The sequence below is a fragment of the Panthera onca genome, chromosome C1 (genome assembly GCF_046562875.1).
Source record: "Panthera onca isolate mPanOnc1 chromosome C1, mPanOnc1 haplotype 2, whole genome shotgun sequence".
NCBI lineage: Eukaryota > Metazoa > Chordata > Mammalia > Carnivora > Felidae > Panthera > Panthera onca.
Genome location: NC_138346.1, coordinates 2,607,252 through 2,750,598, shown reverse-complemented (window position 1 = coordinate 2,750,598; position 143,347 = coordinate 2,607,252). Strand labels below are relative to the sequence as shown.

Sequence of the window (143,347 nt, the reverse complement as noted above, 5' to 3'; positions counted from 1 at the left end):
TTATTTATCAGATATGTGTTTTGCAAGCATTTTTCTCCCAATCTGTCATTCTTCTTTTCATTCTATTAACAGTGTCTTCAGCAAAGCAGAAGTTTTTAAATTTTGATGAAGCCCAACATACATTTTTTTCTATCATGGCTTGTGATTTTGGTGTTATAGCTAAAAACTCATCACCAAACCCAAGTTACCCAGATTTTTCTTTTAGGATAATAAAAAAATTGTAGTTTTGAATTTTATGTAAAGCTCTGATTCATCTTGAGCTAATTTTTGTGAAATGCGGTGGGTCTCTCTGTCTCTGTCTCTGTCTCTCTCTCTCTCTCTCTCTCTCTCTCCCTTTCTCTAGCTCTATCTCTCTCATCTATATCTAATGCATTTGCACATAGGCATCCAACTGTTCCAGAACTATTTGTTGAAAGAAATATGCTTTCTCCATTGAACTGCCTTTGCATCTTTGTCAAGGATCAGTGGACTATATTTGTGTGGGTCTTTTCCTGGGCTCTCTGTTCCAGTGATTTATTTGTGTATTCTTTCACAAACACCACACAGCCTTGGTTACTGTAGCTTCATAGTAAATATTGAGCATGGGCAATGTCAGTCCTCCAGATTTGTTGCTCTTCCTCAGTATTGTGTTGGCTGTTCTGGGTCTTTCCATATATACTTTAGAATCAGCCTGTTAATATCCACAAAATAACTTGCTGGGGATTTGACTGGGATTGCATTGAATCTATAGATCAGATTGGTAAGAACTGACATCTTAACAATATTAAGTCTTCCAATCCATGAACATGGAATATCTGTCCATTGATTTCTTTTATCCGAGTTTTGTAGTTTCTCCCATATAGGTCTTGTACATGTTTTGTGAGATTTGTATTTAAGTATTTCACTTTTGTGCAAATGTAAATGGTAACTTATGTTACATCAATTTCAAATTCCACTTGTTCACTGTTGTATATAACAAAGCAAATGACTTTTGCATATTAACCTTGAATCCTGTGACCTTACCACAACCACTCCCAGAAGGCTTCTGTTGATGGTGGTGGTGGTGGTTCTTTGGAACACTTTACATAAATAATCATGTCATCCATAATATCATGGATAACGTTATTTCTTCCTTCCCAATGTGAATACGATGTATTTCTATTTCTTGTCTTATTGCACTAGCTGGGACCTCCAATGCAATTTTGAATGGAGTGGTTGAGGGAGACATCCTTGTCTTATTCCCAGTCTTTGCTTTGTAGTAAAACATCCAGTTTCTCACCATCAAGTATAGTTACACACACACACACACACACACACACACACACACACAGGATTAGCTGTTGGATTTTTACTGAAGTTCTTTGTCAGGTTGAGGGAATTGCCTTCTATTTCTAGTTTGCTAAGAGCTTTTATCATGAGTGGGTGTTGGTTTTGTCTAAAGTTTTTTCCAAAACAATATGATCTTATGATCATTCAAACCTTGTTCATGTGGGGTATTACTTGAACTGATTTTTGAATGTTGAACCATCTTGCATACATGGAGTAAATTCTACTTCATTGTGATGTATAATTCCCTTTAGACATTGTTGAATTTGATTTGCTAATATTTTGTTAAGGATTTTTGCATCTACGCTTAAGAAATATTCTTCTGCAATTTTTCTTCCTTTTAATTCTTTTTCAGCTTTTGGTATGAGGGTAATATTGACCTCACAGAATGAATTGAAACTGTTCCCTCTGCTTCTCTTTTCTTGGAGAGTTTGCAGAAAATTGGTAATATGTCTTCCTTAAATGTTTGGTAGAATCCACCAGTGAAATCATCTGGGTCTGGTGCTGTGTTTTGTAAGATTATTAGTGACTGATTAATTTTCTTTAGTAGTTACAGGTCTATTCATACTGTCTATTTATTCTTGTGTGAATTTTGGTAATTTTCAAGGAAGTGGTGCATTTCATCCTGGTATCAGGTTTGTGGGTAGAGTTGCTCATAATAATTCTTTATCCTTTTAATGTGCATGAGACCAGTAAAGATGGCCCTTTTTTCGTGTCTGATGTTGGCGACCGGTGTCTTCTTTCCTTTGTCTTTGTCAGCCTGGCTGAGGGCTTGTCAAAGTTATCAGTCTTTCCAAAGAATAAGATTTTGGTTTTGTTGATTTTTCTCTATTGATGTTCTGCTTTCAATTTCATTGATTTCTGCTCTGTTACAAGCTCTTTTCTTTTGATTGCTTTGGACTTAGAGACAAGACGTCCAGTTATTGTACTTCTCTGAACTCCTCAAGGCGCCCTTTCTCATTGTGTATCTTTTCATGGTTTTCCTAGAGAACATGACCTGAGCTGTATGGATTCATATGAGGCAGACGATGTGTGGGCAGCTTTCTGGAGTCCCTGTGAAAATAGCAACAATGTGATAGCTTTTTGAAGAACAGGCCTCCTTCCCGATTTCTGTTGCTAAGCCTTGTCACCGGAATTGAAACATCGGAAGCACAGCAGAACACTGTGTGTGCCTCCAAGATACTCCTTTTCATCAAGCAGGGTTTTCACAGGACCCCTTCCATCAGAGCGAGACCTCTCAGGATGCGGATCCTGCTGGAGTAAACATCCCACAGCACATCTCCATCTCACAGCCATCCAGAGGAGGAGGGGGGCCCCAGGCTGCAAGCGGCAGGACCTCCTCCTGGCCTCGTCCCCTGCAGAACAGACCTGCTCAAGTATCACTTGGCAGTCAGGGGCAACTGAAAATTGGACCCCTTGTTTTGCAATCCCTGACGTTTTGTTGGAGATTAACTGAGGTGTCGGTTTCTTGGTGATAGCAGGGGTGATTTGGAGGACAGCTTGAGACCCATGAAAGGAACAATTGTTCAAAATCTGAGTGAGTAACAATTACCATTGTCCTTCTCTGCAGACCCATCTTTTCTTAAATACACAAGGTTGCCTGGACTCCTATGGAGACTTTAAGAACCGATCAGGCCATGTTGGCAGTGTGCATTGGGGTGGGGGATCCACATTTGCAGTCTCATCAGTGGATCCCAGTTAAGCCAAATGTTAAGAGTCGTTCTGGAGACAAAGGCCTGAGACTCAGGCATTCGTGCTTCAGCCCCTTTTGGTCTGGTTAGACCCAGACTCTTGCAGCCAAATTACATATTTGTACATTCTAATTTCTTTTTAACTTCGATTCCAAGAGGGCTCTTCCTCTCTCCTAGATTTCTGTCTTCTCAAAACCAACCAAGTCTGCATTAACTTTTCCTTGAAGTAAAAGTCAGATCATATTGGGGGCCTGGGGCAAGTGTTCAAATAGATGCTCTTGTGTCACCGTTTATGAAATGAGGCAAATGAACGACTAAGTATAATAGGTCCCATTCTTCCACTATTGTCTCACCTTGACAATTATGTCTTCTCGATAACATGGAAGTCTGGGTCGGCCTCTTGCCCTGCCCACCCCAGTCCTTATCTTCCACCCTGAGGGCCTCGAGCACGTGTGTGTGGACACCACAGCCCCATCTACTAGAATGGCAAAAAGTAAAAAAGAAAAAAAAGCCCAACAGCACAAAGTGTTGTCAAGGATGTGAAGCAGCTGAAACACTCATACACAGCTGGTAGGAATGCAAGATGGCGGAGCTGCTTTGGAAATGAGCGGCAAGGTCTAACAAAGTTAAATGCACACTTGCCCTAGGACCTAGCAATCCACGCCTAGATGTTTACCCAAGGAAAATAAAAGTTCACAAGCACACAAAAACCTGAATGTGAGTATACATGACAGCTTTTACCATGAGAGCCAAAAACTAGATACAACCCAAATGTCCTTCAACTCCTGAATGGGGAAACAAACTGTGGTACATCCACACAATGGAATACTACTCAGCACTAAAAAGGAACAAACCACTGCCACATGCAAAAACGTGCGTGTATCTCCAATGCGCTATGCTAGGTGAAAGCAGCCAGACCTGGAGGCTATACGTTGTGTGATTCCATTTATGTGACATTCTGTAAGTGGCAGAATTATGGGAGCAGAGAACAAACTAGTGTTTAGCAGCAGTGAGCAGCATTAGTTAGCAGTTTTCTGGGTGATGGAACTGTCGTTTCATCTTGACGGCGGTTGTGGCTATGTGACTACGCATTTGTCAAAACCCACGGAATTGTGTGCCACAACGAGCGAATTAACTGTATGTTAATTAAAAATATCAAAATATATATCTAAAAGAAAACTCAGTCATGGTGTTCAAAGGATTAGAAACACATAGGAGTTAATAAATTGTGTGGCACCATAGAGCACAACCCCAGGCCTTCCTCCAGAGCTCTTTCCACCTCCCAGTAGGTCCAAGGCCATTGTCCTTCTATCTTGTGGAGCCAAGATGCAGAGGCTGGGTGGGTTCAAGGCCACCCAATGGGCTCCAGGTAGACTTGGGGTGGGGCCCTGGGTCTCCCTGTTTCCAACTCAGTGCTCTACTTGGACCACATTTGGAAAAGCTTCATTGATGACAGAGCAGATGTCTTTCCTGAGTTGTGTGGAGAACAGGCTGAATGGGCATTATCTTTTGCTGGTGAACCCAGAGGAAGCTGGGAGAGATCTGAGCACTTGTGAACCAAATCGTCTCTGTGAGCCCCCCAAACTCTGGTTAAATCACTCTGATGAATAAAATAGGAAAGAGTTACTTTTTCCCCTGTGGGAAGGGAAATGAAAGTCTTCCTCTGTGTTCCTTTATGCCAGTGTGCTGCCATATTCCATCCACGGACACAGAACAAATGCAGTGACATCAGGGTTGAACTTCTATAAAGATGCCGTCTTTCCTCCACAGAGATAAGACTCCAGCATACCTGCTGGCTCCTGTGTGCCAGGCCGTACAGAGAACCCACGGCTCCCATGTCTCTTGGCCAAGGAGAGTTACACTGACTTCTCTCAAGTTTACAACCACATCGAATTATGGTCTCTGTGACCTGGTGTCCAGTTTTCAGCAGTCGATGAGCCTTCTAGGAGCAGAGCAGGCTTTGAGAGAGTGCAGAGTGCAGACACCTGTGTGGGTCATGTTGCTCTCACAGCAGCAACTGTCTTCACCCCCCATCAGTAGGGGTCCTGCCTGAGTAGTCAGAGCTCCACCTGCCCCATGCCCTACCTGGGGACCCACAGGCAGCTTGACCCAACATGCCTATAACTGAGCTCCTTTCCCATTCGGTCTCTAAATCAGAGCCCTCCAGCTTCTCCATCTCCATGAGTGTTAGCCTCTGTGGATCCTGTCCTGTGCACCTCTTCTGTCTCATCAGTCGCCAATGTGTCCCCGCCCAGGTGGGCTCTAATGGCCCTCTTGCTCTGTCTGCTCTCATCACTGCTCCACAGAGCTGAACGAACAGTGGTTGTTGCCATGTTACCAAGGAGGGGACCAAGACAAGTAAGAAGTATTCAGGATCATGTGGTGGGCAGGTCGGGGGCAGAGTTGAGAAAACTGGTCTCATTGCCCCATCCCTTTCTTCTAAGGCACACTGGTCACCATCACCTCTCCTCCAGACCTTTGGGAAGGCCACTGAACTGCTCCTTGGAAATCCCCTCGCACTCCCTCCACTCTGTGGTCCACGCCCAGAGAATGTTCATCCGACCTCCTCTGGCAATAACCCACAGAGCTTTAAGTTGCTCTTGGGGTAAATATAAAATCCTAACTGATGTGACTGTTTGCCTACACACTCAGCATCTATCTTTCTCTTACTCTCCACTTGTTCCAGTCCTCAGAGCCCTTGCATATGCTGTTTCTTCTCCATAGATTGCCTTTCCTACCCTATTCTGTAGAATGAGCCCAGACTTGTCCATTCTATAGGTCACCCTTGTGTTCTCATATCAGCACCCTACCAGATGAGGCCAGGACAATCTCTTATTGCTTCCTTAACCTCTGTTTTTCTCCTTTGGGGCTTGAATCCACACCCAATATGTTCTTTAATGCTGGTCTTCCTCTATATTATAAGCTCAATGTGGGCAGGGATGGTGTCTTCTATCACTGAAACCCCAGTTTCTACAAACTCAGTGCTTACAAATATTTGCTGAGTGGATGAACTAATGAGTCCATGGAGAATCCCAGATCTTAGAGGCCCCCATGACCCCTAAACTTTATAAGTAAATGTCCCCCCAAGTCCTGGTGACAGAGCCCGAAAGAAACCTCCTCATCCCCTGACCCCTAGCTTCCCAAGTGCCTTTCTGCCTTTCTCTCCCCTCTGCTGTCTCTCCAAGGACAGAATTCTGCCTGGCCAGGAAGGGCTGCAGCCTCAAGGGGCTGGAAGTGGAAAGAATGGAGCCTCCAGCCATCACACTGTATACCATACTCTATGCTAGGTACTATACTAGACACTGGGTTCCCAGGAGCCCAGAGGGTGGAAATATATAGTCGCAACCCTGGACTCCACACAAAACAGAAGAAGGGCAGGGTGGAAAATGGATTCAAGGGGGAAGAATGGAACTTCAAAGAAGTCCAGAGACTTCCAGAGATGGTCCCCCATGGGGAGACCCTGGTGTCCACTGTGGGCCTGACGAGTGCCTGACGAGGCACTGTGGACCTTGTCAGTTGTGGATCAACACCGACTCATCCACTCTGGGCTGTGGCTCTTCTGGCTGGCTGCTCAACTGAGCCAGGCTGAGAACAGTGAGGCCACAGAACAGAGCAAAATTAGCCAGCTTCGAAACTGTATCACCAACCAATTGGTACAAACAGATGACCACACACAGACAGAATGGCTAAAGCAGCACCAGGGCCAGCCCAGGTTCCAGGTGGAAGGAACTGTTTTACATCCTGACTGGAAGAGGGACAAGGTCAATGGCCAAGAGCCTCTGCAGTGGGGGACAGCACCATGGGCATCTTCAGAAAAATGTAATCTGCCACCTTGGTCATGGCAAACGAGACCCGACAAGCTGTGTGTCTGGACCCTTTGGAGAAAACTGAGAAGCCAACAGCTGCCCAGGAGGGGACAAGCCATGCCTACTCTCCCAGCCAGGCCGAAAACTGCTGTGGTACAGCAGAAAGGTCCAGATCTGGGGTCAGAGACCAGCGGAGAGTTGTGACACTTGCCAGCCACTGACTTCCTCGGGGCCTCAGATTCTCGTCTGAAGCTGAAGAGAGGGGCACCTAGAGACCCCTCCAGGGACATGCAGTGAGTCCCAATTGCTCATGCAGACACAGCCACCAACTCTGAACAGCCGCCTGAGGGGTCTTCCAAGCACTAAGTTGAGGGAGGGTTGAAGAAGGGTGTGGAGTACTTCCCACACTCTTGCTAACGACCGAGAAAAGGCCCACCTTCAAAGCCTTGGGGTGGGGGGAGCGGGAGAGGCAAGCCAAGGTGAGGGGCCCTGGGGGGCGGACGCTGGGCCCACGCAATTGGGCTAATGTGCAAAGCAGAAGAGTGGGCCGGGCTGTGTGCTCTTAGGTGTTAATGATTTCCTCAACTGCCGTGGGGGGAACAGAGGAGCCTGAAGGCTGGCCTCACAGATAAATGGCTTGGCGTGGTGTTAAGTCCTGTGTTTAACAGGCTGATTAATGGGCTGGAGGAGAGTGACTCCGGCTAATGACATGTGCAGGTGGCAGCTGGCGTGTTAGGGGCCGCTAACCCAACAATGGACACCAAGAAATAAAATAACAAGCAGGCAGGAAAGTCTGGCACGTGGAAGTCCCCTCTCCAGTCTGGACACGAGGAAACCACTCATCCTTGACTCATTCGAGGGAGCTCATGAGTGCCCATGACATGTGTGCTTCCCGGGGGATGGGCACGGTGTGGTGTGGCCAGGTAGCGTCCCGGACTTGCAGAATGTCATGCACCGGTGGGCTCTGAGCTGAAACCAGGGGGAAACAAACAAATAAACCTGCCTCGTAATTACAAAGGCTTTTCTCAAAGACATCCAAGAATTTCAGAGACAAGCAGACCCTTCCTGGGCTCTCAGTCCAATGCCCTCTGGGGTCCCGGGCCCCGACCTCAGGGCCTCTTGGACCTTCCAAGCCTACGCTCACAACTCAGTTGGCCACCACAGGCCATTGTCACTTTTCTTCTGCACTCTCGGGACCCCTGTCCTCCTCTCCACTGTCCCCACCTACTGGGGGCTCCAGCTTCCTCCCTCAACAAGGAAATAGCCTCCCTGCCTCCAGAAACTTCCCTGGGCACAGTGTTGCTCAGCCCTGCTCAGCAACAGCACCTGTGGCTCCCTGGCCCCAGGCCTCTGAGTCTTAACCACATGGCATTGCCCACCCTGTGCCCTCCTGCACAGACCCTGAGCTCACTGGCTTCTCAGGTGCTGGGACCATCCACAGGGTGAAGTGTTCTCACCCTGCTGTCTGCGGTCACCTCCACCATGGGGTCACCTCCACCCATAGACCTCCGATTACAAGCCCCAGCCTTCTTCAGGATTCTGTTCAAGTGAACCCTCCCTCAGACATGTCTGAGGCTCACAGCTGAAATCCTGGCTCAGGGCAGGTTAAGTGAGGGACAGAGATGCCAGCAAGAGCTCTGGGACAGAGGGCCCTGGAGTCAGGGAGGAACCAGAGCCAACAGCACCGAGCTAGGTCTCCCCGATCCCATAGATTCGATTGAGAAACTTGCTTGGCCGCAGGATTCGGCTCTGCAGTGGTCTTTCTGAGGGGAGGAAGGAGGATGGGTGCTTACAACATCCTGGATGAACTAAGACAGTGACCACGACCCTTTCCACATCCCAGGGCTGCTCCAGCGGCGTTCCATGTCCTCATGATGAGCTGGCATCACGGGGACCGTAGGTGACCTGTGAGGCCAGGCGGCTGGCACAGGGTCTGTGCTCAGAAACATCACCCCAGAGTTAGGGGGCATGAAGTGCTCTGGGGGAACTAGAGGGCCGTGCCTTGTCACTGGGGAGTGGCTAACACAGTTGCCCCATCCAGCCCCGTGAAACTGCCTCTCCCCTCGCTCTCCAAGCCTCCCCCCTCCAAGGGCTGCACAGGCTCTTCCTAAGTTTCCTACAAAGCATGCACTCCCCTCCCTACTGGCGTATCTGACTGTGCTGTCCTGTCTGTGTCTTTGCTGGCCTGAAACCCCAGCCTGTCCTCCCACCTGTGTCCCAGACCGTAGGCCAGTGATTCTTCTAAATGCAGGGCGGGTCCTATCCTGCCCCCCACCCTTTCCCCAGCGCCCCTGGGATGACAGGATGGCCACCTCGCCCACTGCCCACCCCCCTTCGGCTCTGCTGTCAGCCAGACTGAATTCCTGCAACTTCCTCCTGCATGGTGCTGGCCCAGCACGTAGGCTCTGATAGCTCATCCACCACGGCGCCACTCCCACCCCAGCCTCAGACCTCCGCTTGGCTATCCCTCCCTCCAGCCCTTCCCTCCCTCTTGGGCTCTTCCCTCCCTCCCAGAGGTGGGTGAAGCTGTGCCTGCTTGTCCCCTGACAGCCCCAGGAACTGGCCACAGCACTCACCAGGTGTGACCTACGTAGGTGTGACCTACGTAGCCACGTGTCCCCCACTGGACTCTGAGGTCCCAAGGGCAAGCTGTGCCTGTCTTTGAGGGAGTCTGCAAACGGGGCCTGGAGGCGGCTTGTGCCCTGCCTGCCTCCAGGGTGAGGGCCTAGTCTGGGGACCCCTGGGTGCTCCCTCCTGCCAGCTTTCCTGGTGCAATTCCCTGTTACACACCTGTCCTGGAGGTGCCGTGCTCGGAGCCGTGATGTGCGCCGATGGCCAGGGCCTCCCTGGGCCCAGCAAACGCGAGGGTGTCGGTCATACGACCGGGCCACCCTGCTTGATGTCCACAGAGTGCTCTGAGCTTGCCACCTCTCTGAGCGCTCCTCCAAGGCCATGCTCTGAGGGGCCGGGGGACGTCTCCCCTGGGTTCTGCGTTGCTCGGTCTGTGGGACGAGGCAGGTCGTAACCCAACGTGTGAAGTTGTCCATCTTCGGGGGTGCCTCTGAGCCAGACCCCGTCCCAGTCCTGCCCTTTCACACTCTGTCGCTCTGTGCCTCCGTCTCTCCATCTGCAGACAGAGATGGTAATCCAGGGTCTGCCCCTCACAGTAGTTCCAGGATTACCAGACGTGGACCCAAGGCCGGCCAAGGCGGAATGGCCGCGGGTGGGAGCATGGACCAGGTAGCCCTGGGAGGTCTGGAGTTCGGTGACCTTGTCCCCAGGGGGATAACCTGGGTTCTTATGAGAATACCCTGCGATGATGTCCCCGTCCCTGTTCATGAACTCTCCAAGCGTGACTGTCATTCTTTTCACCTTTTAAATATATACCTCTTCCCTGGATTGTCTTCAGGTTAAATCTTATAAAATGATGTTGCAAACAAAGTCAAAAGGGCCAACGACCCAGCACGGGAAGCACAGAGCATCGCGCCTAGCAGTCTTCCTGGAGGGCAGCGCTGGCTCCACGCCATGGCGGGGACCCGTGCACTGTCACAGACCTCCGCCAGGCCTCCGCTCTGGTTTACATGCGGACATCTGCCGCGCCCCGTAAAGCAGCCACGTTGCCAGTTACCCAGACGTCACTCTGTAAATCTGCATGACAGCTCGGTGAGCTGGGAGGGGCTGGCAGCTTTATGAGGTGACATCTCTGTGATGAATGGGGCCGGGAGCTGTACAGGAGGGAGGTGGTGGTGGGGGAGACGAGAGAGCAACCGTGCGGGTGAGGGCGTGCACTCATACGCACACGCACACATACACACACACGTGTGCATGCACACACACAGAGGATGCCAGGTTTTGCCTGAGGATGCCAGGGACACTGAGTGCATTTCTTTTCACAGCTTACTTCATGGCCGGCATCTGCCCCATGCTGCAATATAAAATCAAACAACGGGAAAACACGTTGATGTAGATGTTTGCCTGGTGAAGATTAGAGGCCCACAGGGTATGGTTTTTTCCTCCATCTTGACATTTTATTTCAGATATTTGGACCTTGAATGGATGCATTTGGAAAAAAGATCTATCAGCTACTGTCCATAACAGGAAGGCAGAGAAAAATGGTAGGTGGGGACATTTATTGAGCACCTACTGTGTACCAGAGCGCCCACCGCCCCCGCCATTGTCTATGCTTGTCCTCTTGTGCGCTACCTACAGCCCCTCCTTGAAAGGGGGCAGGTGGGGGGAAATGAGGTTTCATTAAGTGTCCCAACTGATACAAAAGGACAGTGGCAGGGCTGGGGGCCAAACCACGGTTACCGATGCCAGCATCTGTGCTTGGTCTAACACATCCACCGCATGTAACATGTGTTTATTCAACTGACAGTGAAATATGGCTGCATGCCCAACAAATCCCTTCAAAACTTAATCAGTGTTTACTAAGGATATGAATTATGTACAAAACTGTGCGACTATTCAAAATCTTTCCCCCTGCCAATTTGTAAGTTTACATGGAGGTGCTGTTGATTTATGGTATCAGCTTGGCTTCAGTTTTTATAGCTTCCAGCCTTGAAACCCAGAAACTTCTGGTTCGGGAGACTCCTCGAGCCCCAACCCAAGGCTGTGCCTCCAAGGTGCTCATCAGATGCTTGTTAATCAAAGAGGAGGAAATGAAGACATAAGTGAGTAAGAAGATATTGTTTAAGCCTGTGCTTAGACAGGTGGGTGCATGCTCATCAAACCAAAGGTCATGTAGAAGCTAATTAATTCATGAAGTCAAGGACTGCCACCGACCATCGGGGCTAATGTGGTCTGTGGGGCTCTGTGGCACTCAGCACCCCAGAAGCTGGGGCTCACCTATTTGCTCACAGGGGGGTGGCCATTCTCTGACAGCCTGATATTTGGACACCACTGCCTGCAAAAGAGGAGGTGCTGGGAGAAGAAGAGGCTGTGGCAGCAGAGATGGAGAAGAATGAGGACAGACAGACAGGAGGAAAGCTTGATGTGATGCTGGCTCCAACTGTATTCGAGGGGTGAGGACAGGTCGGGCAACTCCCAGGTTTCCAGCTTGGTTAATGAGGCGAATAAATGGGGCAGTGTCTCTTGACAAAGAGGACAAATGAGGAAAGAGAAACCAAAGAAAGAAATATTCAGAATTGAAACATGGTCTGCAGCTCCAGTCTCCACCTAGGAGGGAGGCTTAAAAATGCTGAAACATGGAAGCACTGACTCTTCTGTTTCCTGCCATATCTGGAGAGATCCCCACCATAGAATGCCCGATATGCCGGATAAAGCATAAAAAGAAAACAGCTTTTTGTATGCATGCCTGGGTTCGTGGAGACAAAGAGGATATTGTCAGAGCTTGAAACAAGTGTAGAACTGGAGTGGACCAGTTGCTGGAGATTGTCCTTTCTTGGGGATATCTGCCCATCCCTGGTGGCTCATGGCCTGGATTCGATAAGGCACTTGCCTAGGGCCAGAGCACACACCGGGGGCATTCAGCCAGGCTGGAAGTCAGATCAGAAAATCTCAAAGTCAGAACCCCTAAAGAGTGCTACTTCAATAGGCAAATCTTGGTGGAAAAACAAAATAAAGTGCCCTGCTGAAGAGATGGTCCTACTCTGGGTGGATCTAAGTAGAGGAAAAGTATTCTCCAAGAACTTCTAATTTAAAGCCCATACTCACAAGAGTTTGGGTGGAGTTCATACTATGACACTCCGGGTGTGGGGAAAAAGAGCTAAAAATTTAAAGAAGTCTCAAGTGGGGGCACCTGGGCGGCTCAGTCTGTTAAGTGTCCTGACTGCAGCTCACGTCATGATCTTGTGATTCGTGAGTTCGAGCCCCATGTTGGGCTCTGTGCTGACGGCTCGGAGCCTGGAGCCTGCTTTGGGATTTTGTGTCTCCCTCTCTCTCTACCCTTCCCTCATTCACGCTCTGTCTCTCTGTGTCTCTCACAATTGAATAAACGTTAAAAAAAAGTCTCAGGTAGGTCAATTCCCTGGGCACCTAGAAAATGCAAATTTGGGGGAATGAACTTTAACCCCAGGCCTCAACAGGTAAAATCCTATGGAGCATGAATTTACTATCAAATGGCACAATTCACACAAAGAAACTAGCCACCACGAGGAAGAGTCAGCAGAAATGACAAAATGCAGAATGTGATCCACAAAGATTGAAGATGTTGCAATTATCAGATGCTAGACCATAAAATACATTTATTTTATCTGTTTCAAGAAGTAGAAGAAAATGTTGAAAGTACTATGGGAAAAATTATCAAAACAATAAACAAGTTGATGCAAAATAAAACCAATTAAACTAGTAAATATGCTAATTAAAACTGAAATCTGGGGTGCCTGGGTGGCTCAGTCAGTTAAGCATCCAACTTCGGCTCAGTTCATGATCTCATGGTCTGTGAGTGCAAGCCCCACATCAGGCTCTGTGCTGACAGCTAGGAGCCTGGAGCCTGCTTTGGATTCTGTGTCTCCCTCTCTCTCTCTGCCCATCCCCCATTCGTGCTCTGTCTCTCTCTGTCTCAAAAATAAATAAACATAAAAAAAAAAAATAAAAAAAACTGAAATCACAAGCTCAATAGATAGGGTAGACAACAGATTAGATACTGCTGAAGAGAGACTAAGTGAATTAGAAAATCGATCTGAAAAGTTTCCATAGAATGCAAAATCTGAAAGAGGTGAATATTATGAAAGAGAAAGAGAGGATGAAGACAACGGAGGAAGGGCCACATTGGAGAGATAATTGCTGAGAGTTTCCCACAACTGGTGAAGGGCTCTAATACTCAGGTTAAGAAACTCTAGTGATAATCAAGCACAATAAATAAAAAGAAAACCACTCTAGCAGCATCATAGTGAATTGAGGGACACCAGAGACAAAGAGGGCATCTAAAGATGGAGAGAGAAAACAGATCACCTCAAGAGCAACAGTGTTTGCTCCTCACTTGTTGAAATGTTGATATTTTCAACAACAAAAGAAGCCAGAAGACAGTGAAATAGCACTTTCAGAATATTTAAAGACAATAATCCCCAATCTAAAATTCTGTATCCTTGGAACACCTGGGTGGCTCAACTGGTTGAGCATCTGACTCTTGATCTCAGCTCAGGTCTTGACCTCAGGGTCATGAGTCCATGCCCACATGGGACTTCACGCTGGGCATGAAACCTACCTAAAAAAAAAAATCTGTGCCTACAGTATCTTCCAAGAATGAGTTGTGCTAAAGATTCCGTAGACTGACAAAAATGGAGAGAATTCACAACTATTAAACTTTTTTGAGGGTAATTCTAAAGGAAGTGCTTCAGGAAGGAAGAGAGCTCAAGAAGGTCTGAGATTCACCAAAGGATGGTAAGTATATGGGTGAGCCTGAACACTGACCATAAAAACAACAACAACAACAACAATGACAAAAACAACAATAATAATGTGTAGGCTGTGGGGTGAAAGAAACACCGAATAGCAGTATATTAATGAAACCAACAGCATTGACATTGGGAAGGGAATGATCAGAGTTAAAACATTTTAGAGTCCTTTTTTAAGAAAGAAAGGTAAATATTTTTGTCTTAAGCTATATTAATATTAGACCATATAAAAGCTAAAGCAAAGATATTTACTAGAAGTCAATAAATATTGATAAACTGTTCAGTTTAGCAGTTTAATTTTAGTCTTGTGTAGCCTAATAATGTAGCTTTAAGATGTATAAAATAAAAATTGGAAGAACTAAGAGAAATAGACAAGAATCACCAACTTAACATACCACTCCTAGTAATCAGAAGGTGAAGAAGAGAGCTCTCAGAAAGGGTAGACAAGATTGAACCAATGTAATTAAAGGAGTAGGCCCAGCAGGGCCACAGAAAACATGACACCCAACAACCAGAAAGTGCTTGCTCTTCCAAGAATGCATGGGACATTTCCAAACATTGACCACATATTAAGGCCAAAGCAAGTCTCAACCAAGTTCAGAGAATTCCTATCACGTGGACCATGTGGTTTAACCATACTGCAATTGAGTTGTAAATCAATCACAAAAAGACAACGTGTGTGTGACCCTGTCACAAATTCTAGCCCAGACTTGCTGATAGACTGACTCAGCCCCGTTGAGGACATCGGCTTCCTCTATCACCTCTCCTGATAGACTAGAGACAGCCTTTGTCTCCAGTCTAGAATGGTTGTTCTCCAGACCTCTTATTATTCCAGGCCCCGTCCTCATCGTCATCCTGCTGAGAGAGGTCTTCTCCATGTCATACATCTGTTCAAGCATCTATCAAAGTTTCTGATGTTAAAAAATCCTCCCAGGTCATCTTCTTGTACTTTTATGGTTTGCAGGCAGGTCTCCCTGGGCACAAGTGTTCGATGTTTAAGCCACCCCCAAAACCTGGGGGCAGGTCAACCCACTCCACTGTTTCCCTGCAGGTGCCCCAGGCTGGAAGGTTCAGCAGCCTGTCCCAAGGCATTCACGAAGTGCCTCTCTAAGAGGAATCCCTCACAGGCTTCTGCCACGCAGCCCCTCAGGAAGCCACCATATCCCATCTCCATCCCTGGCCTTGAGGCAAGATGACTCCGTGGCAAGCCTTCCTGCTCCCAAACTACACAGTTTGTAAGCAGATTCAGTAGAGACACGTGGAGTTAAATTCTGCCTGACAGCACAGTGCATGACTGCAATGACCCAGCCTGCAACATCTGTGGAAACAAAAGAAAAAGGTGCCACATCATCTGCCATGGTTATAGACCACATCTTCCCCATCTATGGGAGGGAAGGAGAGGGCTCATGTACACCCATAACACATCCCCTTGTTCCATTGCATTCTGATTTATTTACTGGTTGCATTTCAAATATATAAGCACTGATGTATTCTGATGTGTATTCGGAAAATAGGATTCTCCACAGAAGAAGAACCAATAGGATATACAGATACATTAGAGATTTACTATGGGAATTGGTATTATGTGATCACACAGTCCGGGAAGGCCCATGATATGCTGTCTACAGGCTAGAGAACAAGAAAGCGGGTGGTGTGGTCCAGTCCAAGTGCAAAGGCCTGAGCATTGGCAGGGGGCAGAGTGGGGAGGGGTGCTGGTGTGGGTCCCAGCGTCGGAAGGCTGGACCGGGAGCTCCCACGTGCTCCCATGTCTGTGGCAGGGAGGTCCCATCTTGTTCTATGTGGGCCCTCGGTGGATTGGATGATGTCCGCCCACACTGATGAGGGCAGATCTTCTTTACTTGGTCTACTGAATCAAGTATTAATCTCTTCCAGAAACACCCTCACAGACCCACCCAGAAAGAGTGTTGTGTCTGCTCTCTGGGCTTCCCTTAGCCCAGCTGACGCAGGAGATGAACTGTCCCATGGTGGCATATTCTTCTATCATTTACTAAGGGCCTGTCGATTCCTGGCTCAGGATGATGAAGATGGGGAAACGGGGCCCCTTTCCTTGAGTTTATGAAGAACTCGAACTCACAGAACAGAGGGTTGGGGGACACAGATATAGGGGGGACCAGTCCGTACTGAGAAGTGCTGTCCCAGGGGCCTGGTGGCGGAAGCCACGGAAGCACAGACTGGATCGGCATCGCGTGGCGTGCGTGTGTGTGCATGCGTGTGCACACGCACTGTTAGACTTTGAGGCCACGGTGACATTCATGGCAGGTCCTGCAGTCGTGATGTCCTGGCAGCCACATCAGTGTTGATCAAGCTGGGGTCTGTGGCAGTTTCTCTTGCAGGCTTGAGAAACTGCCTTCATATTCTGAATCAACCGATGGCCAACTTCCAAACAACAGAGCCACGTGATTTCTGCACCAACTTTGCATCGTGGTCCTGGTGGAGGGACTGGTTATTTAATGGCCCAAGATAAAGAGAAAAAACAAAGGCGGCCTGTGAATGAACAATGCAGTTGCACCAGTGGGGGGGGGGGGGCAGAGGATTCCAGGGTTCAGCGGGCACGGTTGAGAGAAGCAGCTTTCCACGAGGCACACGGACACGCGGGTGTGCAGACTCACAGGAACGGTCATGCCACTTGGTACCACATCATCTTTGGAAGAGGCAGGTGGCCTCAGCCCAATAACCACCGATTCATTAAACAGATACTCTAGGTGGGACCTCAATGGTTGTTAATTTATTCATTCTTATTATGCATGTTTCTTTTCCTTTTTGGTCACATAAGAGCCATTATTAAGAACCAACACTTCGGTGTGTGTTATGCATATTCGTGTGGCATCGTCACACAAACAATTAATTAGCTGTCACATGGTGGCTTATTTATGGATGCTGGACATCCGTAAAAATTGCTTTTCCTTAAAGGAATCTGTATATTATACAAGTTTGAGAAACACTGGTCATTTTCTTTTTCTTGTAAAAATAATTGCTTCTCTATACCATAACACTAATATATCATCACATTTTGCTTATGTTTTTTCAATGTTTCAAACTCTGCTTTTGATTATCAAAGAAGCCGGGCAGTTCTCTCCTCAGACCCACACTGTGAAATAAAGAACATGACATTCCATTACATTAGGGCTTCGTAAATGTTGCAGCACAGTTTCTTAAAAAGATGATGAAAACTGAAAACATCAATGAGTTTTTATCAGAGAAATTTCCCCCACCTTCAGAAAAGACTGGAACTAATTTGTGGAGCCCTGAAAGAAGTAATGGGGACGGTGCTGGCCGAGTTCTTTCTCACATAGCAACACTCAACCCCTTCCAGGCGACTTTTCTCGTAGCTCTCCTAATGACAGAGGTGGTCCCGGGGTCCCCGTGGCGTGTCCCACTGAGGACAAGCTGCCAAGCAGACGGGGGTTGGGGGGGGGGGCGTGATGGCCCGTGTTGGTGGGTTTACCCACCAGCTTGCCCTGTAGATCGAGTGGGTTTCACTTCGAGTCATTACAGCTTTTCAAAAGGAGATTGTGTCCCTTTGAAATTCTCTTACAGAAGAAATTCCATATCTGCTTTTTATTATACTATTGCATTAACTGTTGTATTAGGATAAAAAGAAACATATTCTGTTCTTTAAACAATAGAAAAGGGAAATGGCCCTCTTACCAGCCTTTTCTTTTTGGGGCATTCAAATGCATGCACATCCTGAAAGGCATTTTCATTCTTTGTGGGGAGACTTGAGGGCCAATTAATATTAGCCCCTTGGAAATAGCATGTGTCTCCCTTCCCATGCTTTAGAAACCACCCACACTGTTTTGGTTTTATCTTAATAAACACGGAGATGCCATTTAAGAAGTTCAGGATCCAGCTGGACAGAAGCAAAGTGTTGAGGTAGCTCTGTGTAGAATTATCTGGAAGGAGAGAATAAGTAGCCCCAGGGGGACCCGCTCATCTGGGCTGTGACAGTCTGACCCGGAACTGCAGAACCTTCTGGTGTCACCATGCCTCCTCCAGTTACCAGTGGGCCTGGATGGCCATGATAGGCGTGTGGGGTGTGGGGTGTGCAGTGTGGAAGCATCGTTCTGTTTGGGCTTTGGGGTAAGAAGTTCTTACTAAGTCAATCCTGAATTTCCTGAGTGTGGGCTGAAGCCGTCAGCATAGGGTCTGGATTACTGTTACAAGAATAACCAAAACCCTTTTGAATTGGAAAGCTAGTTTTGAATGGGAAGCTCAGAGAATGGCTGAAGAATATTATTCTTAAGTCACTGTTTTACTGGCAAAACACACTCTCTCTTGCTTTTCAGTTTGCAGGTTTGTGTGTTCCATGTCTTCCGATCATGGCTTTGTTGTCTTTACAGTTTCTAGAAATGTTTGTATGAACATCCGAGTCACAAGCTAAGCCATTATCAATGTATTCTCTTGCCTAGTATATTGTTTATGACAGAAATATGCAAAATGCTAGTCCTATCTTACGTTTGAGAAATTCCATCAACATCATTATCACAAGAGGCATTAGCATCTCAGGCCCATTCTTGGAATAGCCCCTGGCTGGGGTCCTCACATGGGACTGAAGTGTACTGAGGAGGGAAGTCTCATTCTCGACCAGTTGAGCTGGGGACATTTGCCAGGCGATGACCCTCACTTAATCCATAGGTTACAGTCCATGTGTCAGTAGACTTCGTTATTGTCCCTGCCTGCTTTCACATCAAAGAGCATGAAAGGGACACTTTCTACGACATGTGACCGTCCCAAGTGACAGCAGCACCGATGCTGTCTTCATGCAGGTCTCCCCCACCCTCGTTCTCATCTTCAGTGGACCATGGTTAGTGTCTCTCCAACCAATATGATTTGCCTCTCTTGTTTATTATGCCGACTAACACCAGCCAAGTAATCTACTGGAAAATCAGCAACATCTTTAGACTTTTATTACAGCAGTAGCTACACTTGATCCAATTTGCAAGAGAGGACATAAAACAAAGAACTGAAAAGTACAGTATCTGAAATAAACATTTCACTGGCTGTGCTTAATGGCGGACTGGAGTTGGCAGAATAAAGGTTGGTGAACTTCAAGTTGGCTAAACAGGAAAGATTCTCTCTGAGCAGTGAAGAGAAAAAACAAAAGAATGAGCGGAGCTCAGTGACCTGTGGATGTAACAATTCTGTTTCCAGGGCGTGCCCACTGTCTTCCTTTCTTTCATGCACGCTTCAGTGCCTGCTTCTCTTTATTCCACTGCCCGCGAGTTCCATGATAAGACTGGGTCTCAACAGCTTTTGCAACCCCAACACCATGCACAGCACACGGCAGACATTCAACCTCTGTAAATACATAGTAAAGGAATGGATGGATATCGTTTGCAGAATGACTTATACGTGGGAAGCAATCCAAACTCCCCAACATAGGGGAGTGGTTGAATGATGTACGCCTGAATGATGGAACAGATCACAAACACCGAAAGTTTATTTTTGAAGAATATTTAAGGACATGAGAAAATTCTCCTGATACGGTATTAAACAAAGATAGGAAGATACACATCTTTATATGCAAATGACCTTGCTTTTCCTTACAAAAGAAAATTGTGTCTTTTCATTCATTCATTCAACAGACACTTACTTGTGAACATTATTGCTAAGCATCACCTGTTCTAGGGGCTAACTGCGTGTCTGTGTGTGTGTCTCTGTGTATGTGTGTATGTGTGCATGTGGTTATGTGTATATGCACATGTACGTGTGTGCATGTACGTGTGCACACATATGTTCATGAATGTGTAATATGTGTATATGCATGTGTGGGTGTGTGCACATGTGTATACATGTGTGCACACCCGCATGGAACTTGTATTCAAGACAGGGTAAACAGACAGAAAACACAATAAATAAATTGTGTATTTTAACTAGGTGGCAAATTCTATGAGTAAAACATGACAGGGAAGGGATGTGAGCAATTACTTACAGGGGCATCTTTTCAATAGGATTATCAGGAGAATCATGCAAACATTGAACAAAGACTTGAAGGAGGCGAGAGACCAAGCCATATGGATAACTGAGAGGAGACATGGCAGGAAAACCAGGAAGCTCAAGGGCTCTGAGTCAAGAGACTGGTGTGTCCGAACACCCGCAAGGAGGCTGGTGTGGCACAGCCGAGAACGAGGCGAGGAGGCCCCGAGGGTCCAGCATGTGTAGGACCAGGTGGGTCATAGGGAAGGACTTCGGTTTTACTCTCAAATAAGACAGTTCAGAACAGAGAAGTGACACGAGCTGACTTGAGTTTTGAAGGAATCATTCTGGCTATTCAGGAGGCTAGGCCCAGAGTATCTGTGTGTGTGCGTGTGCGTGTGTGTGTGCACACTCACACCTGCCGTGTGACTCTGGGCAAAGCCCGAGACACTGCACTCAAGAGGAAGTCTCAGTTTGCTGTCTCTGAAATGAGTCTTGGAGTTTAGAGGGTTGTTCTGAGGAAACAATTTGAGCAAGCCCGCTGTGAATTGGGAAACAGTATAAACCTTACGAGGTCCCAGATAATAGTTTCCTAGGCAGTTGGGACAGAGCTCTACTGATATTTCTTGAAATATTGTGAAATTTTCAGTTCCTTTTCTGAGATTAAGACCAGGTAGTAGGGGACAGGGAAGTTGGGGGTGGTTCCAAATGACCCCCTCTTGGTAGCACTCAGGCCCCTGTCCTATATGGGAAATGGTTCAAGAACTTGCTAGAATCGCTCCTCGTGTGCCCACCCTGGGCCTTTGCAGCAGGTGGCATGGGAGTGTTATGGAATCTCGTGGACCTTGTGTGCGGTGGGCACTTGGCATGTTGTTTTCCAAAGCTGTAGCCTGGTTTCCAGGGGGAGTAGAATAAGGAAAAATGTCACTGTGCCTGTATGGTCCTGATGGCTTGTTAATTGCATGGCATTTCTTGGTCTATGGCAAGTCGTATCAATTCAATTATCATCCTGTGGTGTTAAGAATATCAAGTGATTCTTTTTCACCCCTCCCTCCCCGCCAAACACTCAATCTGTGAACATCTTCATGAAACTCCTCCCGGGATTAAACTGATAAGGAGGTTACGGATGACTTCAATTCGACTCTTGATTGAAGGTTGACTGAGCCTTTTCACTCGTCCTCTGCCGTGCCCCGGGGTCCCTGCCAGCAAAGTGGGGATCAGGTGTCCTGGCTACATCTGAGTGCACAGCATCACAGGAAACACCTCCTACTGAGCAGCCCCTAGCTCTACGAGCCTGTGTGCCTCGTGGTTTTCTGGGTGGTTCTGCCAGAGGCAGTCTTGCTGTGTGTGCCGACCCCAGTGACAGAGTCCCCCAACAAGGCAGACACTTTATTCAGTCAGGGGGATGCTCTTAGCGGTCCTTAAGTGACACATTGTGGATAATCCTACCCATGATTTTGAGCAAGACCTCTTATTTGATTTTGATTTCTGGGGCCAGATGAATTTGCAGCCTCCCTGCCCACACAGTGGCCACATCAGTAGAACGTTTTTCCCTTTGGCTGCCCTTCTGGGGTGGGTCCGCTGGCCCCCTGCTCTGGACATCTCCGTCTTCCACATCCCCTGAAGGCAGGTTGTGTTCTCAGACTTGGGTGCTCAGGTTTTGCTGCTAGGAATTATGCTGACGAGGACCATTCCCCGTGGGCTCTCTGCAGGATGGCAAGCCAAGCCACGAAAGCCTGGTGCCTCGGTCCCTCCCATGGTGCAGAAGAGAGTAGTCGACATCAGGGAGCGGGGGGCCAGGGCTCCTGGTCCACTGCCTCTGATGAACTGAGATGCCCGTTCCAACATTCCATATGAAACACGGCCTCTAAGAACGACTGTCTGCTTGGTGACGGTCTATGTGGCCTAACTCTTTGTCTCAGGCTGTGACCCCAGATCAGACATAGATGAATGTCTATGTCAAGTGTCAGAAGGATGTCGTCTGGAACACGAGTGGTGAGTGTGTAGGGATTTCAGGACTGATTGTGGTTCCTATATTGGTTCATAAATGTCAGCCAAAGTCACGATTGTAGACGTTGCTATATACAGAATTTTAACCACTCTGACTTCACAATGGAAACAATTTAAATGCTATTTCAAAATATTATCCCATGGAGGGGTATTAATTGTATTCAATGAAAGTACAAATCAGTGCATTTTATATGTTATAAGAGAACAATTGTAAGTCATTAACTTGAAGGCTATGAAAACTATCTAGTACTTATCTTTGATTTTTTTTATGGCCTTCATAAATTTAATTCTAAAAGGTTTGTACAATTGAAACAACATTCACAGTATCTATTTTGGTGTGGATGGTCTGGAGGTTTAGTTCTTTGAATTCCATCAGTTCTAATGGTTCCAAAATCTTTTAATATGAATTACACCCATCTACCGGAAATGCCTGAGAGAAGGCATTGCGACATGTGAATTGTGCACAGACAAAACTTCTAATTATAGGAGAAGCATCTGGTGGCTACTCGTCTGAAACGCTCTCTCTGGACCAGACGAGGTCATAATTAACTCCTTAAATTTCTTGGATCACAAAAGGAGAGAAAGAAAGAAGAGGCCGGGAGAAAGCCCGGGTTCGGAGGCTTTGGGGTCTCCCAAGAAGTGAGACGGCAAGTTGCTTTAGGAGAAGCAACAGTGTGCGTAAATTAGCAGACTACCCAGGTTTGTGAGCAGGGAGCCGTATCTCGAAAAGCACGGCAGAGGGCTTGACTATGAGGACTATTCCGCTTTCCAAGATCCCAGCTGCCTGTACCCATGGGTTTTTGAATAAAATGGTTTTCAGAGCCACAAAATTGGGATCTGCTGTCTCCTTCCAGCCAGACAACACTAAATGACTGCTTGCCGTCGGTGTGCGTGGAGACTGAAGGAATGCGTCACATTCTCTGAGCGCTCACCGGATGACTTCAATTATTACCGAAAGCAAAAGAATGAAGCCATCTCGTCCTGGCTCCGTGTCGCCAACCTCTTCCTCTGTTTCACCCCCAAACCTCTCCGTGGTGCAGACCTGACGAGCTCCCCGTCCTGGAGGAAACGGGGTTGAGGAAAGGCAAGAAGCGGGGTCTGTGACCAAGCGGCTGCTGTCAGCTTGTCACCAGGCTGGCTGGGGTGTGACCCTGGCTGTGGCTCGGCGGGGGCGGCCGGGAAGGTGGACGAGGCACACCCCCGCCCTGGTGTGTTTGCTCAGCTTCTTCCCTCTTCCGTGTCCTTCCCTGGTCCATCCTGCTCTCCTGGATGCCCTCATTTCCAGGAGCTCACAGTGCCCGCCTTCTCTCGGTGTGTTTCATTTCCGTTTCGGAAACACACCATCACTGATGGTTTTAAATTTGAGCTTCCCCGTGGCTCTCCCGAGAGGCGGACAATGAAGCGTTCACCGGGCAAAGGTTGGGAAGATGAATTCAGGCTCTCACCAACCCCCCCGCCCCGGGCCGTGGGGAGCTCTTGGGAGAGTAGAGGCTGCACTCACCCTCCGTGTGCGGGGCTCACGTGCTCAGGGTCTCAGCATTTTGCCGGGGGCTCGTCTGCTCCTGAGTCCCTGCACATTTGTGTGATGCGGTGCTGGGCTCGCGGGTGAATATGACCGGCCTGGGTTTCTGACGACCGACTCCTCTCCCGGCGGGGACCCGGAGCCCGAGGCCACAGAGAGGGGGGAGCTGGTATGGCAAGGCAGGGATGGGGAGAGGCAGGTATGGCAAGTTGTCTAAACGCTGGAGCCGGGGTCCCTCATGTACAAAATGAGGGTAATCCTGACTTCGTGGGATTGCTGTGGGCATCAAAGGTGCCGATGCATGCCCGCCCCTGGCCCTGGGCCCAGCGTGTGGCACCTGCTGTCTGCCCATGGCACACTGGGTAATTAGTACTCAGGGTATCTGCTCATAAGGGATGCACTTCTATGCTCTGCTGTGTGTGCATGATTTCACTACAGGAGGGGATGACACCACACGGTCTCCTAGTTGCGACTTGTGCGTGCTCCTGGTTGCAGAGCCTCGACCCTGGCCCCACGCCTCCAGAGCAGGAATAGGAGGAGTCTCCGGGCTCGGGGTGCCCAGCAGGGTCCCCGAGCCCCTTGCTCAACTCTCCTGCCTCAGCACCACCTGACCTGCAGACCGCGTCCGACCCCAACGTGCCCGTGGCCCTTCGGGGCTCAGGCCCCTGCGGGCATCTCAGGTGGGGGCTGTCTCCCTTCCTGCACCTGTGCCCACGGTGGGAGGTGGGGAGGCGTGGTGGGGATCCTCCTGCTGCTGCCAGATTCTGCTCCCACCACGCCCGCCTGCAGAAGGAGCTCACCTTCCTCCCTGGACCTCCTCCCGCTGCCCTTCTCCTGGCACTCACAGTGTTTCCTCCCCTAGCTTCATACTCCAGCTCCTGGGTCTCTGCTCTCGCCAGAGAGCTTTCTCTCTTAATTCTCATATTTTCAATACCATTTCTCTCTTGCCTGAGACTCGGCCTCCCTTTTGTGTGGACTGACATCGTCTTGGGCAAATCTGCTGTGGTGACCATTCAGTGCTCCGAAGCCTTCCTGAGCACAGTCTCCCCCAGCCCCCTTTCTTTCTTTTCTTGTTTAGCCACACTCCTAAGTGCCCCCTTGGGGCAGAACATCCTTGATCGGCTCTCCAGATCTGACTAGGACCCACTTGTTCCCGTGTGGGGGCTGGGTGGGCTGTGGGAGGTGGGGTTGTGGAGATCCACTTGTCTTGTGGCCACCCGAGACACGCTTCCATCCGTAAATCCCCCAAATAAGCCATTTCTTGTCAAGCTGGGCTTGTAGGCCTCTTTCTTGGGCTCCCACGCCTTTGGGGGTTGTTCTGCACAGACCCCTCCCTTTCATGGGACACCTTTCCCCAGCCTCCTGTCCCCCAGTGATGCTACCTCACCTGGATTCTCATGACCATTAGCCAACTTTGTCATTCTCATTCTAGCAGCCCTGCCAGGTCTCAGCTGTAAGCACCCTGGATGCCACCCCACCTGCTGCTTCCAGCTCACTCTGTCGGGCACTGGCTTTAGTGCTGGGGCCTGACTTCCATTCCTCCCACACGCTTCCTGGGTCCTTGCTCTCCCACGTCCTCGCTGCCACCCTCCCCAGCCTCGATGTCACAGCCCGTCTCCATTATCCCTGCCTTGCTCACCTCTCTTGCCTTCACACCTGTCACTGTCCTCACTCACAAAACCAACTGCGGTCACCCCTCACCCGGTCCAGCTACAGAGATGTGTGTGCAGGGAAACCCAAGACAGGCTGACCAGCCCATCTACAGTCATCCCCACTGATGCCAAGAGGGCCCTGGGGCTGCCCAGCAGGCTCTTCCATTCCAGTGCTCCTCTGGTCACTCCCTACCCCTGAGCGAGGACTCATACATCACTACCTCCCTGGTTTCTCTGACATCACTACACCTTCCAGCCCCCATTCTCTCCACCAGCAGAGTCCAGACGGCCCGGAAGCTCCAGGAGTCCTATGTATGAAGCCCCTTTCTGGCCTCCACACACCATTGGCAGGAATGAGGAGGGGGCCTCTCTGTGCTTCACTCCTTTTCACCATCAACTTGTGATTGTCTGTCTAAGCCCCTAGAAGGTAAGCTCAAACGAGGGCAAGGACTTTTTCATTTTTTCCCCAGTTCTTAGATCGGTGCTTGGCAAAAGTACATAGCCATGTATTTATGCAGTGGGTCTGAATGTCCACTCTCCACCCATGACTTTGCTTCTCCTTTCTGAGAACATGGAAGCGATCCGATGAGAACTTCCACATCCCCCCACCTCGAACACCATGTGACTGTACCTGACTTCTCTCCTTCTGTGCTGAACACGATTCCGTCTTATCTGCTTTGTTGGCCGATTGGCTGTAAATCCACATTGTTATTTTAGGGTTTATAGTATATACTGTACCTTTATGTACTGTTCTAACACTTGTCACATTTGGTAGGAGGACCATATGGCAGTAGACTTCTGTTTCTCCTTTCCCAGACTTGGTGCTCTGATTGTCCTGCATTTCACATCTACCTTTATTATAAACCCACAGTTCAGTCTCAGTGTTTTTAAAGACATGAAGATAATAAGAAAGTGATATCTTATATATACCCACCAATTTTGATACTCTATTCCTTTTTGGCAGATATTTATCTCCATCTGGTATCATTTTCTTTCTGCCTGAAGGAAACATCATTATTTTGTGTAGTTCAGGTCTCCTGAACTACATTTCAGCATTTATACGTCTACAGAAATTTTTATTTCCCTTTTGTCTTTGAGAGATACTTTTGCTGGGTATAGAATTCTTTTTTTTAATGTTTCTTTATTTTTGAGAGAGACAGACAGAGAGAGAGAGAGAGAGAGAGAGAGAGAAAGTAGCAGGGGACGGGCATAGAGAGGTGAAGACACAGAATCCGTAGCAGGCTCCAGGCTCTGAGCTGTCAGCACAGAGCCTGAGCTGTGAGATCATGACCTGAGCCAAAGTCGGACGTTTAACTGACTGAACCACCCACATGCCTCATGCGTGGTATAGAATTCTATGTTGAGAGTGTTTATTCCAGTACTCTATGTTATATAATTATATATTGTTCCTCTCTCCTCCGGCTTGCGTTCTTTTCTTTCTTCCTCTGTATGCAACGTGTCTTCTTTTTCCAGCTGAGTTTGACTTCCACTTTTCACTAGGTTTACGCAGCTTATTGTTGCTTCATGTTTTTAGGGCTTGCAGTTCAAGGAGTTTCTTGGATCTGTGGGTTTTTAGTTGTCATCAAATTTGGAAAAATTTTGGCCATTATTTCTTCAGATGCTTTTTCTCTTCCCCTTTCTCACTCTTCTCTTTTGGAGGCCTTAATTAAGTGCTTATTGGACTGCTTGAAGTTTTCTCCCAGCCCACTGATGCTCTGTTCATGTTTCAGTCTTCTATCCCTGATACATGTTGGGTAGTTTCTACTGCTATGTCTTCACGTTTCACCGATCTTTCCTTCTGCAATATCTGATCTGTCCTTTGTCCCATAGTTATTATTCATCTCCAATATTGCAGTTTTTATATCTAGACGTTCAATTTTATCGTTTTTATACTTCCCTTGTTTCTACTTCTGTGTCCAGTCTTTCTTGTATCTTCATGAATATATGGATTATAGTTACAACCACTTTTCATGTCCTTGCCTACTAATTATACAATCTGGGTAATTTCTAATTCAGTTTTGATTGACTTTTCTTCTTTTTGTGGCTTGTGTTTTCTTTGCACGTGTGCTGGTCTTTGATTGGATGCCACATATGGTGAATTGTACCTTGTTGTGTATTCTGGTAAACATTACTGAGCTTTGTTCTGACACACATTTAAATTATACGTAAGCAGTTTGTCACATCTGAGCTTTGTTTTTAAGCTTTGTTAGGCAGGACCATGTCAACATTGAGTCTGGGCTAATTTTGCACTGCTATCAAGGCAAACCCCTTCTGAGAACTCATCCTGGTTCTTTATGAATTTTAAGGTTTTTCCACTGACTGGTCATAATAGGAATGATTCCTGGCTCTTTCCAAGCCCCATGTATTATTTGCTCTAAACCTTGCAGATGGGTTTTCCTGTCTTCAGGAAGCTTCCTCACATGCATGCACTGACTGGTACTCAGCTCAAGACTCAGAGGGAAAGCCCATCACAGATCTCTGGAGCTCTCTCTCCTCCCCCTCTCCCTCTGTCTCCCTCATCTTTCCTTTCCCCTTCTCCTTTTCTCCCTCCCTCCCTCTCCCTCTCCCTCTCCTTCTCCCTCTCCCTCTCCTTCTACCTCCCTCTTTCCCCCTCCATTCTCCCTTTACCTGTCCTTCTCCTCATCTCTCTCCCCCTCCCCCTTTCTCCCTCTCTCTCCCCCTCCATCTCCCCATTCTTCTCCCTGCCTCCCTCCCTCCCTCTCTCTGAGCTCTTTCCTCTACAGTTTTATGTCTTGCACACTCTAGCCATTTTGGACTTCCCAGACATCCAGTACCATCTTCTCAACTTAGACAGACACTTGGACTCCCTCTCCTCACACTATGGTCTATAAATCCTCTCTGGGTCATAAACTGGGCAACTGTGGGACTTCCCTCATTTATTTACCATCTCTCAGGGGTCACTATCTTTCATTGACTGATATTTAATGTCTTAAAAGCTATTTTTTAATGTACTTTATCTGGGATATTAGCTGTTTCAGACAGGAAATAAATCTAGTCCCTATTAACCCATCTTGGCTGGAAGCAGAAGTCTGACCTACTGTTATAATTTCTATGGATTTAACCTTGAATAATTTGCTACCAAAACCCCCCAAGAACCATAAAAAGATAAGATAATTTATAAAAAGTTATGGAAGTGAGCATTTCAGATTACAAATTGAGTCGATTTAAGTAGTAACAATATAGTAATTAGAGGGTATTTATCGTGATCCAAATAAGTGGAATTTCTTATGTGAATGAAGTGAATGAAGCCTAATATATAAACACAGGCTATAAATATAATATGGGATTAGGAAAATCTGGGATACTTTTTTAAATTTAGGGTAAAACTGGTTCAGAAAACTAAATTATAAGTCAATATGTAGTCCACCTTCATAAATATTTTTTGTTCAAATATTAATGTTTATAAAAAATTGGTTAACAATTTAACCAAAATGGGTAATATAAAGATATCACAATTTTTTTAGTTTATTTATTGATTTTGAAAAAGAGAGTGAGAGTGAGGGAGGGGCAGAGAGGGAGAGAGAGAATCCCAAGTTGGCTCCGTACTGTCAGTGCAGAGCCCGACTCAGGGCTCAAGCTCATTAACTGCAAGATCATAATCTAAGCTGAAATCAAGAGTTGGATGCTTAATGGACTGAGGCACCCAGGTACCTCAAGACATCACATTAAAAAAATTTTTTTAATGTTTTTATTTTATTTTATTTTTGAGAGATATGTATATAGAGAGAGCATTAACAGCGGAGGGGCAGAGAGAAAGGGAGACACAGAATCTCAAGCAGTCTCTAGGCTCCAAGCTGTTAGCTCTGACCCCGACATGGGGCTTGAATCCTTGAGTCATGAGATCATGACCTGAGCTGAAGTCGGATGCTCAACCAACTGAGCCACCCAATTGCCCCAAGACATCACACTTTTTAAAGCACTTGGATCATATATACAAAATACTCTTAAAACTCAACAATAAGAAAACAAGAAACTGATTTAAAAATGAGTCCTTTGATGGCAAAAAAAACATATGAAAGGTATTCCACATCGTATATTATCAGGGAATGCAAACTGGAACAATGAGATGCCACTACACATCTATTAGGATGGTCAAAATCCAGAACAGTGACACCATCAAATGTTGGAGAGAAAATGGAGTGACAGGAACTCTCACTTAGTGCTGGCGGGAATGCAAAATGGTGCGGCCACTTGGGAAGACAGCTTGGTGGTTTCTTACAAAACTTAACACACTCTAACCATACGCAAGCAATCATGCTTCTTGGTATTTACCCAAACGAGCTGAAAGCTTATGTCCACACCAAAACCTGCACACATTTACAGCAGTTCCATTTATCAAGGCCAAAACTTGGAAGCAATCAAGATGTCTTTCAGGTGAATGGGTAAATCAACTGTGGTCCATCCAGACAATATTATTCAATACTAAGAAGAAATGAACTAGCAAATGAAAAGACACGGAGGAAACATGAATCCATATTACTAAGTGAAAGAAGCCAATCTGAAAAGTCAACATACACTAGGATTCCAACTGTAGGAGATTCTGGAAAAGGAAGAACTATGGAGACAGTAAAAGGTCAGAGGTTGCCAGGGGTTAGGGGGTTGGGGTGGGTGATGAACAGGTAAAGCACAGAGGATTTTTAGGGCAGCGGTAGCATAATGATGGACATATATCATCATACATTTGTCCAAACCTATAGAATGTACAACACGAAGAGTCACTTCCGATGTAAACTATGAAATTCTGGGATAATGGCGTGTCAGTGTGGGTTCATCAGTTGTGTGTCCACAATGGGGGAGGCCGTGGAGGGGCAGGGACATTTCTGCATCGTCCTCTCAGTTTTATTGTCAACCTAAAATGGTTCTAAAAAACAAGGTCTTAAAAAAAAGAACTGAGAAAAAAATGTTCATATGAATTACATAATATTAATAACGTTACAGAGTGATGGGATGATGGAGATGTTAAAAAAAAAAAATCAAGGCAATGATAAAATGGTGTAGCCACTAAGGAAAACAGTCTGGCAGGTTCCCAAAAAACTAAAAATAGAGATACCAGAGGATCCAGCAATTCCGCCACTGGGGAAGTTCTCCAAAGAACTTAGGGCCGCGTCTCTGAGAGGTGTTTGCACACCGTGTTCACAGCAGCCAAAATGTGGAAGCAGCAGAAGTGTCTGCCAGCAGATGAGCAGGTAAGTGAAAGGAGTCCCAGATGCATGACGGACTATTATCCAGCCTCAAAAGAGGGGATGTTCTGACTCCTGCTCCAACATGGATGAGCCTGGAGGACATTGTGCGGATGAAACAAGCCAGTCTCGAAAGGACAGCTACTGTGTGACTCCGCTTACGTGAGGCCCCTAGAGCAGTCACATTCACAGGGACAGGGAGCAGAAGAGTGGGCGCCAGGCACTGGGGGAGGGGCTGGGGAGTCAGTGTTTCATGGCGACAGGGTTTCTGTTTGGGAAGACGAGACCGTCTGGATGGGTGGTGGTGACGGATATGCAACAATGTGAATGTATTTAATGCCACGGAACTGGGTGACATGGTCGGGGTGGTAAGTTTCACGTGTGTTTTACCCCAATTAAACATTTTTTAAAGACAACACGATTAAAAAAGAAGACAATGATTTGCTGCTCTGTCCCTGAGTCCGTTGCCAAGCTCATGGGCGAAGCATGCTCCTCGCCCCTTTTGCAAACCCCCTCGGGGCCAGGCTCCTCATGGCTCCCGACGCACCTCTGCTTTTCCCCCGCAGGGGTGCATACGAGGGATGTTCTGCTCCCTGGGAACTGAGGAACGTGGCCCTGGACACCTGGCTCCGAGGGACGTTTCCCTCAGCCTGGCCTCCGTTGTCCCTCCAGGCACTCCCTTGGACTGGGGACGGCTGGGCTGTGATAAAGCATGGCTCCTGCAGGCAGTAGCGAGGCCGAGGCCCCTGCGCCTTCCTGGGAAAGGCTGCCTTGAGCTTGGAACAAAACGAGCGTGCATGGGCCGGTGGCCTCCCAGTGTGAGGGCCACGTGGGCCAGTGGGTGGCCGCGGTGGAAGCGTGGCTCCGCCCCAGCACGGATCTCGGGGAGGGGGAGACACCCCCAGGTCTTGGTGGACTGAGGTTCCATCTGAGTCCACGAGGAGAAGGTGGTGCCAAGGGAAGGCGCACGCATGGGGTCCGGGAGGGAAGACGGTGAGAAGCGCAGTTTCCTCCGGGCGCCTTCGGCCCCGCTCCGAGGCTGAGTGCCAGGGTCTCCCCTGTGAAGGGCTGTTGGCCCACAGGGGAGCCAGGCCAGGGGCCACGCTGGGTGGGAGAGGGAACGGCCGGTGGAGCAGAGGGGGTCATCTTGGTGTCTCTTGGCTTGCGGACATTGTCACGCCGCCTCTGCCTCCGTGTCCTCGTGGCCTCATCCCTGTGGGCTGTGTGTCCAAATTTCCCATCTCGTAGGGACACTAGCCACATCGGACTGGGGCCTGCCCTAGTTTAGTGTGACCATCCAGTAACTAAACTAATGGCATCCTCAACGATCTTCCAAATAAGGTCATAGTCTGAGGTAGTGAGGACTAGGGCCGCACGGTATGAATTTGGCCACACAATTCAACCCATCACAGGCTGTGCTTCTGCCCAGTGGCAAGTTTCTCTGGTGTTTTCTTCTTTCCCACCGCAGCTGCCCCCCTCCCACGGAGCAGCCCAGGGAGGCTACAGGTACCAGGCCAGGGGCTGGTATCCAGGGCACGGAGATGCGACCGTGGCCTCCACCTGCTGGACCAATTCTCCCTGAGGAGCTGCTGCAGGATGCTGGGGCCTTCGGGTCTCCTCCTGGCACCTAATCTCTTTAAAGATGCTTTAATTGTAGACCTCGTCTGCCCCATGAATGAAGATGACACCAGGGATCTCACACCTCCCTCTGGTTGGGGGGGGGGGGGGGCGGGCACAGAGCTGGTTGTCACCCGTGTGTACGTAATGCTTTTCATCCTGCTTCTTTGCACACCAGCCTGAGTGCTCCCACAGGGTCGCTGCTTTCTCCTGAAACACAGAGCCCCTGATCACTTCATTAGCGCTCATTAAGGAGCAAGTGGAATTTGACCTCTGGCCTCGGACTCCGCCCCACCCCCGGCTATCATGCCAAGTTCTAATTTCAGCCTCGGAAACTGCTAACAACTGCCAAGAGGGAGTCCCTCGCCCCTGCCCCCATACAGTTACGAATACTTCAAAAGACTAAATGTTTTCAGAAGAAATCACAGCCAATCAAGAAGCCATATGGAGAGCGTTTGGGTGAAAAGCATCGCACGCGAATGATCCTAACAGCCAAGCTCACCCTGAGCTCCGGTCCCCGGGACTTTGTGGCCTGGCGGGACGTGGCCTGCTGCTCCTTCCCTGTCTCCGTGGCTCTGGCCTGTGTCTTGAACGCTTCAGACACCCTGCCCAGGCCCCCGTGGGCACGTGTAGACTGCGTGGAGCAGGACTCTGATCTCTCAGGAAGGCAATGTCCCCTCTGCTTCCTCAGGAAGCTTGATGGACCAAAGAGGCTTGCGAGGCCTCATCCGCCATCACCCCTGGCCTCCAGAGTCTGGGAAATCCAGAGGCTGTGGCTTTATCATACAGCGGGCATCAGCAAAGGTCTGGCCTTCCCGGGCCCCAGACAGTCACATTGCTGGATCGCCGTCTCGTGGTGCAGCATCTCCAGAGGGAACTCAAGGACCCTAGACTTCCGGTTCCCAGTGCTCCACAGAGGAGCGACGGAAGTGATGTGAGAGAGCACACCAGGGCCAGGGGACATCCTGGAAGACTTCTCAGGGGAGGTGATCTTTAAAAGGCATTCCAATGGGCGGAGAATCCCGGGAAGAGACGCGAACAAACATCAGCAGAATCCCCGAGTCTTTATTGTGCCGAGCGCATCAGGGCAGAGTGCCAGTGCTGGAGAAGAGGAAGCAGCCCGGCCCGGCCTCGTGGGGGTCACAGGCCTGGAGGCAGAGACCACGTCAAGACTAGTCACTATGGAAGTTACCAGTGCTGACCAATTTCCAGCCGCTGTCAAGAAAGAGATAAGCGGGGCCTTGTCATGAGGGACGATGGGCAGGAGAGCCCAGAGTTGGGCTAACTTCGTGCTGGGCACCGCTGGACGGTCTTGGGACCCGGGGGTGGTTCGGTCCTCCCTGTGTATTTAGAAGTTGCCCTGGCCGTCGGGGCTGTGGAGGGAGGAGCCTGCAGAGGGGCTGACAGGGGCCAGCGGAGAGGTGCGGGTGGGTTGTACGGTGTCCCAGCACGCCGATCTGAGCGAAGACTGGCGTGTCTAGTGCAGGGAGCTCTGTGGCCCCCGGTGCCCCCTGAGGCCTGCCTTTCCACCCCTGGAAGCCGGGCTGTTCCCAGCTTTGCTCCGACAGGGACCCCGAGGTAGGTGTAGATCCCTTAAGGAAAGACGCTCACTAGACAGAAGAGGGACGAGTGTCCGAGAAGTGGCTCAGCATTCAGTGCCTTGAAGCTGCGTGAGCTGTGACACGTGTGTCCCTGTGGGGTGCCCCCCGCTGCTCAATCCAGAGACGGGCCGGCCCCGCGCCTGGGCCCCGCAGTCCTCAGCTCCCGTGCAGCATCATCGGCCACCTGGGCACTCGGGGCCTCAGAGCCTCGGCCCCAGCGTCTACGTCCCTACGTTTCCCTGCCTAGGGCCCGTCTGGGGAGCCATCAGTTCCCCTTGACACTTGGCACAGAATGTTCCAGAGGGTGAGCCGGGTTTGTACCCTTTCTTTAGCCCCTCATCCGTGCAGAGCTTTGTGCTTTTTGCTGTCACATGTCAGAAGACTGCTCTCTTAAGGGAATTTGTGTCTTTTACCAGCAGCTTCCTGCAGCACAGAGTGGGGAGGTTGCAGGGAGCCCCCGAGTGGGAGACGACAGGGCCCCCGGGCATCCCACGGTGGGTCTCTGGCTGCACAGCCTGGTTAATGAAAAACACACCTGGTGTTTCCGGCTAATTTGGTTTCCTGCCAGGACACAAGAGTCCGAGTGGCCCCTGCTTCCCCCAGGGCAGCGAGGCCGGCCCTTTGGTCCCGAAGCTGCCAGCCCAGCCTCACCGTCAGCCAGCCCCAAGCCGGTGAGCACGCGGGCAGCCCTGCTCCTGGTCACCGCTCGGAGGTGTGGCAGGTGGGGTGAGAGGGAGGGGGTCCTCCCATCCTGACAGGTGTCTCAGCCACAGCTGGCTCCCCCCAAGCACGCGGCGAGGGGATCCCCAATCCGAGGAGTTGTGGATTCGCCCAGCCCTGCAAGACGGGAGTGCCGTCGAAGACACAGCATGGCACAGAGTGACAACCTCCATTTTCCTGCTTCACCCGAGACCCTCTCGTTTTCATCTGATCTGAGAAAACCTTCCTGTGCTTCAGCCCCCCCTGCCTCTCGGCTACGCTCGCATGCTGCACAGCAGAGAGCGGGGGCAGGTGGTCTGCTCAGTCCAGATCCTGGACACTTTCTCCTGTTTGCGGGTTCAAGCATGCAACCCTCATGGGCTTTTGAAAAAATGTTTAGTTTTGAGAGAGAGAGGGGGAGGGACAGGGAGTGATGAGGACAGAGGATCCGAAGTAGGCTCCAGGCTCCGAGCTGTTAGCACAGAGCCCGACGCGGGGCTCGAACTCACCAACTGGGAGATCATGACCTGAGCTGAAGTCGGACGCTCAACTGACTGAGCCACCCAGGTGCCCCTGGCTTTTTATGAATACCTGTACAGCCCCTCTGGGGAGTCTGAGGGTCGGCATGGACACAGTTCTCGCACAGAACCCCTAAAAGAGCCAAGTGCTACTCTTATGTTGAGTCAAGTCCAGCTCAGAGCCAGTGCCTCCGTCATGCACAAACACTGACTGGGCACCTGCCTCAGTGCCCCTTCAGGGCAGGAGGGTAATTCTGGCCGATCTCACAGTCATGGGGGCTGAGGAGGGAATGTGGTGGCCTGCACCGGTGACATTGGGCCCTTTTGTGAAGGGACACCTCGAGCAACAGGTGCAAGCTCAGGTTGCAGGCGCAGACAGGTGGATGCCCTTGAGCTTGGATGCCAGCCCCACACGTGCCACTGTGTGGCCTGACCCAGCCTCGAACTTCAGCCGCAGCATCTCTCAATGGAGGCTGATTGCCAGCTGAGAGCAGGGAGGATAAACCAATGCGACCTGGTCCGTACTAGCCTGGGCCTTTGAATTCCAGCGTGCCAGTCAGGAGGCTGCTGCAGGTGCAAGAAAGGGCCCAAACAACAATAAAAAGTGGAGAGATATACGCAGTGTGCTGGGGGACAGCGCAACCAGATGCTGGCGGTCCCCGAGACGGGTCTTTGGCGGCCTTTGGTGGAGCCAGGGGGAGATAGTACCGTGGTCTGGTTGGACAGACCTGTAATGGGAGATGACAAAGCTGAGATTAGGGTTCAAGGTCAGGATAGAAGAGGGGACAGGATAGAGTTGGCGTAGGGCTAGGAACAAGCCACTGCACGGAGGGTGGGGACAGGCAGGAGCAGCATTTTTCATGGTCAGCTCATTCCCCCAGCGTTTACAGGGACTCCGTTTTCCTGAGTGATGCTGAGAGTCCGGAAGACGCTTCCTAAAATTAACTGATATGTCCCGGAGTTAAACACAGTCCTTCGTAATTTCCGAAAGCGTGCTCTCTGCATCTCAAGCCACCTTCTCTCCTGTTCCGCTGTTCCTTCTGAGCCCCCAAGACCACAAAGCCCCAGCGGTTTCCCATCAATTAATCATCTGGGATCTGGAGTTTGAGAGCTGGTGGGCGTGTTCCAGCCCCGTCTGCAAATACCGGTGCCCAAGGGCACTTCCCCTCAAAGGGCGTCTGGTGAGTGGAGGTGTCTTGCTTCTGTGGCCCCGTCCTTCACTCCGGGCAAGGGGGCTCATCTGTGGCGAACCGAGCCGCCGAACCGATCTGCATAAATTGTTTGTAATATTCCTTTATTCTCTTAATGTCTTTAACGTCTTGGTGACCTGACCCCTTTATTGCCATGGAATCACCCTCTTTAGCCCCGGCGATATTCTTTGCTTTGCAATTGACTTTGTCAGATGTTAATATCAGCACTCTAGTGATAAAGCAGCGTAAGTTAGTGTTAGCACAGCACGGTTTATCCTTTTTCCATCCTTCTACCTTTTACCCATTTGTGTCTTTGTATTTGAAGGGGTTTTTTTGGGGGGGGGTAAACAGCATAGTTTGGGTCTTGCTTTTTATCCAATATGGCAGCACCTGCCTTTTAATGGAGGCGTTTAGACAATTTATATTCGATGTGATTCTTGAGATGGCTCAGTTCCAGCCCATCACCTTCCTTTTCTATTGGTCCCATCTACCAACTATTCTGCAATTTCTAGATTATTTATGACTATATTTATCCCCTTATAAGGCTCATTGGCTATAATTCCTTGTTATGTTATGTTCGTGGTTGACTTCGGGGTAGATTGCACACCTGGGGTCACCTGGTGTGACCCCTCAGGTGGAGTCTAAGAACCGGCCAGTGTAGCCTTCCATCCACCCTCCAGACTCCTGGTCTCTGTGCTGATGTGGTCAAACATTTGATTTACACACACATGTGAACCCCAAAGTCTGCTACTATTGCTTACAGTCAATTTTATTTTAAAGACACTTGTCTCCTAACAACAGGATTAACCTATTGACTAGGTGGTCACCACTTCTGGTGCCTCCATATGCCTTTGTGTCAACCCTTGTTTCCAGTGGTGTCATTTTCCTTCTGAAGAACTTTCTTGGACAGTTCTCGTGTTTTGGGTCTGCTGTTGATAAATTCTTCCTTCCTTCCTTTCCTCCTTCCTTCCCTCCTTCCCTCCTTCCTTCCCTCCTTCCTTCCCTCCCTCCTTCCTTCCTTCCTTCCCTCCTTCCCTCCTTCCTTCCCTCCCTCCTTTCCTCCCTCCTTCCCTCCCTCCTTCCCTCCTTCCTTCCCTTCCTTCCCTCCTTTCTTTCCTTCCTTCCTTCCTTCCTTCCTTCCCTCTCTCCTTCCCTCCTTCCTTCTTTCCTTCCTTCCTTCCTCCTTCCTTCTTTCCCTCCTTCCCTCCCTCCCTCCTTCCCTCCTTCCTTCCCTCCCTCCTTCCCTCTCTCCTTCCCTCCCTCCTTCCCTCCTTCCTTCCTTCTTTCCTTCCTTCCTTCCCTCCTTTGCTCCCTCCTTCCCTCCTTCCTTCCCTCCCTCCTTCCCTCTTTCCTTCCTTCTTTCCTTCCTTCCTTCCCTCCTTTGCTCCTTCCTTCCCTCCTTCCTTCCTTCCTTCCTTCCTTCTCTTCTTCCTTCCTTCCCTCTCTCCTTCCTTCCCTCCTTCCTTTCCTTCCTTCCTTCCTTCCTTCCTTCCTTCCTTCCTTCCTTCCCTCCTTCCCTCCTTCTGTCCTTCCTTCCTTCCTTCCTTCCTTCCTTCCTTCCTTCCTTCCCTCCTTTCCTTCCTTCCTTCCTTCCTTCCTTCCTTTCTTCCTTCCTTCCCTCCTTCCCTTCCTTCCCTCCTTCCCTTCCTTCCTTGCTTCCTTCCCTCCTTTCCTTCCTTCCTTCCTTCCTTCCTTCCTTCCTTCCTTCCTTTCTTTTTTGATAAATTTTTTCACCTTTTGTTCTCTGGGGGGAAAAAGGCTTTGTTTCACCTTCATTTTTGGAAGATGCTGTAGTTGGGTTAGAATTTTAGGTTGACTTCTCTTTTTGTTTTTGTAACTTAAGCACGTAGCTGCACCAGCTTCCAACTCACATCGTTTCTGGTGAGAAATCTATTCTTATGTTGTCTTTGCTCCTCTGTACAGAAAATGCCATTTTTTCTCCAGCCTCTTTTAAGATTTTTCCTCCCCATCACTGGCTTCCAGAAGTTTGGCTCTAGTGTGACTTAGTGTGGTCTGCTTCATGTGGTTTCCTCATGACCAAACTTCATTGAGCTTCTTGGGTCAAATTCTTTTTTAGCATTATGTCCATTTTCCTTCAAATATTCTTATATCTTCCCTATCTTTACCTAACTTTTTGGACATATGAAATATTGTTATGATAACTGTTTTAATTTTTTCCCTGTTAATTCTAATATCTGAATCTATTTCTGGGTCTATTTAAGTTTATTGGCTTTTCTCCTCATTACATGTTCCTATTTGTCTGCTTTTTTCACCTGCCCGATAATCTTCGATTGAATGCCAGGTATTGTCCATTTCTTCTTGTCGGGGGCTGGGTATTTTTGGATTCCTGTAAATATTCTCAAGCTTTGTTCTGGGTTGTGATTGAGTTTCTTGCAAACAGTTTGATCCTCTTGAGTCCTGCTTTTAAGTGGGATCAGAGCCTTGTTTAATCAGGGTACTTATTCTCCATGATGGAGGTGGGGGCTGGTGTTCTGTCAGCACCCACGAGGTCCAGTCTGGCTGGAACTGCCACTGTTCCCAGACGTGTGTGAGTGTCAGGCACTGGCCCTGTAACCTTTGAGGTGATCCTTCTTCTGGTCTTGGGTAGTTTCCTTCACACACATCTGCTGATCAGAAACCAGCTTAACACTTCAAGGCGAGCCTCTGTGGATCGGCGGCATGCTGTCAGGTAATGAAGCTGGCACTCTGCCCTGCAAAATGGGACTGCATCGGTCTCCCCACACTCTCAACGGTATCCTCCCAATGCAGCGAAGCCCATTGGGCATGCCTGGGCCCCGCTCCCTGTGCTGAAAACCCAGCAGGCTGGGCGGTGGAGCCCTCATTTCTCCACGAGCCCACAGGGATCACTGTCCTTCATTGCCTGAGCTCAGCGTCTTGACACCAGCTCTTTCATTTATTTCATCTGGTTTTTGCTTGTTATTATTATTTTTTTTCCAGGCAGAAGGGTCAGTTTGGTCCCTCTTACTCTATCGTAACCAGAGGGCAATGGCACGGTCTTCAGTTGTATTTTGGCTTCTCCTTCCCCACTAGATCTGTCTCATCCGTAACATCCCAGTGCCTGCATTGGTGCTGGGCGCACAGTAGGTGCTGAATACCGATGACATGATTCAATGAGTACATGAATTTTACAGGAATAAACGAGTAACAAGCAGAAGGCGTTTTTCCCAAGTGTAAGGCATGAAGCCACCGTCTTGGCGACTTACTTGTGCTTGAGCCTGGTCTCCCCTCGATGACACTCTTGAAGGTATTCGGTGATACTTGATGATACTCTGTTGGGTTAATTAATTAATTTATTGATTGATTTTAAGTAGGCTTCACACCCTGCACTGAGCCCAATGCGGGGTTTGAACTCATGACCCTGAGATCAAGGCCTGAGCTGAGATCAAGAGTCGGACGTTTAACTGACCGAGCCCCCCAGGTGCCCCTGTAGGGTTTATTCTTCTAACACCCTTAGAACTTAACAACTTTGTCTTGCATGTTGTAGACTTTTAATAAATATTTGTTTAATGAACAAATGAACAGGAGACATTTACACGGGGGGTGTAAACAAACTTGAGTTGAGACACCCCCATGACACACTTTCTTTCCGCCCGGCAGTGCCCTCATTGTCTCCCCTGGCACCACACCATCGCAGCCCCGCTCAGTGGCCGGCCAGTAACAAAAGGGTGGTGTGGGGACGCGGCCACCCAACGCAGCATTAATTCTCACCCTCCACGTCTGCGTCTTGTCAAGGTTTTCAGATCGTTGTCGGATGGGAAGCGTGAGGGACAGAGAAAGTTACGCAAAAATGTTAGCTGCCGTGGAAATGGACGACAGAATGTTAGCGTAAGTCAGTTGGCAAACAGAAGTGTCTCCACGAATGCGGAGCCTAGGGCAGTGCCCGGCAGGTGGGAGCTGCTCACTACGTCTGGCATCCCAACTCAACAGTTCATCAGCTGCTACGGACACAGCTTGTCAGGAGGGACTCTCCCCTCCAGGACGTTCGGGTAAGCAGATGTGGCAGAAGGGTCCCTGGGCAGGCTGGTGACGGGCTTCAAAGCAGCTTGCGTCAGGGGAACAGGTGTCAGCCTTGAAGGGGGGAGATCATAACTATTAATCAGGACACAGGACACAGAGCACAGGGCACACTCCCAGCTGGAGGGGTGGGTATCCTGTTCAGTTAGGGGGCACAGGACACAAATAGCCCTCTGGCTGGAGCAGAGCAGAGGCCATGAAGACCAGAGAGTGGAATGCAGAGGGGGGGAGCCCTTGATTCCTCTCCCCTTTTGGACTAGCTTTCAGGTTTCCCATCTGTGACTGAACACGCTCCCCTGCCCAGCAGTTCAGATACAGCGTGTAGGTCACACTGGGATGAATGCAGGCTCCTGGCGGCCCCAGCCACCCGGCCTGCCTCCTCCCCAGAGCCTGGGAGCCTGGGGTGCACGGCATTTCGTTTTTAAAGCCTGGCAGCAGTGTGATCAATACCTGACCCTAGAATATTTCCGAGCCATTTTCATCGTTGAGCGGATTCCATTTGGTGGTTGCAAGCTGTGCTGGTTCTGAGTGGTGTCAGTTCTAAGCATCCCCACCCCCCCGCCCCGCCGCGTTCTCAGCCCCTTGGAGAAGCCGAGGGGGCACCCAGCCCCCAGAGAGAGAGACCTTGAAATACTCCGGCAAAGACCCTCGGCACACGGGCTGTGCTGCGCGCTCACAAATCCTCTGCAAGCACTGCCCTCTTGTGGTCACGCCGCAGACGAGACACTTCCTACAGGACGGCTCGTGCACAGTGGAAGTGTGTTCCCCGTCAGGAAGAGCCGGGCTGATCCTTCTGTCCATGTCGTGCACATACACCTGCAAGCGAGCGGGACGTGACATCAGGTTATTCTCCTCTGTCATGAAAGAATAACGTGAACATTCGATTTTCAAAAAAAAAAAAAAAAAAAAAAATGTCAGAACCGTAGCTCATGGTGGTGGAAGTCCAGAATCACAGAATGTCCAAGCTGGAATGAATGTCTAAGAGGATCTTGTTCAAATCCCCCTTTTGTGAAAATTACCGGAGACTAAAGTCCAGAGGGGTGAGGGACATAGATCACGCAGCGAATTTTGGGCTGTTTCTGGAGCAGTCTTTGTGCGTGGCTCTGTCACACCCGGGAGTGCCACCAGGCAGCGGGTCCCTTCACATGATCCCCCAGCAGAGAGGAGGGCAGAGAGACTCAGGGGCAAGAGGCCTGCAGGGAGGACATCTGAGTGGCCCTGTGGGCAGGTGGCTCACTTCTCCCCTTGCCCAGCCCTCTTCCTGTGCTGGGACCATCTCTGGCCCCAGCCTGGCTCGGGGCCCTAGTGCCAGGACCAGATGAGATGGGCTCGTGTGGTCACACAGATGAGGCACCAGCTGGGCCTCGAGAAGAGTAGGGCCTGACCCAGAGCCTGGTCTTTCTCTGGATCTGTTTGCTCTCTGCTTCTGGCCGCTCCTTGCTCGTCACATGGGGCCACCGGTGGCTGCCTTGTGACCTCATGGAGTACTTTAGGAGTTTGGGTGGGGTTTTTTATTTTGGTGTACAAATGAAATTGTGATTTTCTTTTCTTTTTTTTTTGCTGTGGTGGTAAAATATACATAACATAAAAGGTACGGTCTTAAAAGTTTTTAAGTGTCGGGTTTAAGGGCTTTAAGTATATCCACACTGTTGTGCAGCCATTACCACCATCTGTTTCCAGAGCTTTCTCATCTTCCCAAACTGAAACTCTGTCCCTATGAAACACTGAGTCCCTGTCCCCTCCCCCAGCCCCTGACACCCACCCTTCTTCCTGTCTCTGTGCATCTGATTATTGTATGCCCCGTGTATAAGTGGTTTCACGGAGTATCTGTCCCTTTGTCACTGACTTATTTCACTGAGCACGATGTCCTTTTTAAGGCTGAATCACACTCCCCTGTGTGGGTGGACTCCATTCGCTCCCCCAGTCCCCTATGGATGGACACTCGAGTTGTTTCCACAGCAGAGCAGTCACATCCCTCTCTGCGAGTGGACCCGTGTCTCCCCCCCCCCCCCCCAGGAGCCAGGCATCCAGGAGACCCTAACTGGAGGCCACAACCCCCCTGGGCAACCTGGATTCCTTCCATTCCGGCTCAGGCTGCAGCTGGGAATCTGATCTGTTTGAAGTTTGGAAATGGATTCAGAAGGATCCAGAACCTGAAAAGAAACGTCCTTCCAGCTGATTTGAACACGCAGAAAACTTCTCAGTTCTCTGAAAAGGTGGTTCTCAAATGAGCAAATCCCCACCAAATGCATCAGACGGGAGTGTCCTTAGAGGGCGCGTGGGTGGTAACGATTTGGTGGCCGCAGAGTTGGAGAAAGCTCGGTGTGGCCCGTGGGGAGTTCGGTGTTTCAGCCCACTGTCTCTGCACTGTTCTCATGAAAGCAAACACAGAATCTGTCTGTAACTGGGCTTCCTCCTACCTCTCGCCTCCAGTCCTCCCTGAACGTAAATGTGCAGGACGGGACGTTGACGAGTCTCTGTGTCACTCTGCTTTCTGTTTGTGTCTGCACCCACCGCGCTCTGGACCTCACTGGCACCGAGGGCTCTCTCCGTCCCCAGAGGCCAGGCCACATCCCTGGGTCCCCAGCCACCGTGAGGCCATGGCCCTGGCTGTCACTCTTGCACATTTCCCTGCCCTTGGCGAATTTTCTCTTTAAAATCCTGCAGCGGGATCACCGTGTTCCATGCAAACGGGCTGACTGTGCCTTCCCGCCCCTGAAAGCTCAGGGAGCACAGGTAAACGTCGTCTCTGCTTTGGTTTCACTCAACATGCTTTGTCCAAACAAGGGCGGAGGCCCCTCCTCGTCCCCTGGGAGGACTCGTGCACGGGCCGGGGACAGCGGCCCCCAGGACAGGAGCCCCACCGGCCGGGCAAGTGCGGGTCCCCGAAACCCAGCAGCCTGAGCACTCGAGGGTTACCCAAAGTTCAGTCAAACTCCTCCAATGGAGGGTAAGTGCGATGAAAAAAAGTTCAGGAACGCTAAGGAAAGCCTCAACAATGGACCATAAAGCTATTATTCCCTCTTTAGGAGCTCTAGCAAATTGCTTTGGAAAATGAAAGTGCCATAGAAGGAATATTTCCAGTGGGACCCAGGGACGTCCTGTGTGCAACTGGTCACTCAGCAGTCTGGAGGGGGAGGCTGTGGCAGAGACGTTAAAGTTCTGAGTTTGTTTTAAGCTGTGGCCTTGGCTAATCGCGACGGGGCTTTTTAAAACAAACTTCCAGTTTTCCTACCGAAATGATAGTCCACTCAAGTCTTTTAAAAACTGACTTTTAAAACTAAAAATGTGTTCTCGTGGCAGTTCCTTCACTTGTCATAAAATTAATGGAGACCATTTCATAGTTAATGGAATTGTTTCTTTCAAATTACTTTTTAATTTCCACTTACTTGAGCTCTTAGAAACTGCAGGTTGCAAAATTGAAGCTTAGGTGAATTTCTTCTTTATTAGCAGCGAGGAAGGCGCCGAGGCCTTGCCAGACAACTTTGCACTGAATTACAAATGAAAAGTAATTTTAAATTGTGCAGGAAAAGATCTCACTGAAATCACACAGCTTTCTTTTTTGCTGTAGCTGGGCGACGTTTGAGTCTTTCAAACCCTCGCATGCAACCACGAAAACAGAGCAAAACCTTTGAGTAAAATATTGGCGAGTCCCATGTCAGCCTAGGCATAATTTTATTTTCATTATCTTTTTCTTTTTTAATCTCTGACTTTATTGAAGGCTCTCTTTACACTTCATGTGTTGGTTAGAAATATTGGTAATTGTGAGTGTATCTTCCCAAAAGGGTTTTCTAGGAGAAGAAAGGAGAGGGTTTAAATCCTCTTTTCCCATTGTTTCAGCTGCATTTCTGACACAGCACAGTGATACTTTTGATGAAAATGTCTATACCAAGCCTCTGGGTTTTCCTGAATTTGTCTAGCTAGAAGGGAAGGACCAAAATCTTTTCCGTCTCTAATTTTTTTAAAGGTATAAGACATTTTTTAAAAAACCCTGCATTAAATTAGCAACGGAAACAGTGGTCTCTGCTTCTAAACATTTGTAGAACTGAGAATCACTTCTTTTCTCTAATTCTGGAGAGTGCACAATTCTCACACAACACCCACGTCCTTACTTACACATGGACACACGAACACAGTCACTGCAGACTGCAACATTTCTTCCAAGATACACGCCCGCGGTGTTTTAAAATGAATGTGTTGGGCCCATCGACTCATCATATGACAACAGGTTTATGAGACATCAGGTCTGGGACCACTGATGGTTTGCTGAGCCTCATCCCGGGAAGTGTATCTCCTAAGGAGAAGACAGCGTGGCAGGAACGAGTGGTACGAGGCCGGTCTCACGTGCCATGCCAGGTGACACTTGCTGTTTAGCGGTGACACACGAAGTAAGCACATCCGCAGAGGCTCTGCATTTACCTGGCCCTTGACGTTTGGAGAAGGACGGCCGTCTGTGTGCAGGCACGAGTCTGCCCGCTCTCGCTGCTCAGACTGGGATGCGTTAACTCCGTCCGCGTCTTCTGGCACTGGCTCCCGGAGCGGAAGCACGGCCCCTGACTTTACTGTGCAAGCGCTCCCAGCAGGTTGGAGGCGGTGGGCGCACCTGTGGGGACCCCTCCCCAACATACCCCCCACATCTGAAAACCTTGCCACGTTGCCTCTATCTTTGAGGGGAAACGGGTTTGTGTACGTTTTCTGGATTCATTACAAGAGCGCTCGGCCCGGGTCGGGCCCCAGCTCTGCTCCTGCCCGTAAATCTACAGGTGTTGTCGGCCCCGGTCCAGTCCGGCCCCGGGGCCGCCAGCCGAGGGCTCCGTGTAATCAGCTGGGCTCCCCGGCTCGCCTTTAATCAGCTGCTGACACCTCACTGTTCAATATCACGGAGAGCCCGGTCGCACACAATGAAGGACAGACTCCTGGAATTAAAAAAAAAAAAAAAAAAAAAAAAATCTCTGCTTAGTAACAAACATAAAATCCATCATTATTCAATGTTACTGTAACAAAGCATCAGTTCTATTCCTGGTGCTTTATTTTGATTGCAGGAGTTCTTTTTTTGACAAAGCCCGGGTCTCTGTACAAAGAAACATTGTATCTTTTGTTTATTTTCATCCCTCTGAAATAGGGAACACAAAATAGGGAACAATTTTTTACTGGAGAGCAATTAGTCCCATCCCTGTTTCAGAAAATGTTTGAACACACAGGCTTAGAGAAGAGAATAGTCCCTCAAAAATTACCAACCATTAAGTCATAAAGGCGACTTAGAGGCTATTTTCCTCCAGCAAATAACCATAATTTCCTCGAAGTCCAGTTTTTTCTGTAATTAAAGTCACTTATTCATTTGAGGATTTAAATGTGCTTTAATATTTTAAACGTTAAATGGCCTCAGTGTCCGCGTAAAACTCAGTATTTTGAGCCCAGCACGGGGGTCAACTACACATATAATTTTGCCACTGCTCTGTAGTGCGTGTTCCCCTTCTTGGAATAATGGTTTCAATCGCTAGCATGCCGCGGGCGGGAATCAGGAGACAATCCGTCCTGTACCCGGGGGGGGCTCTATTTTCCCCGGGCTCCTCCAGAATCTCCCAAATGAGTCTCAAAGCCTGAAGGTTTACGGCAAGGCAGAGAGAGGGTCTCGGAGTGTTTATTGATACAGAATGTTCGAGACTGACAGACAGGCCTTTGCGTATGATCAAGCAACTTTCTGTGCAAATCTTATGGAATGTGGCATTCCAGACTTTAAAGGGAAGGAGAGATCACCATGGCAACGGCACATGGGGGCTGGAGATGGGGAATCCCCTTGGGAGCTCAAAGGCCAACAGAATTTTAAGCATTTGCAACTTAAAAAAGAAGAGGAAAACTCCGTTAACTCTGTCAACGATGTCTACAGAAATGGGATATGGTTAGAGGTCTCTTCAGAAAGATCTGAATTAACCCAGCTCAGGCCTGGACGGTATGACCTGGAAAGGACAGTTGGTTTTATTTTTTAAAGAAGGGCAGGTCCTGTTTTGTTTTTTTGTTTTGTTTTGTTTTGTTTTTTTCTGTTGAAGAGGGAGATGTTGTCACTGCTAACATCCGGGAAGGAGCAAAATTTGGGAAAGAGGCCAGGGACCGGCCAACAAGTGTCCTCGGCTGGGGGCCGCCCCGCCTGTGGGCTCCTGACCACCCAGGCTCAGTCTCTCCCTGCTGGGGAACACGGCACAGCGGAAGGCCGCCTGCGGGCCCCGGGCAGCCTGGCCCAGCACGCGGCTCGGAGACAGGCAGAGCCTGTCAAATACAGCCCGTGGCCAGCGTGACTCGTGGAAGTGTCTTACGACACAGGTGAGAAACGTGAGAGATGGGGTGTAAACGATTGTGATTTGTGGCATCTACAAGAGACAACTAAGAAAAGATAGCAGATTTGTAAATGGGGTACGTCGATCTCACTCAAAGCAGATCATTTGTATAGCGCCCCCCCGCCCCGCCCCGGTGTCCCGTTCCCAGAAAAAGGCCATTCTGAAAGTGCAGCGCGAGGATCCAGGGGTCGCTGGTCAAGTGAGTCAGCACGTGCTGGGAGTAGAGTGTCTGCGTGGTGGGGACAGGAGCCGACATGTGGCCCCGGGGCTCTGCAGGAGGCCTCGGCCCAGGGACAACACGGATACGGAAGGCACCCAAGGCCTCTGGGATCCCAAGAGGGCCATGAGCCACAGGCGCAGGCTGCCGGCTTCCCACCTCCCGTGCTGGCCCTTAACGCCCGGAAGTGAGGCAAAGCCTGAGAGTTCTCTGGATGACGAGGTCGGGAAGAGGGTTTCTGTCCCGCGTGTTTGTGGCCAGGTTAGTGCAGCCCCGAGTCCCAGGTGGTGGTGAGCCTGCACGCTACAAGCCACACCCCGGACGTCACGACCACCAGTGTCATTTCACAGTGGCCCTGGTGGCGTGGGCTCCAGGGGCTTGAAACAAACACATCGTAGGTGTATGGTAGAGACAGTGAAAGGGCCTAGGGGCCAGTGGTCCCAGTCTCTGGGGGACAGCAGGGTGGTGGTGGGGGGGTCTGATGTCCCCTGCGGGGCCTCGAGGGTTTCCAGGCTTTCCCACCTAGCTGCTGATCTTGTGTGATTCATTTTGTTTCCCGGAATCTTTATTTTCTTGTCTGAAACACGGGTCTAATAATATCTTTGCCACCTCCAGGGACAAGCAATCAAGAAAAACAGAACCAGGTGCCAATGGAGGGAGGGAGGGACAGAAGTGGGAAGAAAGGAGATGTCCGTAAATGACCTTTGCTCTCTTCCTGATTGTGAAAATGACCTCTGGTTGTCATAAAAGTCCTTGGGAATGTGCAGAAAGTGGACAGAATATGAGGAAGGCAATTCCTACCAGAGTCCATAAAAACCTCTCCTTCCCTCCCCCTCTGTCGCTTGCAAATGGGCTCACGATTTGACAGAGTTTTTATTGTGATAAAACACACACATTACCTATAAAATTTACCATTGTAACCATTTTAAAGTACACAGTTTAAGGGCATTAAGTACATTCACGTAAAACTGTGTGGCCATCAGCACCATCCGTCTCTAGAACTTTCTCATCTTCCCAAACGGAAACTCTGTCGCCATGAAACACAGACTCTCTGCCCCTCCCCCAGCCCCCAATGCCCGCATCCTTCATCTGTCTCTCTGAATGTGATTACTCTATGTACCTCACAGAAGTGGCATCATACAATATTTTTCTCATGTGTGACTTATTTCGTGTAGCATACGTCTTCAAGATTCGTCCATGTTATAGCCTGTGTCCCAGCTCCCTTCCTTTTTAAGGCTAATGCTCTGTTCCATCCTGTACCACATTTTGTTTATACATTTATCTACTGACAGACACCTGTGTTGCTTTCTCCCCTTGGCCAACACTTCTTATTTTGGGTTCTTGTTTGCTTGTTTTTTTTTAATAGTCATCCTAATGCATGAGATGTGGCATCTTGTCATGGTTTTGATTTGCATTTCCCTAATGATTACTGAGGTTGAGTGTCTTTTCATGTGCTTATCAGCCATTGCATATTTTCTTTGGAGAAATGCCTGTTTGAGTCTTTTGCCCATTTTTGAATTGGATGACTTTTTTTTGTTGTTGTTGTTGTTGTTTATGGATATATATAGATTTATAAAGTGTTCTTCTCACTTTATATATGGGGAACATCTTTCCTTGGAGATGATAAATGAATGTCTACATTCATGGTTTCCAACCCATCTTTCTGTCTCCCCTGTGCTCTTGCCCTTGAAAGAGGGGTTAGGTAGTGGTTACAAATGCAGACTCTGGCTCAGACCCCAGCTACACGCTTTACCAGCTGTGAATTTCTGGGCAGGTGGCCTCCTCTTTATATACATTTTCTCACCTGTGGAATGGATATTTACTAATGCTTGCCACCTACATGGTATGGATTACACAAATCGATCCATGTAAAATACTCAGAGTCCTACAGGAACACAGGAAATACACAGAGGACTCAGCTGTGTAATTTGTTGCTGTTGTCCTGAATTCCACACGGTGGGTCTGGACGCTAGTCCAAGGAAAAGCAGACTCACGAGGAGCAGGGTTTCCTGGGATGCCCACATTCATTCTAACGCTGTCACTGAAACTGAGGCTTGGTTCCCTTCCCTTCTGGCTCTAAATACTACCCTTCTTTGAGATCACAAAATTATCAGTTTAAAGTAACTTACCCCGAGAGGTTAGATAACTGGTGCTGCGGTTACATTCTGGAAGTGCTTGCAACTTCACTCTGCTTCATGGGGAGGGTGTTTGCAGAAAAGAGCTTGTGTGTGATCACAGGTGTGCTTTGGAGAGAGACAAAATCAAGGTGGCAAGGAGCTTTCCAGCAGCCTGGCCCCATGCTGCCTGCTCTCCACATCGTCTGCCCTCCTCCTGGACCCTCTGCTCTGCCCTAGCCCCGCTCTGCACCAGCTCCTCACCAAGCCTCCCCGCCCCATCACTCTGTGACCTTTCTCCCCACGCTATTACCTTTCCGATCTCCCAGCCGAACTCCCACCCCGTCCTACTGTTCTGGAAAGGGACTTTCAGCTCAACCTGGGTGGGCATTTCAAAGATGTGGGACTGTGAACAACACATTGGCAGGAGACAGAATACTTGAGTGGCTTTTGAAGGCAATTTATTGAATTAGTGTTGCTGGAATTACACGTGTGTGTGTGAGCGTGCGTGCGCGCGCGCACACACACACACACACTTTCTGCTATCCCCCCATTGGAACAAATTCAGTGTAAATGTAATGAAAGGTAACTAACTGTATATTAAATATTTTTACATATTAAATGTTTTGAAACTAAATTTCACTTTCTTTTTGTAAGTTTATTTATTTAGTTTTATAGACAGAGTGAGAGTGGAGGAGGGACAGAGAGAGAAAGAGAGAGGGAGACAGAGAATCCCAAGCAGGCTCCACGCCCTCAGCGCAGAACCTGACTTGGGGCTTGAACCCATCAACTGTGAGATCATGACCTGAGCTGAAATCAAGAGTCAGACCCTTAACCTACTGAGGCACCAAGCGCCCCTAAATCTCTGTTTCTGATGAACCACTGGCTATGTCTTCTTGATTAAAAAGAATAGGTTAGGAATTTTAAACGATGGTGGAATTGTTTTCCATCTTGATTGTGCCGGTGGTTATGGAGCTATATGTCAAGTCTGTCCTTTGTAGGGTAGATTTTAGCCAATGTAAACTACGCCCTAACCAGGACTGGACAAATTCTGGGTCATGAATGAAGGACATCAACAGACTCTACACATGACGCCAACAGTCCATCAGCAAACTTTTTTCACATAATGAATAGACTCAGTGGTTATTCTGAAACCTTGGGAGAACTGGTGTCCAATTCTAAATGTGGACCAACTGTGGGAGTCTGTCTTTTTGCCTTTTCAGCCCTCCTCCCTTTCCTGGGAACCGTAGTCTCTCCTTCTGGGGAACTCATCCTCCCCTACATGAACCAGTGGTGCAGAGGGGCCTTGGGTCGTGGGGGCGGACATAGCCCCTAGCAGAGCCGGGCTGAATGTATCTATGCAGGTGGTGCTGGTCTACTGAGAGGTGCAGGCACAGGTGAGTCAGCATGCTGTTGATGGCCAAGGTCAAGGTGGCCAATGTCAACTGGGTGAAAGAAGACAAAATGCAGGTGAGAAAGTTGGAACTCGTGGACCCAGAGAAACAGGGGCAAGAGAGTCCCAGCAGTGCTCTGCCCCTGGATCCTCACACAGGACCACCCTCCGTGGTCATGCAGCCCCTGGCCTCCTCTGAAGTGATGTGTCCTGAGTAACGAGCCTGTCTTCTCTGTTTGAAAATGGAGCCAACTTTTTAAAATGCCCCTTCCAATTTGACCTTCAAAAAAAAAAAAAAAGCTGTACAATTATACATGTGCTTTAATCCAGCCATTTCCTTCTAAAGCACTAACCTAAGGAAATCCTCATGAACGTGTGCAAATAGGTAGCTGGAAGTGTGGTCACTGCAGTTCTGTTTATAGTAATAAAAAGTTAGAAACGACCTGAGTGTGAAATGTCAGAGCGACCTGGCCTCAGTCATTGGGGGTGGGCATAGCCCCCAGCAGATGGAAATGAGACACAGTACACACTACAAAGGAATGCTGTGTAGACATCGGGAGGAGGTCTGATGACACGGAAAGAGGGAAACAGTGTGACTTTGCATTTTAGAAGCAAGCTTTCAAAAATCATGACCACCTTTCTGTTGCATAAAAACAATATATAAGGGAGGAAAGAGGGGTGTCCTCTGAGAAGTCGACAATCACTATCTCTGGAAGTGGGATTCTAGAGGAGTCATTCTTTTTGGAAAAAAAATCTATTATTTTATGTATTTTTCAACAGTCAACATGTGTTGCTTTTGCATTAAACAGTTTCTGGCCTTTTTAACCTTTTACCATTTATTTATTTTGGAGAGAGACAGGGACACAGTGCGAACTGGGGAGGAGCAGAGAGAGAGAGGGAGACGCAGAATCCGAAGCAGCTCCAGGCTCTGAGCTGTCGACACAGAGCCCAACGCGGGGCTTGAACCCACCAGCTGTGAGATCATGACCTGAGCCAGAGTAGGACGCTCAACGACTGAGCTACCCAGGCACCCCTGCATTAAATGGAAATAACAAATTTGTAACTACAGAGGAATAAATCAAAATAATATCCATTATCCCCTTTTCTAAAAATCCCAACAGAGATGGGAGGAAATCAGGGCCAGTGTGACTAAGAAGCTTGCCCAAGACTTGACCTGTAGTCATGGAGGCCCAGTTGGGCTGCCCATCAGGGAGGGGAGATGGCAGCCACCCTGAGGCCGGCCGCTCCCTGGACACAGGGTCCTGGCTGGGTCCCCGAGAGGACACTTATGCCTTCGTGTTGCATTAAGTGAGGAAGGGCCTGGATCAGGCTCATGGAGTGCCAGGCATACAAATTTGATTAATGTCAATTACTAGTAAGACCAGTCGAGTTTGTAAATATACTGTCTTCACCATTTCCAAGTGCAGCTTGGTGGCCACATTTTGTAGTTTTCAGGGTGCAAGTCTTTCTCCTCCTAAGTCTTTAATTCTTTCCAATGCTCTTATACATGGAATTGTTTATTTAATATCACTTTCGGACTTTTCATTGTTAGTGTATAGAAATGCACCCGATTTTTGTGTGTTGATCTTATACCCTGCAATTTTGCTGAATTAATTTATTAGTTTTATCATTGTGTGTGTGTGTGTGTGTGTGTGTGATCTTTAGGAAGGGGGAGGTAGGCAGAGGCAGACAAGCATCTATACAGAGGTGCAGTTCAGGGGAAGCGAAACTCATAGAGGCTCAGATAGGCAGTTCCAAGAACTAAAAGACACTTCAACAAGAGAGTAAAGACAGGCTTTACACCATCTTCTGGACTCTGGGCATTTGAGAGACACTCATTGTAAGACAGATTGTTTCCTTGAGGCTATGGGTTGACCCTGAAGTCCTTTGGGGACTGCTGTGAGCAGTGCAGGTATGATACAGAGGACACGTAGGAGTCAGGAGGAGCTGCCGGGCACGTGGACAGAGAAACAAAAGTGAGGACCGAAGCCTGTTTCCCCTCCAAGAGCCGTGGGGTGAGGTAAGAGAGGAAAGTCACTGACACCTGCTGGTCATCGCTTACTCCTCGGTTCTGGGTCTGCACCGCCTGGGAGGAGGGAGTCAGCAATGAGGCAGTGAAGACTGTTCACCTGCAGAAAACTGAGTCTGTAGTGAAGAAAACAAGATTTTCAACGTTATCTCAAAGTGCAGATAAGAAAATTATGAGCGAGAAAATGATAGACACAGAAGACAGAGGATAAAGATCCAACCCATGGAAAAAAGAGGAAGTAGAAAAGGCCAATGAAGGTTATGATAGAAGAAAATGTTCCTGAGCTGTTTGCAAAGACCTGTGCATGCAAGTCAAGAGGACCCGTCACTCACTACCCAGAGTAACTTCCACATCTAATGACTATTTTGGAAAAAGGAAAGAAAGAAGGAAAGAGGAAGAAAGAAACAAAGGAAGGAAGGAGGGAGGGAAGGAAGGAAGGAAGGGAGGAAGGGAGGAAGGGAGGAAGGGAGTAATGAAAGGAGGAAAGAGGAAAGGTAGAAAGGAGGCATAGAGTAAAGGACAGAAGAAGGAACATGATACTTGGAACTGATTATACCATGTTTCTAGTTAAGGAAGACTAAATATCATAAAAACATAAACTCCTTCTAAATTAATTCAAGTAGAAATTCCTACAGGATTTCTCTCATTTCATTAAAATAGGTGCATCTGGTAGAAGTGGACATGACTTCAACAGATGAGGAAAAGAAGGGACAGGAAGATAGACAGGGAAGAGAAGGAGAGGATCAGCCCATGTAGATATGACCATGCTTCAATCCACAATAACTGAGTAAATTTCTGGTCATTCCAAAGGACGCGGCAGTCATGAGATTTGTCCATGTCTGCTCCAAACACTTAGAACTGCTGATTTAGCCTTAACATATTGAGCCAAGACAGAAAGCAAGAAAGGGAAATCTCCAGCTCCCAGAAATAAAGAAGAAAATTGGCAGCTACAGCACTGAGCAGGGGTTGGGGTTGTGCACTCCCAAGGGGGGTGTGGAGGCTTTGTGGTAGCAGAGGCCACAAGTGACCATGAACAGTGAGGATCTGGAAACACTCTTATTTGAATCGAGCAGATGAGAAATTAGAAAGGACAGAGCAGAAAAATCTGTGCTTCTGGCCCCAGGTCATGGTCTAGAGGAAAACTTTTATAAGGCTATGCTTTGTGCATGTGTGAGGCCCAAATTCACACTGCTCTTGGAGTGTGCAAACACCATGCTGAAAACCAAGCTCACAGACAAGAATTTGCTGTGGCTAAGTCCAGTGAGCATCAACCAAGACAGATCACAGTACTCATCCCCCCGAGCAGAAGAATTCACACCCAAAGAACCAGATGTACTAGAATAATCTGAATGAAACTCTAAAGTAAAGATACTTTACATACTCCAAGACCCAAAGGAAAGCAAAATAAGAACAGGCAATTATGAAACAAACATAAAATCTGAAAAACAATCAAATAGAAACCCCGGTTACTGAAGTAGAAAGAAGAAAATAACTTCCAGTAATAGACATGATGTAGCTGAAGAGAGAAATCACCAAGTGGAAAAAGTCTGGTCGCTCGGAAGCAAGCAATACCGAGAGATGAAGACATGGGAATACAACTTGGAAATTCAGAGACATAGAAAAAAAAAATAAGAAGTTTAAATATGCGCCCTGTAGAGCTCCAGAAAGGCAACAGGGGGGCTTCGCAACATGCAGTGTTTACAGAGATGGCGCCTGAACATTTTCTGGAACAGAAGGAAGGTGTAAGTGCTATGATTTAGAAACATCCTGAAATCCTAGACAGGCTAAATAAAGCAAATTCATATGAAGACAGAGCATAGCGAACTTCCAAATACCAAGGAGAAAAATCTTCAAGGCGACCTGGATAAAAGGGCAGACACACAACAAGGGAGCAACAGCTCTGCCAGTCTCCAGGGTAGACCAGACATCAGAACACGGTAAAGACCTACCGGCATTACGTTGGTCAGTGCAGATCTGGGACAGACAGACGAAAGGAGCAGGACAGATGGCCCAGAGACAGAGAAGTGGGCACTTGACAAAAGGAGGCATCACAAAGCAGTCAAGACTGGGGAGATTAGTCATTAAGTGGTATTCACACAGTTGGTTAGCTATGTAGGAAAACACACCAACTATCTGCCTCGTACAGCTACCATCATTAGAGTGAAGACGTAACATTTTAAGTAACAATAATACAAAACGTGGCATGCATTATGTATAAATTAAAAGTGAGTTCGGGGCGCCTGGGTGGCTCAGTCAGTTGAGCGTCCAACTTCGGCTCAGGTCATGATCTCACAGTTCATGAGTTTGAGCCCCACGTCGGTCTCTGTGCTGACAGCTCAGAGCCTGGAGCCTGCTTCGGATTCTGTCTCACTCTCTCTCTGCCCCTCCCCTGCTCATGCTCTGTCTCTCTCTCTCTCAAAAATAAAGATGAAGAAAATTTTTTTTTTAAAGTGAGTTTAACATTGATGATGGTCAAAGAAACGCAGATCAGGACAATAAGCTATCAGAAGCAGAGACTTTTAAAATTAAATTAATTAATTAATGAATTTGTAAATGTTTATTCCTTTTTGAAAGAGAGAGCAAGCAGGGGAGGGGCAGAGAGAGACAGGGAGACAGAGGATCTGATGCGGGGCTCAAACTCACAAACCATGAGATCATGAGCTGAGCTGAAACCAAGAGTGGGACCCTTAACCGGCTGAGCCACCCAGGCACCCCTAAGCAGAGAATGATTTTAAAAATGGTCATGTCCTGCTCTGGGGGCAGGGTGAATGCCTGGGTTATGGCAGGGGTGGGGATACAAACTGTAAGGACACTTTCAGAGTGTGTGAAGTGTATTCAAAGTGATCATGTGTCCATCGTCTTTGACCCAGGAATGCCAGGCTGAATCACCTACTTTAAAGAAATAGTAAAAAATGGAGACAATTATTTGGGCATGAAGATACTCATCACCACCTCCCTTATAATAGTGAAATCTGAGAATAACTATAATAGCCATCATCAGAGTTACATCTTTAAATTAACAAAGGAAGATTAAGCAATGAAATATTATACAGTCAATATAAACTGTTTCCCAAGAGTTTTTAATAAAAGAAAACGTACATGGGATAATGTTAAGTACAAAAAAAAAAGATTATGTTGCTGTAGACGGAAGATGCTCACAGGTTCTTTTAAAGAGCGCGCAGCTGGCGATGTTTTTGGTGGTTATCTCTGAGCGGTACGTTGTGGGAGACTTCTAGTCCCCTCTTCACACTTGTGTGTAGTTTCCAAGCTTCCTACTGTGAGTACTGCTTTATATGCACCACAAAATAATGGATGTTTAAAAAATTAAAACCCCGGAAGGAAATGAATCCTTTGACTTCAAGGTGCACTGTGGTTTAACAAATGGCGAGAAATGTTGCCCAAGAATCTTGTGTCAGAAAGTGTCAGAAACCTTTCTCTGGGGAGAAAAGATGGTGGGAGGAGCACTTGTCAGGGGCTTTGAGGACCCTCTTTGTTCTGGGACCCAATGACATGTGGGGAGAAGGTTCTAGAATGTTAAGTGCCCTTATCCCTTAGCTCTTTGCCCTTGAGCTATGCTGACACCTTCTCTTCTTCCCACAGGACTCAGTCTCAAGTCAAAAATTGTGACCATTGCACCAAGGCTGCCAAGAGGGGGACCAATTAGTACAAAGTAAATATTTCTCAAGTGGGAAAGTGAATGGAGGCCACCAGAGCCCCCCTCCGAAAGCAGAAAGCATAAGGTTTCATGCACCCCCTGGGCCAGCCGCAACCAGAGATGAAAGAGACAAGAGAGTGCCCCACAGTCTTCTGGGCAGGTGCCCACTCGGCAATTAGGCCTCAACATTTATTTATGGAGCTAGCATTGCACACAACGCTCCCATTTCCGCCTGCAGATAAAGAGCAGAGATAATGAGCTGGGCATGGGCGTGGAAGCTTCAGGAACTCTGTGCAGGGACCGCCCCGCAGCAGCAGGCTTCCGGAGCACCTGGTTCTGAATGAGGGTCAAAGAGTTCCACTCACCCCCCGACTCCCCTGACCCCCTTCTCACCACTGGCCCTTCCTCCCATGCATCTGCCCAGGGGATATTTATAGGGTGTCCACCATTTCTGGGAGGCAATTTGAAAGGAAAAATGAGGCAGAAGTGATGCACTTTCCTACTCCGAGCTTGTGGATGCTGTCGCTGGCCCTCACTGTCCCACGTCCTCTGCCCCCCAGCCGGACACATTCTGTCACCAAATACTTGCCTGGACTTGGCAGTCTTAGAGATCATTAATAATGAAGACCGAGAAGCCACCTCCCCAGCTGTGCTGGTGATCTTTTCAGCAGATCTGTGCTCCCACAGGAGTGTTCTTGGGCCTTCCGGGTATAGACCTGCATGGAACAGACAGGCTGCTGGCTCACGTCTGGGGGCAACCGGGAGTCTGAAAATTTATAGAGGCTTGCTCTCACAAAATTTCCTCACCTGTCTTTGGACCTGCTGTTATTAGCATTAGGGTAAAAATAATAAAAAAGAGCTCGTACCTTAGAAACCAGCGGGGTGGTAGCTGATGAAACCCGTCACTGTAAACTTGGAGTATTTTTGAGCTAACCGGAGAGAGAGAATGGCCTCTTTCTCCCCCTCAGGTAGAAACGTGCTTCTTGAAACGTGAAATTGAAAGACCAGAGAGAGAAATAGATTACCTAGTATGTTTTGAGATGTAAAATTAACTTGGCCATTTTAAAGAATTTAGGAGGATGTTTTTCCGGTTCGAATGACCGTAAGTCAACTTCTAGAAGTTTTTGGAAGTCCCCTTGTACCCATCGTATTGTTGTGTTCAATTAAAACATATTCAGAGGAACATGAAATGATTAGTTAATTCAAACATACTCTATCAGTGCCTCCATGAGGTCCTTTAATGCTGATAAACACATGCCTCATGGGACAGACTCAGTCCCTGCTGTGTCTCTGAGGACATGGGATCAGATCCAATGACTTGAGAAAAGAAATACAGCGATTTTCCTACAAACCCCGAGAGCTGGTTTGTGTTAGCTTTGTTGCATTAAAAAATAAAATAAAAGGGGCTTCAAACATATAGCGGCCTTGCTATTTAAAACAGGCAAGAAAAATCTAACCTTCTGAAAGGACGAGCAAGGGTGGCCAGCCAGTGAATGTCAGAGTCGTCAATGACTTTAGGGGACTGAGAAAGGATCATCGTGTTTTATACGGGTGCATTTTCACCCCTAAGCCAGATTATCCACATAGGGACGAGGAACCTTCTATCTTCTATTTTTCCAAAATGCACATGGATGTTGAGCTCACTTTCTGTGTGAGCCGTGTCTCTGAACAGTTGCGATTCATCTTGTGGGGGTTACTGTTACATGCAAAATTTTATCTGAAAAATGATGAGGGAAGTATTAGAAAGAGCTACTTGAAAATGTAGTCTAATTTTGTTTTATTTATAAATTTTTTTAATGTTTATTTATTTTTGAAGGCGAGAGAGACAGCACGAGCGGGGAAGGGGCAGAGAGAGGGGGAGACACCGAATCCAAAACAGGCTCCAGGCTCTGAGCTGTCAGCACAGAGCCCGATGTGGGGCTCGAACTCACAAACCAGGAGATCATGACCTGAGCTGAGATCATGACCTGAGTTGAAGTCTGTCACTTAACTGACTGAGCCACCCAGGTGCCCTGGCCATGAATGTTTTGTAAAGAGGGGTCATCTCCACTGGAAACAATCCCCACCCCCTCTTGGTTCTCTGCTTGTCCAGGGGAAGAAGAATTACCTTTGGGCACATGCTACCGCTTCTGGGAGGCAGGGGCTCAGGAGGCTGTCCTAATCCTCTGCCTGGAGGATTCTGTAGACCTGCAGAGCATGACCTTCAGTGTCCTTGACCGTGGACTTTCCTGGGGTGCCCAGGGCAGGGGAGCCGCTTGGTGGCAGAGGGGGCCATTGGTATCAGTGGGCATCGGACAACATGTGATGGGTTCCACTTAGGCTCTGAGCTCTCTCCTTGTCCCACGACAGAGAATTTCCCAGGAGAAGTTACATTTGAGAGATTTTATATACAGTGGCAGGACACCTCCATCCCAGTCCCACACCCCAGTGAAATAGTTCCAGGAATCTAAGTGTGGTGCCCTTACACCGATGGGACAGCAAGTGCCCTGAGGTAAGATAAGGGGCAACTCCAGCCTCAGGGGTGGGAGCACCACGTCCATCTCACGGCCCCAGCTTCCCTCTTTCTCCCACTTTGCGAACTTCAGCTGCCAATGGGGCGCAGACAGGGTGGTGAGGCCCCAGGGTGCTCTTGGTGCTACGCACGCTCTTAGCTGGGCTAAATTCCTGGCAGACGTCCAGAGTCCTCTCTTCGCCTCCTTCTAGTTGATGGCAGAACTCAGTTCCTTGCAGGGGAAGGACCAAGCTTCTCAGCAACTAGAAGTGGGAGTTCGCTAAATGGCTGTTTGCAGGAGAATCTCTCTGGCCTCTAGACCATTTGCTCCAGGGCTCACCTGATTGGGTCAGGCCCGTCCAGGATCATCTCCCTTTGGAAGGTGTGACCCATTCTCAGGAGGAGGGGACACACAGCGTGGACCCCCAGGGTCAGGGAGCCACACTGGGGCTCTCCCTGCCTCCCCTCTGTGTCCCACATGGCAGAGTGTCAGAGTAGCTTGGTCCTCACTCGGTGCTCAGCCTCTGGAACAGCACGGTCCATTGTATTTGCCCCTGTCCTGGTGCCTCCTTCCTGATGTTTCGTGTCTTCCACACTCTTGTGCGTAGAGAACATCCTTCTAGAGTTGCTGTGCTGGCGATAACCTCCTGAGTCTTCCTTCATCGAGCACATCTTTGGTTCCCTTCTGTTCCTAAAGGGTAGTCTTGCCGGAGATGAATTCGGAGGTGCTGAGCCCCTCCCTGCTGGTCTCCAGGATTTCTGGTGAGATGCCCTCTGTCATTCCAACTGTCTCCCCCTCTCTGGGTAAGGAATCAATCCCCCTGTGCTGATTTCAAGACTTTTGCTTTGTCCTTAGTTTTCTAAAGTTTGGTTGTGATGCATTTTGGCAGGAGGCTCTTTGAATTTTTCCTGGTTGGGCTTTTGTTCAGCTTCGTGAATCTCTAGGTTTATGTATTTTGCCAAATTTGGGAAACGTTCGGCCATTATTTCTTTGAGTACTTTTTTGGGGTCCTCCTCCTCCTCACCTCCTGAGAGTTCTGTGTCCCCCACGTTCAATCTTGGTGCATTCCCACAGGGTCCCTGTGGTTCCATGGTGGGGCTTTGCAGGCTGACTTTCTCCCTGTGGTTCAGATTGAACAATTTCTATTTTCCTCTTCTCAGGTTCACTGATTCTCCTGCGTGTTCTCCTGTGGTGCCAAGTTCGTCCACTGGAGTTTTCCTTTAGTGTTTCAGTTACTGTTTGTTCCAAGTATCAATGGACTTGGGTCATACCTTTATTTAAATACCTTACATATAACTTTTAAACTGGTCTATTTCTCACCACGTCCTTCTGTCCCATATTGGAAACCTTGCTTCCTAAGACGGTAAACGTTTTTCGGTGATCATCGTGCACTTTTTTTATTTTATTTTTTAATGTTTATTTATTTTTTAGAGACAAAGTCAGAGGGTGAGCGGGGGAGGGGCAGAGAGAGAGGGAGACACAGAATCCGAAGCAGGCTCTGGGCTCCGAGCTGTCAGTGCAGAGCCTGATGTGGGACTCTAACTCAAGGACCGTGAGATCATGACCTGAGCCAAAGTTGGGAGCTTAACTGACTGAGCCACCCAGGAGCCCCTAATCACGCACTTTTAAAGCCACAAAACCAAACCTCCAGAAACACCGTACATTCGGAATGGGTTGGCCCCACCCTCGGGATCCAGAGAGCCCTGGTTCATAACCTCCTCGCAGTGAGCCTTTGGGGGCTTCCACTAAAATACACAAGCCATCCCTTGGGACGGCTTGATGGCGAGGCCAAGCGTGAGGTCTCTCCCGCTACTGCTGGTGTTGGTCTTAATTTAAAGATCCCAAAGTAGAGCCTGGAGTTCTGGGTAGGACCTCTGTTGGGGTCCGCTGCCTCCCTGCCAAAGGAACGAGCAGTCTGGGTTAGGAAACAAACTTCGTTCAGTCGGCCATGCTTAAACATGGCTGCTGCACCCTGACTCTGATGCTCAAACACCCACATTTCAAGTGCTAGCGTGACATTGACCTTTAGCATGTGTTCTGAAACCGAAAGCCTGTTCTATTCTGACATTGCCCCCACTGCGTGCAACAAGACGTGTGCATCTGTCTCCTACTGCTGATGGGATGCACTCCGAGGATAGACACGTTTTCTTTTTTCTCTTTCTTTCTTCTTTCTTTCTTTCTTTCTTTCTTTCTTTCTTTCTTCCTTTTAAGTCATCTGGAAATCAGACCGAGAAAGTTCTCCAGTTAACTTTGCCACATCTGGGTGCTAGTGATTCACGAAGAGGCAGTCTCGTTCTGGTTCTCATTTCAAGTGATGTTTACAAGGAGTTTAAGTGGTTGCCTCTCAAAGAGTCCTCTTTAATATATGGCCACTTGCTTCTCACAGAGCCCGGCTTTTCCTTTTAAAAGCAGAATAACATTTTCCACAACCATATCTTAGGGAAACACTGGAAGGATTAAGGAAACTCCTATTTGCAAATCAATTTCAGATCGACTGGTCTGAAAGTATAAGATGTTGTTATTTTATTTGCTAATTAAAACCATTTCCTAAAAGTTTGCTTTCCTGCCTGATTTGAATAACAAAGGGAAACAGAGATAGAACCACATCTGTTGAATCTTCTCGAATATTTCTGAATAGGGGCGGAGGGAAAACATGAGACACCAAGAGCATGACGCACAGACACTGAGGAAACCGTCGATGTGCTGACTGGCAGATGGTTGAAGCCAAATGAACAAATATGTTTCTATTTCTGCTGCAATTAAGCCTTTACTCTCCAACCTCAAGTGCAGGCGACCTGGTGTTGGCTTTTCCTCCTTTACGACAGGACTGAACCAGGGTTACCGCGCTCCGCGCTCCTTGCTTAGCCACCCTTCCTCCTTCTCTCCATCCTCAGTTTTAATTTTCAACTAAAACAATGCTGATTACATCAGAATCGCCAAAGATTAAAAGGAAAAGGAAACGGATGGACATACAGTAGATTCGTGTTGTTACAAGAGCCTCTCGCTGAATGCAAGGTTTCGAAGGTCTTTCATTTAAACGGTGCGATTGGTGATCTCACATTGCCAACTCAGCCAACAAATGTGCTTTCAAACTTTCCATTTCCACCACTTGTCACCTTAGACACCAGCGCCCTTTCGGACTCATGTCTTGTGACCTTAATCATGCCTGTCCAAGTATGGACAGAAATGACTCCAGACCCGAGAGGGACTGCAGTGTCTCTGCTCTGACGGACACATCTTGCATGGTTTCTGTTTAAGGAACCACCTTTCTGGAAGCCAGGGGCACCGAGGAAACGGCCCTGGACAGACAGTTGGTCCTGGCAACTTGGTCTTTCTGTCTGGAAGCCTGAAGAAACTTCTAGAGGGGGACAGCTCTCCCCAGGGGCCGCTGCTGGCATCGGGTGTGGTTGACCAGCTCTCCAGCTGAAGGGCTGGATGTTTGGGAGACGGGGTGCGTGGGACGGGGCATGACTCTCTCCTGCCTTCAGGTGGCAGCAGGAAATCACACCTCCTCCCGTGTTCATCCTAGTGACAAGCAATCTGGGTGGGACTGACAACTCCCTTGGTTCCAGTAAATATGGCTCAATCCACCCCTAACCCTGTTTTCGGCCTCAGACAATTGGTCACAGGTCCTGCTGCAGCCTCCTGAGTACTAATCACAGAGCTCATTGCTGCCATTGCTTTTACTGCTGTGTGCCAGCTACTGGGCTTGGATCCCCACCTCCAACTTCTCATAAAGAGTGAAACCTTCTGTACGGGAGGGGAAGGAGGAGGGGAGGGAGAGGGGGAGGGAGAGGAGGGAGGGTGAAGAGGGAGGAGGGAGAAGGGGAAGGAGGAGGTGAAGAGGGAGGAGAGGAGAAGGAGGAGGAGGGAGGAGGGGGAAGGAGAAGGGAGGAGGGAAAGGAAGAAGGGGAGGTGAAAAGGGAGGAAGAGGAGGAGGAGGAGGGGGGAGGAGGAGGGGGGAGAAGGGGAAGGAGGAGGCAGAGGTGAAGAGGGAGGAAGAGGAGGAGGAGGGGGAGGGAGGAAGGGGAAGGAGAAGGGGGGAGGAGGAGGGAGAGGAGGGGAAGGAAGAGGGGGAGAAGGGGAAGGAGGAGACGGAGGTGAAAAGGGAGGAAGAGGAGCAGGAGGAGGGGGAAGGAGGGAGGAGGGGGAAGGAGTAGGGGGAGAAGACGAGGGAGAGGACGAGGAAGACTAGGCCACGGGGGTATATGGCAGCTGGGTAATTTGTGCTGGGAAGCGGGGAGGGACCAGGACGGAGACTAAGCCTTCACACCTTTCTCCTCTTCCACTCACCGTTCTGCTTCTTTCCTCTGCGCCTGCGTCCTGGTCTCATTTAAGGTCACACACCCTTGCTCCCCCGGCCCCAGGCTATCATAGTTCCTTCAGCCAATACCTCTGTTTCCAGAATTTCCTCGTCTAAATCCTCCAACCCTCATTACCAGAAGCAACTCCTTCTCGCAATCTTTAAGCAATCAAGCTCAACCGCCTGGGCCCGGCATCCCACCCCTCCCAAGTCTGACCCTGCCCACATCCTGACCACTTCCCTCCAGCTCCTGACACCAAGCCCCTTCCTAGGGGATTGCTCTGCTCATGATCCCGAGGACACCTCTGGCCCCTCCACCACGTGCCTGGTCGCCCAGGAGAAACCGCGGGCTGCCCCTGTCCCTGGAGGACTTTCCTGCCTGCCCTCCTCCTGCTCCCAGGCTGCCCGCCTCGGGAGCCAGTGCACGTGATGGACACACGGGCTCTCGGCATGCGTTGCCCGCGTCACCCCTGTGGCCCTTCAGGTGTCTCGTGTGGTGCTCTGGCTGTTCCCGCCAACCAGTCTGAGCACTTGCTGCGGTCAGGACACCTGGCCTCTTTCCGTCTCCCCAACAACGACTTCTCGGTCCTCCCTTTGACTGACCAAGGCTCCTCGGGTCCTCAGCACGGCGGCTCAGTCCTTCTGCCCTTATGGGCGCCCTCCCTGATGTACAGGGTGCACGGCTGGTTTCCGGGACACTTGTCACTCGTTCCATCTGTCCTAGGAAGCCTGAGCCCTGCTTGCAGAGCTTCTGTGATCCTGGGGGTCCCCTGAGCAGGAGGGGGTAGGGCCCGGGCTGATGGGGGTCTGAGCCTCCTCCTCCTCCCTTTACCCTGCACTGAGCACTTACGGGAGCCTGTTCAGAACCCAGCTCTGATGCTTACTCTCCACATGGCCCCTGGGGAACCTATGCAACCACACTGCTGTTTCCTTCTCCTCACCTGTAAACTGGAGAGAATCTCAGCCCTGCCTCGAGGGGCCCTGCGGGGATAGAAGGAGTCTGTGCACAGGTTGCTGGCGTTTCTTCATGGGATGGATGGGGCTGTGGACGCTGGCCTTGGCCCTCGCACCCCTCCTACGCTTGGAGTTCACAGTCTCTTTGAGGTTACAGCACGTCCTTGGCAAGAGTTCTGAGCCAGCTGCAGCCAAGTCAGCATCGTTTCCTCCTTGATGGGGCTCTGATGATGTGTCCTCAGTCCCCGTGGACATTAGAATCATCCCCTCTTGCTGGGAGCATGTGACAGTGGTGAACCTCGGGAAAGCACAGTGAGTGGTTACAGGTGTTTCCTCTGTGCCCAGCCCCCACAGGAGCCAGGGCAGCCCCAGACATTAGGCCCCCATCGCGGACAGCCCTAGGGGTAGTGGGCCCCAACACCCCCTGGGACCTTTCTCCCTGGGCTGGGCCATCCGGCTGCAGCTCAGCCACCGTCGGGACCACCTAATCCAACCAGATGTGGGCTTCTCTTTTAACGAGGTGAGCCAGGGAGAGCCCACAAGACGTTGGCACCAGGGACAGGTGGGAATCTGACGACATGAAGCACAGGTAAAGCTGAAAATGTTCAGTATGGGGAAATATGGGCAAAAGTGTGTGCCTAACAGTGTGTGCTGAACTGTTTCTCAGAAATTAAGCCCAAGATCTTGGCTTGAGATAAAACGGGCCGAGTAGGCCCACCACTGAGAAGAAGGATGATTTGGTCAAGTTTGGGGCTTAACTGACAAATTGTGATGCTATGCAGTTATCCACTGGAGAAGCACTGTGGAGGGTGGTGGTGAGGACATCAACCCAGGCACCCCGGGCGGGAGGAGCTGATCCAGAGCAACCTGGCGGAATCCCAGCTCTCATTTGCTTATGTGTCATTTCTTTGTCACGTTCTATTTTCTCAGAGACTTGCTTGACTTTTGCCTTCCAAATGCTCTGTTGAGACGTTTATTTCAGGAATAGTGTATTGTTGCTGGGTTACTTTTCTGTTGTCTAAGATCTCGCTCTCATTCTCTGTTCCTTTTTGAATCATCTTGTTCTTGTTTCGAAGATGAAAATATTTTTTCACTCTGAAAACAGAAATTATTCATTAAAATATTTTTTATTCCCCCCAATTATTTCCATTTCTTCTAGTAGTGATGCTTTAGAGTTATGTGGGTTGGCATTTTACACCCCTTCTCTATTTCATTCCTTAAACTTCCAGATAAAAAGTCTATATTTAATGTCTGGGTCTTAGTTTTTGTATCTATGTGTAACTGTATCTAGTGAAAAAAAAAGGACTACTCTATACCATACTGAATTGACTTCTTTCCAGTCTTTATGTAGCTGATCTAGGCTTAAATGGTAAAGTGAATTGGGTTATAGCAGCCAGTATTAAAAGGCTAATTGAGGATTAATTATACTGAACATAATTCATGCTATGGTGTGGCTCTCTTTGTATTTAAGTAGAGTTTCATGCAAGAACCACCACCAAACTGCTCTCATATCCCAACTCCCCCGATTTGCAGCAAAGCCACCCCACTCCCTCAGGTACACTTGCTGTGAGACATGGTGTTTCCCACAGAGCTCGCACATGTTATGTGGCGCTGGGCACTTTGTCTTCTTTTTAAAATTAAAAAAAATCTTTTAAAAGTTTATTTATTTTTGAGAGTGAGAGAGACAGAGCACAAGGAGGGGAGGGGAAGAGAGAGAGAGAGAGAGACGCAGAATCTGAAGCAGGCTCCAGGCTCTGAGCTGTCAGCACAGAGTTCTATGTGGGGCTTGAACTCACAAACCGTGAGATCATGACCTGAGCCGAAGTCGGACGCTCAACCGACTGAGCCACCCAGGCGCCCCCTACGCCCTGTCCTCATGCCATAGTGAATCCATCATGTTCAAGGGCATGAGAATATGTCCTAGCCATGTGCAGGAGAAATGTGCGACCCAGAGAGAAAGGCAGAGGACTGGGGTTCTGCTCACAGGACACAGGGCAGGGTGACTTGTAACTCCAGCATTCAAACATTCGCTTACTCAAAACTCCAACAGACTGATCCAGACATGTGCAGTTTTTTTTTTTCCACTCAGAATTGTGGAGGAAGCTTAGTAGTTGGGAGACTCTGGCTCAAATGGATCCCGGCTTTCACTGGCTCTGTGAGAGCTTAGGAAAGCGGCCTGCTCTCTCCAGGCCTTTCCACAAAAGGATGGAGATCAGGCCATCTGCTCATCAGCACTGTGATGCAGACTGGTGATCTGGGGAGTGGATGGCATGAGAGAGGGATACCGGGCAGCATGCCCACCCTGGCCTCCACAAACTCTTTTATTTCCAGGAATCCAGCCTTTCTATCTACAAGGTGTCAGATTAGTCACCAAGACCTTCCCCAGGAAAGGGGGCTTATCAAGAGCTTTCAAAAGCAAGGTAGGAAGTCACAATTCACCTTGGATTCCATCCTCCTCTGTTATCAACCTCCTTCAGTGGTTCTTCAAAGAAGACTTTGAAGAGAACATTTTTTTAAAAAACGTCTTTATTTGCCCAAAATGGAAAGCGTGAGCTCACTAGACCCAGAGCTGTGATTTCACTTTAGTTTCAGCAGAAAGGATAAACCAGCTCCTTGGTAACAAAGCCCATTAAACACACACACGTTCACAAACACCAAGTGGACCCGGGCAGAACCACTGGCGTTTAATTCTGAGCAAACACTTCCTGGTCCACGTTGAGGACTTTTCTAAAGCAATGTACATTTGACCCCATTTCAGTTCAAGAGGAGTTTCATTAGCACCTACGTATGGTGAGTGTTTTGGTACCTTTTGCCGGGGGTGTGGAGCATGTGTGTCTAGGCGGGTATGAGTTTTCCCCTTCAGGAAGCACATAGCCTTGTGGTGAAGACAAGACCGCCTCTCATTGGATCATCTGGAGTAATCGAGATCATCTGAATAACAGTAGTTAACGCTGACTGGGCTCTTGCTTTGCATCAAGCCCTTTCAAGGCATTTCTGAGATTCATGAGGTTGCTGCACAGATAGTCAGTACATGTTAGTAGCCACTCTCGTTCAGTGTCCTTGGGAGGGGCCGGCCCTTGTGTAACTATTGACTGAAAAGACCTCAAATATCACCCGATATTTGACATCAAATATCATCCTTGAAAGGGGAGGAGGCGGCTCTGACCTTGGGCCTGAGGCTGACTCAGTGCTCTCATCTCAAACGAGCTTTGTGTCCGTGGACATTTTAACTCCTTAGAATGGGAACAACCTGAGCACTCTCCAAAGCCAATCTCTGCATCCCAATCTGCACAAATATTTTGCCTCTGCCTGCCTCTTGCCAGGTTTCCCGTTACCTTTGCAGCCTATGGAGTTGGCCCTGAGCTGGGAGGGCACGCAGCCTCTAAGCAGGGATGAGGGTCACATGACCACTGGGAAATTCCCGATCCAGTCATCACAGAGACATGTCAGATCTCGAAAAGACCCATCCCTCTGGCACCAAGATCCCACTGTCAAGTTTTCATGTCGAGTTGGCCTCCATTAGTATTTTCATGGAATCGTCAACCCCTAAAGTTAGCAACGGTTTTTTTCTTCAGATTTCTCAATTTTATACCTCAGACAGCAACTCTGAATGTCAAAGCCAGAGCAAACCAAAGTGGTTTTTTAACCAACAATGAGCAACTCGGATTTATTGGTGGCAAGAAATGTTACCGCTTCCTTTACCCCAGGTCCTAAAATGTCTTAGTGACCATTTCCTAAATTATTCCACTACTCTGCCTGGAGGTTGGAAGATTCAGGACTGGCTCTGCTGTAATTACGTAAACAGCATTTGAAAGATGTGGAATTGGGTTTCTCTGCAGTCTCACACCCAGCAAGGCCAGTGCCTATACAACTTGAAGGTATCGTGGACCAGCCCAACCACACCTTTTTTTAATTAAAAAAGTTTGTTTTTTTTTTTTTTTTTACCATTTATTCATTTTTGAGAGACAGAGAGAGACAGAGTGTGAGCAGAGGAGGGGCAGAGAGAGAGGGAGACACAGAATCTGAAGCAGGCTCCAGGTTCTGGGCTGTCAGCACAGAGCCCGATGTGGGGCTTAAACCCACGAACCACGAGATCATGACCCGAGCCGAAGTTGGACACTTAACTGACTGAACCACCCAGGCGCCCCCCAATCACACCTTTTTTAAAAATACATTTGGATGGTGAAAGAATAATTATTGATCTTAATGAGGCTTCATATATATCCATCAAAATTGTTGTGACATTTGGACAGAGGCTTCCCAGGGATCCCCAGCAAGATGCCAGATCTTAACCAGAAAAGAAACCAGCATGAATGAGGCTGCAAACACTAAAACACTCAATTCCAGTGCTTTGCACTTACCCTATGATATTGGCCCAGAAGGGAACTGTATTAGTTTCCTATCACTGTTGCAACAAATTACCACAAGCTTAGTGGTTTAAAACAACACAAATGTATTATCCTACAGTTCTGAGGTAAGAAGTCTGAAATGAGTCTCATGGGACTGAAATCAAGGGGGTCAACAGGGTTGTGTTTCTTCTGGAGGCCCCGGGGAAGAATCCATTTCCTGGCCTTTTCCAGCTTCTAGAGGCGCCTGCATTCCTTGGCTCATGGCCACATCACATCATCTGACTTCTGCTTTTGTTGTTCCATTGCCATCTCTCTGACTCAGACTGTCCTCCCTCCCTGTGATTACACTAAACCCGCCTCAGTGATCTAGGATCGTTTCCCCATCACAAGACCCTTAACATAATCACATCTGAAAAAGCCCCTTTTCCGAGTAAGGTAACATATTCAGAAGTTCTGTGGATTAGGATGTGGACATCTTAGGGGGTCATTATTCTGCTTCCGTATGAAGAGTGTTCTAACTTAAAGGATGGTTTTGCTCCTTTTGAGAGAGGAATCATGGGAAATGAAGTTCTATTAGTCCCAGGGACCACTGTGGGATCAATTGTGGAGAGGAAACAGAGTCATTAAAGGAATGACCTATATTGCTCAAGGAAGTTCATGTGGGAATGAAAATGAGAACACTATCTAATACCTGCATTAGGTTTCACTCTTTTGCACTCCTTATCTTATTCGTTACTTCAACTTATTGGGGGTGTACCATTATCACCCCAATGTGTAGAAAAAGATGTAGAGTCTACAAAAGTCCGAGTTACTTGCCCAAGATTGCATCTGTCAGAAGTGGTAGGGCCTGAATATAAATTGATGACTGAATGTGAATCTTTCTCTTTTATGGTGAGTTTAAATATTTCAGAATCATGGAAGCAGAAGTCCCAGATGATGCAAGGAAAGGACAAGAAAAGGAAATAAAAGGTATATAGATTGGGAAGGAAAACATCTGTCTTTATTTGCCGACGACATGAATGTCAATGTAGAAAATCCACAGGAATCTACCAAAACGCCCTCCTGGAATGAATAAGCAATTATAGAGGGGTTGCAGGATACAAGAATAAACACAAAAGCCAATCATTTTCTTTTTTTAATGTTTATTTATTTTGACAGAGACAAAGAGAGGAGAGAGACAGAGAGAGAGAATGAGCAAACATTGAGGGGTGGCAGAGAGAGAGGGAGAGAGAATCACAAGCAGGCTCCACGCTGTCAGCACAGAGCCCGATGCAGGGCTCAATCTCATGACTGTGAGATCATGACCTGAACCGAAATCAAGAGTTGGATGCTTAACCGACCAAGTCACCCAGGAGCCCCACTTTCTTATACACCAGCAATGAACACATGGAATTTGAAATTAAAGACACAATGCCATTTACATTAGCACTCCAAGAATATATACAGGTATAAATCTAACAAGATATGTATAAGATCTATATGAAGAAAATTATAAAACTCCAATGAAAGAAATCCAAGAATTAAATAATAAAGGTATTCCATATTCATGGATAGGAAGACTCAATATTGTCCACATGTCACTTCTTCCCAATTTGATCTATAGATTCAATCTTAATTAAACCTCAGCAAGTTATTTTATGGATACCAACAAATGGTTTCTGAAGTTTATACACAGGGGTAAAAGATCCAGAAAAACCAAGATAATACTAAAAAAGAATGAAGGTGGGGAACAGACACTACCCAACTTCAAGACTTACTATAAATCTACAGTAATCAAGATAGTGTTGTATTAGTGAAGAAATAGACAAATAGATTAATGAAACAAAAGAGGAATCCCAGAAATAGAACCACACAAATATAAACTGATTTTTGGCAAAAGAACAAAGGAAATACAATGGAGCAAAATAGTTCTTTCAACAAATGGAGCTGAAAAACTGACATCCACATGCAAAAAAAAAAAAGTCAGTCTAGACACAAACCTTATACACTTCACAAAAATGACCTTGAAGTGGGTCATAAACCTCAAGAAAAGGGCAAAACTAATTATTAACCTCCTAGAAAATAATGTAGGAGAACACATACACGACTTTGGTTTGACAATGGCTTTTAGGTACAATACCAAAAGCATGATGCATGAAAGAAAGAATTGATAAGCTGAACTTCATCAAAAGTAAAAACTTCTGCTCTACAAAAGACACTATGAAGGGAGTGAGAAGATAAGCCACAGGCTGAAAGAACACATTTGCAAAAGAGACAACTTTTTTAATGTTTATTTATTTATTTTGAGAGAGAGAGTGAGAGAGAGAGAGCACTCTTCTGCAAGAACAGAAGGGCAGAGAGAGAAAGAGAATACCAAGAGAGCTCTGCATTGTCAGTGCAGAGCCCGACACAGGGCTCGATCTCTCCAACTGTGAGATCATGACCTGAGTCAGAATCAAGAGCCAGACACTTAACCAACTAAGCCACCCGAGTGCCCCTGCGAAAGAAACATCTGATAAAGAACTGCTACTCAAAATACACAAAGAACTCTTAAAATTCAACAATAAGGAAAAAGATGACCTAATTTTTAAAATGGGCCAAAGACTTTAACAGACACCTCATTAAGGAAGGTATATTGATGGCAAATAAGTTAAGATGCTCTACGTCACATGTTGTCAGGGAAATGCAAATGAAAACACTGAGACACCACACACACCTGTCAGAATGGCCAACATCTAGAACACCACCACCACCAGAAACTCTCATTCATTGGTGGTGGGAATGCAAAATGGTACAGCTCCTTTAGAAGACAGTTTCTGGTTTCTTATAAAGCTAAAACATACCCTTTCCATGTGGTCCAGTAAACATGCTCCTTGGTGTTCACCAAAACGAGTTGAAAACTTACGTTTGCACAAAAACCTCTACATGAATGTTTATAGCAGCTTTATTCATAATTGTAAAAATGGGACAATCAAGAATCCTTCAATGGGTGAATGAATAAATAAACTGTGGTACATCCAGACAATAGAATATTATCCAGCACTCCAAAGAGTTGAGCTAGCAAGCCATGAAAGTACCTGGAGGAAACTGAAACGCATACTACTAAATAAAAGTAGCCAATCTGAAAACACTACATACAGCATGATCACGACTATATATAATTCTGGAAAAAGCTAAACTGTGGAGACAGTCAAAAGATCAATGGTTGGCAGGGCTGGGGAGGAGGCATAAGTAAGCAGAGAGTGGTGGAAATACTCTAATGGTGGATACATTTCACGATCCATTTGTCCAAACCCATAAAAGGCACAACACCAAGAGTGAACCTTAACATACACTATGGGCTTTAGGTGATGATGATGTGTCAGTGTAGGTTTACCAGTTGTAATGAAGGTACCACTCAGGTGGGAGATGATGATAATGGGTGTGCCTAAGCAGGTGTGGAGCAGGGATGTCTGGGAATCTCCTCCTCTCGATTTTTCTGTGGCCCAACAACTAGTCTAAAAAAGAGTCTTAAGATGATCGTGAAAGAAGATCCTTCCCATGGAAAGGAGGCATTTTTCATTAGCACTTTGCAGAGGAATGACCTTACTGGAAGGAACCATTAGGTCAAGACCCTCAGATACTGGCACGATGCATTTTGCCTGTGATACAAAGGTCTGTAAGCCCATGATCCATGACGCCAACAATTTCCTGCTGATTCCTCTTAGTCTAAATCAGTCTGACAACGTGAACTCTCTGTTTCGTGTGCTCTTTAGATCCAGTCTTTTCACAGGACCATGCTTCATGATGTAAGCTGCAGACAATGCAAGTTTGTAAAGTATGATTAATGTGCCATGTGTCAGTGAACGGACCAAAGGTGGTGTGTGTGCGTGCTCTAATATGGTAGGATGTCCTTCCAAAAGTTCAGGGCTCTGGGGCTCCCTTCCCTACAGAGAAGAGGAGGGGAAACACAGCTCCACCGAAGAAAAGGAGGAAAATCAAAGGAAAATTTACACAGGATGAAATATTTTCATGATCCAAAAAGATAAGCAATGTTGGAATGAAAAGAAGAAAGGAGGCAAAGAACAAGCGTGAGCTGCCGTGAGACCAGCACTGGCTTCTCCTCTCTTTTCTCTGGAAAGAAGTAAAGACGCCTGATGGCTCCTGGGTCCATACAGAACCCAACTCACAGGTGCTGCTCACCATCTATGTACCGGGTCTCAAACGAATGCAGACTCCAGGATAAACCACAAATGTGTGGGCTAGTGGTCCTACTCAATGCAGACTCCAGTTGTAAGAGTTCAGCTTCTCTGCGTTCTAGTTTCATTCTGGCAGTGCTGAGCCAGCCCATGACTAGATCCAGGAGGGACCTGGCCACACGAGCCGGCACAAGGGAAAGGACCAAGTAGGGGACCTCCCCAAGGCCGCTTCCAAGAGCAGAATCATAGCCAGGGCGAGTGTGGTCCAGTGCTCCAAGGATCCCCTTGGAGTAGGGTGCCTATTTAATTTATTATTCAAAATGACATTTTTGAGAGTGAATGAGAATGCTCTCATACTCACACCGGGATGTGATTCACACTACCCATGAGGTGCCAGTCCCGTGTTGGTGCTGGAGATAGAAGAGGAGGAACAAGGACAGACTGGGGCTCCCTACGGATATGCCTGAGTCACCCTCTGCATGGACAGAGGTGGACAGGGCTCTGTCCATAGGTGTCCTGGATAGGATGCACAGTGTAGGGGTAGGAGGCACTTTATGATACTAGATTTTGGTGGGAAGGAATTCGCATTTGGAAAATCCCAGGAGTCCCACCTTTAAGAACTTATAAATTATCTCTCCCTAAGACTAGTGACATTATTCTGACAGAGAGACTCATCAGGTACAAGTTGAAGAAAAGCTCTTGCAATGAGTGATTGAGAAGATGACCTCACGGCTTCTGCTGGCCATGCACAGTCACGGCCTGGTGAGGCAACCACGCCGCATATCTTCATGTGTGTGGGACAGTGGCCAGCAGGAGGGCAGCTGTGGTGAGGCCTCATTTGGAGAGGCCTTCAGGATTCAATGAGGGGAGTTCTCTTTCTGCTTGTGTTGTAAAAAGCGCACGAGAACATGTCCTCTCCTCCAACCATGAGAAGAAGGCAGGTAGTCTACAGGATCAAAATTAGTCTTCAGTCCCCGGATAGCTGAGGTCACAAGGCAATGGGTAAACTAAATTGCAAAGTGTGACAAACCTCCTGAGGAGCGTCGGGGCACATGGGTGAGTTCACGTTGGGTAGAGCATCGAAGGATGTACTTACCAAACAAGCAGGCAGAAAAGAAACTGCTGAAATCCAGTGGTTGCTTTCCTTTTTTTTTTTTTTTTAATTTGACAGAGAACAAGCCAGGGAGGGCAGAGGGAAAGAGAGAATCCCAAGCCCCGGATATGGGACTGCATCCCACGACACTGCGATCATGACCTGAGTCGAAATCAAGAGTCGGACACTCAACCGACAGGGCCACCCAGGCGCCCCAGAAATCCAGTGAGTTCTTAAATGCTGAATGTAGGAGTACTGGGTTGAAGGGCGGCCCCCTAGAAGCTCTACCCATGTCCTGATCCATGGAATCTGCTACCCTACTTGGAAAAAGGGTCTTTGCAGATGTAATAGTTACAGATCTTGAGGTGGAGATCAGCCTGGATTGTTCGAGTGAGTCCTGAACCCAGTGACAAGTTTCTTTATAAGGCACACAGAGGAGGGGAAGGACACAGAGGCAAAGGTGACGAGGGGCCGGGGCCAGAGGCAGAGACTGGAGTTGTGTAGGTACAAACCCGAGGATGCCAGCAGGTGCCAGAAGCTGGAAGAAGAGCATCTAGAGAGGGGTCTCCGTGGGGGGCACGGCCCGCCTTCATCTCAGACTTCTGCCTCCAGGGCTTTGAGAGAATAAATTTCTGTTATCTCAAACCACAAAGTGTGTGGTGATTTGTCACAGTGGCACTACGAACGAGTACCCTGTGCTGACATGACAGCGGAGACTGCCTGATAATTCCAGGCACAAGGGGAGTCTGTGCTCAATCACCAACTTTTTTCTCTGGGCCTCTACTGCTTACTTTCAAGAAAGATCAAGGACAGGGAAACAGACCTGAGAATGTTCTCAGCGAGGCACAGGGACGATTCTCCTCCTGCTTCAGGGAGTCTTCTCTGCTGTGGAGCAAAGGCCAAGCTGGGACAGAGCTGGCCCCCAGGGCCCAGGAAGAGATGGTCTGCCTCAGGGGAGAGGAAGGGGCACCATCTCCCCTGGGAAAGCAAAACGGACACTTTTCAAGACCGATGAAACCTGAGTGAATTGATTCCCTGCCTACTTGCACCACAAAGAAATATTAGAGGAAGTTCTTCAGGCAGACACGGTATGAGATCAGCAGTATAAGGCACATATTTGGATCTACGCGAATGGATGAGGACTCTCAGAATTGGCAAAAATGGGTGAACGTAAAATTATATTTTAATCTTTTTCAAAGATAATCAATTATCCAAAACAAGTAATAACGTGTGGTAGAATTTAAAACATGTATAGACACAAAAACACAAACAGTAAGAAGGTAGAAATGGGGGAGGCCCTGGGGGGGGGGCTCAGTCAGTTGAGCTTCTGACTTTGGCTCAGGTCATGATCTCACCGTTTGTGGGTTCGAGCCCCGCGTCAGGCTCTGTGCTGACAGCTCGGAGCCTGGAGCCTGCTTCTGATTCTGGGTCTGCCTCTCTATCTCTGCCCCTTCCCTGCTCACTCTCTCTCAAAAATAAATAAACATTAAAAAATTTTTAAAAAGAAGGCAGAAATGGAAGCATACTGTTGTTGACAGTATTTAAAGATAGATTGCGGTAAAGATGCTTAGTGAGATCTCCAGGACAACCATGTGTGGGAGGGAGAGATTGTAGAAATAAGCCAAATGGAAGGTAGAAGTGAATACACAAAAACATTTAATAAATCTAAAAGAAGGCAAGAAAATAGGAAAAAAGGAACAAGGTACAGATGGAATAGATAGAAAACAAACAAGATATAGATTTAAATTCAACCATATAACTGCTGACATTGAATGTAATCTCTCCATTTAAACATCAGAAACCAATACTGGAAAGAAAGCAAGATCCAACTATGTGCTTTACAAAGCTTTTTAAGATACAAAGACAGCGAGGTTATAAGTAAAGGGATAGAATAAGATATTACATGTAAATACTAATCAGAAGAAAGCTGAAGTGGTTCTATCAGTATCAGAAAGACTAAAATTCAGAGTAAGAACCATCACAAGGAGAAAGCAGAGAGAGGAGCATTTCAAACTGGTTCACTGGTCAGTTCATCAAGAAGTCATGGAAATTCTAGTTGCCCCCGCTGACGAAGCTTCAAATGCATAAAGCAGAAGCTGAGAGTAGTAAGACGAGAAACGGACAAATCCACCATGGTGGTTGGAGATCTCAGCTCCTCTCTCCGTAACTGATAGGGAACAACACATACAAAGTCAGTAAGGCTGTAGAGGATTTGAAAAGCAGTATCGGCCAACGTGACCTAACTGGGCATGTTTCAGAATGCTCCAGCCAATGTTATTTGAAAGTGCACACAGAATATTTGTTGAGATGGAACATATTCTGAGCCATAAACCAAACACAATAAGAGTAAAAGGGTTTAAATAGCACAAAGTACATTTTCTAACCATGGTGCAGTTAACCCAGAAATCAACAGAACAATACTTGAAAAATCCCAATATTTAGCTATTAAACAGTAGGCAGTCCTTAGGTCAAAGAAGAAATACAATATAAATGAGAAAAATATTGGAATTAAAAAATGAAAATGAAAATACAACATATCAAAATCTGTAGGCTGCAGGTGAAGAAGGGCTTAGAGGTCAGCTTATATCATTAACTACTTGCATTGGTAAAGAGGAAAGAAATCAGCTGCCTCCATTTCCATCTTACTGAACTATAAAAAAGGAAAAGAGCAAATCAAATCCAGAGCGAGCAGAAGGAAGGGAATAATGATAATACCAGAAGTAAACAAAATAGAAACAGAAAAACAGCAGGAAAAAAAATCAGTGAAGGTAATCAATTGATAACCACTTATCCAGGCCAAATAAGAAAAAAGAAAGAAAACAAGGTACAGATATTAGAAATGAGGCAGATTGAAAATGAAAGGGATGATAAGAGAAGATTATTAAAACCTCACAGTAATAACATGTGTAACTCAGACGAAATGGACACTTCCTTTAAAGACACAAGCTGCCAAAATTCTCCCAAGAAGAAGCAGATGACCTGAATAAGTCTACATCTAATATAGAAACTGAATTTATCATTGACTTAATTCTTTGGATTCCACAAAGAAAAGCATAGGCCTGTGTGACTTCGTGGACACATATCACCAAACATTTAAGGGAGAAATAACACAAATTTACACAATCTCTTCCAGAAGATAGTAGTGGAGGACACACTCCCCAACCCATTTGGTGAGGCCAGTGTTACTCTGTACCCCAACCAAGGAAAGGTATTATGAAGAAAAAAAAATAAACAGACCAATAAACCACATTAGATACAAAGCCCCTTAACAACATATTAACAGCTTGAATCAAGCAATATACAGAAAGGACAGCATATCATGTGTAAACAGGGTTTATACCAAGGATGCAGGTTTTTTTGGCATTTAAAAATCAATGAACAACAACAACAAAAATCAGTTAATGGAATTTGCCATACTAGCAGACTAAAAAGAGAAAACAGTATCACCAACTCAAATAGATGGAGTCTGGTAAACTTCAATATTTATGCACCGTTGAAACTCTTAGAAAGCTAAAAATAGAAGAGAGCTTCCTCAACCCGATAAAGATAATCCATGAAACACCTCTATCTAACATCATACTCAGCGGCAAAAAAACTGAAAGCTTTCCCTCTGCAGGTGAGACAAAGGCAAGGATTTCCACTCACTGTTTTTTTCAACCTTGGGCTGAAGGTCCTACTCCATGCAATAAGCATGAAAATTCAACAAAAGACACATAGATAAGAAAGAGTGGAAACAACTTACAGACAACAGGATTGTTGATGTAGAAAATCCCGAAGAATTTACACATAAAAAGCTCCTAGAACAGGGAGTGAGTTTAACATGGCCATAAGATCAAATATCCGCGTACAATAGTCAATGCAATGTCTATATACTATCAATGAACAATTCAAAACCAAGAAACTTTGAAAGTTGTATTTACAATGGTGCCAGACCAACACGCAGAACATAAATAAATGCATAGATATAAATCTACCAATATGTGTACCAGATCTGTTTGCTGAGAAGTGCAGAATACTGGTGAAATAATGAAATAAACCCTACATAAATGCAGATACTCCAAGGGCGTGGATTCAAAGACTCAATATTGTTAAGATCTCACCAAACTGAGCTGTAGATTCAGTGTAATCTCAGTCAAAATACCAGCAGGTTTTTTTTTTTTTTTGGTAGAAATTCAGATTCTAAAGTTTACATGAAAATGTGAAGGACCTGGAAGAGTCAGGACAACTCTGAAATCAAAGAGCAAAGCTAGAAGACTCCCACTACGTTACTTTAAGACTCACTTTAGAATCACAGAAACCAAGGGGCACCTGGGTGGCTCAGTCGGTTGAGCATCCAACTTCGGCTCAGGTCATGATCTCTCAGTCTGTGAGTTCGATCCCCGCGTCGGGCTCTGTGCTGAAAGCTCGGAGCCTGGAGCCTGCTTTGGATTCAGTGTCTCCCTCTCTCTCTGCCCCTCTCTCACTTGCACTTGGTCTCTCTCTATCTCTCTCAAAAATAAATAAACATTAAAAAAAGAATCACAGAAACCAAGACAGTGTGTTATTAATGTAAAGACAGGCGTGCATATTAATGGAACAAAATACAGAGTCTAGAAATATTCTCACACATGTACACTCCCTTGATTTTTGACCAATTTGCAAAGAAAATCAATTGGGAAAGAATAGTCTTTTCAGTAGTGGGTACTGGAACAATTAGACATCAATATGCAATAGAAGTAAACCCAACTATTACCTCACAGTGTGTATAAAAAGTAACTAGGGGCTCCTGGGTGGCTCAGTTGGTTGAGTGTCCGACTCTTGATTTTGGCTTGGGTCATGATCCCCAGGGCTCGTGGAATCGAGCCCCAGGTTGGCTCTGTGTGAATGTGGAGCCTGATTAAGATTCTCTCTTCCTCTTCTCCCCTCCGGATCCCACTCTCTCTCTCTCTGTCTCTCAAAAAAAAAAAAAAAAAAAGTAACGAGATATGAATCACATGAATCCTGAATACTGGAGCTAAAGCAGTAAAAATTCTAGAATATGTAGAAGACCTTTTTGACATTGAGTCAGGCAAAGATTTCTTAGATGTGATACAAGAAGCACAAACCATAAAAAAGTAATAAATTTGACTTCATTGAAATTGAAAGCTTTGGTTCTTTGAAACACACTGTTAAGAAATGAAACAGCAATATGAAAACTGGAATAAAACATTAGCAAAATGCATATTAAACAAAGAACTTCTATCCAGAATGGATGGCAAAAAATTTCTTACAATTCAATAGTAAAGAGACAAATGACCGAATCAAAAATGAGCAAAATATTTGAACAGACACTTCACCAAAGAAGACACACAAATGACAAGTAAGTGCATTAAAAGACGTTCATCAAGTCTGGAAATACTTAAAATGTGGAAAACTAAGAAGGCACTCAGAAAATGACAGGGCCATAGCCAAGGAAGGAGGAGCTGGTGTGAAGGGGTCTCGGTGACAGAGTGGGGACAATTGGAACAGTCAAATCAACAGTGGTAGCATTAGATCATGACCCACAGTGTCAAGTAAATACCCTCGAGTCAGTACCAGTACACATAAACATTGAATAAATAAATGGGGGAGAAGACACTGCCCTTCCTCACAGTGGAATTCTAATTAATAATTGTACAAGACATAAGGGAAATAGAAAATCACTGTTATGCAAATAATATGATAATAATTGCAGGCAGGAAGCATAGATAGATGCTAGAGTTGCTGAGTGAAAACAATGAAGAAACATGGGATTTTGCCTAGTCTCTGTGCGTCTCCCCACAAGATAGTTACTAATTTGGAATGAGTAATTTGCTTGCAAAGGAAAAAGTGACCTGACAGTGGAGAAATGTGGTAGATGCCACTGGATTGAGGGATCACACATCGACGTCATGCATCACTCCTGTGGTATTCTTGCCCCACATGCACAGACGCTGTCTAGTTATAAGGAGACATCAGAAGAGGTCACTTTGAGGGACATTCTTTAAAATAACTGACGGGAACTCGTCAAAAGCGTTGAAGTCAGGAAAGCCAAAGAAAGAGGAACTGTCACAGGTTAGAGAAAATCAAGGAAATCTGACAGCTAAATGAGAGGTGGGAGCCAGGACTGGATCCTGGACAAGAAAAGGAAGACTAGTGGGAAAACAGGCAAATCAGTGTCTAGATTGGTTAGTTCATGGAAGTGTACCAATGCCCATGTCCTGGTCTCCACAACCACACCCTGGGTTTGTAAGATTAGAGGAAACGGAATCGAAGGCAGAGGGGACTCTGGGCAACTTTTATGTGGATCCAAAGTTGTTTCAGAGTAAGAATAACATTTGGTAGGAAAAAAAATGCCAACTTGATGAGTCATTATGGAAAGATTCTTTAAAACCACAATGAGATACGATGCACCTACTGGATGGCTGAAATGGAGGAGGCTGAAAGTAGCAAGTGCTGACGGAGACGTAGAGGAGCGGACTTTGTTTTTTCGTTTCTTCATCTTGGTGAAATACACTCCGATGATTCCTGTCTGTGTCTGTGCAGGTGTTTCCAGATGAGATTAGCATCTGAAGTGGTAGAGAAAAGCGGGTGGCTCTTCCCCATGTGGGTGGGCCTTGCCCAATCAGCTGAGGGCCTGGACAGAACAAAGAGGTGGGGGAGGGGAGGAATTAACTTCCTTTGCCTCCTGTCCTCACACTCAGACTGAAACGACAGCACCAGCTTTCCTGGTCTCCAGCTTGCAGATGGCATACCGTGGCAGTTCTCGACCCTCATAATTGCTTTAGCCGATTTCTCGTAATGAATATCTTTGGATGTATACATACGTCCTGTTTCTCTGGAGATGACTATTACGGACACATAACATAAAATCTGCCATTAGACAATTACCACATTCATAGTGTTCTGCAGCCATTTCTATCACCTAATTCCAGAATATTTTATCATCCCAATGGAAACCCTATACCCGTTAAACAGTCACTTCCTATTCTGCCCCTCGACCCCCCCCCCCCCAAAATAAAATGTTCCTGGGATTTATTTACTCAGTAGGACACACAGACAGAAATGATTGTCATGAAGGAAGAGGTTTTCACACTCACAGATCTATAGAAACAGAAGCAGGGCATGCCATGCAGGGCCACAAGGGGAAGCACCAGGGTCAGCCAGGAGGCAGAACTGGGCAGGGGGACATGGGCAAGAGCCTTTATTATGTTTTTTTCAAGAAAGGCAAGGTGAGGCTGGGTCAAAAAGCTGGCCAGTTGGGCTTGGATAGTTTAATACTTGAGCAGGCTCTGGTCCATCGAGAAGGTTCCTACTTGTCAGTAACTGGCCCTGGGTGATTTGGAGCAAGGAACACTTTGCAGACCCGGAGTCTGATAAAAATGAGGTGTGTGTGGGGGGGATGCCCTCAGGGTGTTGGGTTTGCACATCAAAGGTGTACCTACTCTCAGGCAAGTTGTTTGCCATCTTCAGGAATCTGCTAACTCTCTGGGAGGGGCAATCCTCCCCGCCTGAGGTCCCCGAATGTCAAAGCATCATAAAATACAGAAAATTAAAAAAAAAACGTGATTAGTAACACCTCCTCCTCCCACCCCCTGACAACTACTAATCTGCTTTCTGTCTCTACAAATTTGCCTGTTCTGGACAATCCATGTGAACGAAACCCTGTGACATGTAACCTTTTTTTTTTCCTGGCTTCTTTCATCTAGCACAATGGTTTCAAGTTCCGTCCATGTTGTTGCATGAGTCAGCACCTCACTCCTTCATATACCTGAATCATAATCTGCTGTAGGGTTGCACCACACTTTATTTATCTGACCGTCCACTTGGGACGTTTGGGTTATTTCCATATTTGGGCCATTGTGAATAATGCTGCCGTGAACACTTGCGGACAAGGTTTTGTCTGAACACCTGTTTTCAATTCTTTTGAGGATGGACTCAAGGGTAGAGTTGTTGGATCTTATGGTCATGCTATATTTAACTTTTTGAGGAGCCACCAAACTGTCATTCACACCCCCTGTGCTATCCTACATTCCCACCAGCAAAGCACGAGGATTCCGATGTCTCCGCATCTTTGCCAACACGTATGAGTTTCTATTTTCTGATCATAGCCATCTGCAGCTGAACCTTTATGCATCATTGGTGGGACACAGCAGATGATCCAGCCATTCTGGAAAGCAGCTCGCCAGTTTCTCCCAAAGTTAAGCACACACGTACATAGGACTCCGTGATCTTGCTCCCAGAAATTTACCTGAGGGAGAAGGAAACATGTCTAAACAATGACCAGAATGCAGCTTTTTTTCACAAATCTCCAAAGCCTGGAAACAACCTGAAGTTCCATCAACTGACGGCTGGATAAACAAACTGTGGTGTCATATAATAGGACACTCAGCAATAAAAAGGAATAAATGTCGATACATGCAACAATGTGGATGAATCCTAAAAGCAATATTCTAAGTGTAAAAAGCCAGACACGAAAGACTATGTCCTGTGTGACTTCATTTTTATGACTTTCTGCAAAAAGCAAAACAGGAACATAAATTAGATCAGTGGTTGTTATTGGCTGGGTAGGGGGCGCAATTGACTGCACAGGGCACCAGGGAACTTTCTGGAGTGATAGAAATGTTCTTGATTGTGAAGGTGGTTCCATATTTGCCCAAAAGTAACCAATTTTAAACTTAACATGGGTACATTTCAGTGTAAATGTATTATGCCTTGAAAAATGGCTTGATTACCTGAGACCCATTTTTCTACCCCATACTTAAAAACATTTTTAAAATGTTTATTTATTCTTTGAGAGAGAGAGAGAGAGCACATGAGCAGGAGAGGGGCAGAGACAGAGAGACACAGAATCTGAAGAAGACTCCAGGCTCTGAGCTGTCAGCACAGAGCCTGACATGGGGCTCGAACTCATGAACCCTGAGATCATGACCTGAGCTGAAGTCGGATGCTTAACCAACTGAGCCACCCAGGTGCCCCTCCATCCCGTACTTTAGACATATACTCTTCCCTGATTTAGTTTGTGGAACATACTTGAGGAGGGTCTCCCTGTCTTAAGTCATGCAACAAGAAAGGTAGAGGAAGTTGTGATCACATGGGAAACGAGGGGCGGGTTCTGTTTGTGTTTTACTAAATGTTACCAAATCCTTCACCTTCTCTCTTCTCTTCCCCGCAACAATGCTTCCTTTTCATGGAGCTGACCATTCCCCTTAAATTGGAGCATTAAAACAAATCTAGTTATTTGAAGATTCCCATGTCTTGTATTGTTATTGATGAGGTATCAGAATACTACTTGTGGAACTTCCCTAGAAGAAAATACAATATTCCAGATTCCTTACACAAATAAGTTTTAAAATGGAAAATTAGTGCAATCATTTTATTTCTCTGAAATTGCAAACCTCCGTACAGCCCAAATAGGAATGATCATGGTATGAAGTGCTCAGTCGTGAGCTAGCTGCCCGAGGTAGAGGATCGACACCAATCATACGCCCGGAAAGATACAACACAGTTTACACACGGAATATTCCTGTCTGGCTCAGGGAAATAAAGGTGCTACTTTCATGCTTTGGTACTGGTGCTCATTAATTTTTCCTCAAGGGGGAAAAAAGAATCGGTCACACAAATAAAATAAAGCTAGCTAGTTTCACTTTATTTTCAGAGTTTAGATAATATCTCCCAGGAGGTTAGGCACGAGAGCCTTTTTGAGGGGGAGGAAGGAAAAGTCATCAGGGCCAGAGAGGAAAGACGGGATTACAGAGAGAAGCCTGGACCAGGCGGGTCTCACAGCCCCGCAGCACTTCCCGTGCCCCCCACCCCCCATTTCCCTCCAGGGGGCTCCTGGGTTGTTACTTATTCGCCTTCTTTGGGAAGATAAAGAAATAAAGTCAGAAAATGGAGTCAAGTGGAATAATGAACAGTCTTTTTAAAAATGTGTAGCCTAGAGAAGTTATGTCTCACCCCATATCCCCACGTAAACACACACACATGCACACACACACGAACACACTCACATGTACACATGTGCACACACATTCACACTCGAACACAATCACATGCACATACAAGCACATGCACACACGTATACACACAAACGCACTCACATGCACACATGTGCAGACGCATGAACACACACGAACACACGAGCACACACACACACATCTCTCCCACGAATACACAATCACATGCACATACATGCACATGCACACATACACAGGAGCATACATGCACACAAACATTCCCACATGCACACACACGAATACACAATCACATGCACAAATGCATATGCACACACACATGCACACACGAACACACTCACGTGTGCACGCACACACACATGAACACAACCACGTGCACACACATTCCCACGTGCACACACGAATACACAATCACATGCACACACGAGTACACACACGCGTTTCCTTCTTTAAACGCGGACATCCAATTGCTCTCTGTCCTGGTCCCTTGGGAGAGCTCTGCGTTGCGGCTCCCCCTGCTCTGGTGACCTCCATAAAAGAGAAATTTGCCATGCACCCAGAGCCATCCCCCGGACAGACTCCTTCCATGTGTTTTTATGTTCAAGATATCATCAGAGTTTTAACAGACAAGTTTGATGGCAAGTTTAGTCCTTAAAACACTGAAGATCAAACCTATATGTTTATTTCGGTAGGTGTTCAGGACTTAAGTAAAAATTTCAACGAATGAATTGAAAGTTTTCTGAAGGACATTTTAAAATGTTTATATGGTCTTAATTTAAGATCTGCCAGAGCTCAAAAGTGTCGTGTGGCAGACAGACCATAATTTCTAATTATAAAGTATTCGGGACGATAAATTCACATGACCTTTTCAGGAAAGTTTATGGCCAGGCCACAATGGGGCAGGGACTTTATGAGGGGTCAGGGCATGTGCGGTCACCAAAAGCTCCCCTGCACATTATTTAGGCAGATTAAGGAAAATCACACTCCCCAAGGCTTGGAAGTGCCCCCCACCCTTTCTAAAACACCGCTAAATATCGGAGTGTGGCACGCAGCTTAAGTTCCCAAACAGATTTCAGTTTCTAGACATCGTTATGTTAAGGAAACCTTGAGAATCATTCACCCAACCCATTTTTTTTTCACAAGAGGGGAAACTGAGTCCCACGGAGAGGAAAGGGTGCCATCCCCTGGTCGTGGACAGAAAGCAGAATCCTAACTCCTCTCCATCCCGCTCTGTTTCTGCCCTTCTGCCCAGCCTGGTTGTGGTTGAGTTTTTACTTTTTTTCCTTACATGATAAAGTAGTTTATCACGATAAACTTGGGCCAGAGAGGAAAGACGGGATTATAGAGAGTTCGTGTGTGTGTGCATGAGTGTGAATGTGTGTGCACATGTGTAGATGTGAATGTGTTCATGTGTGTGTATGTGTGTGTGTTTATCGTTCCTAACACGATAAAGTTTAGATTCCAGTTTTTAACGAGTGTATCTCAAAACAGAAGCATAATTATAGACAGCAAGAGGAGAAATGGGTGTATGGAACCTCCCTGCTTAATTCCAAACCTAATTTGGGGGGATTCAGAATCATGGTAACAGAAGTCAAATCCTGCAGCTTCTCCCTCTTAAACCCTCCTTTGCCCTGCCCCTGCCCCACCTCGGCCCTGACCTTCTTCACTTTCTCAGTTCCCTGGTTCTGTGGTTCCGTGGTTCCCTATTTCCCGGGTTTTATGGTTCTGTGGTTCCATGTTTCCATGGATCCCTAGTTCTGTGGTTCTGTGGCTCCCTTGTTCCCTGGTCCTACGGTCTATGGTTCCCTAGTTTCCCAGGTCTGTGGTTCTATGGTTCGCTGGTTCCTGTTTTCCCAGTTCCATGGTTCTGTGGTTCCCTGGTTCCTCTGTTCATTGGTAGGCTGGCTGGGCTTTTGCAACAGCCTCTTAGTCGGCTGTTATCTTTCAGCTGTTCCCATAATAAAAGCTGGTCATGACGTCTTTCCTTAGACCCCTCCTTTGGTTCGCATTGCCTCCACAAGGAAATCCAAACTCAGTAGCTGGTCCTATGAGACCCTTGAGAGCCTGGCCTCACTCAAGCTTCCTCCGTGGTGCCTCTGCACACCACAGCGGACTCCCCTTGTTCGTGGGTCCCGCGTCTCTCCCAGTGGGAACTCCCCCACCCACAGGGGCCCCCAACCTGCCCTTCTGGTCCCATCCCATCATGACAGCAAGCATACAACCCAGCTGGTTTATCAGGTCTCCCAGGCCCCAGGACACATGGGGAAAGCCCAGCCAGTCAGGGTCCCATGCCCGACTTCTCTGCTGGAACAAGAGGGAAGATTATATTTAATAAGCATTGCTGTTCCTGGAGGATATGACCCTACATGCCCGTCATCTTGGGGCACAAAGGACGACCCCTCTTGTACCAAGAGAGAGCGAGCTTCACACAGAGGGAAGCAGAGCTGAAGGACAGAAGGAGAAGAGACACAACAGCATTGAAACTCCTGGATCCAGCTAAGCCTGAAGCCAGCCTGAGCCTGAGCTTCCTCAGTAGTGAACCAACAGATTCCTTTTTTGTTAAGCAGGTTTGGGGTATATTTTTATCACCTGCGACCAAGGAGTACTGGCCACTGAGCCCCTGAGCTCTCAGCCACAGGGACATCCCCACTGCAGGGACACCACCGCGCTTCACCCCTCTGGGTCTTGACACATTTTTATCTCTTTGTCTGAACGCACTTCTCTCTCCTCTCATGGCCAACTTACTCCACCTTTGCTGATGTCTTTCCCGGCTCCCCACGCCCACCTGTCCCACTCGCCCAGGCTTCTCCGCAGTCTGGTTCATTCTCTTCTACGCCCCTCACGGGGCTGCACTCTGCATGCACTCTCTGTTTACGTGGCTCCTACTGCACTTCTTAGCACCCTATTCAACACAGAGTGAGACTTAATTTAAAGGCACTGAATAAATAATCTCCTGTATTTTGTTAATTTCTTCCTCCAGTGCACCACGAGGTGTATGCTCTTACTAGGGAGTAACCAGGGTACAGGGGTGAGGGGAGCCGTCCCCCACGAGTCCTACTTTCTGTCCATCCATCAGTCAACAGCCTCTGCTGGTCTCCGTCTGAAAGTGCGAGGTTTGGGGAGGAGAGGCTGGGGCCAGGGTGGGCGAGGGAGAAGGGAAGGCAGAAGATGTGAACGACAAATTTGAAGGTTAAAAACAAACAGGGCGGGACGGTGAGAACTTAACTACTTGAGCAAACTTCTATTCACATGATATTAAACCACGGAGATGAGGTCTCCATTCGGATAATCAGGACCTGCATTTCTTAGTTGCATTTCTTGCAAGGGAGTTGGGGGGTGGACAGCATGCCTTCCTGATTCGTGAATTAAAGTTAAGTGAAATTAAATCCAGCCTCCGCTAGAACAACAGTGGGTGGTAACCTCAGAATCCATGCAGTTGCAAGGCTTCTGGCAGGACCTGGAGGCAGGCCTGGGCGGGGGCAGAGGGTACCCAGCACCACCGGGCACACGAGTGCTTGTCGGTGGAATAGAATGGGGGAGGGAGGGGCTGGCTTTCACAGCCTGGGTCGCTAGGTGGGGTTTCGCTTCTGGCCCCAGCCTGCTGCATGTCACCGGGTCTCCTATCCTGAAGGGATCGGCAGGGAATAGTTGCCCATCAGAGCTGTGGAGGCCGAGGGACCCAGGGCAACCTGGCTACCAAGGCCCCCTGGAACCTTGCAAGGTGTGCAGGAAGAGGGCCAAGCTTCCTGCCTCCTGCTCTCTGCACCTGCATTTTAGCTCCTAAACAATGATCTCGAGCAATTTCCAACTGAAAACAACAGCTTGCGCATATCATTTCTGGTCTCTCCTTAAATCCCTATAAATTGGGCTAAAGGAACAGAAAAGGCGAAAACCTAGACTGCGAAGAAAACAGGAGAGGAGTCCACAGCGGGCTTGTCTGGGCAGGTGGAAGGAGGAGTGTCGACTGACTTAGCGGACCACAGAGACCAGAGCCCAGGTGGAGGGCACAGCCCGGAGAGCGAGCTGGCTGAGCCCCCCTCAGAAGCATCCCCACCTCTCAGCCAATGTCAAGAGCAGATGTGCCTGCTGGATTCTCCCCCCCCCCCCCCCCCACCACCAGCCCTTCCTGAGAGGCCAGGGCAGGCCTTCTCCCCAGCCCTGGAGGGAGCTGGATGTGACCCTGGAGAATCGAAGGCAGACAGGGCTCAGATCGGGGTGCCAGGCGGTGCTGAGAGGAGAGGAAGTGGGAGGGTCTGCACTGAAAACAGGCAAATGTGTGAAAATCCACATTCTGAATGGCCGGAGCTCAGCCTGGGCCTTTTCCCTCCCTGCACACCAGGGCCCTGGAGCCCAGGCCGAGGCTCTAGGGCAGGAGGTAGAAGAATGCCTCTCTGGAGAGAAAGGAAACAGTGACGAATACCGGGGCCCCCCAGATGTGACTGGGCCCCCGGCTGATTGTCCTAGAGTCAGTCTAGGAGCGAGAACAGAGAACAGGTTCCTTGACCAGCATGCACACACACGCACCTGCACAGGGCCTCACCTACACATACACACACACGCACACACAGGCACACATACAGGCACATCCACACATACGCACACAGGCATGCACACACACACGCACACACCTGCACAGGGCCCCACCTACACACAGACACACAGAGGCACACACACACGCACACACACACACAGAGCTGCCAATCAACTTTTCAAACTCTTGAATCTGGGCTTGGCCGTGTAATTGACATTAGCTCAGGGGCAGATTGGCAAATTCCATAGAGGCAAAGGCTGGAGAACGCTGTGGGTGAGTCCCGAGGACACAGTGAGAATGGGTGGAAGCCACCTGCTGTGGAAGCCACCTGGAGAGAGCAGAGTTGACGGCCTCTCAAGCGGATCTGTGACCAAAAGCGTCTCAGGCAAGGGGCACGAGGGGACCCCAGGCAGGGCTGACAAAACCCACCCAGCCGAACACAGTGCGCTCTGCCAGCCGGCTCAGGTGGGGCGAAGGCAAGGGGCGGCATGTTCAGTTGCTAAGTTCGTGCACTGTTCACCATGTGACAGTAGAAACGATGCCGCCTTGAAGGCTGTGAGGAAGCCAGCCAGGTGGCCGTCCCGGGGCGGACAGTTCCAGGTAGGCTCACGCAAGAGTCCAGGTGCTGTGTGGGGACAGGGGTGGAGTGAGCCCGAGCCCCAGGACAGGATATCAGGGCGGTGACAGGGCATTATCACTGTCACGCCGACCAGCTTTCCGGATCGCGGTAACCACAGGCTTTTACAAAAAGTGAGACAGGCCCTTTTGGGGTTCTGAGAACAGGAGCGTCAGACCGGACTGCATCTGTGTGACACCATTTAACCTGTCCAAGGAGCCTGCGCTGGATTCCTGGGCACTGGCCGCCGAGTCCGGAGGCTGGAGATTTGGTAGGAATCCCTCATGTTGGTTGGCATGGATGAGGTTTGCAAACTGATGATGTAATCCTACTGTTCCACCCTCATTTATTATCTGGGGGACATCTGAAGGACTTTGCTCATCAGCTCTTGTTACTCTGAAGTGTGATTTGGTAAGAAAGCCTGGCTAGGTGCTGCCTCTTTTCCTTCACTCCCCAGTTTCCAGAATCATGACTGCATTTCCCATCACCGGCCAAAGATGGCCAGTAAGTCTTTTATTTGACTAACATTATACACGCATGGATTTTTACCATTTGCTGTGTTTCTGCCCGTCACAGTTTTTGCTCTCACCGATGCCTACCCGGCACTATCTTTGGCCAATGGAGGCCTCTTTCGACGCATTCCCGAGTCCTGCCGTGACCGCTTCCGTGTTTTCTGGCGCAGGAAGATACCCTCCGCTCATCTCGCACATGTTTCCCCCACACCTGAAGTCAGCCATTTCTTCCAGGAGAGAACACTATCTGAGCCCTCGTGGCTCTCGTTGCCACCAGATGGATCAACCTTTCTAGGTCTTTCCAGTGGTCAGGGTCAGGAAATGCACTGTTTCAGAGATAACACATCACGAGTTCATACTGATACTCCAACATGGGACGCTCTTGCCTAATTTGTTTCATTTCATATTTGTATCTCTTTTCTTTCAGGCTGGAGATCTTGATTCCCACAGACGGAAACATACCAGGTGACGGGCGTTAGCTCACAGGTTCAGAATGACAACAGCAATATTGTCACCAGAAACATGAACGCTGAGGACACCTGAAGTCCTTTTTGCCTTTGCAGCGTATGCCGTTAGGGCTACAGAGTCAACTCCCGTGTTTACGGCCACCTTCAGTGATTCCTGTGCCCCGGGGGAGCCCCAGAGATGATACAAAATCGTCTACATTGTCTGATTCTGCTTTCGACTTTTAGGGTTTTTTAAAAAATATTTTTCATTCTGATTTAATTTTTTTATAACTATGTAAAACATCCGTATGATGCCAAAGTCAAATTTATAAACCAAAGTTTATGCGGAAGAACGTGGCTTGTGTCCCAGACCCCGACACCCTGTTCTCTCTCTCCCATTCTATTTATGCCATTTATTTCCACTGTGGCGTTTTATTGAAACGTGGTGTATATCCCAAGACAAAAAACTCATAAGGTGAGTTTGTTGCAAGAACAACTTTGATTTGATCTTAAAGGCACACAAGTGTGTCAAAGGACAACGTTGGCCCACATTACAAGTGAACGTTAACGCTGTCAAGAACCCGCACGTCCTGGGGAGGGCCCTAGTGCACCCCTTCCAGACCCCAGTCCAGAGGTGGGGGGGTGGGGGCTCGGGCAGGGCTCCTTTGTAGAGAATGGCCCGGCCTGCACTGGCTGGTCCACACGGGAAGTGACTTATCAGAGGCCACGCTAAACCTGCCAGGGAGCTGAGTAAGCAGGCTTGGGGCAGAGCTCGAGCTCACTTCCAGATCGTGCCGCAGCACTGGGGCTCCTGCCTTACTGCACCCGGAAAACAGTGGCTCTAGAACCACCCTGGAATCCGGGGTCTGCTGCCCTGGCAGGGCCACGCCTGCTGTGCTCCCTCCTGAAAACTGATGCTCACACCCAAACTCTAGGCATCCAGGGGACCACACACTGTGCTGCCCAGCAAAGCCAAACACATCCAGCACCAGACTACAGGACTGGGCAGAGTGGACGGCCCTCCTCCCCCTACACATGCCACCAGAGTGCTCCTGCAGCCCAGGGCCTGCCAAGGTCGGAGGAAGGTCATCTTGGCCTGCCATGCCCCGCAGTTTGAGAAGCAACAGAAGAACGATGGAAGGAGAGTGGGCACCCAGCTGCCACATGCACGGGGAGGAAGTGTTGAAATGGTAGAAACAGAATGTTGAAATGGTAGAAACAGAATGACCACCAACACTGGTCAGAGGCGCTTCTGAGTGATGTCTCAGGGGGACGTTCTTAAGGCCATTTTTGAAACGAGACTCTTGCCTATACGGGATGTGTGGCTTGGACGTTAGGTTTCAGCCCTTTGTCAGTGTGCCTCTAGCCTGCCTGGGTTACCGCTGCGATGTAGGCAGATGACTGACTCTTAGACCTGACTTCTAGAAGGTGTCCTGCTGCGGATCACCAGGAGGAGACAGAGATGGGGGCGGGGGGCGGGGCAGACTCCAAGGGCAGGATCTGCCGTCTCCAGCTTGGGGAGCCTCCAGCGTGGGGAGTCTGTCACGGGGCTGATTTAAGCTGGGCCAGCACGGGGGCCTGGGTCTTCGGCCTCCCCAGAGGTAGGGACACATGGAGTTGGAAAAGGGCAGCAGATCGCTGAGGTCCTGCGGTGAGCCAGGCAGAGGGTCCAAGGCGAGTCTGGGAAGGAGCAGCAAGCCCTGGAAAGCCTGTGCCTCGCGCCGGCAGGACGGGTGGGAAGCAGGCTTCCCTCTTGGCCTCTTTGGTTCCTCACATTTACTTTCTAAGCTTAGAGAACGATACAGAAAGCCAGATCAACTGCGGGCCTTCCCAGAGCAGGGGAAGGGGCGGTCTGGCGGGGTGGGGCTGCGCGAGCCGACTGCGCAGGACCCTTCAGTCACAGGATCATGAAGCCAGCGGGTGGGTCAGAAACTGCCAACGGCCACCTCTGTGCGAGGGCCTGAACTTCCCAGGCCTCTGCTCCGCTCACTGCTAGGGAAATGATCCCTTGAGCGGCCCGCGGGTTTCCTAACGCGGTGGTCGCGGCCCGCCCGGCGGCCCAGGAGCCGCGGAGGCCCAGCGCTCCGCCGCCCCGAGTTCAACTTCAATAAAAGGGCCCAGCCCGCCCTTGATCACGCGGCTTGCCTGACAGCCCGGCTCAGGCCCGGGCCTAATTGAGCCCGGGTCACCTGGGAATAGGTTCAAAGGCATCAAAGCCGTAAACCACCTCCAGGCCCCGAGCCAGAGCGGCCTGGCGAACAAAGAGCCCCCCGGACCACTTCAAACGCGCCCGCGCGCGGCGTCCAGATGGCGCGGGGCCGGGGTCCGCGGTGTCGCCCGCCGAGGCCGGGCCCCGCGCTCCCGCCGCCCCGCGCCCTCCTGGCCGCAGGCGCCCGGCGCAGGGGAGGCGGCGCAGCTCCCCACACTGCCCTCCGTCCCCACGCCGGCGCGCGAAGCAGAAGGGGAGCGCAGAGGCTGGGACCCCGCGCGAGGGGCCTGAAGATCGCCCCCGCCCCGCACCCGGCATCGCGGGCAGGGCCGAGCAGGTGGGCGCGGTGGGCACCGGGCGCTCCCGCAGAGGCTCGCGGCTGCGGCGCTCCAGTGAGAAAGCACTTAGAAGGAGGGTCTGCAAAGGGCGTCGGGGCCGGGGATCCCCAGAAAGTCAGGGTGGGAAACCACAGCGGACACAAAGCCTGGGCAGAGCCGGCGCGCGTGGCCTGATTCCCGCGGCGCGCGCGAGGCCAGCGGCATCTCCGCGGGCTCCCGGGTGTCCGCACGCCCGTAGTCCGGGCGCCGGGACCCTTGGCCGCGCACGTCCTCCACCCCGGGCTGAGGGTGAGGGTCGCCGCGCGGGCTCGCGGCGCGCCCGGGGGCGGGGGTTGGGCAGCCAAGAGCGCACAGGCCGGGGCACCCCCGGGGGCTCCCCGCCTGGTCCTCACCTCCTGGGAGCGGCCTCTAGGGTAGGACTCGGCTCCCGCGCCCCTCGCGCCCTCGCGCCCCCGCGCCCTCGCGCCCCCGGGAGATCCCGCAGCCTCGGCGGAGCCGGATCTGCACGTTAAGCGGCAGACAAAGCGGGTCCGCGATGCCCAGGGCGCCGGGCGGCCGGAGGGTGGTCGGATCCCGGGGTGGGGGCGCGCGCGGCGCGCGAGAGGGCCCGGCCTCCGGGGTGCCCGCCGCGGCCGGGGCCGAAGGGGGAGGCAAAACTGAAAGTGCCGCGCCGGGGGGCGGGGGCGGCCGGCGAAGGCCCCAGAGCTCGTCCTGCCCCCGGCCGCCGCGGCCAATCAGCGCGCCGCCCTCGCTCCTGACAACTATTTAGCAACCCAGCCCGGCTAGAGTTTCCAAAAAAGTTAGAATAACTTCCTCTCCCGGAGACCTCGGTTTTGCACGAGCCGGCCTTGAAATCAGAGCCTTTCCAGCAGCTCCGGGAGCGTGTGCTCGGCGACCGCGGGCTTGGCCAGCGGCGCGCGCTCGGCGCCCGGCGCCCCCCCCTCCCCGCCCCCCGCCCCGCGCCCCCCGCCCCCAGCCCCAAGCGCGCCGGGCGGGCGCCATGGAGGAGGGCTCCAGCTCGCCCGTGTCCCCCGTGGACAGCCTGGGCACCAGCGAGGAGGAGCTCGAGAGGCAGCCCAAGCGCTTCGGCCGGAAGCGGCGCTACAGCAAGAAGTCGAGCGAAGATGGCAGTCCGACCCCGGGCAAGCGCGGCAGGAAGGGCAGCCCGAGCGCGCAGTCCTTCGAGGAGCTGCAGAGCCAGCGCATCCTGGCCAACGTGCGCGAGCGCCAGCGCACCCAGTCGCTGAACGAGGCCTTCGCGGCGCTGCGCAAGATCATCCCCACGCTGCCCTCGGACAAGCTCAGCAAGATCCAGACGCTCAAGCTGGCCGCCAGGTACATAGACTTCCTCTACCAGGTCCTGCAGAGCGACGAGATGGACAATAAGATGGCCAGCTGCAGCTACGTGGCCCACGAGCGCCTCAGCTACGCCTTCTCCGTGTGGCGCATGGAGGGCGCGTGGTCCATGTCGGCCTCCCACTAGCGCCGCGCCACCCACGTCCGGACCCGCGCGCCAGGGTAGGTGCTGCGCGCGCGACCGGCGCCCTCCGCGGCGGGGGTGGGGGGGGGTGGGGGTGGGGCGGGAAGGGGGTGTGGGGGGGCGGGCGGCCCGTGCCGCCCTCCTCGGGGAGGCCCCGCGGCCCGCGGCCGCGTGCTCGGGGTGCGTGTTGACTCGCGGCGGCAGATGGGGGTCGGCCGGGAAGCTCCCGGGTCCCAGGGGCACCCTTGCGGCCTCTTGCAGACTTCCCCGCCGGGTGTCAGTCGGCGGTGGGGTGGGGTGGCGGCCGGTGACAGGCGTCCTTCCCCATCCTTGGCGCCTGTGGGTGACTGTCGGGGGAGAGGGCATCGGAGGAGCCGCGGGCGGGCGGCCGGCAGGGGCGGAGGGACGGGAAGCCTCTGCCCGGTGCGCCCTGCGGGGCCGAGGCCGCGCGGGAGGCTGCCGGAGCCGGGCTGCGCCGGGCGGCGGCTTCGCCCTCTGCCCGCGGAGCCGCGGGGCGCGTTCGTGGTGCGGACGCGCGGCTCTCGCGGACTTCGGGAGCCCGGCCGGCCGGGAGGGGCGCAGAGCCGCGGGCCGGCGGCCAGGCTGTCCCGGGGAGGGCGGGAGGACGCTGTCCTGCGCCGGCGGCTCCGGGGCCGCTGCGGCGGGACAGCCCGGGGCGGCCCTGCCCGGGAGCGCGGGGGACAGGGCCGGGACCGGGGCGCCGAGACCGCAGCGCCTGGGCCGGGGGCGGCCCTGGACGAGGCGGTGGCGGGCGGGGGGCCGGGGGGGGGGGTCGGAACCCCGTGGCCCGCAGGCAGGTGGAGCCGGGAGCCTCTGGTTCCAGCCTTGAACCTGGAGAGTCCGGGACGGGGCTCTGCCCGCGCTGCGTCCCGGCCTCGCAGCGTCGCGCGACGGGGCCGGGCTGGGAAGCGGGGTTGCGGGAAGGGACAGGCGGGGCGGGCCAGGCCCCGCGCGGGAGGAGGCGGAGGGGACGCAGCCGCCCAGAGCCTTGGAAATTCTGGTTTGCTCCGGAAGAGCGCTCAGGGCGCCCTGCACCGGCTCCCTTTCAGGAGACACCTTGGAAGTCCCTTTAGACCAGCTTAACTCCGGAGGCGCCGTCCTTTCCAGAAGGCTCGGTGAGGCCGGTGGGCATCTCCCTTCCAAAGGACCCTCTTGGGCAATGGGAGGGTGCAAGATATATTGGGGGAGGGGAGGGTAGAAATCCTCACTACCTCGTATGCTTCGGTTTCGTGTTCATTGTTCATCTCGCAGTGTTTTTCTAAGTCTCTGCTTCACACAGAAGGAATTTAGATTAATCCTGAGCGTGCCCCCGCCCGTGCTCCCAAACATATCTATTTCTTTTTTTATGTGGGTCTCTAATATCTCCAAATGTTTTTGCTGTGGCCACGCAAGGCCCATCCAGCACAGGTGGATTTTTAAAAAGTTCTTATTTCTGTGCCACTGAAAATTCTTTTGCTGAAACAGCCCCCTAAGATAACGATTGTTTTATAGGTTTTTTAAAAAAGGATTTTTAGTGGAGAATAACACGGGCATCTTCTCGTATCTTTGTCAAAAACAGATGGAAAGTTTCTCAATCACATATTTTTCTAGGGAAGAAAGTTTGGATTGGCTGAGCAGTAAAATGCTACAGGGGGTTAATACATTAATTCTGGGTTTTGCTGCCTAAATTATGAGCTTCCATTAGTTAATTCCATTTACCCTTTATACCATCCACGGTTTACATCACATCTGAAGAAAGGACAAACAGATGAGGAATGTCATCGTTGTTAAACATACATGCATAGCTTTGTTTAAGGGAAATGTCAACAGAATTATCATTAAGACTTCCCTCCAGAAAATTATTGAAAGCATATTCCAGGAGACATTACCTTAATGAAAAATTTAGTAAAATCATTTAAAATTCATTTAAAAATAATTACATTCCTCCAACTTAGAGAATCAGACATAGATCACAAGTAACGATTATATAAAAATCAAAGGCAGCACCTTATTCATTAAAAGTGTTGATTTTTTGGGGGAAAAATGCTTAAAATATAACAGATAACACATTCAGCTAGAGAGCAAATGATCACGTGGGGGCCCATGTATTTTTATTTTTATATACTTGGCTGTAACAGGCTAATTCTAGTAAACCAGTTTCTGTAGGGAGATAACCACGCTCTACGAGAAGAGAAGGGACATGTGTAAATTTTTGATACGCTAATAATTATAGATACACCTTGTTTTTACTTAATCAGACTCGTTAGGCAAGCGTTTTTGTATTTTTTGTTTGTTTTTATCACACTGTCTGTGAATAGAAATACAATCATGATTGGTTTGATTTCCTGAAAATGTTGCTAAATGACATTTGTTATTTATTTGTAACCTTTTTAACTGACAGGGTGTTAGTTATCTATATCAGCAAACAGTTTCTAGACTTTTCAGTAAATCGCGTGTGATTTTAATGTCTTAACATGAGATGCTTTCACATGTGTCCGGACGAACAGCAGCAACCATAAAAAGCCTAAATTGTCCTTTGATATAAAGAGAAGCACAGAAAATGGTGGAGGGTTCAGCTGGTGCTAATATTTACCCTCGCTTTCTTCTTTGGCCTGGTATTTAAACACACGAATACACAATAAATCAGGTGTCTTTGGACGGTCAGCTGGGTTCATCGAATCGGACAAAACTCAAAAGAAATTTTTAGTATTCTCATTAGAAGCAGGGTCAGAGGCACCTGGCTTGGAGGAAGGGGACGATTAGCAGACATTTTTCCTATTCTCTGCTTTGTCATTAAAGAAAACATCTTCCCTAACTCGTGCAATACGCAGATTTTCAGTAGGTTACTGTACTCAACAAACTACTTTTTATCCCTGCTCCCTGCCCCCCGAGAACTTGTACTCACTTTGCAGAACAGGGTATGACCCTCTCACCATCTGAAAAGTGTGCAAGCCTGTTCCTCCCTCTTGGGCACTTCCTTCTTGGAGGTGTTTGTTAACTGCTCTATTTGGAATGCTAACCGATCTCAAAATTAATTCCCCGTGGAGAATGTATGTGCAGAATCCCAGGAGAGCTTTTGATTGATCAGAAGAAGTGGACCGAAAGACTGAGCTCCCAGAAATAGAAGTGATGTTTTGTTATAAAATAGCCGTCAGTAAGACGCAGTATAGGGAGCTGACCTCCGAGATGTGGGTATTGTCTAAGTATCTGAAGCTACGCTTTCAACCTTGCCTGATGCATCTGGCCGGAGCGGGGGCTGGTGGGATGGGGCTTTGAGAGCGGCTGCTTGAGGTCGTTTGAAATATAGTATTTTATTGAAGTTTTCTGACAACCATACTGTTTTCAGACAAGTCTTGAGCCCGAAAGAACGGAGTTTCCATCTTCCCTGTTCCACTCTATTCCGGACGGACATTACAGATGCCAGATTCCTCTAGCCTGGCAAAAAGACCATAACGTAAACTCTCTCTGAGCAGAGCACTATAACTCATAAGTTTAGTTTAAATCTGGGCTTAAAAAAAAAACAAATATTTTAATAAGCCAATTTTAAAGGCTGAACTTTTATGACAGTTTTTAAGCTTAGTATTTATATTAATCTATTCTCACTGGTGTCTTTAAAAACTCCGTGAATGCATGCTGGAATGTCTGTTTATGTATGTGTCTCTTCCTGGGAAAGGATAAATGTGTTGCAGAAAGCAAACCAAATACAAAGTTCTCCGCCAGCGAAGAGTTCACGAATGAGGCAATAAAACTCAAAGAAGAGGTGAGTGAGTTACTGTAGCCAAGAAGCAGCCATAAAGGAGAAGGAGAATCTAACCTAAGAGATACAGACAGGATGCATTCAAAAGTAAAGGCCAGATGGAATACTGCAAACAGAAACTCTTTAAAAAGATACTCCGCATGGTCACCTGAGTGTCCACGTGTGATAAAGTTGTATGGAATGAAACGCACGCCCCCACGCACGCACAAGTGCACGTAAAACTGGTGAAATGTGAGTTAAGTCGTGGAAATTGTATTAGCGTCAATTTCCCGGTTGTGATATTACATTATAGTTTTGCAAGATGTTACCGTTGGGGGAAACTTAAGTAAAGAGTATAAGAGAATTTCTCTGTATTATTTCTTACAACTTCATGTGAATCTACAGTTACCTCAGAATGAAAAGTTTCAAGGGAAGATATTCCACAAGAATTTAAAATTTTTCATATATCCAAAGAAGCACATTATAGAAGGAATTATTATGCCTCGTCTTGGGGTGAGAAACTAAAAATGTGGTTTGAGCCCATTTTTTTTCTTGATGTCATTTGCCTGTTGTACTTGTTTTCAGAATGTGTAGAATCCCTGTGTGTTTCCAATGTAGAGTTGAAAGCGGTTCCTTGTAATTCTTAGAGTGGAATCCCGGAAAATCTGAGAGGAGAAATACCAATCAATCCCAGTATTTATTCCTATCCTCAGAAACAAAATATTTTTCAAATAAATTTTATGAAATATTTACCCCAAACAGACCCAGCTTGATACTAATATACTAAATACTAAGATACTAAGATACTAAATCTACACTGACATGCGTGAAACACACACATAATTCTAAAGCCCGCGATTTGTAAAAATTATTCACCAAGAGGTGTAGAGATTAAAGTTTTAGTATTTAGAGCCATACACAGAGGAAGAGGAAAAAGAGAGAGAGAGAGAGAGAGAGAGAGGGAAAAGGAGAGGGAGAGATCAAACCCTAAACTCAGTCATGGTTGTTTTAAAGTAATATTTGTTTGTTCTAGGAACATATTTTGTGTTTGGTTCAGTGGTAAACCTTTGAACGCAATTTAGTTATATTAAATGTGCCTTAATTTAATGTTTGTTTTGGAATGCGATACAGCGACATTAACGATGTGATTTTCATGCTGATGTAAACTAGGTCACAATGGGATTTTTCTTCAGTGACTACTAAGGGTGGTCTTGCTCTAGGAGACTTGAGTCAGAAACTGGGAAAGCCAGCAGGCAGCCTAATTCCGGCACGAGGAAACTTCTAATGGTTAATTGAATATAGAGTCGTTTTGAACCAAAACAGTGTTTTGCCTGCTTCGAATATCGGTATTGCTTTTCGTACAGCTCGATGGTTCAGAGTAACAGACACCTGCGATTATGTGTACGAAGCCCGTGGTTGAGGGAGCTCAGCGCGTGGGGTCTGTGGACACTTGGTGCTTAGAACCCAGTTTCCCATCCCGATACGCTTTCTTCTGTTACTTGACCGGGGTGGGGGGTGGGGAATGGAGATGACCCGGCTTCTCGTGACCTCCTCTATAGAATCGTAACTTTACTTCTCAACTCCTAAGACCAATACCTTTAAAATTGGCACATCCCCCTCTCTTTCGATCACAATTTCCCCATCAGTGAAACGAAGGGTAACCCAAAGAGCTTTCAGTTACTGGAAAATACTTTTTCTTTTTAGCTCACATTCGGCCTTTAAAAAAATAGTCATCAGCATCATTGGGGGGGGGGGGGAATGGTAAATTTAGTTATGTTGTCTGGCATTAGATTTGTATGTCCCACTGTTTCGTTTTTGACAGAGAGAGTTCACATTTGTTTTTCTGAACGTGGAGATCTGGTGTGTGACTGACTCAGGAAAGATTTGGGCAGAAACCTTGGTTTCCATTAACCCTTTGGTGGTGACCAGACATCAAATCCCAACCCCGTAGCCGAGGTCTGTGGTCCCACCCTGAGACTTTCCCGAGCACCAGACAGGGCCACTCAGCACAGAACAACTTAGGGCAGGTTTTTAGCCTTTTGCTTCGAGGAGGGAGGAATCGGGAAGGGAAACTTTAGCTGGTTTCCTCCTGGAGGAAAAAAAAATGCCCACATTTTTGTTGTTAATGCTGTTTTACTACTGCTAAGCAAACAAAATGCCACGCTCTTTTCTCTTACTCTGAGCATGTCTCTTAAGAGATTCAAGAGATCTTTTTTTTTCTTTTCTTTCTTTTTTTTTTTTTTTTTCCCCTGCTTCCGTGGCAAGTGGGGGCTCCAGAAGGGACAGCTTGTAAAATAAACAAACTCCCTAAAAGAAAACACAGGCCCATAGTTTACAGTCTCTGACTCTGTCTACTGCCACGGTGGATTTCTTTGTGTGTTCTACTTTGATTTAACGTTCTGGAAGTCAAAATGCAAGCAGGCAGCGTCTTCCTTCAAACGAGAGCTCTAGAAATAAAAGATCAAACTGCTATTTCCTTTCCTTCATCTCGGTTCTTAAAGTAGATTTGGCTCGTGAAGGGTGTGCAGGGGGATCAGAAACCAAAAGCCACTTGCGTTGTTTGACTTTTCGGACCCGGGGGTGCAGAGTGCCTGTCAGCCAGAGACGTCTGGCTCAGTGCAAGGACCGAAGGCAGGCTGGCCTGCGGGGTTGGGAGGTCCTGCGCTGACTTCCAGGAGGCTGCGTGGACCGAGAATCCCGTTCTTACGAGACCGCCTGTGAGGTGTCTGTCGTTTCTCTGGGATTTAAATGCCTGATTTGCTGCAAATTGGGAGGGAAAGGAGGGAGGCGAAGGCGTGATTTTCTGTCTCCAATTGAGACGTGTTGCCTTCACGTCACTGAGCCCCACAGACCGACAGCATCCTCACCAAAAACGGGTTTTCCCGAATTTAAACCGTTCGCAAACGCGAACCATATAGAAATGGGTCCCTAACTATAATCAAAACTGATTTTCCTCTCTTTCGTGATGTCTGCGTGCGTGGGTGGGAAACCCAGAGAGAAGGATTTGATCCTTTGCACATTTTTTCCTGCCTGGTGAGCATTTCCTCCCCAGCCGTGCCCTTCACCACCCACCCCTACACCCAGCTTTCCTTCTTGTCTTCTTTAGCTGAGGGCTCCTCTGTGTTGTTATTACTGTTATCCGAAGCCCACGTACATTTTCATATTATGATAAGCGATAAAGGGTGAACAGAAAGCCCATCGTCAGGTTCCAGAGACAGCACAACCCCACATGGCGAGGAAACACGCCGGGATTGGGCGGCTGTGGGTCTGGGAAGTTTGGTGCAGCTCATGAGCGAGGTCCACCCAGCACCCCCCGCGCCCGCCAGGGCTCGGTGACTCCCTGTCCTCAATTGCCCATCGTCACTATTTCCTAAGAAAGCTGCTCCACTGATCCTAGAACAGAAGTGTGCCAGAGATCTGGACCCCAGGAAACCTGATGTATCCCGGTTTTATTATTTTTTTTCTCTCGTGCAACCTGAGTGGCTTCAGCCACCCCAAACCCCCCGGGGACCGTGTGGTGACCCCACGAGCGCACACTGGTGTTTTGTGGCATCGTCGGTAGGGCCGAGGCGGATCTCCGTGCGCACAGAGCTCATCTCCCGTGGAGTTGCTGAGGTGTGAGGAAGGGTCCGTACGGTGAAACACTCGGAGGGAAGAATTAACTTAAGGCGATTGTGCTGGATGTTAAATTACTGCCAATTCCAAAGCTCCCCTGTGGACTCCTTTTTGAGGATAGGGATCCTCTTCCACTTCAGTAGGCATAAAGTGAGGGCCGTGATGTATGTACCTGCTGGCTCATCTCAGGATAGCTCTTATGCTGCACCCACTTTTGTCTAGTGACATTTCAGAAATGGGCGCTTTCCTACAATTTCATCGTTGAGCCATCTGCTCTCCTCGTGGGTCTCCGAAGGCTCCACACACGTGAATCCAGCGTGTCACGATTTATTAAAGGGAAAAGGTGACGGGGCAACCGAGCGGGTGGAGGCCCCTTGATGAGAAAACGCAAGGCCCGGGCTTGGGTGCCGCGATGCCTCCCCCTGTGCTGCTTGCTGGAGGCACACGGATCACTTCTTCCCTCCGGGCCCCTCGGGAGGGAGCGGAAAATGCTTTATCAGAATAAACACGCTGCCCGCCTTCCCGGAAAAAGGACGCTTCATTCACACCCAGCAAGGCCACCTCAATTCTTCTGCCTCCACGCCCCAGGCAGCAGGCCACCCAGGCCACAGTGACTTTACAAGTGTTTTCGCCTCTTACTTTGTTCCAAGGGGCGTCAGGAAAGTGCCCGGCCACTGTCAGTGGCCGTGTGCAGATTCTCCAAACCCATCTCTTGTGGTGTACGTTTCTTTTTTGAAAGATGCAGCAAATCTCGGTTACTGCTAGTTACATAATGTTCCTTTTTCCAGGCAGCACGAGGGGAAGGGCAGTGTGCACAGACAGAGGGCGAGGCTGGGGTGCCTTTCTGGGTCCCCTGCTTTCCCCTGCGTGATCCTGGGCGACGGGAACCAATAACCCGCGCACTGGGAGGGCTTTCCAGCGCCCGTGGCTCCGTGTAACCAGCGTGACTCTCCACGGTGGGTTTTGCGATTTATTGAAGTCACTGTTCCCAGAAGACACCGTATGGAGTACTTTCCCTTAGTAAACTCCTCCTGCGTGGCATTTTTCTGTTTGGGGAAATTTTAATTAGGCGGAAACCACAGTCTGTGGCCTCTGTAGGAGCCGGCTGGGTCCCCGAGTTAATCTGTTGGGCAAACCCACTGTCTTGGGTCTAGGGGATCAACGAGACTTTGCTGAAGCTGCACGTGGGGTGGACGCTCCCGCTCTCAGCCCGCGGTTGTGCGTGGCCTGGGTAAGGCGTCGCCTCTCTGGGACTCAGTTTCCCTCTATGCGAATGGGGGAGTGAGTTTCTGATGCCCTGCAGCTGTCAGTATTCTGTGAGTCAGTGTGACCAGGCCACTCCCCGCTGGCTGTACGCCCCCCAAAAATCGAAAGCAGGGTCTCCACCGAAAAACGTGCGGCTGTGTGTTCATTGCAGCGCTGCTCGCGAGAGCCGCAAGGTGAAAACAGCACGGGCGTCTGCCGGCTGCGGGGTCAGCAAAATGCGGGCTAGCCCCACGGTGGGATGTTGTTCAGCCGTAAGAAGGAGCGAGACGCCGGCACCTGCTGTCACACGGACGGACACTGGAAACGCGACGCTGAGTCTCAGAAGTCACGCGCAGGAGACCGAGTGTGGTAGGATTCCATCTGGACGAAAAATCCGGAATGGGCAAAAGTGCATCTGTGGCTTCCAGGGCCCGGAGGAGGGGGCCTGGGACAGAATTGCTTAACGGCTGTGGGATTTCTGTTCGGGGTGATGAAAAAGTTCTAGAAATAGATAGTGATGATGCTTGCACAACAGGGTGAGGGCTGTGCGCTTAATTCCACTGGACTTTATACTTTAAAATGGCCAAAACGATAAATGTCAATTATGTGTATTTTACAAACCCCAAAATATCCTGTGACACAGACCGTGGGTCTCTTTGGTAACAAGGAGGACTGCAGTGGGGCCGACGGGGGGGAGGTGTTAAACCTTCAGCTTCTCGCCCCTTTCCAGAGGCGCTGTTCGGTTTATTCACGTGATTCTGTGCTTATCCCATTATCCTTCCCTTCAAGTTATCCCTGCCTGAAAATGTTTCTTTTTCTCTTTGGAAATCTATTTCCTAATGTGGTTCTAAAAAAAAAAAAAAAAAAAATACGTCCAAGAACTCTGATAACATACTTGACATTTCGTTGCCCACCCTTTGGTTTTGGTGGCCCGTCAGTTATCTCTCTGGAAGCCCCTCCATGGACTGAGTCTTCTCACACTTTTGGGGGTGACGGATGGGGAAGGGGTGGCCCCAGCTTGTGCATCGTTTGCAGTGCACCCAGCCGAAAGCAGGGGGCGTTTTCCCCATGTGTAGTGGGGCGGGAGGGGTGGTCCATGGACATTTTGACCCATCCAGCAGTGGTCTCCCCAAAACCCCAGGCCTGGCGATGGGTCAGACCATTTCAGGCTCAGAGAGACCCTGGGGAGGTCAATGCTGCCACCAGGGACATGATGATTCCTGAAAAGCGGGGCCTGCGGCTCAGGGCTGCTCCTCTCAGCGAATCCCTCTCCCCCCGGGGCTGGGAATAGAACAAAGGGTGGCGCGTGTGCTCTTGTGCTGTCCCCAGACACGGTGCAGGCAGGACGGTGGCACGAGGTCATTCCGGCCAATGGGATGGTGTTTCCTCTCCTTCCTCCCCTGATCCGTCCACCTTGCTGTGTCTCCTGAGCCTCCTGTGCCCTCGGGACCCACGCCGGAGGGAGGGGGCGGCACAGTGGCTTTCCCGGGGCTTCCGTGGCCACGATCCAGCTCCGTTTCTTTTTTAAACACTCTCACCTTCATGGTGTTGCACAGTCAGCACTTTGAGACACTCACAGAAACCATAAAGATCGTGTTGGGCTCATGCATTGTTAGCGTCTAGGGAATCCAGGCAGAAGGGCTCAGAACTGGGAGCAGGTCCCAGAGAACCTTCCCAGGAGAGTGGGGTTGCCCAGAGCAAAGGACGGTGCTGTCTGTCCATTCCCGGTCCCCTGCCCCACTAGAGGGACGGCCACCAGGGAGGGAGGGAGAGAGACAGAGAGTCCCCATGTGCTGACAAGGAGGGCTCCAGGGAGAGACAGCAGGAGGGGACCTGGTTGTCCGCACCCCTGGTTGTGCACCTGTCCTGCCGGGAGCCTGGGTCACCTCGAGCGGCACATGTTATGTCGGGGCCCCCATCCGTCAGCCCCACGTGGGTTCCCGGCTGCAGAGGGGCCACACTCTGATCTGTCAGCGGGTTACGCACCCTCGCTGTGCACCCAGACCCTCTGCTCTCCTCTCTCCTGCTTCCGAGTACCTGAACAGGAGCCTCGGGCATATCCACATGCACTGCGAGCCTCGGGACACTGGGGCCCGCGCTCCGGTCAGGACAGGGCACAAAGCGGAGGGTCTCTGGCCCTTGATTGTGCAGTTGGTTTTCAGACATACCATCCAGGTGACGTGAACCAAATTTGGTGCCCCTGGGTGAGCAGCACACAGAGTGCCCCCTCCTTCCCACTCACCTGCCCTTCTTACTGTCCCCAAAGCAGGTCAGGCCTCGGTGTCCCGATGTCCACCCACTCAGCTAACTCCCTGGCCGCATCTGCTGTCGAAGCTAATAGGAAATCAGGCTTCCTGGTGAACCCAAGGGGATGCATTCACTTTACCCCATCGACGCCCCATGCTTCGTGCGGCATCCATTACCTGCAGCGTGTGGCCACAGACGGAGTGCGGTGGGGACACCCAGGTCGCCGTCCCACAGAAGCCAACAGTGAACATTCAGGGGACCTAAGTGACACTTACTATTGGGGACCCCTCACGGCCTCTGCTTCCTGAAGCTGATCGTTCCAAGCGTGGCAAAGCGCAAGATACGAAGGAAAAAATAACAGACTAAATTAAAATTTGAAATTTTATATATCATCGGGGCGCCTGGGTGGCTTGGTCGGTTAAGCGTCCGACTTCGGCTCAGGTCATGATCTCACGGTCTGTGAGTTCAAGCCCCGCGTCGGGCTCTGTGTTGACAGCTCAGAGCCTGGAGCCTGTTTCAGATTCTGTGTCTCCCTCTCTCTCTTCTCCTCCCCTGTTCATGCTCTGTCTCTCTCTGTCTCAAAAAAAAATAAACGTTAAAAAAAAATTTTTTTTTTAAAAAATAAAAAAAAAAAGAAATTTTATATATCAAAAAATTACGACAATCAGAAACTTTTCATGAGCCAGGAAGGAAATACTTACCAATGTATGGTACAGTGAATCTTACTAGACAAAGAGCCCTTAAAAATCCAAAAGAAAATGGGGCACCTGGGTGGCTCAGTCCATTAAGTGTCTGGCCCTTGATTCTGGCTCAGGTCATGATCTCACGATTCGTGGGATAGAGCCCCACGTTGGGCTCTGTGCTGACCCGCTTGGGATTCTCTCTCTCTGCCTCTCTCTCTGCCCCTGCCTCACTCGTGCTCGCTCACTCACTCTCTCTAAATAAATAAATAAATAAATAAACTGAAAAATCCCCAGTGGAAAATAAGGGTCATAATACGAATTTACAAAAGAAGAAGTTCAGTTGTCCAGTCAACATATGACAAGTGTTGAACTTCAGCAATAATCCAAGAAATGGAAAATAAGCAGGAGGATACCATTTTTTAATTACATTGGAAAGATGAGAACCCTCAGTATTAAGGAAAGCGTGAGGAACCAGGCCATCTCGTCTCTGACAGTGAGAAGGTAAATTGTAAAATCTTTGCGAAGAGATTTTGACAATGGATAAGAGAAGATTTAAAATTTGGAAATGCCCTTTGAGACAAGCAAGGCCGGTTTTAGGCATTATCCTGAGCGAACGATGGTCAAATCTGACCAGCAACAAAGAGATTCCTATCAGCTTGGCTAATATTAGTGAGATCCTTCAAATGTCCTGGGGAAAGGGTGAATAAATTGTGGTTTATCCATCCACTGAAACACTACACAGCCAGTAAACTGTGTCTTGTAAGCAAATACTTGGTCATCAAGGGAAATGGCCCCCTAGTGGAGCAGATCCTCTGACCCCAGGTTGCAGAATCAGAGCGTGCGTTTGCATGGGTGCGTCTGTCACAAGAGTGGATGCCTCTCGGCCAAAGCGGGAGTCAGAGATCTTCCTTTCCTTCTTATTATTCTCATTGGCTTTCCTTCTTTCCCAAATTTTCTGCAAATGCCAGGGTCTTACTCCAAGAAAACGGTGCTTTTTAAAGGCAGGGTAGGGGCACCTGGGTGGCTCAGTCGGTTAGGCGGCCGACTTCGGCTCAGGTCACGATCTCGTGGTCCGTGAGTTCGAGCCCCGCGTCGGGCTCTGTGCTGACGGCTCGGAGCCTGGAGCCTGTTTCAGATTCTGTGTCTCCCTCTCTCTCTGACCTTCCCCCCGTTCATGCTCTGTCTCTCTCTGTCTCAAAAATAAACGTTAAAAAAAAATAAAAAAAAAATAAAGGCAGGGTCGAGGGTGTGCACAAGCGAGTCATTGGTCTGGACTCTGCTGACCCCTCCCCTGCGTGCCCATTGCAAAGCCCCGCTCCTGAGGGACCAGCCTGTTGTTACCCTCGCTGGACCCTCCTCTCAATATTACAGGTTTGGTGCCACCTGAAGTCACGTAAGAAAAAAATAATTATTTTTCTGTCTTCTGCAACCCTCGGCTCAAGACTCTGACCGTTCTTTTTATGCGGTGCCTTTAATGGTAGTTTAATTTGATACGCTTTTCCAGAACGTATGAATATGGCCCAGCCTGACTCCCTGGAGGAACTGCGAGTTTGTTTGGGGCAGCAGGGCTGTGTATGGGTTTCCTGCGATGACGGGAATTCAGGAATTCGCTTGTCCTTGTCCTTGCCCCCCAGTGGTACCCCCCCATTGGCTAACAACACCCTCACTTGTCTTTATTTTGTAAACTCGTCTCCATGTATTTGGGGATGTATGTTCTTAATCACAAACCACTTCAGATGTATAGAAGTAAGTGGAAGAAATACAACGAACTCACGGACTGTTCTCCTAACCCAAACTGGGAGGAGAAATACGACAGAAGCCCCCTTACCTTGTGGAGCCGTTTGTACTCACTGATGATCGGAATGAGAAGTTAAAACCACTCCCCCTTAGCCCCTGGCCTTCTGTGGTGGCCCGTGAGCACTCGGGACTGGAGGGGACACCGGTGGGCCAGGGCGTTCGTCCCCCCACCAGCAGGCCCGGTTGTGCAGAGCCCTCCCCGCCCCTAGTGCCTGAATCACACCTCCACCTCCCTGGGGACCTGACACCAGCCGCGAGTCCCCAGGCACAGCCCCCGGCTCCTAGTTTCACGTTCCCCTTCGGATCCTCAGCCATAATCTAATTTGCACTAGGCCTGCCTTCTCTCACCCCTGGGCTGCGCTTGAGGCATACTTCTGGCAAGTTCTGGGACCACACTTGCCAGATGACCAAACCCTCTTCAGAAACATGACTGAAATATTTGTAAGTTTCCATCGCGGCCGGTGAAGCGGCCCGAGGCTCGGGGAGGGAGAGCCCCGCGCGTGTGCGTGCGTGCTCCAGGTTGCCTCCCGTCCACACACCCGTCCACACGCCGTGGCTGCCAAGCCAGCCGTGCATTAATCCTCAACCCGAAACCACAGATACCTTCTGCTGTCGCGACACAGAGAAACCAGGAGGTTAACGGCCGGGTTGGTCCCCGCCGTGGGCCTCCTGCCTGAATCAGAGCCGACCGTGGAGCAAAGCGGGTGACTCAGAGCCATGGCTTTCTGTCTTCTGGCTGTTCAAGTAAACAGCAGGGAGGCTTGAATGGGAGGCCAGGAGCGCAGGGCAGAGGCGGCTCCCGGCTCCTGAGGGCGGGCGTGGGCAGAGGGAGCGTGGGCACACGCTCGTGGGACTGGAGTGGAGGCTGGTGCCCATGGGGCCACGGCAGGGCCCAGAGGGGTCGGAGGGGGTGGGTATGTGGTGAGTGCAGGCCTTGGGTGCTCAGAGATGCCAGGCCAGGGTCCACCCTGGCCCGGGGTCCATGTTGCGCTCCACCCCCCCTCAAAAATGCCCGTTGGGGACATTCCTGCACAAAGTTGCCCTTCAGTAAGCTCCTGTGCACTGAGGAAGGCGGTCCTTGGGATTTCCCAACTCCTTTGGGACCCTCTGTAAGGTGGAGAGTGTCAGGCATGCATCGGGGCCTGGCCTCAGGATCTGGGAGGGGGAAAAGCTGGGGGCTCTGGAAAACTCACAGGGTGTAGCTGGGGTGACCTAGATTCAGGGGGGACCGGGTGGTTTCGCCCAACCCAGACCTGGCTGCAGAGGGGTCTTAGGAGCTCCCGTGTCCCGCTCCAGACTGGCAGCGGGGGTAAGCGACTATGGCAGAAGCACTCTGCCCTGCAGGGGTGCGCAGAGCAGAGCAGACGGGCAGAGACGCTGAGTGCCCGCAGCTGAGGCTCTGGCCCACCCCGCCCCCTGACCACAGCACTTGGCCCGTAGTGTTATTTTAATCCTGAAAACAACCCAGTCCGGTTGGGTCTCTAACTGCCACTCCCCAGGTGGGAAAACTGAGGGGCTTTGGTGGCTCAGCTAAGGGCACCCAGCCAGCAGCGGGCAGAGGCAGGAATTGAACCGAGGCTGTCTGCGCCTTCAGCAGACTGTCTAGGAGCGAAGATTTCCCTTCTATGTCAAATATGGCCCAGCTCCTGCTCTGGGGCCGTGCTGTTCCTTTGGGCGTCTCTGGCTCAGCCAAGGTGGTGGTCCCCAAATGTAGCAGGGCAGTTCCTCGGAGAGAGAGGGGAGAGGCCCGGCCCAGCATATGTGGCATTTCCTAGGCCCTTGACCTCTGCTCGTGGGCGGCCCAGCCAGCTCACGCTGCCGGGTGAGGGCTGACCTCGCCCCCCGCGCCGCCCCCCGCACCTGTGCAGCTTGCTGTTGGCAGGACTCGGTGAAGCAGGCCAGGTGCTGTTCAGCCTGGACACCGGGGTCCCCGGGACCAGAAATGGGCAGGTTGCCCCTCTCCTCTCCCGGGCATCTCTTGGCTCTTCATGCCCAGCGATTAAACCTTTGAACTTGCAGGGCCAGGGAAGAAGGGGAATCTCGGGGTCTGTACTATCAAGACTTTGCTGGTTTGGAGCTTCTTTACTGTAGGAGTCCGGGAACCTTCTTCCAGCCTAAAGAAACCACACCCCCTTTACAAATACGTGGCGTAAGTAAGGACGCAGATTCAGTGTTCTTGGTCACCCCCCCCCCCACCCCCCGTCTGTATTACACTGGTGTGTGATTGCCTATGATTCCCGATAGTGGAACATCTCCCATCCCTCCGTGCTGTGAATTGCCATTTATTAATATTTTATTATGACTTGACTCTTTCAGAGCAGTCGTGCTGTGAATTGCAATTTACTAATATTTTATTATGACTTGACTCTTTCAGAGCAGTGTAATTTTGTTCACAGCAGAATGGCGGGAAAGTAGGGAGATTTCCTGCGCCCCACCCCCCACCTGCACACAGGCACGCCCTGTCCTGTTAGCAGCACCCCACCAGAGGTGGGGGGTACACGTGTCACGGTGGATGAGCCCACACAGACGCATCTCGGTCACCCAAAGTCCACAGTGCACACGAGGGCTCACTCCTGGTGGTGCGCACTCTGTGGTCGTGGACAAGCGTGTAGTGACACGGAGCCATCACTGTGCTGTCGTAGAGTCCCTTCGCTGCCCCAAGATCCTCTGCGCCTCCCCTGCTCCTCCCCTTCTCCCCCCCACCCCCGACCCCTGGCCACCACTGATCTTTTTACTGTCTCTGTAGTTTTGCCCTTTCCAGAAGATCCCATAGTTGGAATCATACAGCCTGCAGGCTTTCCAGACTGGCTTCTTTCACTTGATAACATGTGTTTCCGGTTCCTTCGTGGCCTCTCGTGGCTCGATGGCGCATTTCTTTCTAGCATCGTCCGGGTGCACCACCGTCCGTGCGTCCAGCTACCTAAGGGTACCCTGGGTGCTTCCAAGTTTTGGCGGTTATGAATAAAGCTGCCAGAAGCATCCGCGTGCAGGTTTTTGTGTGGATGTAAGCATGCAACTTCTGTGGGTGCCTGCTAAAGAGTGCACGTGCCAGAGTGCATGGCGAGAGTGTTTCCTTCGGTGAGAAACGTCGGGCTGCCTTCCACGTGCGGTCCCGGGTGCGTCCCTCCTGGCCCCCTCGCCCCACACCCTCGCCGGCAGCCGGTCCTGTCGGCGTTCCGGGTATGGGCTCTTCCGACAGGAGTGCGGTGGCCTTCTTTACACCAGCGGCCAGTGGCCCCTTCCCAGGCCACGTCTGATTTAACCACGTAAGCGGTTGGTGGAACATGTGCGTCACGTGCCCCTCATGGTGTGTGGCACCCTGGGGTGTGTCGAATGCCGGCTCCTTTATGCCAGCCCCACCGTGGGGCTGCCCTGGTCCCTTCGTGGCTGCGGGCCCTGCTCTTCTGATCCCCAGGCATCCTCCAGATGAGCTCCCCAGGGCGGGGAAGGGGTCTCGCCCTTTCGCTGCACACCCAGCACTGCAGCAGGAACCGGCAGGGGGCAGGGGTCCAAAGGAGGGGCAGAGTGGATGAGCGATCCAGGCACCTGCCTCTCTGCGCGTCGCCTCTTGGCTCTCGGTGCCTCTGTGCGGCCTTCCCCTCACCAGCATGCCCCCATCTCCGCACCTCCCTCCAGTACCCAGCCTGGCATCCCCTTCTTGGGGGCCCCGGCAGTCCTCCTGCAGTGTTTCAGGTGAACCCCGAGCTCCCCATGTCTGGTGCGCCCCTAGTAATGACCTCCAGGCACCTGCTTGCCCGTTTCCCTGGGAGCAGCTTCGGGACCACGGCTTGGTTGTGTGTTACGACCGCCCGGTCCGATCCACAGCCAGGCCCCTGGTTTGTACGTGGGACGTGTTTGCATGTTGCAGAAATGCAATAGTGGGGATTCGTGCAGGGTCCGTGATCCAAAACCACATTTTCTCGGGGGCAGGAAAGAGCGTTTGTGATTTATCCTTCCCCGGCTGCTTCTGAGAACACTCCTGGCAGCCTGCGGGCCTTGAGTTTGCTGCTGAGAGTGGAGTCAGCCTCGTCTTGGGAGGGCCTTGTCCGCTCTACAAGCCAGTGGCAGTTTGCAGGCCGGGGGCTCCTGGGGCCGTGTCCCCTAAATCGCTCTCTGCAGAAGAAGAGGGTGGAGAAAGAGAGAGAGGGCACCTGGCACAATGCGTCCTAACAGGGGTGATCTTCGGGGGTAGAGGCACACGTTGGTCTGCAGGGGGATTTGTGGAGTGAAATGCTGTGCTCTGTGCGATGTCATCTCCTCTGGCCTCAACACCCACCCACACACACACACACACACACACACACACACTCAGTGAAGTGCCCGTGTCTCACCAGGCTTTATTTAGTGGCTTTGGGGGTGTGGGGGTCAGTAAGAACCCAGCCTGGTTCCTGGGGTGCTTGGGCCCCAATGGGAGAGTCGTGGCTGGGTACCTTTCAATAAAACAGGAAAGAGTGCTGTCTCCCAGCCTGCCCACTGCGTGCCAACAAGCACATCCAAGGACTGAATGCAGCATGGGGTCCCGTGTTGCAGATGAAGTGACTGAAAGCCAAACACGGACATGCAGTAGTGTCCTCATCAGAAGGGAGCTGCTGGGTGGGCTGGGAGGCCGGGGGCAAAGGGTCTCTTAAGGCCTCCTCCGCACCCCCAAGGGCTGGGTGACGCGGGGAGGTGGACCATGGGGACCGGTGCGCGCACCGCCGGGTGGGATGGGGCTGAGGGGGGCTGTCCCATCACGTGGGGCGTGAGCAGGTGGCTGAGTGGAAGGCTGAAGGTAATGGAAACCCCGGGAGCTGCAGTCAGGGGAGGGTGGAGGTCATCATGGGCTCCGTCCCCCCGACCCGAGCCTGAGCCACCGCGCCCCCGGGTGCACCAGCCTGGGGCTCCCAGAGGACTAGAGGCTCTCGGCCGACCCCGGAATAGCTACCTTGGAGGGAGCTCTGGGGGGCCCCGGGGCCTTCCTGGGTCAGGGCTGAGGCTGGGGGGCCCCCGGGTTGCAAGCTCACCATCTGCCTGGATCTGACCCCTCACTCTGGTGCACATTGTGTTTCGGTGATTCTGCAGCCGAGCGAGACTTAACGCACACACGACCCATAGCTTTTGCTCCGAGGAGAGGTGAGGAGGCCGTCTAAGGCACACGGCACTTGGGGGCGTGGCCAGCACAGACCCAGCCACCCCCACCCCCATCACTCGGTCACGCCATCACTGGGCTGGACCACAGGGCCCCTAGCTGCCCCTCACGAGATAAAAGATGCTGTTTCCAGGGTGGGCAGCTGAGCATCCCTGGCTGAGACTGTCCAGATCACTGCGTTCCGAGCTGGTGATTCTCCGGTACCAGGTTCCCCACACCGTCCTGGGTGCCCACTGGCGCAGACATGGCCAACTGGGCTCGGTGTGGCGATTGGCACAGCGTGGAGGGGACGTATTCTAATGGCTCAGCAAGTACTGAGGAACTCCCTGCATGTCAGGCACAGTACAGGGGCCCGAAGCAGCCATGAAGTCCCCCACGACAGTCCAGCGACTGGGGTGGGGGCTACTCCTCGCATTTTCTAGATCCGAGTATGGGTCTCAGAGGGGTCATTACCCATCAGGCCCAGTCCGTATGCTGGCTGGGGGCTGGTTGGGATTGAATTTATGCGCTCTGACCCCACGGTGGTGCCTCTCCCCCAGTCTTCAGGGGCCTGTGATCTTGAAGAGAGAATCGTTCCCTGACCTGTGTTCTCAGGGGTGTCTGACATCTGCAAGATTCCGGCTGGTTTGGAGATGGGGGGGGGGGTGGACGTAGAGAAGGAACAAATGTGACGGCTTAGCACGGCCACAGCTGGATGCTGTGCACAGGGGTCCTGCCTTCCTGGGAGCAGCGGGCGTGGGGACTGACATGTGACTGAGGGAATGCCGCGTGACGAGGCGGTGTTGGAGGTGCTGTCCGATCATGTTAGGGGGGAGAGTGGGGTGCAGATGTCTGATGCTTCAAGTGGTTTTCCTTCAAGGATGTGGCCGGGGAGGACTCCACAGAGAGATACCAATGCGTGCCAGACTCACTCGAAAAGTGAGTGATGAGGATTTGTCCACCCAGGGCGGGAAGGCACGTCGACGGCAGTGAGGAGGTCTTTCAGAGAGGTGATGGCCACAGGCTACTGCCATAACTTGTTCACCACCATGGGGTTGGAACTTTATTGCAGAAAGAACAGTCTGGGCCCTCTCGGGAAAATTTTCAGAAGACAGGCAACAAAAGCAAAAATAGACCAAAGGGACTTATCAACCCTAATGGACAGGGTGACAACGGCTGGCTGCAGAATGGGAGAAGATCTTGGCAAGTTTGTTAACATCCAGAACGCGTAAAGAATGTCTACAGCTTAACAATTTGTGATCTGATTTGTAATCGGATAATCTGATTTTTAAAAAGGGCAAAGGACTTGAATCGACATTTCTCCGAAGATCATCTACAAATGGCCAACGCGTACAAGAAAAGGTGCTTCACGTCCCTAAACGCAAGAGAAGTGCAAATCAAACCACAGCTATCCCCTCACACCCATCAGGACAGAAAGGTGAGGTGTTGGCGAGGACGTGGGGAAGGGGGAACCCTCGTGTGGTGTGCGTGGGAACGCGGACTGGTGCAGCCACTGCGGAAAACAGCGTGGAGGTTCCGTAAAAAGTTAAACATGGAACTATCCTGGTTCTGGGCATACACCCAAAAGGATGGAAAGCTGGGTCTCTCAAGAGAGATGTGTGTGCCCGCGTTCATGACAGGCGTCAAGAGGAGGAAGCAGCCGAAATGTTCTTGGAGGGCTGGGCGGATCAACCCCTCGTGGTCTACCCCTGCAGTAGAACAACTTAAAAGGAAGGATGTTCGGACACCCGCCACAACGTGGAGGGACCTGGGACATCGACACTCAGTGAAACAAGCCAGTCACAAAAAAGACAAATGATGCAGGGTTCCACTTACATGAGGTCCCTGGAGGAGTCGGATGCATGGAGACAGAAGCCTTGCAAGAGGAAAATGGGGAATGTTTCATGGAAACAGAGTTTTAGTTTTGCAAGATGAAAAAGTTCTGGGGATCGGTTGCACAATAACGTGGACATTCCATTCACCGTTGAGATGTACACTTGAAGATAATAAAGATGTGGGGTGCCTGGGGGGCTCAGAGGGGTAAGCGTCCGACTTCGGCTCAGGTCATGATCTCGTGGTCCGTGGGTTCGAGCCCCACATCAGGCTCTGTGCTGACCGCTCAGAGTCTGGAGCCTGCTTCGGATTCTGTGTCTCCCTCTCTCTCTGCCCCTCCCCTGCTCACACGCTGTCTCTCTCTCAAAAATAAATAAAGATTAAAAAAAATTTTTTAAATGACCAAGATGGTAAAATTTGTGCCACGTGTGTGTTTTTAAGGTAGGAATATACATTTATTTTCAGTCCAGGTACCCTACATACATCATCTCATTTGACTTTTACGACTTTCAGATGTAGGCCTTTTTTCTTTTTGTTGAGACGTCATCGACATATAACATTGTATCAGTTGTAGGTGTAGGACACAGCGATTTGATACTTGTGGATATTGTGAAATGGTCTCCCCGATACGTCTGGTTAACATCAGCCACGGTAATAGTTACAACACTGTTTCTTCTAGCGCGATGAACACTTTTAAGATCTTATCTCTTAGCCACGGTCAAATATTCAAGACAGTGTTATTAGCTGTAGTCACCATGCTGTGCGTGGCATCCCCGGGATTTGTGTGCTTTGTACCTTTTGACTTCCTGCACCCGTTTTACTCACCCCTGACCCCTGGCCTCTGGCGGCCACCAATCCGTTCTACGTATCTGTGAGGTGTTTTTTGTTTTAGATCCCGCAAATAAGTGAGATCATACTGTATGTGTCTTTCTCTTTCTGACTTATTTCACTGAGGATAATGCCTTCAAGACTCACCCACACCATCAAAAATGGCAGGATTTCATTGTTCTTATGGCTGAATAATATTCCATTGTGTGTATATTCCACGTTTCTTTCATTCACTCATTCATTCATCGTTGGGTGCTTAGGTTGCTCCCGTTTCTTGCTGATAGTAAATAATGCTGCACCTGTGTTTTTTCTTACAGTGAAAACTTTCAGGGGGTGCCTGGGTGGCTCAGTCGGTTAGGCATCCAACTTTGGCTCGGATCTCATGGTTTGTGAGTTCGAGCCCCGCATCGGGCCCTGTACTGAACCTGCTTTGGATTCTTTGTCTCCCTCTCTTCTCCTCTCCTCCTCCTCTCTCTCTCTCTCTCTCTCTCTCTCTCTCTCTCTCTCTGTCTCTCTCAAAAATAAATAAACATTAAAAAAAACCCAACAGAACTTTCAGGAGGTGTTCCTGCCATAGTAACTGGAAGAGGGGAACAACTCTTGGGCACCCCCCACTCCAGGCCCTCTCTGCCCCCACTCCCTGAGCAAGCTGGCCGCCCAGTGGGGCTCAGCAGGTCTGAGAAGGGGTCTCAGGAGCATGGCCCTGGGTATGTCAGGGCTTCCAGCACCCTCCAGGTACAAGTGATTCTTACGGATTTCAGAGACAGGCTTGAGTCCAAAGCCTTACAGAAATTAGAGCCCCTTTTTTGTTTGCCTGTGTTTAGACTTAGTAACTTAATCTGGCCAGTCTGTGGAGGAAAAGGTGATGGTCTTTCTTTTCTAGGAGTTGGATTACACATCTGCCAATTTGATAACTGCATCTTCAAGGTCACGCACACAAAGCTCCCAGAGGCTCTAGGAACCGTGAATTATGAACTAGCACATACATGCCTGGGGGGAGGTGGGCCTCACCGGGGACGTGGGCACGTCACACCCAACAGATGCCCTTTTGGCCGTAGGCACCTGAGTAGGTTGGTGGACAGATGACCAGTGTTTCCTCCTTTTGAAGAAGGAAAATCTGAAGGTCGTGGATGTATCTCCAGCAGGACTCACTCAGTGGGTGGTTCCAAATAGCTGGTCTGATGCAACAGTTATTCTTTCTGAGCTTTTCCGTTATGTGGTGCTCACATTTATTGAGCACTGACTGTTTGCAGTCTTATGCTTGGTGCTGGACACATAAAGGTGAGGGTGATTTGGTCTGTCCTGTGGAAGGTTTGCCGTCCAGCCACAGAGACAAGTAGGTTAAGCTACCGGTTACGATACCACGTGTCAGTGTTGGGTCATGGTGGTTTGCAAACCAGGAAGGCATGGATTCATCCGTCTCCGGGGCACCTGCTCGTGGCTTCTCTTGAGCGGATCTGAATGCAGTGAGGGCTCTGCCCTGCGAGGCTGTGCATGGGGCCGAGGAGGGTGAGGTGGCTGGAGGGAGCAGGGGGAGACTGGGAGCTAAAGACAGCTGGACGTCCGTACGTACACATTCTCAAACACAACGTAGTGTCCTGCAAAGCTACCCTGTCAGGGCAGGACAGAAGCAAAACTTGACCCAAAGTCACATTGTCTGGAAAGACTTGATAAGTGAGACTGTAAGGAATGTTCTGGAACATCTCAGCTCCAAAAAACAAAATAATAAAATGTGTTTGTTCAGGTCTTGCTCAAGAGAAGCTGGAAGCCTGTGATTCATCTCCTGGTCTGCTGTCCCTGTCCCCCAACCTATCCCGGGAACGGGGACTGTGTCGTGCACGGGCTCAAAGCCGTGTTGGTGACTCTGTCTCAGCTCACTGATACATATTTGCTGAAGAAAACCAGGATGGTTCACTTGCAGTTCTGCATCTTGCAGAGACACGGCCCATGTCGGGGGAAGTTAACAACCTGTCTGGGAGACAACAGGCACAAAGCAGTCAGAGCGCAGGCCCAGGGTGGGACGGTGAGGGGTGGGGACCATCTTCCCCAGTTACGAGACCCCAAAGAGGAATCACAGACCAAGGTGGGCACCTTGGGGGGGGTGGCGGCCGTCATCTGTCAAGGGGAACAGCCACTTGGGGAACACGATGGCCCAGACACTTGGTCTGTGACCAAGTCCAAAAAATGGAAACCAGAGTTGCCTAAAAGTCCCACCTTGCCTGCTGCTGTGGTTATCTTAATTGCACACGCAGTGTCTCTCTTCAGTCCCACGTTCTCGGAGCTGAAGATGTGCGATACAGTTACCAAGTGTCTTTGTTTTGCAAAAGAATGGGGAAAATGTGAGGGTGCCGGCAGAGGAGCTGGCCCCGGACCCCCGTGCTGCTACAAGACGCTGACATTTCTCAATGATTTGTGTCGCGGTTGGACAGCAGCCCGCTGACTTTCTCCCTGTTGGACGCTGGTCCGCACCAGCCCTGGCCTGGTCCTTCTCCGGCTGCCAGCAGGTATTTTTGTTTTTAGGACATAAATCCCGGCCCTTTCCTCGTCTTCTGGAACAGAGACATCTCTCCCCTGGAGATCGAGGTGAACATCCCCTGGGTGCCAGCTGTGAGTCAGGCAGGAGACGTGCCTGCGCTGGGCCCCCCGGGCCCCCGAGCCCCCCCCCCCCCGGGAGCAAGCGAGGCTGCATGAGTGGGGTTCTCTGTCCTCGTCTGTCTGTCTCTACCACACTGGAGATACCCTCCCCATGCCCCCCGCTGTGGAGCCCCTGCAGTCAGCTAGGCTCTATCAGCGACTTCGGGTAGAATGCACGAAGGAAGAAAAATAAATAAAGTCAGACGGGGGAGAGGCGGAGCTCACACAGCCTGGGTGGATTCACTTTCTCTTACTACCACAAGACTCAGGAAACAATGCAGAAAATAGGAAATACATTCATTGGCTCTCCCTCCTCTTAAATGGTTTGACCTAAGCGGGCAAATCCTGGCTGGGGACAGGGGACATCTGGAGGACATCACTGTCTCAGGCCACAGTGGACCCAGCTCTTTGCTCTGGAGTGGGCATGGCGGACGCTTGGCCGTTCAAGGAGCCCAGATGACAGATAAGAGGGACGAACCCAGCTGCGGGTCCTCCCGAGAAGGCCACTTCAGTGTGACCCCCTGGGAGAGGCTCCTTGCCATTCTTCCGGCAGCTTCCTCCGTGGGGGGAAATGGATTTGGCCAAAAGAACAGAGAAGAGAAAATGAAGTCTATGTGATGGCGGCCAAGCACTCTGAGAAGGGGCTCGTCCCCAATGCTTTATTTTTCCTACGGCCGGCATCTGTCGTTTGCTAGAAATCGCAGAATTGCACGTCACCTTGAAACAGGGATTGGCTTCCCCCGAGCTGGACGTCCAGCAGCAGATGGGAGCCAAGAAACTGCTGTGAACTTTAGCTGCCTGACCAGGGTCACAGGAATGCCGTAGATCGAGCCAGACAAATCCCCATGCTGGGGGCCACGGGCCTCTGTGCATGTCTCCCCTGTCCCCACGCATCGAAACCACAGGTGAACAGATGGAAAGACCACCTCACAGATCCTTGGCCGAGACCTCTGGACCAGCGCCGCTCAGGCCCCGACGAAGGCTGACCGCGGGAGACTCGGGTGCCACAGAGAAAACGTAAGTAAAAGACACGGAAACTGGCCCCTTGCGGGGCTCCCCCGTCGGGCAGGGCTGGGGGGCGGGGGCCCCGAGGCCCGCAGGGTAAGGTTCAGATCCTCACCCTCTCGCCGCCTGTGGGCGTGGGGCCTTGGCAGAGTGGGGCCCCGGTGCCGAGCTGCGTGTGAGGGCGCCCGGCAGCCGCTGGGCCCTCACCAAAGGGAAACCGAGGCGGGGGCTCTCAGTGGCTCGTAACTTTTTGTACTCCTAAGAATTTCGAAACTGGGAAGAACAAAGCCCTGGGGAAATGACTGTAAAATGTTTCATGAACTACTTCTCAAGTGGTATCAGCCTCAAAGTATGTTTTCTCTGGATGACTCCCTTCTTCTTTCAAGGATCACTCAGGCAATAAATAAGCACCCCTGGTGGGTCTGTTCCTCCTGGGGACTCTGGAAAGCCCCCCCCCCCTTTGGGGACAGCCCCCAACACACAGGGTATCTGTCATACTGTGATACCAAAACCCGTGAAACATGAAAAACAAAACAAAGCAAGCAGGCCCATCTCATTAGGAACTTAACCCAAATTCCAGGTAAAGTATAAGAAAAATTAATTCTCTGGGGCTCCTGGGTGGTTCAGTTGGTAGGCCTCTGACTTGTCAGTTGACTTCGGCTTGGGTCACGATCTCACAGTTCATGAGTTCGAGCCCCGCGTCCGGCTCTGTGCAGGCAGCTAGGAGCCTGCTTGGAATTCTCTCTCTCACTCTCTCTCTCTCTCACTCAAAATAAATAAACTTAAAAAAATAAATTCTGTGATGTTTCAAAAGTGTAAGACCCATGACATGGAGGTTTTACTGATGGACGATGAGGGTGATTTCTTTCACCTTTGGGTCCTTTCCTGGGCGTTGACACACAGGCAGTATTTGTCAACAGCACTGAAATTGTTCGTGACCCTCACTGCTCTGTATGCAGTTCGTCACATCCACGGTCAGAAGAGAAAGGATCATCTTGGTGGATGCTGAAAAGGCATTTGAGAAAATTCAACGTATTTCTGACATTAAACTCTCGTACTTAGGATCTTCAGAAGCTACAATAAAAAGATTCTTCCTCCCCTTCCTAGAGTATGCGTCTCGGAAGCCGAAGTGACAGTCAAGTCATTTGTGTCAAAGTCAAGACTGTTCTCCCCGACGTACTGTTCTATAACATTGCTTGGAATGTTTTAAGTGATTCTGTAAAACAAGAAAAAGAAATAATGATGAGGTCTACCAGAAAACAGAACAATAAGAGATATTGTCTACCAGGAACCTTGCCCCCCACCCCATCACCAAAAACGTCCCTCCAAAACCTTTACGACTGATGAAACCATATAGAATGGAGGCCAGTTACCCAGAGAAGATGCTTTTTGAAAACACTCTCATGCATGCTAGCAATAGCCAATTAGACCATGTAATGAAATCCAAGGGGCCAGAAAACAAAAATATATAATACCTCATGAAAACTATGGGATAGGGAAGTCCAGCAGAATGTTGTTTTGAATGAGGAGCCCTCTGTGACTGTGATGCTGTTTGGAAATGCTTATTACCATGGCCGTGACATTTCCTTCCCCAATTAACTCAAGTATTTAGTATGATTTTTAACTGGACACAATTATCCTGGAGTATATATGGAAGAGTAAGACCGCAGACATATCGGAGAATGTCTGACAAAGCAGGGGGGCGGACGGAAGGGCCGTCCCTGGCAGAGGTGCTATCTGTCTCTGGGCCCTGGCGTGGAAATCACTGGAAGGTGGGGGGCAGGGTGAGGACTAGAAGGAAACCGAATGAAATAGTGCCAGAGAGACTTCCGGAAGAACCTGCACGTGTGTCTTATTCAGGTGCAGGTGAAGGGGACGGTTCTCGCGAGCGGTATTCCCAGGGTAACCCCAAAAAAGGCTGGGGTCTGGCAGGTCTATGCAAGAACAGCCTTAGAGGTCGTAAAGACCAAAGTTCTCTGTGCACAGCTGTGACCCCTAACTCTTGGGGTGCCCTCCTCCATGACCGCACCCCTCCCTTCTCTGTGAGCCAGCCAGTGAGTTGTTAATGCACGGGTCTCTGCCGTCAGAGGGGCGCAGGCCTGGCCGTGGCTGTGTCCCCTTATCAGAGTCCACGTGGACACCTGTAGACAGAGCTACAATTTTCTGCAGTGAATCTGGAGTTAAATGCGACGGCAGAGCAGCTCAAGGGGACCCTGACACAGTGCAGGTGCCAGCACCCGCCTGATGGGTTTTCCAGGTGAGGCCAGGACCCCCAGCTTCATGTGGCATCTGTTCCTCCAGGAGATAACACAGAATGAAGACATGTGCCCCCAGACAGGAGTGACAGTGCAGACTGAATCCTAGACCCGGGCCCAGGAGCCGAGTCGAGTGGCGGCCGGGCCGCCAGCTGGACACGCGACCTGCTCTCGTTACTGCCGGCCACCTCCAAGAGCTGACTTTTCTCTTTAACGTTTTGTTAAATGTTAATGTTGGAGGCCGTGGCAAGAATTTGCCCATTAAACATACCAACGGAGGGCATGTAATCGTATAGAAAGGCTGACGCCCAAGTAATGAAAAGTGAGACCGTAATTTAACGAGAATTCTGATCATATGACATCCAGTCCAATGAGCGCTTCATGCAGAGACGGACTCCGGCAGGCACAGGGAGGCAGGGAGCCTGGACACACGGCTTCCAGGCTCTCTCCCCGCTGAGCCTGTGCCCCCCTCGGGGTGGGGGGGGGGGGTCTCTGCCCTTGTCTTACCCCAGCCAGGGCATCTTGGAGAGATGGGGGCTCAGTGATGAAGAGATCATCATGGGGGCTCCACTGGACTGAGTGGGGGTGAAGAGCGCCCCATCAATGTGACCGTCCCTGTCCATCTTCCTAGGACTGTCCTGGTTAATTCCCGTGTCTGAGTCTGCTTGTTAACTGCCCCCTCCACTCTCAAAACTGGCTCACTTTAGGGGACACATCATAGGGTCCACGCACACACACACGCACACACTCATGACCTCTGCTGCTTTCTAGGGAAGGCTGTGCCTTAGAACTGCTCATGGGGTTTTCTGCTCTCTTCCCTGCTGCCTCTTCCCCATTGGGAGGCATGTGCTGAAAATCCCTCCCCCGTGATTCTCACCCCCAGAACCAGGGACCGGGTGGCAAGCTATGGTGTGTTAAGGAAGGAATGGGGGCATTATTTATTTTTTTTAATTTTTTTAATGTTTATTTTTGAGAAAGAGAGACAGCGTGCGAGCAGGGGAGGGGCAGAGAGAAAGGGAGACACAGAATCCAAAGCAGGCTCCAAGCTCCGAGCCATCAGCACAGAGCCCGATGCGGGGCTCCAACTCCCGAACCACGAGATCATGACCTGAGCTGAAGTCGGACGCTTAACTGACTGAGCCACCCAGGAGCCCCAAGGAGATTTTATTACTAAATGTCGGGGGCACTTGTGTCCAGAGCAGTGATCTCTGGTGTTGCCTCTTTCAGCGAGCCCTGGCTAACGGGGGGTCACAGAGAGCAGAGTGAGGGTCCCCTTCTCGGCCCCCCTGCTCACTCACCTCCCTCCTAGAGGGCCCCCTCCCGGGCCTGCTTCACCTGTGCCGGGGCTTCCCTGGACTGGCCAGCCTACCTTCCTGGCTGTGAGCTCACTTCCCTGTCGTGGCTCAGTTCCATTCAGCAGCCCAGGCTTGTGCGTCGCCCCAGTCCGTGGTCTGCATCTGTGAACATCTGTGTCAGGAGGTGCCAGAGAGCGCTGCACCCCAGGAGCGCCACCCCCCCCGCCTCCCGCCTGGGCTCTCCCAACCGTGGGAGCCATTGGGCCACACGGCATCTCTTTCTGTCGTTGGGTCCATCTGTGTCTCACACATGCACACACCACGCACGCCCTTGCCCTCACACACTCTTGCACGCGCACCCCTCGCACACCGTTGCACGCGCACCCACAGTGCCGTGCTCGGGGGGTCAGGACCGCACAGGGAGTCGACAACCTGGCGGCTGGGAAATACACCAGCGCTGCTCTCCCCGCTGCGCCGCGGCCCCGACAGATGTAGGAGCCGTGCGTCCTTGGCCGTGCGTCCTTGGCCGTGCCGGTGTGCCCTGCCTTGCAAAACAGACCGCGCTCGCGAAGCATGTGTGAATTTAATTTGGGTTCGCATTGACTCATGTTATTATGATCTCAGAGCCTCTTCGCCTCTGCGGTGATTGGCCGTCCGAGGCAGCGGCCACCACAGAGCTTCCACGCTGCCCTGGCCTCGCCACCAGGGTTAATGGGCTGTGAAAACACTTGGGTTTGGGAGGAAAGCCTCTTGCGGGGCAGAGCTGTGTGCGACTCAGATTGCCCTGGCGAGGGGGCCCTCCGGCAGCCGAACTGCCGTGATAACCCACTTCTGAGTGTTGGCCGAACAAAAAGCTGCTTTTTACAGAGGAGAAGGGTGTTCTCTGAGCCTGCAGAGACCCGGGCAGTCCCGGCCGCCCAGGGCAGCTGAGGGCCGGGCAGACCCAGTTCCCGATGGGCAGGGCTCAGGGGAGAGGGGGCTCTGGGATGACCAGTGTCTGGGCCCCACGGCTTTCCCGGTGCCTGACCTCTTGCCCTGCTGTGCGGCTGGCCGGGTGCTGGGGGCGGCCTGTCCACCGGGGCCCCGGGGGCAGAGAGCCGGGGAAGGCTTGAGCCGATGTCTGCCGGACAGAGCTGCCCCGAGCGCAAACGTCTCCCCATCCTGAGACAGTGAGCCCGAGGGTATTCAGACAGGGCCAGGCAGCCTGTGGTCAGCGTGGCCCTGGAGGGACTTGGGACCTCCACTTTCTGCCTGTCGCGCCTCAAGGACCTCGGAGGGGCACCATGGCGGTCACTGGACCCTGCCTGCTTGTGAGGACGGGGCAGAGGACGTTTCCTGCCCACGGGAGCCGCCTCTCCTGGCCTGCTCTTCTCACTGTCCCGAGAGCACAGGCCGGGCCAGCAGGACCCATGCGAGTGTAGACAATGGCTTCACCACATTACTCACTGGGAAAACTCTGCTGATGTGAAATCCACTCGTGCTCGCTTCTGCAGCTGCTGTTCCTGAGGAGCTGGGCGGGCTCTCTTGACATTAAACAGGGCAGACAAGGGGGGAGAGCACGGTGGAGGGGGAGGGGCAGGAGACACCAGGGAAGTGACGGAGGTGGGATGGCCCAGCCCTCCTCGACCACATGGCCCTTTCGTTCCAATAGGAGGGAGGGAATGGGAATTTGAAAACAGAGCAGGGAAGACAGTGTGTGAGCAGCAGAGTTTTCTAGAAGCCTGGCCAGGGAGGCACCCCGAGTGCGTGGAGGCGTTGAGGAAGGTGGACCCCAGCCTCCGGGGCATTCAGAAAGGACAGCGGAGGGCGTGCTGGCTCTGCCTTGTGGAGAGGGAGGTGGCCCTGGGGAACGAAAACCTGACGGGGCTGTGTTTTCGCTGGTTCCCAGCTGCATGACGTACATGACTGTGGCTTTCTCTCCTGGAACACCTGCCTCACTTTTGTATTACATGGCCGGGGAAGGTCAGTCCACGAAGCCGGGGGCAAGAGCGGTGGGTCCGGTCGCAGCCCCTCTGTCCCCCAGCCCTGGGCGGGCCGGGGGGACACCTGGGACTGGCCTGAATTCCCTCTGAATTCTCTGAATTCCCTCCCAGCCTCCTCTTCTGTTCAGAAATCCTTCTGCTAACACCAGGCCCCTCCCCAAGAAGGACCGTGAGGACCTTCCGAGCTAAGCATGTGGGCCAACGACGGACGGTATGCCTTCACCCCGTTTTCTGGAACACGTATATCGGATGCCATCTGTGCCCCTGGACAGAACGTGTGAGGGAGCCCTCCAGTCTCCTTGAGTTTCTAGAAAGTCATGAGGCCCCCAGGGACCATGAAGACCCCTGAGCCAGGCACCCCCCCCCCCCATTTCTACCTGGGAGAAGTGAGGACCAGCTTGGAGAGATGTGCCCAAGGTCACTCAGATGGCAGGTGGCAGACGGGAGGCAGGTGGGCTCAGCCTGGCCTGATGGAAGCTTCCTTCTGAAGCAGCCTCATGCCCCATGGCAAGTTCTACAGCTGGAGGTCTGGCAAGCCCCAGCTGGTGCACGGTGGACCCCGCTCCCTGCTGGCCACACCACGGGTGCCCAGGTGTGAGTGCCAGGAGCATCCTGGGCCTCGGGCTGGTTACTTACCAGGCTGGAGGGGTGTGGTTCCCTCACACGTGCCCCCCAGCAGGGCAGGGGTGGGATGAGCAGTGCCCTTCCCCCGACCCGCGCATGGAGACCGGAGACAGACAAGGCCGGTGCAGTATCACCTTTCTCACAGACGCAGGCCGACTCCCCCACGGTGCCGGCGGAACTGGACCAAGGTGGGCCCCCCTCGTGGTCCACCGGGTGGGGAACCTGCTGGAAGGGTGCACGGGGAACGCCTGGTCCCTGCAGCCAGCTCCAGCTCCTGGCAGAGGGTTCCAGACCCTGCGCTGAATACACTCCGTTTTCTCTTCCCAAATCAGTCATTGGCCACTTCTCCAGCTTCTCTGGGGCAGGGGAGGAGGCAGGGGGAGGCCAGGGTTTCATCGACTGAGCTTTCTCTCTGTGGGAGGAGACGTGGCAGTGAAGGACACACATGAAGACATGTTTCCCGGAGAAGCTGGGAGCAGGTTGGGGCCAGTCCAGCCCGCGGGAGCCTCCCCAGCCTCCTGGCCCGTCAGTTCTCAGGTCTGTCCCAAACAGTGCAGATGGCACGGGGGCCGGGACACCGTGGGGCTGCCGCCTCCCTCTCGGGGTCCCCTGTAGCGCTCGGGCCATCTCAGGGCGTGCTGCGGGGCTGGAGGGTCCCCCACTCCTCCCGACCTTCTCCCTCCCAGGGCCCACGCGGCACCCCGCCGAGGCCCTGGTTCACCCAGTTTTATTGGGTCCCGGCGAAGAGGTGGACAATGAAAAACTGGCCTCTCAGGGGTTTGTTGTGCACAGTTGACGAGGGGAGAGTGTTCTGTTTGTGACTCTGCCCGTCACGGCTGTCTGGTGTTCTGTCTGCCGCACCAGCCCACGGCCCCGCGGAGCGTGCGGAGGTCTGGGCACCCTCCCTGCCCGGGGCCTGGGGGTTGGTATCTGTCAAGCAGGTGAGGTTCTGTCTGAGAATTGGGAGTAAGGGCGAGAATTCCCCCTCGAGATCTCCAGGAATCCTGCAAAACCTCCTCGTAACGGCTCTGCACCACCCTGGGGGGATGAAGGGGCTTTTGGAATATGTTAGGATCATTTTGGAAAGGCAGCCAAGGTGGTTTTTACATTCTTAGAGTATGCTGGTAATCTTAGCTCGCAATCATATCGCTAATGAGTTTCCCACTAAGACGTGAAATGTGTTCTAAAGAGCAACAGAAAGGCGCCCATGTTTTACGCCTGCCAAGACCCTCTTCTGGGGTCTGAGTCCCCAGCCGCTAGTGAAACATTAGCCCCTGCGCCCCTGTAAATATCCAAGGTCACAGCTTTGCTTAGTGTCAATTATGTCTTTGACTCCACAATTAATACCTAAGCCTCAAGCTAAACTATACCGGAGGGAAAATGGTTTCTGTCCACATCCTTTTGGTTCACTGAAACATTTCCATTTCTGCTTCTTTGGTCCACAGCACAAGGTGCGCGGAAGAACTCAGATTTCTCCCCAGAGGGTGCCGTAGGGTCACCGGTGCAGCAAAGATGAGCCCAGTGTACATGGCAACCCCATCATCCAGCCCCGAGTTCACCTTGCTCCAATCCCTCATCCAGCCCCGAGTTCACCTTGCTCAACATTTGGGAAAGCAATCCTCTAGAATGCTTCCTGGAGCCGCTAGGTTGTTGCATGTGTGCGGTGCTCTTGGCCGCCATCTTGGTGTGTGACTGTATGACGCTTATGAGCTGAACGGGGCAAGCGGGTCCAGAGGGAAGGCAGGGAGGCGTGCGGCAGTGGAGGGGTTGTGTGTTGGGTCAGTGGGAGCTCTGTCTTCAGCACGGATTCCCAGCAGCAAGAGAAGCTGCTCCACGAGGGAGCCTCCGAGTGACCTCCCGTTGCCAAACCTTCCTATCGTGGTGGAAGTGTAGTTTCCGAAAGAGAGCCGGGAAGGAGAGGGAGAAATGTCGTGTCCAGGCAGCCCCGGAAGACGGAACTTGGAGTAGATGGATTCACCACACCCAAGAAGGTGCTTGAACGATGCCCAGCGATCCTGGGGACAGATGCCAAGAAGACTCCGTGAAAGGCCAGTCCACTGAGGCACCTTGGAGCTTTCTTCCAAGGGCAGCACAGGAGCCTCCCCGGAAGTCTGGTGCCATTAGACGCAACATGGCAGCTCACTGCACCATGGCGGGCCTCCCGGAGCCACGGGTCCCAGTGGAACTTTCACGCCAAGGACACCGTGCCGCGGTCCTGGGGACCAGGTGGCCCATCACTCAGGGGAGGGGGAGGAGAGTGAGGAGGCACTTTCCAGTAATAACCCGCCTTCCCTCAGTGCCCCACCTCTCCCCAACCAAACAAGGACGGAGGCTAGCGACTAGGACCCCACCGGCACCAACTTCAGGTCGAATTCGTATCACCGTATTCATCTCGGTGTTGTGCCCTTCTGTTGATCTTAATGAGTACTTTTTTTAAAAGTTAAGTCCTTTCACTGGTTGATTTAGCATCTTGCTCTCTGCACCCTCTCCCTACCCTACGTCCCCAGCCATTATTTCTGCTACCTGTGAATTTTCAGAAGTCTGATCCCAACATTTGGTAGAGATTAGTGAAATTTAATTATCAGACAGCTTCTCGAGGGAAATTATTTTGTGTTTTGGACAAGCCTTTATTAAAAAACCTTGCTTTGGCCTTTGAGGCGCACTCAGTGGCTGTCTCCCTCATGCTCCTCAGGACCCCTGCAGCTGGGCAAGGCCATGTGACTAGTTCCAGCCAATGAGCTTTGGGAGCAAGGGACAATAGCATTTCCAGGCTGAAGTGTGGAAGAACCAGTGTGCGACTCCAGTCTCCCCGCCGCTGCCCCAAGGGGCCAGAAGGCGTGTGTCCCAAACGACGCATCTACAAGATGGCAAGGACCCCGCCAACTTGGGTCCTGGGAGGCTGTGTGGAGAGGAGCCCCCGCTGACCCGAACAAGCAAGAACGGACAAGACGCAAATGACCACCGTGTTACCCCAGTGAGTTGTGGGGGTCTGTTTGTCGTCGCAGCAAAGCCTCGCTTGCCCTGACGGAAACACCCTGAGAAAAGAGGGCAGATGATCTGGCGTCGCTCATGGGTCTCCCTTGTGTTGCCGCAGGGCCCTGGACGGGTACGCCCTGCTCTGTAAAATGGACGTGTGCTTAGAAAACTTATCTAAAGTGAGTCGCTCCACGTTCATTTTTAGAGAAGCCCGGTTTCTAAAGGCACTTTTCCCTGGAGCTTTTGATAAATCATAAAACTTTGCAAAGGGTGTAACCATGGCGTCATTTATGTGTTTACTAAACGTGGGTCTCGGTATACCAGATTTCCTTGAAATAACTCATAGTCGATGTTGAAAATGTTTCATCGTTTTGCACTGCCCCTAAGCGTTATCTGACTTCTGATCTTTGGCTCAGGGTGTATTGGCTTGTCTTCGAGGCCCTTGCCTCCGTTTTGGGTTTTGTTGGGACTTCCTTGTGTCTACTGACTTTTCTTCCCGTGCACTTTATTTTAAAGTGGATTCACCCTGAATTCTTCAAGACTCGGCAGAACATCTGCATCACATCTATTTATTGACAAAACTCCATTAAAGAGGATCTAGAAGGGAAAGCGGGTTTCTGGATTTAGGATTGAAAGTGGAAGTCCCAATCCCCTTGTAAACACTGCCATCGACACTGGGGGTCTTTCTTGGCAAAAGACGTTATTATGGGATGTTAAGCTGGAATTCAAATGGTAGTTAAATGCATGAACAATGTGGAAGGGGGGGTCTGCACTTAAGCAGCAGGCCTGGATTTAGCCGAAAAATACCCCAGCAAGTATCTGGACATGTAGCTACTCAGCTCTGAGAATAATTGCCAGGGGGCTGCTCTGTTGTCTTTCAAATATAAGAGGTCGCTTCTGGCTTCCAAACTCGGGAATATTGTTGCAATCCATGAAAAAAGACACAGGGAAATTTGGGAACATACACAGCTATACAGGCACCCGTGCACCTGTGAGCCCCCCCCAGTGACTGCTCAGGCTGATGATGCTTCCAGAAAGGAAGACACCAGAAGTGTTCTTTGACACGTGGGTGATGAAAAATGTTCTTTTAATTGGGGCACTGGTTGGCTCAGTCGGTTGAGAGGCTGACTTCCCGCCAGGTCATGATCTCACGGTTTGTGGGTTCGAGCCCCACGTCGGGCTCTGTGCTGACAGCTCAGGGCCTGGAGCCTGCTTCAGATTCTGTGTCTCCCTCTCTCTCTGCCTCTTCCCCAACTCACACTCTGTCTCTCTGTCTCTCCCTGTCTCTCTCTCTCTCTCTCTCAAAAATAAATAAACATTAACAAAATTTAAAAAAAAAGAAAAATGTTCTTTTAAGAAGAGGGATTCCAGTGCCTTCCTTGGGTACCTCCTGGCTACCTGCTCCCTGGCGCTATGGCAGGTCCAGGGTGCAGAGAGGCTCCTTATCCGTCGGCTCCCAAATCCTGGCCATCCTGAAGGTGCCGTATTCAGCAGAGGGTCATGGGGGCAAACAGAAGCCAGGCGGCAGGACCAGCCAGGTGTGGCGGAAGCGTCATTCCACACCCTCAGCACACGCTGGCTCCTGTGCGACGGACCAGTTTGAAACAGCATGGGTGTGTGACCTCTGCCCCCCCACGGGGACACCAGTAAGGACTGTAGCAAACTTGGGACGAAGGTGACCCTTAGGGAAGAATGGCGGGGGGGTGCATGTGTTTATATGCGACGTGTGCACATGTGATGTGTGTCTGGAGCGTGTATGTGCGTACGTACGGTACGTGATAGTGTGACAGACACGCGCGCGCGCACACACACACACATCTACTCTAGAAGTGCACCAGTTGCACAAATAGCGAATATATCTAAACATCAAAGGCCCTAAAGTCACTGCCAACCAGCTGTGCTCTGTCCATCCCTGTGTTTCCCGAGTCTAAGCAGAGCCAGCCACACTGCACACGATAGATATTTTTTCTATCGTTTCAAAGAAAATTCTGTCTATATTTGTGCCATAAATCAGGCTGCCTGATTTATTTGCCTGCAGTGTCCAGACACCCCAGACCCAGATGAAGTCAGTGCGTGCGACACGGAGTAGGATCTTGTCCCTCACACCCCTCCACCCTCATTTGTAACCGCCCCGCACCTGAGTGCCCTCCGTGCGGGTCTCTTAACGCTCCGCGAGCACCTGCCACGCGCCCGCTGGCCACTCACCTGGGGCACAGGCGGACCCAGCCCGCTTTATAAGTGAGACACCAATTGGAAGGGAGACATGGCCAGGCTGTGCACTCACAGACGCTGGTCACGGGTCTTTGCGGGACGTGACAACATCTGGTCTGGGTCACAGCCGCTGCAGCGGGACGGGAGCCCTCGAGAGCCAGGCAAAAGTCAGGGCTCCCTCATCATGACATCCCGGGAATGCTTTTGTTTATTTTCAAACGCTTTGCTCCCACAGTCCCCGTGGGGGAGGGGTCAGGAGCCAGCCAGGGATCTCACGAAACCTGTCAAATTGAAGGAACCCGTTCTGTGTACCGCACAATCAAGGAAATGGTGTCTCCCTTAGGATTTTTTTTTTCACTATTTTTAAAAATGTTTTTATTTCTTTTGAGAGAGAGAGACAGAGAGACAGAGTGCGAGCGGGTGAGGAGCAGAGAGAGCGAGACAGAATCCGAAGCAGGCTCCAGGCTCCGAGCTGTCAGCACAGAGCCCGATGCGGGGCTCGAACTCATGAACCACGAGGTCATGACCTGAGCCAAAGTCAGACGATCAACCGACTGAGCCCCCCCAGGCACCCCGATTTTTTTTCAGAAATGTGCATGCACAGTCATCTCTCATTTTTTTCTTATTGAAAAGTATTTTGAAAAAAAAAGTCCATAGATTTGAGTATGGGAAATTTCAACCCAGGGATAGTGAATGTTGAAAAACTTGAGCGATAAAGACCATGTTCCTGTATCTCTGGCCCTGGCCCTGTCTGTGTCGGATCAGCACCAGGACATGTGACTCCTTTTCAGACGCTACGACACCCACCCACCACAGAAGGGGACAGTGCTGCTTCCCTGTGGGCCGATACGGGTCTGTGCACATCCACCCATACTCCCAGATCCTTCAGGATCCCACGCAGACAAGGGAAGCCCGTGGACTGGCGGACCGTGAAGTTAGAAGCGTTAAGTCTCAGAAATAAAACGTTGGGAATCACAGCTCTTTGTCTGAGAGAGTCTGACGGACGTCGTTTTCGGGAGAGAATACCAAACACAGCTTCCAGGGGCGATGCCAAGGTCAAATGCTTCAAGATGGGCAGGGCGACCCTGACTGTGTCCGCAGGGCTGGGGCCCCTTCTTAGCCAACAGTGGAGCATCTCTGTGTCCCCCCACGGGCCCTGGAGGTCCTGGCTGGTGCTGAGCCAGGGCACTGATGCGGGCATCTTCACAGACCTAACTCGGGGTTTGCAGGGTTCACGTCGGGGCCGTACCCTCTTCTCTGCGCCACCTGGATCTCAGCCTGGACTCTGTCTCCCTGTCTGCTGTCCCTGTGGCATGCGGGCTCCCAGGTGTGAGGTCCGCTGCAGGGTGAGAGAGAGGTGGATACTGGAGAGTGACCCCTTCACTCCGCAAGAAGGAGGTGAGGTCGTGAAAAGGGCGCGGAGGCCCCGAGATAAGAAAAAGTGGAAGTTCAGGGGCCAGGGGTCACGCTCCGCTGGCTGATGGTACCGTCACTCTGGGAGCCAGGGGGTCAAGGGTGTGCACGTTTTCCAGGCGGAATGGCCGGTCCAGCAAACCCTGCCGTTCTTGGGTCCCCGCTGCCTCTCTCCCTCTCCAGTCTGTCCCTAGAGAGACCTGAGTGCTTGCAAGATGTCCGTCTGAATTCGCAGCCACTGAGCACGGGAAACGTATGGGACGTGTGTGAGAGAGGTCGTGCAGCTGCAATGGGACACTGAGGTCTGTTTGTGGACCATTTATCCTTTCTTCTTCCGTGTGTCCGTGAAGTTGGACGGTTTATCCAGTCTCAGCTCTCGTTGGCTGCTAACCCGGGCGCGTTCTGTCTCACTCGTGGAACCGTCCCGCGGCAGCCACGCGCCCCCTCCCTCGAGACCCCAGAGCCTTGGCTCCAGCGAGCTGCCGCGAGGCCACCTCCAGGATGGCCGGTCCTCCTGCGGCCTCAGCACGCAGCCCCCGCAGCCCCGTGGCCCGTGCCACCCCGCCTGCATCTGTAGACGCGCTGACTTCAGCCGAACTGGACAGAGTCTTCGACGCTTGAGTGTGTGCTCGTTGGTTTCTAAATATGATGTGTTTCCACGCAGAGGCCAGTTTTATTCGCGTGGTGCTGGAGGTTGAGGATGTGACATAGGCTGAAAGTAACTGAGTCCAGAGCTTGGGGAGCAACAGGTTCTGTGCCTGTTGCTCAGGGGGTGTGTGAGCCAAGGCCACGTCCGTGCTTCTGAAAACTGGGACGTCGCGGCGCCTGGAAACGCGCACTTCGCACCAGACCCCGTGTGCTCTTGGCATTTCAAGACGCATCCCACACCTCCAGCGTCTGCTGAAACCAGGGAGCCCAGAGCTGTGAGGGCTGATGACTGGAGCATAGTAGGGCTCTTCCCATTAACAAGTAGGGACTTAGCATTCTTCCGAACATGCACGAGCGTGTGCATGATATTTCTAAAGTAGCATGTTTTCTCTGGGTCATTAATAAAAAAAGAGGAGTGTTCAGGGGCGTCTGGGTGGCTCAGTCGGTTAAGAGGCCGACTTTGGCTCGAGTCATGATCTCCTGGTTCGTGAGTTCAAGCCCTGTGTCGGGCTCTGTGCTGACAGCTCGGAGCCTGGAGCCTGCTTCGGATCCTGTGTCTCCCTCTCTCTCAGCCCCTCCCCAGCTCATGCTCTGTCTCTGCCTCTCTCTCAAAAATAAATACAAAGTATTTTTAAAAAGAGCGTCCAAGAAAATAGGTCGAGAAAATAGATTTATTTCTGTCAGCAGTTTTGCATTTTGAAAATTGCGTCTTTTTCTGAGATTGATCTTGGGAAGTGAATGCTGGTGGCCCTTGCCAGGGGGTGCACATGGGCAGAGCCGACTCACTGCCGGGAGTGGCTGCACACCCCCGTTGCCCACTGCTCGAGGAAGTAGCCTGAGAGATGTTCTCTCGCACTGAGGCGAGGTGGCACCCAGAGCCCGGGGCTCTGGGTTCAATTCCCAGGTCTTGGTTCCTTCGCCGTGCGGCCAGCGTGGCTTGGTGCGGGCTGCCTCCGTTCGCAGAGGTCCTCAAGACCGTCCCTCGGAGCCCTCCCTACCCCCTGACCCGCAGCACCGGTGGGCGCTCTGCTGGGCCTGGTGACCTCTGCCTGCCCGATGCGGGGACCGCCCCCCCCCCGCCTCGTTCTCCTCCCTCCAGCAGGGGGCGCCACACGTGGCCTCTTGCGGCCTCACCTCCCCGCCCCCTCTCCGGCATCCAGGTCTGTCGAGGACAGGAAGCACAGAGCCCCGGGTTTGGGTTCGAATCCAGAGGAAGGCAAGCAGCCGTTCCCTTTCCCTTCAAAAGGCAGGGGGACGATGGCCTCGCTCAGAGTGCGTGTGAAGTCCCTTCTAGGGTCCGAGCTGGGCATCCTGCCGAGTGAACCCCCCCTCCAGCTCATTGCCAGCTGCTCTGCTCTTGCTGGCTCCCCCCAAGGCTCCTTCCCTCCTCTTCCCTCTTCGGTTCCGGGTCACCACCCCTCCTGTCGCTTCACACACGTGCCCCACCCGAAGCCCGCTGTCGGTGGGTGGGTGGGGGGGTCTCACCTCCTTGAGCCTCGGTCCTCGAGGCCCACCCCACAGTTACCCCTGCAAAGCCGGCCCGGTCATGCCAGTGCTCCCTGCGCTTCTCACGGACCCCCGTTGCCCACCCTGGGCCCCTCCCCAGAGTCACGGCTCACCGTTGCCCCCCAAGCCCCCTTAGCTAGCCCACCCACCAGACCAGAGGTTTAACTGTTGCTTCTCTGTGCCTTTATTATGCGCCTTTTCATACCTTTACTCTAACTCTTACTATATTTTGCTCTAACCATTTACGTTTGTAGCAAAATAGTTGTAGATCCCACGTGCTTTTATTGTGCCTTTGTTAGAACGTTTAGCACATACTTGTTATAAGAACGTGTTCTGCTGTCTGTCCCCAAGTGAACTGGCTTAGGACAGGGACCGAGCTGTCCTCAGCCTTAGCCGGTCGGCCAGCAGAGGGCCTGACATCGGCGGACCTTCGGTGAATTTCCTCTTGAGCCACCGCTGCTGTCACGGGGAGGGGTGTGTCCTCACATACTCCTTGGTCAAGTGTGCAAAGACATTTACTAAGTCAGCGTTCGCGGGTCTGGACCCACGTGACCGGTGTTGTGGGACGGAGGACCGTGGGATGGCGATTCCTGCCTCGGGCCTCGGGCCTTCGCTGACCTGAGTTCTGGTGACGACGCTGCACCTGCCCGGTGGCTTGGTGCAAGTCCCCTCCCCCGCCACGGGCCCCATCTCGTCTCTGGGGTGACGTCCCTGGATGGGTCATCGCGACAGGCACTTCCTGCGCCTGAAATGGGGCCCCGCAGGGTGATTTTTTTTACACCGCCTTCTTCGGCTGATGGGTTTTATTTGTCGGCAAGGTTGGTGCCATCTGGAGAAATCACGGTTCGCCGCTCCAGGTAGTTCCTGGGTTTGGGGGCCCCGTGTCCCGGAAGGAGGCCGCACCCTCCTGTCACCTAGTGACTCAGGCCTGCTGTCCCTCACCACCTCTGAGCTTGGGGCTTCGCTCTGCAGTGTCCCGTGACTCATGGAGGACGAGTGGGGAGGCCTCCCTCAGAGGAAGGCGGACGGGGTAAATCCTGAGAGTGAACACTGGGCCTCCTGCGCCAGCCCCCTCGGATCCGAGAGCGCTGGCCAGGAGAGCCGGGGGCCGCGTCCCTCCGGGGCCCAGAGCCTGGGAGGCACCTCGCAGAGGAGACATCTGCGAGCGGAGGCAAACTTGCTTTTTCCCCCAGGTCGCTCTCAGGCCAGCCCCTTGGCAGGCGAGCCACTCCAGACACAGTCGGCCTGAATCCCCGAAGCCAAGCCCCAAGGAGAGAGACACAGGGACCGAGAGACAGCCCTGCTTCCAAGTTGGCGGGAGCTTCTCGCTCCCCTGAAGGAGCAAGGCCAACAGTTCGGCCGCCAGCCACCAGGGAGCTGTGGACGGTGGGAATCGTGGACGGTGGGGAGCCGTGGAAGATGAGCCCCCGCATCATAAATACAGTCACCGCAGACGGGGTTCCTCTTTCTCAGGCACAAGGCAGGCCGGGGGTCAGACTCCCGAGTCCCAGAGCTGAGGGGAGAGGGGCACGGTGTCTTCTCACCCGCCTTCCCCCTGCCCCCAGGCCCCAGGCCCCAGGCCCTGAGCGTAGGCCCTGGCATCTGGAAGCATGGGGCTTGCCGCGGAAGCAGAGAGGCAGGGGACACAGGGACACCAGCCTGCGCCGGCCTCCCGGCAGCCTTCCCAGCGGTCTTACTGCCACCTGGACGCACAGGGCCACCGGTCCCGGGAATCCGGGAGGTCCCGCCAGGGCCGCGCCGAGCACAGCGCCTCGGCCACTTCTCCGCCCCGGCAGCAGAAGCCTAGCAGCCCGCCGGTGTCCTGGGAGCCTTGTGGGTGCCAGGGGGCACCCCACCTGCCCACCCACCCATTCCTGGGAAAGCAGACCGTCCAGAGGGGAATGGAGGCCCTGCCCAGCACAGAAGCTCCAGGGTCTGGACTCTGGCCTGCGTTGGAGAGCGCCATGGCCTAGGAGAACCCCGTGGCCGTGGCCTCTGTTTAACTCCTAGAAAAAGGGCCCCAGGAACAGCAGAGAGGGACCAGAGCGTCCTGCCTGTCAGAGCCACTGCTGGACCCAGGGATGGGACACAGGCCCCCCTGTACGGGGCAGGGACGCTGGGGGTGGGGGGACACAGCTCGGGGAGTGGGGTAGCTGGGGCACGGGCAGCCAGAGGAGCCTGGTAAAAATCCTACAAGTCCGATGGCTTCTTGACTTGCGTTTGTCTCAGTGACGACAGTTAGCCTTTGTCTGTCTTCTCCTGCCTCCACCAGCATCCCACAGAGTGTTCCCTGTGTCCCGAGATACCCCTTAGGAAACCCAGTCGTAGGCGATAGAGTCCGAGCCCCCCGGAGGACCAGCGGTAATTCCTGCCCTGTCACTTAGACGTGGGTCCTTCCGCACTTGCTGGTGCGGGGCGGGGGCATGTTCTGTCGTTTGCCTCTAACCTTCTGCCCCTCCAGGACAGGTGCACAGGGGTTGGCAGGCAGGGGAGGGGGCCTGAGCCCCCCTTTGCCCCCCTGGGGGCCCCCGCGTGCTGCCCTCACCCCACCCAGCACCCAGCAAGGGCAGCTGGGTCTCCGCCCTTCTGGTCAGCCAGGTGAGGCTGGCAGGGGTTGGCCGCTTGCCTGCCGGGGACCGTCCTGCCTGCGGCCTGACTGGGGCTGCCCGCACATCCGACCTGGAAGGAGGTTGCACACCGTCTCCTCTGAAGGCAAATTGTTTTATTCCTCTGTCTCTGGACAAGTCGCAGAGATAGCCCCTGGGGCAAGGCGGCTCCGGGAGAGCGAGCGTTGTGGCGGCCACTCACTGGCAACGGCCCAGGCTGGCCGGGCTGGCGGGCCGGGGGGCGGGGCAGAGCCAGCCTACACCCAGAGCCAAGGCTGTCTTCAGAGCCCTCACCAGGAAGGAAGGAGCTCCCCGTGAGCTGGGCAGTGTGACCTTCTCAGAGCCTCCAGGGCCTGTCACTGGCACCCCTAGGGTGACCGATGGCGGGAGGCCTAGGCCGGCTGCCCTGCCGTGTCCGCTTTGTGTCGCACCCGCCCGCCTGTGCGTGGGGCAGAACTGCAGCCGGCGGGCACAGCCTCGGGGCCTGGCTGCCTGCGAGGGGGACGGCCCCCCCAGGGGCATCAGGATGCCCAGCCTCGTCTCTAACCTGCCGTGTCTCTGGCAAGTCACGGCGTGTCCAGGCTGCGGCTGACCTTGCTGACCAGGGACTGAACGACGCGGACTGAGCATGCTCTCCTGTTCCCAATTCTCAAGAAGCGTCTCAGACGAGCTGGGGACTGGGGACGTGCCAGGGTGCAGAGGTGGACTCCCGGGTTCAAGGCCAGGCCTGCCCCTGAATTCCTCACGAGCTCTGGTTTGATGCAGGTGCCGCTGGCCGGCAGCCACCATCGGAGTGGCAGGAACTTTGAAGGCGTGAGAGTGATTCTAGTGGACCCGGCACTTTGTACCTGCACAAGCCTTGCACGGGGGGGCTGTTTGATCTCTTCACCGTGGCCTCTTTGGACAGGGGTTTACTGAGCATTTACTTCGTGCCAGGTGTTGGTCTAGACCGTGGAGACCCAGCTGGGGAAGGAGCAGCATCCTGACCTCTCAAGGTGACAAGAGAGTCGGGCACAAGCCAGGCGAGGCCCCAGGCCTTTTGTCTGCTGTGGCTCCTTGGACCCCCGTAGCACCGAGGTGGCAGGCCTGGCCTGACCCTCGGCGGGAGGGGTTGAAGCTCAGAGAGGCGAGGCCGCTTTCCTAAGGCTGGACTGCCCATGGATGGCAGCACTGGGATTTGGCACAAGGCTGTATTCTTGGTTCCTGTCTTACCGGGAGCTTCCAGAATGCTCATGACATTTTGACTACAGGTCTGGTGTCTACTGAGCTACTCATTCACGGCCCCGTCTTGTGCCGGGCTTCAGTGTTAACCGGCCAGCATTCCTGGAGTAAACCCTGCTTGGTTATGTGGAAGGGGTTCTTCACCTACATAACGGGACTTGGCTTGCTGATGTCTTATTCAGAGGCACGGGTGGCATGACCTGGCCTTTGGCTCTGATGCCGTTTGGACGGGGGCCCAAGTTGTGTCGCGTTGGCATTTTGTGGGGGAGGCCGTGCATGGGGCAGGGGAAGGGGGGAAGGGGGCACATGGAATCCCTCTCTACCTGTGTCATGATTCTGCCGTGCACCTAAAACTGCTCTAAAAAATAACCTTCAGAAAAGTAAATAATAAAAATAAACAAAATGGGAAGTGTTTCCTCGTCTTTAAATTCTGGAACAGCTCAAGTAATACAGATGGGAATGACCTGGTCACAGAAGGTTCTATTTAATGCTCTTGTAAAAGAATCTGGCCCCGGGTTCTTTGTAGGGCAGATACGGATCTTGGGTAGCCTGGTCACCTTATCTTACAAATGTTGATACATTGAGATTTCCTGCCTTTTCTTGAGTGAGGTTGGTAAGCAGAGTGGCAAATCGGAGGGTGTGGTGGTTATGAATGAATGGGGCTGTCTGGTGTGCGGTCCTGTGGCCTTGGCCGGGCGGGAGCTCGGGCTGGCTGGGGACCCACAGATGTGGCCTCTGCTTTACCTTTGACCTCTGAGGCTTTCCTCCCCCAGTTCCTATTTGCCTGCTCATTTTGCGGTGGGACGATTGTCGCATTATTTGCTGCTGTACTTGCGGAGGCTACAGAAGCCCTAATGACTCTTCATCTGGGTGGAAAGACCTTTTCAAGTAGTATTTGCCCAGAAGTGGCTCCTGGAGGGGGGGGGGGTGCATTTTCTGAGCCGTATATGCCTCAACATGTTCCTTCTGCTCCCCGATGTGGTCCATGGACCCCTTTCTGCAGGAACACGTGACATCCTGGGATTGGCTGTCAGCGGGTGGCCTTCGTTGGGTGCTTTTTTGTTTCTTTTTCTGTCTGGAAGCCTGTAGGAGGCTTTCTGTACTCAGAATCCAGAACTTTCCTTGTGATGTGGCATGCTTACCCGTGTTGTCAGCTCTTCTTTCCAGAACTCTGTGTCTCTTTAATCTGGGACCGTCAGTCTTCCTTGAGCCTGGGGACGTCTTCCCCCATATCTCTTTTGTGGCCGCCTCTCCTCCCTCCTTCCACATTCCTTGTCTTTTGCTCAGATGCTGGAGACCTCCATGAGTCAGTCTCTGATTTATTGATCATTTTTTATCAGGTCTGTTTTGCTAGTTTGCTTCCATTACTTGAGAAATACTCCACTTCCAGACGTTTTGCGATTTCCAAGAGCCCTTTTCTTACTTCCTGGTTGCTCCTTCTCTCTGAAAGCAGAGCAGCCTTACTTTCTCCATGCAGACTCCCCGTGGCTTCTCTCCAAATGGTAAATTCCACCGTCCGGAAAGTTTGATCTGCATGCTCTGGGCCACTTGTGAGGCGCTTGGCTTGCTAATCTTCCCACCGTGGTCCCCAGTTGCCCGATGTGAGGCATCACATGGTTTCCACTCGTATTTATGGCGTGTCTGATTGGTGTTAGTAAGTGGGTTCTATGCCCCCAGCCAACCCCGGGGAGCCATGTTCAAATGGTCAGGAGGCTGTGTCCAGGCTTGGCGAGGGCACGGGGGGGCCCCAGCTGAACAACGGTGCTCGATGAGTGCCCAAGCAGGGGGACTGGCCCATGTGGGATGGGCAAGACCCTCCAGGGAGGTGGCAGCTGTCAGCTCCACCGCTGGGTTCATTACTGTCCATCTGCATAGGGCACGTCCCCCCAATCCCGGTGTTCTGGAGCCCAGGAGCTGGGGGTCTTTGTTTTTGGCATAGTGACTGGGAGGGGACAAACAACAAGGGGCAGCAAGTGCGGACTGGCCGGTGGTGGCTCCTTCGAGTGAGCTGGGCAATGTCAGGGTCTGAGGGAGGCAGACTCCTCCCCTTTTCAGGCCGAAGGGGGCGACGAGGGCCTGGGTGAGGCTCGGGGCATCTGCTCCACGCTCTGCAAGGTGGCCATGCTCCGGGGTTTCTGTGCGCAGTTCCTGCCTTCCTGAGACTCACATTCAACCTCTCCCCCGCATCTCCACTGGCAAAATCTCAGGGGCGTGTGTGTGTGTGTGTGTGTGTTTGCGTGTGCTGTACTGATTAGAGATCACACATCTGTGCCCATTTCCCTTCCACCCTTACTCCCTACCCTGCCTTTTGTTGGCAGTGTCCCACAAAGTTCAAGGCACTTTGTCCCTTCCCTTTCTGGCTGCACAGTCTGCCTTGTACTTTCTTTAAAAAGTTGCCACTGTCTACCGTGTGTTCTAGTTGCTTACAAACAGGTTTCTTCTCCCCTGTTATATTTCTCTGTTTCATTTCTGGGCTTTTTAAATAACTACTAGCATTTCTGGCGCATGATAGAAGCTCCATACAGGTTAAGAAGATGGATGATGGATGGATGGATGGATGGATGGGTGGATAAATGAGTGGGTGGGTGGAGGGAAGGAAGGGTGGGAGGGTAGACATGTGGATGGTAGGTGGATGGACAGATGGATGGATGGATGGTAAGTGGGTGGATAGATGGATGGGTGGGTGGGTGGGTGGATAGATGAGTGGGTGGATGGAAGGAAGGAAGGGTGGGGGGGTAGATATGTGGATGGTAGGTGGGTGGATGGATAGGTGGGTGGATGGACGGATGGATGGATGGGTGGATGGTAGGTGGATGGACAGATGGATGGATGGATGGTAAGTGGGTGGATAGACGGATGGATGGATGGTGGGTGGGTGGATAGATGAGTGGGTTGATGGAAGGAAGGAAGGGTGGGAGGGTAGATATGTGGATGGTAGGTGGATGGACAGACGGATGGATGGATGGTAAGTGGGTGGATAGACGGATGGATGGATGGTGGGTGGGTGGATAGATGAGTGGGTTGATGGAAGGAAGGAAGGGTGGGAGGGTAGATATGTGGATGGTAGGTGGATGGACAGATGGATGGATGGATGGTAAGTGGGTGGATAGACGGATGGATGGATGGGTGGGTGGGTGGAGGGAAGGAAGGGTGAGGGGTAGATATGTGGATGGTAGGTGGATGGACAGATGGATGGATGGGTGGTAAGTGGGTGGATAGATGGATGGATGGGTGGGTGGGTGGATAGATGAGTGGGTGGGTGGAGGGAAGGAAGGGTGGGGGGTAGATATGTGGTTGGTAGGTGGGTAGATGGATGAATGCCTGGCTGGGTGGGTGGGCAGATAAGCGGATGGATGGAAGGAAGAAAGGGTGGGGAGGGGGGTAGATATGTGAAAGGTGGGTGGATGGACAGATGGATGGTGGGTACATGGCTGGATGGATGGCCTTTTAATAAAATCTTCCCCCTGAAGCCCCTGCCTCACCTTTTGGAGGATTTTTATTGGTGTTTCACTCCCTGGGTTAGGTCCTGGAATTAATAGTCAACTAAGACCCTTTACTGCGTATTCATGCCCAAGGGTCTGGTGTGGCAGAGAGGAGCAAAGTCACCCTCTCAGTGTAGTCGCTGCCCCGCCGCTCTGCCCGTCACCACCCCCCCACCCCTCTCTGCAAGGCAGACAGATGTGGGGAGTGAACTACGGACAGGGCACACGCATATGGTTTCAGGTGGCTGTTACACGCGGGAGGCAGTCCTGGGCCCCACATGTTTTACATTTGTTGCTGAGAACGCTGCCCATGTCAGCAGACATGGTTGGGGTCAGGGTGACATCAGGGGGGCCAGGCCCACAGGGTCTCGGTCAAGAAGACGAATGAACCTGCTCATTTCTGCCTGAGCCCTGGGCCCCGCGGGTACACGAAGCAGCCCTGAAACTCACCACTACTGGGGGACGGCCTCTGTCATTTTTGGCTTTTCACGGATGATACTGTATTTCCCCTTGGAGGGTTGGTGCGGCTCATATATCAAAAACTGTTGTAATTATTTCCTCCCTCTGAGGAAGGCTTCCATTTACCTTTCTCTAGCTGCCCCCCTTATTAATTATCTAATTACAACCACATTCTCCAAGAGAGAGCAGCCTTTGACTTTCTGCCCAGGACCACTTAGAAAGGCGTACATATTTGGAGTGCTCTGGGCTCGAAAGAAAAGAAGTGTGTGTGTGTGTGTGTGTGTGTGTGTGTGTGCATGTTTTCACACACATGAGTTTCTTTCAGGGAAAATGTGTCTTAAACTTCTTAGCCCTTTGTCTTGGCCCAGCGGGGCTTTCTAGAATTCTCCAGGGATCTGGGGGAAGGGAGTTGGGGGTGCAGGGAGAGGGGGAAGCTTCCTGCTTACAACTGCTCAGTAGTATGAGGGACACACACTCACACTCACGTGCACACCCACAACACACTGTGGAAGTTGTCACCCATCACCGGATCAAAGATCCTGCTGTGTTTTTGTACCCTTACACATCACGGTCCCAGGACCTGGGGTGCCTGTTCTTGACTTCTTATCCTGGAGGGAAGTTCCTACAGGGACCCTCCTCTCAGCCTTCTCCTTGGTAAAGCCATTCCTGACTGCTCCCCACCCCCAGCCCCTGCCGGCCTCATTGCAAACCTCATCCTTCTGTCTCAGCACTTGGGTCCAGCAGCCCCCCCACCCCACCCCCGGCCACAGCGCATCGGGGGCAGGGGAAAGGCCTGCCTCAAGCATCGTTTTGCCCCCAGGACCAGGTGGCCCCAGCACATAGACGACTCTGATGAATGGACTTGCCTCCTTTGGTTATGAAGTTGATCTGGTTATTTCTTTGTTCTCCAGATGAGGAGGTGCGTGCTGTGCGTACCGGGCCCTGGGGTAGGCGGTGAAGATCACGGGGAGCCGGAGTGCCCACCAGCCAGTCTAAAGAATCCCTAACAAAGTTCAGGGGCTCCTGGGAAGGATGACATAGGTCGGGATTGGTTGCAAGCTGCCAAGCGTTCTGTGGGACGGGGGTCCTGCGGGACGAGGCCATCAGCAGCCCTCGGCCCCAGAACAGCCGGCGCCGGGCTGGAAGCGGCCCTGGCCGCGAGCTGCCCCCTGGAGCGAGGTGTGGGGCCCAGCCGTCCTCGCCCTTGGCACCTGCAGCACCTTTGCAGCAGGCCGACAGGCCCTGAGCAGACGCCCGTGCCCAGCAGCAGGACCCCCGTCTTCCTGGGCTTCCCACTACCGTGACCGGTGACCGTGGCTCACAGCGGCCACGTCTGTCTACGGTCTGGAGATCACACCCCGCCTGAGCTTCTTTCTGGGAAGCACGTCCTCCCGAGCGGGACTCGTGGGCGCGGTCCGGGGACCCCACCGCTGGGTCCCTTGCGCGCGCTCCCTCTCACTGCCTCTCCATCGGGTCTCTGTCCTAACCCCGCCACGTTCCAGGCGACGAGGCCCCCTGGGTGAGCCCACCTTCCTCACAGGAAGGCCGCGGCGGTTCTGGGAGAGCGCGGCCCCTCGTCCGTGGGCTGGGCTCCTGACCTGGCGCCTCGCCGGCCGGTCCCACGGTCAGGCAGGGGGGCTGGGAGGGGGCGCTCTGGGTGGCCCCTGGACACACTCTTTCAACAGGACGCTGTGCACGTCACACGCACGCTCCGGCAGACCCTTACACGCGCTTGCGGGCCCTCAGAGACGGGACGGTTGTGTGCCCTGATCACGGTGGGGGGCGCCGGGATCCACGCGTGATGAGAGGGCCTAGGACCGCACACACACATCACAGACACACACACGCACACGCACACCTGCGTGCAGTGAGGGCTCACGCTCCCTCTCCCTTGTCTTCCAGGCTGTCCTGCGGGGCCGAGGCCCAAGTGGAATCGGGGCACCTCCACGTCTGTCACTTCTGACACCTGTGCAACCTCAAGGGGCCCAGCTCTGCCCCCGGCACAGCGTCCAGACACGGGGACAGCAGCGGCTTGGATAGAGGACCCCGGGCCGCACACCTCCTCCCCCGAGACGGTCCCTGCTGGTGACATGGTCATTATCGTCCTTGCCACTGTTTGGATTTTCCTTCTGGGTTTTTTTTTGGGTTTTTTTTTTTGGCGGGGAGGGGGGATTTGTTCTTTCTGAAAATCTCTACATTCAGGAACATATTTACGAGGATTTAAATTTTGGATTTGTATTTCCCTTTAAGTGCCTTTTTAATGTATATTTTTTTAATAAAACAGAAATGCATTCCTGTACAACTCTGTTTAAACTGGACCAAGGCTCTCAAAGAACCTCGCATGCCCCCCCCCCGCCCCCCCACCCCAGCCTCTGCATGATCGTTCCAAGCAAGCCTGGACTCCTTCTCACCCCTCGCCTCTCTCTCTCTCTCTCTCTTGTGATTTGCTCAGCTAACCATTTTTTAAAATATTTTCTGTTTCAGTGTATATGTTGCTTATTTGTTTTATTTATTGAGATGTTTTTAACAAGCTCGGTGACTGCAACGTGGCTGTGTACCCTGCCCCCTCCCAGGAATAATAAAGATGTCCCTGCAGCCCGGCCTTCCCTCTCCTCTTCTGTACTTTG

The 143,347-nt window shown here is 50.8% G+C and overlaps 1 protein-coding gene across 2 annotated transcripts; it reads left to right on the top strand.

Moving 5' to 3' along the window:
* Positions 1-92,617: 92,617 nt before the first annotated feature.
* Positions 92,618-143,038, top strand: TWIST2 (twist family bHLH transcription factor 2). Of its 2 annotated transcripts, none has more exons than XM_078450677.2 (2): positions 92,618-93,350; positions 113,039-114,114. In XM_078450677.2, exon 1 carries the CDS (start codon positions 92,833-92,835, stop codon positions 93,313-93,315), a length of 483 nt encoding a protein of 160 aa, XP_078306803.1. In that variant the 5' UTR covers positions 92,618-92,832; the 3' UTR covers positions 93,316-93,350; positions 113,039-114,114. The 2 variants fall into 2 exon arrangements, with proteins under 2 accessions (XP_078306803.1, XP_060480307.1); XM_060624324.3 differs by lacking the exon at positions 113,039-114,114 and adding an exon at positions 142,623-143,038 and having other exon boundaries at positions 92,620-93,350.
* Positions 143,039-143,347: the final 309 nt, after the last annotated feature.

Bases quoted from the DNA above. Each gene is read 5' to 3' on its own strand.
- TWIST2 (XM_060624324.3), top strand. From the start codon at position 92,833: ATGGAGGAGGGCTCCAGCTCGCCCGTGTCCCCCGTGGACAGCCTGGGC.